The sequence below is a fragment of the Dermochelys coriacea genome, chromosome 4, assembly GCF_009764565.3.
Source record: "Dermochelys coriacea isolate rDerCor1 chromosome 4, rDerCor1.pri.v4, whole genome shotgun sequence".
Classification (NCBI taxonomy): domain Eukaryota; kingdom Metazoa; phylum Chordata; order Testudines; family Dermochelyidae; genus Dermochelys; species Dermochelys coriacea.
The window spans coordinates 120,835,637-120,956,943 of record NC_050071.1 but is presented as its reverse complement, the minus strand read 5'-3'; the positions used below and the strand labels follow the sequence as shown (position 1 = coordinate 120,956,943).

At 41.6% G+C, this 121,307-nt stretch overlaps 1 protein-coding gene and 1 long non-coding RNA gene across 4 annotated transcripts; both read right to left on the bottom strand.

The window, feature by feature from the left end:
- Positions 1–8,577: 8,577 nt before the first annotated feature.
- KIAA0232 (KIAA0232 ortholog) lies at positions 8,578–121,034 on the bottom strand. 3 transcript variants are annotated; one of them, XM_038399120.2, is made up of 9 exons: positions 120,652–121,034; positions 84,480–84,983; positions 61,963–62,100; positions 43,079–43,145; positions 40,259–40,340; positions 33,624–36,900; positions 18,015–18,120; positions 12,186–12,283; positions 8,578–11,222 (listed from the first exon to the last, which is right to left on the bottom strand). In XM_038399120.2, exons 2-9 carry the CDS (start codon positions 84,708–84,710, stop codon positions 11,043–11,045), a joined length of 4,179 nt encoding a protein of 1,392 aa, XP_038255048.1. In that variant the 5' UTR covers positions 84,711–84,983; positions 120,652–121,034; the 3' UTR covers positions 8,578–11,042. The 3 variants fall into 3 exon arrangements, with proteins under 3 accessions (XP_038255048.1, XP_038255050.1, XP_038255049.1); XM_038399122.2 differs by having other exon boundaries at positions 84,942–84,983; positions 120,652–120,909; XM_038399121.2 differs by lacking the exon at positions 120,652–121,034 and adding an exon at positions 120,156–120,261.
- On the bottom strand, positions 63,199–70,030 carry LOC122459706. The gene is made up of 3 exons (XR_006280555.1): positions 69,890–70,030; positions 66,814–66,816; positions 63,199–63,936 (listed from the first exon to the last, which is right to left on the bottom strand). It is a non-coding gene; the product is annotated as an uncharacterized LOC122459706 (long non-coding RNA).
- Positions 121,035–121,307: the final 273 nt, after the last annotated feature.

The window sequence follows — 121,307 nt, the reverse complement described above, 5'->3', positions numbered from 1 at the left end:
TTTTGCAGTGATAATCAAGATGGCCCATTTAGACAATTGACAAGAAGGTGTTAGTATATTTAACTTAAGGAAATAGATTCAATATGTATAATGACCCAGCCACTTCCAGTTTCTTTTCAAAACCAAGTTAATGTTACCTAGTTTGCATATTAATTCAAGCTCAGCAGCTTCATAGATTCATAGATACTAAGGTCAGAAGGGACCATTCTGATCATCTAGTCCGACCTCCTGCACAGTGCAGGCCACAGAATCTCACCCACCCACTCCTACGAAAAACCTCACCTATGTCTGAGCTATTGAAGTCCTCAAATTGTGGTTTAAAGACTTCAAGGAGCAGAGAAGCCTCCCTCAAGTGACCCGTGCCCCATGCTACAGAGGAAGGCCAAAAACCTCCAGGGCCTCTCCAATCCACGCTGGAGGAAAATTCCTTCCTGACCCCAAATATGGCAATCAGCTAAATCCTGAGCATATGGGCAAGATTCACCAGCCAGATACTACAGAAAATTCTTTCCTGGGTAACTCAGATCCCATCCATCTAATATCCCATCTCAGGGGATTAGTCCTATTTACCCTGAATATTTAAAGATCAATTACTTACCAAAATCCCATTATCCCATCATACCATCTCCTCCATAAACTTATTGAGTAGAATCTTAAAACCAGATAGATCTTTTGCCCCCACTGCTTCCCTTGGAAGGCTATTCCAAAACTTCACTCCTCTGATGGTTAGAAACCTTCGTCTAATTTCAAGTCTAAACTTCCTGGTAGCCAGTTTATACCCATTTGTTCTTGTGTCCACATTGGTGCTGAGCTGAAATAATTCCTCTCCCTCTCCTGTATTTATCCCTCTGATATATTTATAGAGAGCAATCATATCTCCCCTCAACCTTCTTTTAGTTAGGCTAAACAAGCCAGGCTCCTTAAGTCTCCTTTCATAAGACAAGTTTTCCATTCCTCTGATCATCCTAGTAGCCCTTCTCTTTACCTGCTCCAGTTTGAATTCATCCTTTTTAAACATGGGAGACCAGAACTGCACACAGTATTCTAGGTGAGGTCTCACCAGTGCCTTGTATAATGGTACTAAAACCTCCTTATCCCTACTGGAAATGCCTCTCCTGCTGCATCCCAAAACCGCATTAGCTTTTTTCACAGCCATATCACATTGGCAGCTCATAGTCATCCTATGATCAACCAATACTCCAAGGTCCTTCTCCTCTTCCATTACTTCTAATTGATGCGTCCCCAACTTATAACTAAAATTCTTGTTATTAATCCCTAAATGCATAACCTTACACTTCTCACTATTAAATTTCATCCTATTACTATTACTCCAGTTTACAAGGTCATCCAGATCCTCCTGTATAATATCCCGATCCTTCTCTGAATTGGCAATACCTCCCAGCTTTGTATCATCTGCAAACTTTATTAGCACACTCCCACTTTTTGTGCCAACGTCAGTAATAAAAAGATTAAATAAGATTGGTCCCAAAACCGATCCCTGAGGAACTCCAATGGTAACCTCCCTGCAACCTGACAGTTCGCCTTTCAGTAGGACCCGTTGCAGTCTCCCCTTTAACCAATTCCTTATCCACCTTTTGATGTTCATATTGATCCCTGTGTTCTCCAATTTAACTAAAATTCCCCATGTGGCACGGTATCAAATGCCTTACTGAAATCTAGGTAAATTAGATCCACTGCATTTCCTTTATCTAATAAAATCTGTTACTTTTTCAAAAAAAGGAGATTAGGTTGGTTTGGCACGATCTACCTTTTGTAAAACCGTGTTGTATTTTGTCCCATTTACCATTGACTTCAATGTCCTTAACTAATTTCTCCTTCAAAATTTTTTCCAGGACCTTGCATACTACAGATGTCAAACTAACTGGCCTGTAGTTACCCAGATCACTTTTTTTCTCTTTCTTAAAAATAGGAACTATATTAGCAATTCTCCAATCATTCGGTACTACTCCTGAGTTTACAGATCCATTAAAAATTTTTGCTAATGGGCTTGCAATTTCAGGTGCCAATTCCTTTAATATTCTTGGATGAAGATTATCTGGGCCCCCCGATTTAGTCCCATTAAGCTGTTTGAGTTTTGCTTCTACCTCAGATATGGTAATATCTACCTCCATATCCTCATTCCCATTTGTCATGCTACCATTCTCCCTAAGATCCTCTTTAGCCTTATTAAAGACTGAGGCAAAGTATTTGTTTAGATATTGGGCCATGCCTAGATTATCTTTAACCTCCACTCCATCCTCAGTGTTTAGCGGACCCACTTCTTCTTTCTTAGTTTTCTTCTTATTTATATGACTATAGAACCTTTTACTATTGGTTTTAATTCCCTTTGCAAGGTCCAACTCGACTCGACTTTTAGCCTGTCTCACTTGATCCCTACATGTTCTGACCTCAATTAGGTAGCTTTCCTTGCTGATCCCTCCCATCTTCCACTCCCTGTATGCTTTCTGCTTCTTCTTAATCACCTCTCTAAGATGCTTGCTCATCCAGCTTGGTCTACAACTCCTTCCTATGAATTTTTTCCCCTTTCTTGGGATACAGGCTTCCGATATCTTCTGCAGCTTTGATTTAAAGTAATCCCAGGCCTCCTCTACCTTTAGATCCATAAGTTCTTCAGTCCAATCCACTTCCCTAACTAATTTCCTTAATTTTTGAAAGTCAGCCCTTTTGAAATCAAAAACTCTAGTTGCAGATTTATTTTTGTTAATCCCTCCATTTAGTTTGAACTGAATTAGCTCATGATCACTTGAGCCAATTTTGTCCCCTACAACCATTTCTTCTATGAGGTCCTCGCTACTCACCAAAATTAAAACTAAAATGGCATCCCCTCTAGTCGGTTCAGCAACTACTTGATGAAGAAATCAGCTATTGCGTCTAGGAAAATCTGAGCCCTATTATTATTACTAGCACTGGTCCTCCAGTCTATATCTGGGAAGTTAAAGTCTCCCATGATCACGCAGTTTCCATTAGTATTTACTTTATTAAAAACATTAAAAAGGGCTCTATCCAGATCCAAATTAGATCCCGGCGGTCGATAGCACACCCCAAGCACTATTGTAGGAGAGGCTATACTAGTTATCTTCCCCAATGTAATTTTTGCCCAGATGGACTCTGTCTTATCCATTGCATTGCTTCTTATTTCTTTACATTCTACCTCATCATTGATATACAATGCTACTCCACCACCTCTGCCTTTATTTCTGTCTTTCCTAAACAGCACATACCCTTCAAAACCTGTAGTCCAGTCATGACTACTATTCCACCATGTTTCTGTTATCCCTATAATATCTGGTTTCTCTTCCTGCACCAGTAGCTCTAGTTCCTCCATTTTGTTACCTAGGCTCCTCACATTGGTGTACAAACATCTTAATTTTTGCTGTTTGGCCTCGCTCACATTTTGTACCGTATTAGGCACAGTCATTCTACAGCCAGTATAACCTATTAGACAAGTATCCACACTGCCCTCGATCCTTATATACATTCTCCTATCCACGGCTGTATCCTTTCTTACTTCGTCTTCTTCCCTCTCAATGCTAAAATCTGGCGTGGAGATTACCTGGACATCTTCCAACCATCTCCCCCAAATTCCTAGTTTAAAGCTCTCTTTATCAGTTGTGCCAGCCTCGATCCTAGAAGTCTATTTCCTTCCCTACTCAGATGAAGTCCATCCCGAGAGAACTGTCCTCTGTCCAAGAATGCTTCCCAGTGGCCATACATCCCAAAGCCCTTCTTATAGCACCACTGCCTAAGCCATCTGTTGACAGTCATAATCTTGTCACACCTTTGTTGCCCTTCTCTAGGAACAGGAAGGATCCCACTAAAGATCACCTGAGCCTCAATTTCCTTAAGCGTCTTCCCCAGCCTAGCATAGTCTCCCTTAATACTTTCCAGCGAGAATCTAGCTGTATCATTTGTTCCCACATGAAGGATAATTAGGGGATTCTTTCCTGCTCCCTTTAGGATCCTTTTCAACCTCAGGTCTACATCCCATATCTTAGCACCCGGAAGACAGCACACCCTTCTATTCTCTGGATCAGCTATAGTTACAGGCCTGTCTATTCTTCTCAATAAAGAGTCCCCTATCACATAGACCTGCCTTTTCCTGGTGACAGTGCTATTCTCCAGTCTCTCCCCTGTTCCCTCTGGCTGCAAGTTCTTTCCATTCCTATTTTCCCTTATAATCCTCTTCAACCCATCCTGTATCCTCCTGGGGCTCATATTTGGTGTAGTCTCCCTTGACTCTTCCGCTTTTCCTATAGGACTAGTCTCTCTTTTCTTCTTCCTTACCCTTCCACCTTCAACAAGTTTCTCATTGGAGTCTGTTTTTGAAGCTTTTCTGTTGCAAAATTGCCACCTTTAAGTCTGTTACTGAGTGGCCAGAGAGGTTGAACTGTTCTCCTACTGGTTTTTGAACGTTATGAATCATGATGTCAGATTTGTGTACATTTATTCTTTTGCGTAGAGACTGTCCAGTTTGGCCAATGTACATGGCAGAGGGGCATTGCTGGCACAGGATGGCATATATCACATTGGTAGATGTGCAGGTGCACAAGCCCCTGATGGCGTGGCTAATGTGATTAGGTCCTATGATGGGGTCACTTGAATAAATATGTGGACAGAATTGGCATCAGGCTTTGTTGCAAGGATAGGTTCCTGGGTTAGTGTTTTTGTTGTGTGGTGTGTGATTGCTGGAGAGCATTTGCTTCAGGTTGGGGGGCTGTCTGTAAGCAAGGACTGGTCTGTCTCCCAAGATCTGTGAGAGTGAGGGATCATTTTTCAGGATAGGTTGTAGATCTTTGATGAGGTAATAGGTTAAGTGTTTGCTCTGTAACTATAAACGTGTTTGCTAAAACTGTAAAACCCGGTCAGGAGAGAAGCATTACCAAGTGTGAAATACTAATTTATCACAAGCGGTGTCATCTCCTGCCCAGCAAAACAAAGCCAATAGACACCAGACAAGCCTTTGTGGAACATCAGTGGACAAAAGACTTTGTTGATTGCTCCCCCATGCCTTTGGAGACCTGCTCAAAACTTCTCCCATCAGCTTGAGCTCTGGGGGAGGGGCATAAAAATCCATGTCAAGAAAAATTATCACTATTAAATTGCTTGGAATTTGGAGAGGACAATATTTCTAAGCAGAAGAAAGGAATCCACAAGCTGCTTAGCTTAGGTTAGCCCTAAAGGACATAGTGTTTGCACATTACAGCATCTTCTATTATCTTTTGAAACCCAAGTAACTCATTCGTGTATGGTTACCTCCTTTAACCATGTAAACAACATATTTTTTCTTAGTTAATTATAGGATTGGCTAGAAGCATTGTCTTTGGTGAGATATCTAAGGTACAATTGACCTAAGTGACTGGGGAGATTGGGAGTAACCTGAATATTGTTAGGTTTCAGAGTAGCAGCCATGTTAGTCTGTATTTGCAAAAAGAAAAGGAGTACTTGTGGCACCTTAGAGACTAACAAATTTATCTGAGCATAAGTTTTCGTGAGCTACAGCTCACTTCATCGGATGCATGTAAGCTCACAAAAGCTTATGCTCAAATAAATTTGTTAGTCTCTCTAGTGCCACAAGTACTCTTTTTCTTTTTGAATGTTGTTGTGATTTTTGGTGTAAGGGACCATCTATCCCAAAGGCAAGCTTGCTTAAGTGGCAAAATAGACCAGAGTACCCAAGGAGATAGTCTGTGACTCCATGTTAAGGCTGTTGTAGTGCGTGAGTTCACTTGATACTTGATTGGTGAAATCCAAGTATAGAAAGCGCAACCAGTTTGGGGGTTTGTGCCCTGTTTCTTAACAGTCTGCCCTGAGGACAGCACTTACGGTTGTGAGCCACTCTAGGCAGCTATTTATTTCATAGGTGGAATAGGCTCTCTATCACTAATGTGGGTCTCTCTGCCCACCCTTCCCCCTGGGTCTCTGAGGTTCCTTTTGCAGTCTTTTTCCTCCATCACAGAAGAGTTGAAGGGAGAATGAACTGTATTCAGTCTCCAATGCACACAGCACCCTCTGCAGAGAAGAGCAGGAAGCAATGCAACATCAGTTACTTCTACTTCTGCCTCTACAATTTATGCTAAATTGGGATGAGCTTTGCCAGTGACCTCAGCGATGAGAGGAAACAAAGTAGGCTGTGGGGAGGACAGCCATGAGGATGAGCTGCTCCCTAGCTGGCTTTCCAGCAAATTAAAGAGCTGAGCACTCCTAGCTCTTTGTTTACCCAGCAAGTGGGTTGCCCAATTGGCAAGTGCCTTAGACCTACCCTCCTGTGGGGCAGCTCAATAGGCAGAGATAATATCCTTACTCTTTGTACAGCAGTTTGAGATTTTCAGTGAAAGATGTCATATACATACAAATAATTATTTATACTAAAGACACAAATGTCTTCCAGGGGTTACATCAACTCATCTAGATATTTGCCTAGTTTAATCACAAGCTACATTAAAAAACACTAGCAAAGTGTGTACAAACTAAAATTTCATACCATGATTTGTTTATGTTGCTCTATATACTGTACACTGAAATGGAAGTACAATATTTCTATTCCAATTGATTTATTTTATTACATGGTAAAAATGAGAAAGCAAGCAATTTTTTCAATAATAGCATGTTGTGACCCTTCTGTATTTTGTCTGATTTTTGTAAGCAAGTAGTTTTTAAGTGAGGTGAAACTTGGGGTAAGCAAGACAAATCAGATTCCTGAAGGGTACAGTAGTCTGGAAAGGTTGAAACAAAAGTAAACAAGCTAAAAGACATCTAAAAGCTGGAGAGAAGGGAGCCCTTAATGGTCAAATTCATTCACTGGAGTTTGATTTTAAGGATCAAACTTGTACAGTGGGTCTGACTTGGTCTCATGGATCAAAAGGTACTTTCCAAAACCCCTTTCCTATTGGCAAAGGCATTTGGTATAAAAATTATACTGAGAATAATTTTTCTGACATTTCCAAAGGGAGGAAAGAATTTCACACACTTTTTAAGAGCAACTAACAGTTAAGCATCAGCACTGTTGTTTACTGAAAAAAGTCTTATTTGCAGCTAAAGACTATTACAGCTGATGGGAGTGCACATTAAAGTCAATTATAACCAGATGGACCTGACTTGGCACTAAAGTGACTAATAGAACTTGCTGTCCTTGCAAAATAGAGGTGTTGCTTGTATCACATACTGGAAGGGGAAGTTGACTGTTCCAGAAATCTGTAGTAATCATTCAAATATAATGATCAAAAGGCCTGGTTGACCAATTTAATCCATTTAACAAAAGTCCTCTATAATCACAAAGAAACTATTTCTAGAACAATTAATGTTTCAATTAAAGTTTCAATTTGGAAATTATTGTAACCTTTGAAATTAGAGGTAAATGTTGCTAGATGTGTGCAATGATTTAGCTATGGGCTGGGCACTGACTTTAGTGGACCTTCATACAGATAAATCTGTGGGAATTGTTTGGAACTCTTTGTCTGAAGTATATGTACTTCCAGTACACAGCCTATTGATTTTGTGGCCACAGAAGATTATGCCATGACCATCCTTCCAAGAAGTGGAACTTAAGAGCTCAGTTACAATTGTTTTCATCTCTATGTATTTAGGTAATTGAGAAAAATGACCAAGACACTGATACTCCACAAAACAGGTACCATCCATTAAATATTTTTCTCTAAGAAATTTTGTACGGATGTGTCTCACATACCCAAGTGTGTATTTTTGTACTATTTCCACATTGTCTAGTCCAGAAAAGTCAGACTCATTCTGTGTGGAGGGCCAAGTTACACTTTTCATTATGCTCTGTGTGTTTAGAGCTACAAACTTAGGGTATATAATACCCATGATCTATAGAAGACTTCCTATTGAAGTCAGTGAAAATGAAGCCATTTAGTTTAGGTGTTAACTAAATTTCCTATATCCACAGTTATCAATTTAAAAAAAATCCTAGCTCTGCAGTTCAAGCTGACACACAAGAGAAGTTTCTACTTCACTTTCAGGCACTTGGTTAAGATGAATGGTTTTCAAAAAGCAAGAATCGTATTCACCATAGTTCTACAAATCAAATATATTCTGAGTCTAAATTGCTGAGTTTAGGTTGGGGGAAGAAACAAAAACTTGTCTTTCATCTACCAGTGCTATGTAAAAAATTCTCTCAATCTCACTTAGATTAGTGTTTCCTAGTTGATTATTCTTATTAATTCTTTGTAGTGATCCAGTATCTTCTCTCAACAACAGATTTCTGACTGTTTTAAACCTAAGGGTATGAAGTTTTCTACAATAGTGATTAGGCAGAAATTCTGAAGTGTGCTCATCTCTTCTGAAATTTCTTTTTTTTTCCCTGAGACAAGGTCAAGGGTCCAAAGATTTTAATGACACATGCAGTGCATATTTGTCTCAATTAGATTAAAACACAGGGACAGAGCAGAAAGACATTATAGTGATGGAAAGAGGACTTATGTTAGATATCTGCACTCTGTCCTCTACCTCAAAATATTTAATTACTAAGTGTTCTATGTTCAAATCTGAATGAGAATTATATATCTTAACTAAAACAAAAAATACACACAGGCCATCCAATTGTCCTTTTATATTTTTATTTGGTGTTAAGTAACCCCACAAGAAAACAAAATCAGTTACTCCGGTGTACATGAAATCAGAACAAATACAACCACTTGAAGCAAAACAGTAGAAACAAATTTCAGCCCAGGAATGGAAAACTGATATTTCAGTGCTATGGATATGCAATGCGCTTCATACCACAGTGCAGTTCAGCGTTTGCCAACCTTTAATGCTTTTTTGTGTCTATCCATACAGAAAAACTAAAAACCACACCTCAACTCTCTCACTGAAAGCTTTAGAGCTTTAGCCATTAAACTATGAAAACAAGTACAGACAATTTGTTATTGCCCAAGCTCAATTATATAACATTTTATTTTTCCCCAAAGGTGCTGGAATATTACATCACAATGTAATGAAAATCAACACCTTTGTTGTTTTTGAGCCCTTTCTTACTAAAAAAGCAGCTCTATCTAATATAAACTGAGCTAAAGATTGTGTTTGAAATATGTTCATTTGGTCATTTTTTATTCTAGAATGAAGCTCTATTCCATTCTTCCTTGTAGTGATTTGAGGAATTTACATGTTAAGTTCATTTTACTTTCATGTTTACAGATAAATAGTTTTCAGTGCAGGTGCTACACAACCTCTTAAGGAAGCTCCAGAAGAAAGTAAAATACATAAAAACCTATCCAAAATCTGCAAATAAATAAAAATTTAAAAAAATTTAAAGTGTCAAAAGATTTGTTGTATGAATATAAACCCTAAGATAATGTAGTTTAATAGCAGGATCAGAAAAATTTTCCTGGTAAGAACAAACAAAGTCAATTAAGTAAGGGTTTCAGCAAAAAGGATACATGCAGCCTTGCATGGTTTTATAACCACAGATCTTAATTCTTGTACTATCAATTAAGAAAAGGCAACAAAACCCAGTTATTCAATTCACTTCCCTGCCACAGAACATATTTCAAAGCTAGTTCAGATCATATTTCAAACAGCTATAATTCTTAGGAGTTTTTATTGCCTGTCAAAATTAACGGTTAAGCTTTTTCAAGTCAGCACTAGACTCTGCACTTCCTGATGTTATAGACATGCTGCTATTGTATATATTAGTTTTTTAAAAACTTAGTTGGTAAAAACTTAGGATGTTTAGTTTTGCAAATATTGCTCCTCCTGGCTTATAAATTTTGCATAATGTATTAAAAAGCACAAGGAGCTGATAGTCTTGTACAGATGCAACTTGATGATGTATTGACTTTCTAGGTTAACAAAATAAAATTTAAAAGCAAGTCACATAAAGCAACAATCACTACTGCAATCACACATGTATGTTGTAAGTCATCACTTCCCTCCCTCCCCACCCTCCCACCCACCACACACATAACTTGCCCCTAACATTCTCTCAGGAACACAAAATGAACTACGAGATTTACTAAATTACAGCCACAACAGCAGCTAACTGCAGCAGCCACAGGATTTCTTTCAAGTGAAGCACTGACCTTTTGCATATAAAACACTGAACATTCTGAGCATTTTAGATAGTTGTAGTCATCAGGCTCAAATTCAATATAGGATGCATTTGCAGGTTACATGAATGCAATGATTTGCAACAAGACAAAATCCTTATTACTTGTTACAAAGTTTACAACAATCCCCACATAACCCCAGTGGTTTGGGGGTTTTTTTGGTGGGATTTTTTTTTTTTAAATACTTCTACCTTATAATGGCAGGTCACTAAAAAAGGACAAAAAAAAAAACAAAAAAAAAAAAAAAACCCACATTGCCTCCATACCTACAAAAATCCTTGGCTTTTCCAGTTAGCAAGAAGACTACAAACCATAGCATCTTCAGTGTTGGTTTGCAAGATGGGGGGAGGGAGGGGAAAATCATAGGATAGAAAACACAGTTTCTGTAAGTCTCTAAAGCACAACCCTGTTGTTCCTACTTCAAAGTTATGAGATTTACTGAATGAAGACTGGACAAGTCATTCATGCTTTTCTCCTGCATTCAGAAAGGCACTGATAGATTACAGTGTTTAGTATTTATCTCCCTGTTCTCAAAGAACAAATCCTAAATGTGCCAAAAGCTAAAGTCTCTGAATAGCAGAAGTAGTTGTAGACACTGCAATGCTAATAAGATAGTAATAGTGGTAGGGCTACAGTTACGAATGACAATAACTGCAGTTAAGATGCAAAAAAGCAGTGGTACCACTAAGACAAGCACATGCACATCCATTCTTGATTTGACAACACAATCTAGTCTAGTTCAAATAGCCAAGAATTTAACAGTTTGGAGAAAGTAAAATATTCAACAGGATAGTTATGTCCCTAACTATAAAATAAGCAAGAAGAGAAAGATAAATACATATCTGAATCCGTTAACTGAAGAGGAAACTCAAGTTGTTAGGGTTTTAGAGCTACAGACCCTCAGGAAGGACAGTTTTCCATCTCATGTTACTTTTAAATCATTTATTGTATTCTGCAGTTTTATAGGTGAGTTCGAGAAAAAAGCTCCTCCTCACAAGGATCAGCCCATTCACTTCCACCTTCTGAAGCTGTCTCTTCAGAGCTGGAGCTATCACTGGAGTATATTTTCTTCCTGAAGCCATTTGGTTTTGCTCCAGAATTTCTATCATCTGCACACCTTGCTTCATGAACAGAAGAAACCTAAGGATTTAAATTGACAGTTTATTTGGTACAGTGGAAAACAGAACATACGTCTATTTAGAAGCTGGCAGGTTTTGTAATTTAATTTTTTATGTTAGGGGAAAGATGCCACAGTTATTCAGTTACAGTTCCCACTTTCCCTTTCTAACTTAGATGTGAATAGCGAGGGTTGGGCTACGATCACAAGTCAACATTCAGGACAGCATATTTTTCACCCACCCTTTCATTTTAAGTCTTTCATTTCTGACTCTCTTGCCAATGTCTGAACCACATTTTTAATTCTGAGTACATTATTATCACTGCTAACTGGAGAGTGACTCTCCAAGTCATTCCCAAATCTTAAGGTCTCACATCATGCTAGTTTGTCTGCATCAAGCCGCACTTCTGGAAACACATCGTATTTGCAGTTGCATCAATGATCTTACAGGAGTATGTCGAGTGCAAAATCTAGATGCTAGCAGCACTAGATAATATATCCTATTGGGCAATTCACTAAGTAGAGGAGTATCATCTTTGGCAAAAGTGAAGTGTAGCAATAACTGGGACAAAAGGCATTTTCTCCTACTGCAAAAGTACCATTCACCAAATAAGTAGTTTGTCACTTACGAGAAGGACACAAAGTTCAACATGCATATTGTTAACTCCCCATAATAGCTGGCTCTATGTGGTTCACAGGAGCACACTGTCCCACCCTAGTTACTGGAAGTAAGCTCTGTGAAGAAAAAATGCAGCACTCTTCCAGCAAATCTGACCAATCAATTCACAATTATCCCAGAGGGCTTACATTCCACTCTCTTGGCCAAAAGACAGGTAAGTACAGCGAGGAGTTTGCAAAGAATGCCAGGACAAGAAAGTGGCTTCAAATGAAAATGTGGAGAAAATCAGAATTTGTAGTCTGGAATATAACTGGGGCCAGCCACAAAGATTGTGATGACAGAGGATAAAAATAAATCAATCACTCACCATATTAAAATCTAAAAGATGTTCTTCATTGTTGGGAACTTCCTTTACATTTGGGTATTCTCCTACACCATTCTCTCCCTTGGCATTTGTGTAACATTCTTGAGGTGTTTTTGTTTCATAATGGAGGAGACAAAAAAAAGAGGAGGAAAATCTCATTAAGAAACAAGGTTATCTACATTTCACTAAAATGTATAACATCTAATTTTTCTTCAGATTTATCTATCTAAGTTGTGTGTTAACTGAAATGTTCTGGTTTGACAGCTTTAAACAATGGAGTACAATGCAGGTTTCTCCTCACCAGAGTGCCCTCAAAACCTTATCACTACATTAAAAAGAGAAAAATACAATTTAATTACTAAAAAACTGTAAAAAGTAACATTGTATAATGACTAAATCACTTTTTCCCATTTTGGTTAGAAATTTCTTCATACATTTTTAATTTCTGATATTGTAAACTGTTCAGGACCAATTCTACCTCTGTAGAAAATCTAGCACAACAAAGCACTGATCCTGATTGGAACTACTGGGCATTACTGTAAACTAATTAATTAATATCTCAATTTGGTCCACTGGGGTTACTTCAAAATTTATCAGAGTAGATCTTGCATGTATATAACCATAGATAGTTGGGTACAGCTATCTACTCTGTGAAAGACTGATCTATTTAAAAGCTAATGCTTTCTATACCCAGCAATATTGTTAATCTATCCAACTATACTCTTAGCCCAGCAGAAGAATCTGTCCTATCTCGGGGCCTCTCCTTTTGCCCCTCCACCCCCATGAACATGATACAGTTCTGTGGTGACCTAGAATCCTATTTTCGACGTCTCAGACTCAAGGAATATTTCCAACACACCTCTGACCAACATATTAACCCACATAGACCTTCCTGCCAACACTACAAAAAGAAGGATTCTGGGTGGACTCCTCCTGAAGGTCGAAACAGCAGCCTGGATTTCTACATAGACTGCTTCCGCCGACGTGCACGAGCTGAAATTGTGGAAAAGCAGCATCGCTTACCCCATAACCTCAGCCATGCAGAACACAGTGCCATCCACAGCCTCAGAAACAACTCTGACATCATGATCAAAAAGGATGACAAAGGAGGTGCTGTCGTCATCATGAATAGGTCGGAGTATGAACAAGAGGCTACTAGGCAGCTCTGCAACACCACTTTCTACAAGCCATTACCCTCTGATCCCACTGAGAGTTACCAAAAGAAACTACAGCATTTGCTCAAGAAACTCCCTGAAAAAGCACAAGAACAAATCCGCACAGACACACCCCTGGAGCCCCGACCTGGGGTATTCTATCTGCTACCCAAGATCCATAAACCTGGAAATCCTGGAGGCCCCATCATCTCAGGCATTGGCACCCTGACAGCAGGATTGTCTGGCTATGTAGACTCCCTCCTCAGGCCCTTCGTTACCAGCACTCCCAGCTATCTTCGAGACACCACCGATTTCCTGAGGAAACTACAGTCCATTGGTGATCTTCCTAAAAACACCATCCTAGCCACTATGGATGTAGAAGCCCTCTACACCAACATTCCACACAAAGATGGGCTACAAGCCGTCAGGAACAGTATCCCCGATACTGTCACGGCTAACCTGGTGGCTGAACTTTGTGACTTTGTCCTGACCCATAACTATTTCACATTTGGTGACAATGTACACCTTCAAATCAGCGGCACTGCGATGGGTACCCGCATGGCCCCACAGTATGCCAACATTTTTATGGCTGACTTAGAACAACGCTTCCTCAGCTCTCGTCCCCTAATGCCCCTACTCTATTTGCGCTACATTGATGACATCTTCATCATCTGGACCCATGGAAAAGAAGCTCTTGAGGAATTCCACCATGATTTCAACAATTTCCATCCCACCATCAACCTCAGCCTGGACCAGTCCACACAAGAGATCCACTTCCTGGACATTACGGTGCTAATAAGCGATGGTCACATAAACACCACCCTATATCGGAAACCTACTGACCGCTATTCCTACCTACATGCCTCTAGCTTTCATCCAGATCATACCACTCGATCCATTCTCTACAGCCAAGCGCTACGATATAACCGCATTTGCTCCAACCCCTCAGACAGAGACAAACACCTACAAGATCTCTATCATGCATTCCTACAACTACAATACCCACCTGCTGAAGTGAAGAAACAGATTGACAGAGCCAGAAGAGTACCCAGAAGTCACCTACTACAGGACAGGCCCAACAAAGAAAACAACAGAACGCCACTAGCCATCACCTTCAGCCCCCAACTAAAACCTCTCCAACGCATCATCAAGGATCTACAACCTATCCTGAAGGACGACCCATCACTCTCACAGATCTTGGGAGACAGACCAGTCCTTGCTTACAGACAGCCCCCCAATCTGAAGCAAATACTCACCAGCAAGCACACACCACACAACAGAACCACTAACCCAGGAACCTATCCTTGCAACAAAGCCCGTTGCCAACTCTGTCCACATATCTATTCAGGGGATACCATCATAGGGCCTAATCACATCAGCCACACTATCAGAGGCTCGTTCACCTGCGCATCTACCAATGTGATATATGCCATCATGTGCCAGCAATGCCCCTCTGCCATGTACATTGGCCAAACTGGACAGTCTCTATGTAAAAGAATGAATGGACACAAATCAGACGTCAAGAATTATAACATTCAAAAACCAGTTGGAGAACACTTCAATCTCTCTGGTCACTCGATCACAGACCTAAGAGTGGCTATACTTCAACAAAAAAGCTTCAAAAACAGACTCCAACGAGAGACTGCTGAATTGGAATTAATTTGCAAACTGGATACAATTAACTTAGGCTTGAATAGAGACTGGGAATGGATGAGTCATTACACAAAGTAAAACTATTTCCCCATGGTATTTCTCCCTCCCACCCCCCACCCCCACTGTTCCTCTGATATTCTTCTTAACTGCTGGAATTAGCCTACCTTGCTTGTCACCATGAAAGGTTTTCCTCCTTTCCCCCCCTGCTGTGGGTGATGGATTATCTTAAGTGATCACTCTCCTTACAGTGTGTATGATAAACCCATTGTTTCATGTTCTGTGTGTGTGTGTGTGTGTGTGTGTGTGTGTGTGTGTGTGTGTAAATCTCTCCTCTGCTTTTTCCACCAAATGCATCCAATGAAGTGAGCTGTAGCTCACGAAAGCTTATGCTCTAATAAATTTGTTAGTCTCTAAGGTGCCACGGGTACTCCTTTTCTTTTTATAAGAGCTAATGTCAGATTTTATAATAGATAGGATGAAATCCTAGCCCCATTAAAGTTAATAGAACAGAAGTTTTGCCATTGACTTAAATGAAGCAGGATTTCACCCATATTTTCTACGCCTTCCCTCTTCCTCAGATTAAATAAATTCTACCACTAAAGTTGGTATGACACCTCACCAGAAGGTGGCAGTGAAAAATAGGTAAATTTCACTCAGAGAAATGCTGGGAGTTACCACGTATTCAGCTAGAGGTTTTTCCAAAAATGTTTAACACAATTACATTAATTTAAAAAAATTTTGAACTCTAGATGGATTGACACCATCTTCATCAAATAAACTGAAAAGTAGGTCTGTGACCATAACTTGCACTAGCAAAGGTTGCTTAATAGAGTTCTCGGCTAGCGATGGTCCAAGTGTAGCTGCCTTGGTTAGTATGTATACAATGCTGTAGCACAGTGCAGTTCAAGATTAAGCTCTGTGGTGTTATCTGTTTCCCTGACTCCATTTATTAGCTGTTATGCAATAATTCTGTAGTTATACTGAAATGTGACTTTTTACTACTGGGCATTGAACACTTGAAATGAGTAATTTAATGTTTTAGAATAAATAAAAATTAGTATGCAGTGTTGTTGTAGCCGTGTCGGTCCCAGGATATCAGAGAGACAAGATGCCTCTCCCACCAACAGAAGTTGGTCCATTAAAAGATATTAACTCACCAACCTTGTCTCTCTAAAATAACTTGTGCATTCTGCAAGTCATTTACAGTAATATTTGGTAATTAATAACAATTAACCAACTTACTTAGTGTTGTTTTTCTAAGTTTTTATAAGTCCAATAAAATGTTAGATAATTTGATTTAAGAAATTCAGCTACAGTGTTTAAATATGAAACATTACTAAGAATTATAAAATATAATTACAAAATATAATTAAAAATTACAGAATGAATAAATTCTCTTACCACTCCTAAGAAATTAAATAATAAATGTACAGTATTCATAGAGGGATTTTTTTTTAGTACTAACAATGGGAGAGTAGTTCAGTCTCCAGGCCTATTTCAATCCCTTAACTTCTCTCCTGAGCATGCCAAGAAACTGCCAATAAATGCCAATTGTGGTGGTGCTTTATGTGATGTCATCACTCCTACAGGAGGAACAGAAACCCAAGTTCTCTCACATGTCATTCAACATCCACTCTTGTCTCCTCGATGTACAAGTCATTTGCAGCTCCAGCCCCATCCACTTTCTCCTAATCAGCTTCCAATTCCAGTTCATCATGGAATGGATCCTCTATAGAACAAGTATTTGCACTAGGCACCTGCCAACAGGAGGCCCCGGAATCTGTTTGCCCTACCAACACCCTGTCAAATTCCCAGATTGTTAACCATTCCTTCCCCAATTCAGTGATTCCAAGGCCAGAAGGGACTATTGTCATCATCTAGTCTGAATTTCTTTATAACATAGGCCATAGAACAAAATAGTTCCTAAAGCATGACTTTTAGAAAAACATCCAATCTTGATTTTAAAATCGTCAGTGATGGAAAATCCACCACAATCCTTTGTAAATTGTTCCAATGGTTAATTACTCTCACCATTAAAAAATTACACCTTATTTACATATTAATGGAGGCCAAAATCAAATCCAGTCCCCCAAAGGAGAGATGTACCATCTTTTCCTTGAATAACGTATTCAATATGCAATTTCATGAAGGGCAATCTATCAGCAACCTTTCCTCTCCAACCACAAGTCAACAAAGGCCTTGTGGCTCTCCTGCCAGACCCTCTGTTGCAGCATCTCAGGCCAAGTTACAATTACTTCCTTGACAACTAACTTTCTCTCCTTGCTACTATTGTGGCCTCTACTACTGTTTCTCCAAATGCTGAATCAATTTAATCTACAATAAGTACAATTGACTATTAGGCAATCTCAAATTGTATCCGAAGTTTTTTAAAATTTTAGAGCAAAGAAAAAAAAAAGTCTGAATTTATTAAAAATCCAGTCTGACAATTTATTACAAACATACCCAGTCTGACAAACATTCCAAAATTTAGTGAAGTGCTTTCAAAATCAGATATGTTAAAGGGATGGTATCAGGTCAATTTTGGCCCCAAATGTAAGTTTTTCAAAAGACAAGTTCTTACAGCTCAAAGATCTTTAAGAAATCCCTATTTTTTTTTAAATAAAGCATTCCCCTTTGTGTGAGCAATCCAAACACTGCAGCACTGTGGTAATATAACTGGAAAATAAATAGAAACAGAAGTGAAACTGACATCTATTTTATAGTCCAAAGTGAGGGGGGAGGAAGAAAAAAAAAGCAAAAAGTGAAAAACTGGCATAAACTGTAGAAGGTTTTTTTTTAAATATTTTCATTTTAAATAAATCTAAAGTCATCAGTGATATGGATAAACAGATGTTTATTAAAAATGTGATTTAATCTGACCGTGCTGCTGTGTGTGTAAGGGGCCCCCAATTAGCATTTATAAAATAAAAATAATTTTATACATAGTTCATAGTTCTATTTCTGGTCACCTGTAAAGTAAGCAATTTTAACACAGTTAGTTCAAGAACGGGTATCTTCTTCTTACCTTCACACTGTGATGCAGGAAAGAGGGGAGAATAGAGTGCCTTTTCCCACCAGGACTGCTTTTCCTGGCTGCCACTCGTTTGCAGATCAGTGTTCAATATAGGAAACTGTTTAGACAATAATCATACGTTAATATCCCATAAACAACAATGCACTCTGACACCCAAGGGCAAAGGGTCTCTCTTGAAAACAATCTGTCAAGCTATGGAAATAACATGGTACAATTTCTGATTATACTGGAAAAGGGTTATCTTAGTCTACATCTACACTACAGCACTTATAGTACTTGTGGTACTGTAAGTGCTCTAAAATACTCTAAGCCAGAGGTTGTTAAACTATGGCCTGTCCTGTCCGGCCCCGAGCTCCTGGCTGGGGAGGCTAGCCCCAGCCCCTCCCCTGCTGTTTTCCCTCCCCCGCAGCTATGCCGCAGTGTGGGCAGCACTCGGCTACGGGGCTGCGAGCTCATGCAGGGCAGTGCATCTGGCTCCGGCCGGTCGGCATGGCTGCCAGATATGCTGCTCTGAGCAGCATGGTAAGGGGGCCGGGAGTCCCAGGGGACAGGGAGCGATTGGATGGGGCGGAGGTTCAGGGAGCGGTCAGAGGACATGGAGCAGGTTGGCACTGGATAGGGAAGACGTGCGGGGGGGGGGATGGACAGTGGTGGTTAGATAGGGGGTGGTGTCCTGGGGGCGGTTAGGGGCAGGGGTCCCAAGAGGGGGCGGTCAGGGAACAAGGAGCGGGGGGGGCTGGATGGGTGGGAGGTTCTGAGGGGGGCAGGATGTGGGAGGGGTCAGGCAGGGGCCAGGCTGTTTGGGGAGGCACAGCCTTCCCTACCTGGCCCTCCATACAGTTTCGCACCCCGATGTGGCCCTCGGGCCAAAAAGTTTGCCCACCTCTACTCTTAAGCCAACAGGAGAGAGCTCTTCTGGTGGCTTACCATCTCTCAGAGGCAGGAGTTAACTATGTCAGTGGGAGAAGATTTGTTACCAACATAGCACTGTCTACACATTTAATTTATGTCACTCAGGTGTGTGGATTATTCACACCGCTGAGCGATGCAAGTTATACCCAAGTAACCTGTATTGTAGACAAGATCTTAGTCTTCTAACGTGTGCTCTCTAATGCCCTCCGAAAGTGGATGTAGCAATAGTGCCATCAATTGAATACACTGAAGGAAATCTAGATTGTTAAGGAGTTCATTAGTGACAGTTTGTTTATACAACAATGACTCCATCTTTCTTTAAAAAAAATAATCAGTTATGTTTAAAAAAATCTTGATCCATTAATAAAAATGTCACAAATTTTATTTTTGAATTCTAATGCTTCATTTATGTTTGCCACAGACTAGTTCCTGCAGCACTAATGCACATGGCTGAGATACTGAAAGCTTGCCACAATAGGCATGAGTCCGCAATTCTGTAATCAGATTTGTGGTAACAGCATTTGTATTTTGTGACAGCTTGTGAATCTTACGTAATGCCTTTTAAAGAAGTTAGCTTGTGTAGTTTTTATATGAGCCATATTTCTAATGTCAACACGGCTCGACATCCAGATTCCACTTTTATGTAAAGCTGAAGATCATGAAATAGGAAAAAATTCACTAACATGAACAAGTTGCTCTGTCCATCCTTCAGCTGAATAAAAGGTAATAACAATAAGTTGTAATTACAAATTTGGAGCCTAATCCTGAAAAAAGCAGTTACCTACCTCTCGTAACTGTTGTCCTTCGAGAGATGTTGCTCATGTCCATTCCATCTCAGGGGTCTGTGCTTGCCACATGCACTGGTGCTGGACGTTTTTCTCCCCGTGGTATCTGTAGGGCTGGCTCTTGTGCCCTCTGGAGTTGCACGCATATGCACCGGCATAAGGGGCCCTTCAGTTCTCCCCTTCAATTCTTTCTTGTCAGAACTTCGACAGAGGGGAAGGAGGGTGGGTCAAGGAAGGGATATGAGCAACACATCATGAAGAACAGTTACAAGAGGTAGGTAACCATTTTTTCTTCTTTGAGTACTTGCACATGTTCATTCCACATCAGGTGACTCGCAAGCAGTGCCTCTGGAGGTGGGCCAGGAGTTCATGGACAGGTCGACTGTAACACCGCTCTGCCGAAGCCAGCTTCATCTCAGGCCTGATGAGTGATGGTATAGTGGGTCATGAAAGTATGGAGAGATGACCATGTCGTGGCCCTGCAGATGTCCTGGATTGGAACATGAGCCAGGAATGCTGCTGACGAAGCCTGTGCTCTTGTTGAATGAGCTGTCATTATTGGCGAAGGTATAACCTTTGCCTACTCATGGGTGGTGATCCAGGACAAAATACTCGGTGAAGACACCAGGAGTCCCTTCATCCTGTCAGCCTCTGCAATGAAAAGCTGAGACGACCTACGGAAGGGCTTGATTCGCTCAAGGTAGAAACCCAGGGCATGTCTGACATCCAAAGCGTGCAAAAGCCTCTCCTCGTTGAAGTTCTGTGGCTTTGGGAAGAACACTGGCAGGAGAATATCCTGATTGACATGAAACTGCGATACCACCTTTGGCATGAAGGCTGGGTAGAGGCACAGCTGAACCATGTCCTTATAGAACAATGTTTAAGGGGGTTTTAAGGTTAAAGACTATCTCAGAGACCCATCTCACATAAGTGATTGCTATGAGGAAAGCAACCTTTCATGATAGATCCAGAAGTGATCAGGATGCCAATGGCTCAAAAGGAGGCCCAGTGAGCCTAGATAGGACTAAATTGAGGTCTCACTGAGAGGACCAGATCACACACCAGTGGAGTCTTTCCAGGCCCTTGAGAAATCTGATCATCATTGCCTGCAAGAAGACTGATCTGCTCTGGATGTGAGAGTGGAAGGCTGCCAGGTGTACCCTGATCGATGAGTGCGCCAAATCTTGGTGCTTTAGATGGAACAGATATTCTAGGATGGATTGTAAAGATGACAAACGAAGAGAGGTTCCATTCAGACACCCAGCAAGGGAAGCGCTTCCACTTAGCCAGGTAAGTAGTCCTGGTAGAGGGCTTTCTGCTTTCTAAAGGAACAAGTTGGACCTGTCTGGAGCAAGCCTGCTCCTCGAGGCTTAGCCATGCAGCATCCATGCTGTCAGGTGCAGGGAGGCAAGGTTTGGGTGCAGCAGTGGTCCGTGGTCCTGTGAGAGCAGGTTCGAGCTGTTTGGAAGCGTCAATGAGCATGCCAAACCAGTATTGGTGAGACCATGCTAGGGCTATCATGATGACTCATGCCCTGTCCCTCTTGATCTTCAGAAGAGCCTTGTTGATGAGAGGCATTGGTGGAAAGGCGTACATCAGGTTGCCTATGCATGACAGGAGAAAGGCATGTGAAAGCGAGCCCCTGTTGAGGCCGGGAAGAGAACAAAACCCATGACATTTTCTGTTTTGTTTGCTAGAGAAGAGTTCCCCACTTCTGGAAGATGTCCCAGTGACATCCAGGTGGAGAGAACACTCGTGGAGTGAGAAGAATGACCTGCTGAGGCAACCTGCTAAAGCGTTCTGGACCCCCAGGCGATGGGAGGCTTCAAGATGGATAGCATGTTGGATACAAAAGTCCCACAGGCGAAGGGCTTCTTGGCAGAGAGCTGATGACCGTGCTCCCCCTTGCCTGTTCACATAGAATGTCGATGCTGTGTTGTCCACCAATACCTGCACTACTTTGCCTGACAGTTAGGGAAGGAACACTTCGCAAGCCAGATGGGTGGCTCTGAGTTCCCTGACGTTTATATTTAACAGCTCCTCTTGGGATCACAGGCCCTGGGTCCTGAGTGTACTGAGGTGGGCTGCCTACCACAAGTCCAAAGCATCAGACACCAGGGATGTGGAGTCGCAAATGGAACCCTTTCTGTCACATGGTGCGGGTTTGACCACCCTGCTAGGGAGGTAAGAATTTATGGTGGTATTGTAGGACCATGTCCAAGTGATGTTTGGCTGAAGAGTAGACTGACGCCAGCCACATCTGTAGGGGTCTGAGATGTAGCCTTGCATGCTGTATTACATAGGTGCACGCTGCCATGTGCCCTAGAAGTCTGAGGCATACTTGGGCTGTGGTGAGTGGGTGAGTCGTGACTCGTGCAATCAGATCTGACATCACTGGGAATCTGGTTTCTGGTAGGAAAGCTCTGGCTCAGGTAGAGTCAAGGACTGCTTCGATAAACTCTATTCTTTGTACCGGGACTAGTGTTCATTTTTGTTCATTTATTAACAGGCCCAGCACTTGGCAGGTAGCTCATAGTACTACGCTGCTGCGTTGGACTTGTGCCCGAGTGACCCTTGATGAGCGAATTGTCAAGGTACAGGTAGATCTGAATACCCCCAAAGTTTGAGGTAGGCTGCGACTTCTGCCATACATTTTGTAAACACACTTGGTGCTGTAGATCAAACAGGAGCACTGTAAACTGGTAGTGAGTCATTCCAACCACAAACCGTAGAAACCTTATGTGGCCATGGAACATAGAAAAGTGGAAGTATGCATCCTTTAAGTCAAGGGTGGCGTACCAGTTTCCAGGATCCAGAGAAGGGATAATGGAAGCCAGAGAGACCATGCAGAACTTCAACTTCTTGAGATATTTGTTGAGGCCTTGTAGGCCTAAGTTGGGTCCAACAACTCCTTTGGCCTTCAGGAAGTAGCAGGAGTAAAAGCCTTTCTTTTTTAGTTCTTTGGGAACTTCCTCTATGGCCCCGACCCATAGGAGGACTTGCACCTCCTAGACAAGGAGTTGCTCGTGAGAAGAGTCCCTGAAAAGGGATGGGGATATGGGGTGGGAAGGAGGAATGGAAATAAATTGGAGGGTATACCCCACTGGTCTGATGTTATAATAGTCCAAGCAGGGAGGCAGGGCAATAGGCACTCTGAAACTAAGGGGGGGGGGGTTGGATCCTGGGTGTAGACTGGGAGGTTGTCCTTGGGTGCACACTCAAAATTCCTGCTTTTTCCCCAGGAGGGTAGCCGCTAGAGAATGATTGGGTCGATGTGGCTGGTGGGTAGCCCTGGCAGTGCTTGTAGCCCCCGTCTTCCTTTCTATAGGGCTCAAGCCTGGCCTGGCCCCCGAATCTCTGAGGCTGTTGAAACCTGAAATGTTTCCTTGAGGCTGTGGGAGTGTAAAGGTCCAGGGAGCGTAATGTGACCCTAGAATCTTTTAGTCTGTGCAGCCTGCTGTCAGTTTGTTCTGAAAACACAGCTGATCCATCTAAGGGGAGGTCCTGATGGATGGTTGGACCTCCACAGACAGGCCAGATGACTGCAGCCACAATGCCAGACTCATAGATACGGACAGTGGCCTTGTTCCAATTGCTTAGTCGGCAGCATCCGAGACTGCCTGGAGGGAAGCCCTGGCTACAGTCTTGCTCTTGTCAACTATGGCCAAGAACTCCTGTTTAGACTCCTGCGGCAGAAAGTTAGCAAACTTGGCCATAGAGTGCCACGCATTGTAATCATATCGCCCCAGCAAAGCTTGATGATTCAATATGCGCAGTTGGCAGGCTGGCAGTCGAATAAACTTTTCTGCCAAAAAGATCTAGCCTCTTTTGCCTCCTTTTTTTGGGGGTCGAACTGGTCTGACCTTGTCTATCTCTCTCATTGGCAGCTGTAACTACTAAAGACCCGGGGGAGGGATGAGAGTACAGATATTCAAAGCCCTTGGCAGGGACATAGTACTTTCTCTCTGTGCGCTCAGAAATAGGGGGCAGAGAGGATGGGGTTTGCCATAAGGCCTTGAAAAAAGTTTCAGGACTCCCTTTTGGATGGGAAGGGCGACCTTCAATGGGGACGCTGCTGCAAAAATATTAAACGGTGTCAGTGGGCTCCTTTAGCTTCTCCACTTCTAAGCCCAAGTTTGAGGCCACAAGCTTAAGTAATTCTTGGTGTGCCTTAAAGTCATCCTGTGGAACCGAGTGAGATGGTCCCACCACTGCCTCATCAGGTGAGGAAGAGGAAGAGGCCAGAATGGGGGGGGAGGTACCAATTCCACTTCTCCAATCAGGGCAGCCTTGTCCGAGGCTAGTGGAGGCGCTTGGGCACCTTGGACCTTCGTCTGAGTCAGGAAGCAGGCAGTATACCGTTGCTGACCACCTTTCTGAGGCCCCAATGACTGAGCGTTGTACCTGGGATCCCAGGGTAGGGAGGAACCCCCAGGGGATCCAGAACCTTGTGGCCATGCACTTGCTGACGGGCCTGGGGAAAATCCACTGGCAATGCAGGGTACACCTTGCTCTTGGGCATAACAATCTCCTCGCCCTCAGAGGAAGGGTCCTCCCTCGGTGACCAGGGCGGTGCTGCTGCTGTCTCCGCTTCGCCACAGTATTGGGAGGCCTGGTGTTTAGTGCTTGGGGAAAGAGTACAGCAGTTTCGTGGAGCGATGCCGTATGTCTGGAGACCAATGATGGTGCTCAGGGAATCGGTGGCAGCACTCCTGGGACCAGCAGTTTGCCTCTGGGAACCGCTGTGGAGGGACTGATGCCAAGAACTCAGCGAGCAGTATTGGGTCTCTGAAGACCGATTGCGTGGCTCCAGGGATCCCTGATGAGACTCTGGTGACCAGCGTGGTGCTGTGGGGATGGGGATCACCGCAGGGGCCCCACCACCAGCTTGTCTCTAGACAAGACCACCACCCACAGTACCAATGGGAGGTTCCAGGACTCTCTTCATAAGGTGTCAGCATCAACAGCAAGGGAACAATGTCCTTGGCTGCTTGAAATGCCTCAGACATAGATGGCACTGTCAGGTGTTGGACACCCCTACCACTCCCAGTGGTCAGAGACAGATCCTAGGACATGCTTGGCAGTCTGCTGGATGAGGCTGTTGCCTCAACAAGTTCCAGGGAAGATAAACAGCCCAACACAGGTCTCAGCTCATCCCCCACCTTCCCCTTGCAGGATACTGGAACATGCCCTCTTCCTGTATGCTTCTTATGTCTCTTGGCAGGCACCGGAGACTGGGATGAGTACCGTGAGGAGGTCGGTGGTGAAAGGGCACGCCTTGCAGACAGTGCCGAGTCTGAGCGGGTTTGCTCGGAGACTGGTGTGAAGGCTGACTCCATGAGAAGCACTCTAAGTCTGCTGTCCCATTCTTTCTTAATACACTGTTTGAATCCTTTACAGATCCTGCATTTGTCACGTATGGGATCTTCCCAGAGAACTTCAGCAGCTCTGATGGGGATCACTGACAGGCAGGGGCTTCTTGCACAGCTTGAAGTCTGGGGACCGGGGCATGCCCCATCCCTGGGCTAAGTCCCTCAGGGGACTATCTATAACTTACACTGAGGTAACTATATACACTAAAATCACTATTGAAAAAAGATAGGAAAGACCACTGGTATGGACATTCCAGCACCATCACTGGCGGTAAGAAGGAACTGAAGAGGGGGGGGTGGGCCAGCGGCGCCCTTTATTCTGGTGCATAGACGTGCAACTTCGGAAGGCGCTAGAGCTGGCTCTACGGATACCACTGGGGGAAAACTTCCGGCATCAGTACATGTGGCAAGCACACACACCTGACATGGAATGGACATGAGCGAACACTCGAAGAAGAATACTTACTACTGAGTATATATTCCTACTGAAATCAACAGAACTACTCACACAACAAAGTACTGTACGCAGAAGTGTCTGCAGGACCACTTTCTCATGAAAAAGATTTGTTGTAATTTAGATTCAGTAGTAACAGAAAATTAGAGAGACAAGGTGCATGAGGTAATTTCTTTTATTGGACCAACTTCTGTCAAGCTTACACAGAGCTCTTCTTCAGGTCTAGGAAACATACTGAGGCCTTGTCTACACTAGAGAGTTTTGTCGACACAAGTTAAGCTGACAATTAGAAACCGGTATAATTACAACGCTTATGCATGTTCATACTAAGTGCCATCTGTTGGCAGAACACATCCACAGCTGGTGTTCTAGCATTGACAGTGACAGCAATGAACTATAGGTAGCTATCCCATTGTGGTACTCGCCACATTTTGCAGCTAGGATTTGTGGGAAGGCGGAGTGGATCGCAGTGCATCATGGGCATGTCCCAACATTCCATGGGCTTCTGACTGCATTTCACAGCATTTTTCAATCTCCGTCTGAAAGGATGGATCCCACACTGCTCTCTACTGTTGTGGTTACTGTTATGAACACATCATGGATGGTCATGCACTATATCATGAGTAAGGCTACATTTTAATCATGGGTATTTTTAGTAAAAGTCATGGACAGGTCATGGGCAGTAAACAAAAATTCATGGCCCATGATCTGTCCATGACTTTTACTAAAAATACCCATGATTAAAATGTAGCCTTACTCATGATATAGTGCATGACCATCCATGATGTGTTCATAACAGTAACCACAACAGTAGAGAGCAGTGTGGGATCCATCCTTTCATACCCCTGACTAAATCTTGGGGAGGAGGTGGCCTGGGACCCCCCCTGGTGCTGCGGGGAGGGGGCTTGGATTAGTGGGACTGGCAGGCTTCTGGCCTGGCTCATCTCGTGTTTCCCCAGAAGCTGTGACACGTCCCTCCCTCAGCTCCTAGAAACGTGTGCTGCTCCCGTAGCTCCCATTGACCGGGAACCATGGCCAATGGGAGCTGTGTGGGCGGTGCCCGGAGGCAGAGGCAGTGCACGGAGCTAGGAGCTGAGGGAGGGACATGTCACCGCTTTCGGGGAGCCCCCCATGGGAAACGCTACCTCACCCCTCCCATACCTCCTGCGGCTGCTGGGGGGGGGGCGGCACAGTGGCATGAGACTGCCCCAGCAGTGGCTAGTGTGGCTGGCCCATGGGTCCCAGAAAGTCAAAGAATATGTGACTTCCATGACCTCTGTGACAAACTCTCAGCCTTAATCATGAGCTCCCAATCTGAACAGGAATTAGGATTGCCTGACTTGCTGCGTGCTGTGGAAAGAAACAACGCCAGATAACTTTTGGCATTCACGGAGCAACTGAACACGGTAGACTGTCACTTTTGGGCTCAGGAAACAAGCAGTGACTGGTGAGATCACATCATTATTCAGGTCTGGGATGATGAACAGTGGCTGCAGAACTTTCGGATGCAGAAAGCCACCTTCCAGGAACTGTGTACGGAGCTTGCCCCAGCACTGCAGCACCAGGACACCAAAATGAGAACTGCCCTCTCAGTGGTGATCACTGTGTAGAAGCTGGCGACTCCAGACTGCTAACGCTTGGTCGCAAATCAGTTTGGAGTCAGGAAGTCAACTGTTGGGGCTGCATTAACCCAAGTGTGAAGGGCCATTAATTGCATCCTGCTACGAAGGACTGTGATTCTGGGCAATGTGCATGAAAAATTGGATGACTTTCCAGCAATGAGATTCCCTACGGCAGGGCAATAGATGACACGCATTTTCCAATTTTGGCCCCGGACCATCTTGTAACAGAGTACATCACTAGAAGGGGTTACTTCTCTATGCTATTGCAGGTACTTATGGATCATTGTGGGTGTTTCACTGACATCAATAGGGTGGTCTGGGAAGGTGCATGACGCATGCATCTTGAGAAACATAGGCTTGGGGTTGATTCCACTGTCCACCGCCTCCAGCCCGGCTGATGTATCCACAGGGCTCTTTGTGGTGGAGGTGGGGTTGCCCCCAAAGATGGCATCCAGCTCCTTATAGAAGTAGCAGGTCTTCGGCACTGCACCAGAGTGACAGTTTGCCTCCCTTGCCTCCTGGAATGCCTACTTCAGCTCCTTTATCTTCGCACAGCACTGCTCCACATCCCATTCGTAGCCCTTCTCCAACAAGCAACAAGAGAAACCTGACCATAGATATCAAAGTTCCTACAGCTGGAGCAGAGCTGGGACTGCACAGCCTCCTCTCCCCACAGTGCCAGCAGAACCAACAACTCAGATGTGCTCCAAGTGGGCGAGCGTTTGCTGCATGGAACTGCCATAGTCACCTGGGAAGATGCAATGTGAGTTCTACAAGCCGAGCAAACAGGAAGTGGCATTTCAAAAATTCCTGTGCCTTTAAAGGGGGAAGGGCAGATGCCTGTTTACCTGGGTGCAGGGCAACAGAGTTCAAACTGCTGCCCAGAATGGTCAGGATGAGCACTGGGGGACGCCACCTGGAGGCCATTTACAAAGACATAACCAAACAGTGTCTACAGTAACACTTTGTTGACATAACTTTGCCACAAAAAGCGCTATGCCTCTCGTCAAGCTGGTTTTATTTTGTTGGCAAAGCAGGAGAGTTTTGTCGACAGAAGGAGCATTGCAGTGTATACTCTTCCACTGTTTTGTCGACAAACCTGAATTTTGTCGACAATACTGTAGTACAGACCTGGTCTAAGGCCTAGTCCATACTTGCAAGTTCTTTCGTCAAAACGCAGCTTTTGGCGACAAAACAGCAGAGGCATACACACTGCAAAGCCACTTTTTGTGCCAAAACTCCTCAGCTGCAGCGTTGTAATAATACCACCCCGATGAGTCATAAGGCTTTTTGCGCTGAGGCTTTAGCGTCATAGTGCCAGTGTAGACACCATGCATGATTTTGGCGCACTAATTGGTCTCCGGCAGCATCCCTCAATGCCCATCCTGACCACTCTGCTCAGCAGTTTCAACTCTGCTGCCCTGACGCCAGGTAAACAACTACATAAATATCAATTATTTTAAGAGGTATAGAACACCAAGACCGGTACAATAACTGTTGTTTCTACCTTTCCCTCATTTCTGTGAGTTGGCTTTCCTCTTCCTTCAGAGACTGAGTTTTCAATCCATCTTTTTCTCTCTCTCTCTCTCTCTCTCTCTCTCTCTCTCTCACACACACACACACACACGTTCCTGCTTTCGCTTGCATAGAATGTTCCACACTCGCTACAGCAAGGATTGTATCCAACTCCACATTTTTCTACTATGACTAATTGACAGCCCAATGAATAGCACATGTAAATTGCACCATCAGTTAACAGACCTGGAGAGGATTTAGTTGTAATCTTGTATGAGATTAAGCTGTTATTTGATAGACATGCTAAGAACCAGAGCTTGGATTCTTCCACGCTTAGCTTTTGCAAGGATATTAGGGAGTAAAAGAGACTGCCCAATATAAAGCTGAGGATGACTAGGCCCTTATATAGATTATGAAAGCACACTTGCATATTATTTCTGCTGGATGTTCCAACAATAAACCTGGAATTATCGAAGTTAAAACCCTGAGGCTGAATAAATGAAAGCGCAGTTGCCAGAAGTAGCAGAGAGAAGTTTAAAAAGAAAGCCTCTTATTTCCTAAATTTGGCCAGTATATGCAAGATACTTCAAGCAAAACTTGAGACGGAAGCAGACGTGAAAAAAAAATGAATGCAGATATTTGATTACTGTGTTAGATTCTAAGCTGACACTTATCCTTTCTGTAAATTTACTCACATGTAAGTGTTCACTACACATTCAAAATCCAGTCCAGTCTATTATAGATGAACATAATCAACCTAATCTGGACAGGGGTCAGTTCAAGCTACTTGAACAACCAAGGCTGGAGTTGTAGCAGGAGACCAAACTCAGGTAACCCCATCTTGTATATAAAAGATAACTGTTTGGCTACATTGTATATCTCTTGAATTGGAACAGATCTCAGGCTGTTTTCGAAGTACGCGTGCCTTGGACAGAATGTATCTTAACATGACCTAGAAGCTGAAAGCCTGCCAAGAAGCAATAAAAAAAAAATGCAATCAAGTCAGCCATGGTTGTTTCAAAGCCTTCTGATCCAAGGTCAAAAGCAATAGACCATCATGGACATTTTAGGAGCTTTAGTCCACTCCAGATACAATGCAAGGGACCTTTTATTTATTACTTTATTGTTATTGCACATTTCTGCCCAGGAGCGTCTGCAGATGTATGAAATACATGGATTAAAACCACAGCTTTCCTAGTAAAAAAAAAAAAAAAAAAAAAAAAAAAAAAAAAAATTCAAGAATAGTGGTATCCTCCCAGGGTGAAAGTTAGGGAGGAGACATTCTCCTGCCTTCCTGTTTAGTCTCAGTCAAAAGGAGGAGTGCACCTGAAGAGTCTTCTAGCTTTTCAGAGTAATCTAGGTAACAGGAAAGGTTGTCTCTATCACCTCCTGTTTCCCAGGGTTGACAAAGTCATCTCTCTCTCCTGTACAGGCTGCAGTCACGTGTAAGTTCTCCTGCTGGATGGCAGTCTCCCTCTGACTCTCAGAAATTGTTTATCTGGAAATGGAGGTTGTTCAATTTTTGTTTCTTCTATTGTTTTTGACTTTTAATTTGGCCAAAGGGCTAAGCTAAACTAAATCCAAGAAAACCAAAACTATTCCTCACTCCATGAGTCCAGGGATCCACTAATTTTCCTTTCCCCTCCACTCCCTCAGAATGTTTGGAAATGCTGAATGGAGAGGTAGGAGCGGGTGCACATGTGCTATAATGGGCACTGCTTGGCGAAGGTTCTACTGTTAGGCAGCACCAGGCAATGCATTACCTGTAAGTGGCAATATGCAGAGCCACTTGAAGAAGAACTGTATTACCAATAATATTTACATGTATTGGGAGCCCAGCCCGCCAAATGCTTGAGTCATCCCAGCTCTAGAATTTTCAGTTTCATGAGTACTAAATAAAATCAAACCAAATAAAATAATTCCAACCCCTAAATAAAACAAATTCATTTCACAGGAGACTTAGCAAATATGGAGTTAATACAATTCATAGTAGTCCTCTACACTCATTAGAGTTTACTAAATAGGCTAGGTCATCAAAAAGTTTGCTTCAGTTCTTAGAACTCTATTCTCTTACTCATGCACTTAGAGTGATAGTTTTAAGCTTTCTGTAACAATCCCAAGGTATTCTGCCTATGGCACTTTGTTCTTCTGCTATACTCAACTTAAAAAAATAATTTATTTAGAGACTTCTTATTAAAAAGAAACAGGGTCAAGACATGGCCTCTAATGCAGCCATTTTTGTAAGTCCATTGTTGTAAATTCATCTTAACTACCCAATGATTCTCTCAATGTGCAAGAATCCTCAGATGGTACAGGACTGGCACAGTGATTCCAACACAACCCAGCCGGTGTAACTTAGAGAAGACCAGAGACTGTTTTAAACTGCACCCAGGAGACAGAATCAGGGAGTTGTAAAGCCTCTTATTCCCTATCCTCTTGACCTGTTCTGAGCTGGAAGAGCTACTCCTGGGGACCTGGCCCACAGCCTCTCCAAAGTTGAAGCTGCAACGAAGTTCCTCTGTACACTTTAGTTAGGAGCTAACTTTAGGCTGCACTCTATATTCTAAAGCACTGAATTAAATGACTGATTTAGAGCTTCATATGGCTCAGCAGCTTAGAACTTTGTAGCTATATTTGCACCTGGCTGTGTGATAGAAGCAGATCCAAGAGTGGGAAGCCCCTTGGTGTTCCCCCACAACACAAAGATTAGGGAGGAAAGACGTCACTGGATAATTTCAGCTAGTAGCTCAAGCCAAAGGTTCTTACTAAGCACTGTGATTATCTGGCACCAGGTACCATGCACTGAGCAGGGGAATTGATGCAGGAAAGTTCCTTATCAAGGACGTGCATGCTTTGGATGGATGGATGGATTGATGGGCAGGGAAGAAAAATGATGGGAATAAAGAGCCTAGTGGTTCTCTCCACCAGGGATGGGGTGGGGAGTATGTATGACATTCCAGCATTTCTATTCCAAAACTGATGTAGGAAGTGTAGCTACAATCTTGGTGGCTCCTGTCGCAAGATTGGGGCAAAGAGAGTGATATTCCAGCAGTTTGAACTGTGCTCATGAGAATTCAACTTTTGCTGTCATTCCACATGCAGAGGAAAAAAAGAAACTTGAGAGTGTATTTGTGGTGTATTTGTGGTGACAACAGATGTGTACTAGAGAAGTCTACTTCACCACATCAAGCTAAGTAAATCATGTCAAGCCATGGCTACATAAAAATTTTGTATAAATGATGAACCTTAAAATTATTATGGTTTTTATTAAGTCTGATAGTGCTTGTGTAAGAGCAGGATTTTATAATTGTACTATGAGAATTAATGTATGGTTTGATTTCATCCTTCCAGCCACACTTTTTGAATAGCAGAAAGGAATGACCCTCTGGGACTATGGGATTCTGTTTCCCATATGCATTACAAATTGGGCCCTTTTAGTTTTTTGTTTTAAGGTTTAGTTAGTAAGAGACAGAATCCTGTATCATGTCTATGTTAAGTAAATTAGAGGGACGTTAAAGGCCTGGGCCTCAATGTGAATTGTTTTGGTTATAAAATTTAGCAAGGTTTAATTTACAATGTCTTTTCACTTGATATAAAATACTGCTGTTTGTATTCTCAAAGGTCTCTGTAAAAGACTGTTTGTGTGAATAAGGAATGCATGCATCAGGAAAAAAAAAAGGGTGTAAAGGCCATTGTTAACCAGATGATCAAAAAAGGAAGAGCAGAGACACTTATCGAGACTTATTGATGCCAAAGAACCATCAACGCGCATCCATGATTGACAAAGGGCAGACTGATGACCCTGAGGTGGAGGCTGGCACCCCTAAAGAAAACTGATTAAATCAAATCCGGGACAGAATGACCCTCTCGGAGGTGTTTTGGAATGTTATCATCAACAAATAATACCAATTAAGAAGTATCCGGTCATAAACTGACACAGCAAAATCCATAGACTTCAACAACAAAAAAACTATAAGAACACGGTGCTTTGCCTGTTCATCTTGCCACTACTCCAGAAAATTGAATTGTGACTGACAGAGCCTGGCTCCCCTCTGCGATCAATGTGGCTGGCCAGTAGATTGATCCAAACTCTGGACAGGTAACTATAAACATCGACTGGCGGAGTGTGTGTGTGTGATTACAAAGCATATGCTAACTGCAACAATCTCAATAAATGTGGTGTGTTGCATTCTCCCCTAAAAAAGATCTCATGTGCTTTGTTTAAGCATAACACTTAATCATCACGTGTAATTACTATCCTTCTATAAAGGATTTAAATTTTTTAATCCTTAATACAAGAACACATTCACATAAATTTAACCTGAGAGGCTAACAATATTTTTGTATTTTCATTTTGAAAGATTCTGCTCAACAAAAAACCTAATTTTTCTAGAATTTAATTAATATTCCAAGCCTATAATTCATTTCCCCCTTTGAAGTATTGACCAGGACATGGCAATTCAATAAACTAAAACAGACCTGATCAAAACACTGATTATTGTCCTGTTTGGCAAATGAATGCGTTTTACTCGAGTGTAAAAATGTAAAACTTCTGACTACGTAAAATATATAATGCTCTGTTAGTAAACATATTGAAAGAACTGATTTAGGATTTCAATATTCTATTTTAACATGCTTGCTTCATGTTTCAGTATTGCCAAGATAGGAATTTAAACACATTTTTTCATCAGATTACATATAAATCAGACAAACCAAAAAAAGGAAAAGTTTACTTAATACATGAATTTTTAAAACATTGAGATATTTGCTTATGTAAGATGACCCAATAATTACTACCATTAGATCATTAACTTTGCTATCGAAGAATCAGATCTCATCCATTAAACTGAAATACCAAATTACTAGAATTGGTGTTGCATAAACAGTCTATTATTGACTGTTGCTATCTGCAAATCCGATAATCTTACATCTACACATACCTCTTCCAGCTCTCCTGAAGAAACAGGATTATCCTCATATGTAGGAAAATGGCAACCTGCTTTGCAATTGCAAAACCTGTTAATTTCTTCATGTTGCTCCACTATTCTGCAGTTTATTTGGGAATTTTCCATATCCCTCATATCGAGTGATTCTTTCACGCTGCACTTTAAACAGGGATTTTGGTTTCCGACTGGCAACATTCCAGCTGATTCTTCCTGGGAATCCAGTGATGTTTGTGCACTTTTCTCCATTCCAGACTTCTTTAATCTGGGAAGGAATTTTCCAGATTCAAGCTCTAACTTTCCATAGTAATGCCCTTCTTTTTCTGCATCTTCTTCTAATGGTTTGAGATCTGCTTGTGGATCTTCAAACACATCTACTTGAGAAGGGGCTGGAATACTTCCCTCATCTTTTTCTGATTCAAATTCTGACTCACTTCCACCCCCTGGAGAAAGCTCAGATGCAGAAATTGGGCGAAAGTGAGTCCTTGGAGAAATCCGTATAGCCCTGTACTGCGTCCTGTCAACACCACATATCCTGGGATGAAAAACTTCACTGTCTGAATCAGAGCACAGAATTGATTTGGGTTTAAAACTAGGGCTGAAAGATGCAATTCCTTCTGGTTCGAATGAACACTCTACATGAAGAACTTGTGAAAATGGATTGTTCAGATCGAAGGAAGAGAATGAATATTCAAGTCCAGGTTCTTCAACTTGAAAGTTACCACAAGCTCCCAGTAAGTCTTCATGGAAGATAAAAGAAAACCCTTTATTCAATCCATTATCTCCATTCTTCGATTGCTCATTCTGTTCAAATGATACAAATGGCCTCCATAATTGCCTGTGACCAGGAGCAAAGCTGTTTCCTGGTGTCATGAAGACATCTGTACCAGCTATTGTCACTACATCAGAAGCTGCACACTGTAATAAGCTTCCTTTTGTGTGACTGGGGGGCACCAGTGCCCATTCTCCATCACTATTAAATGTTTTGAGCTCCCCATACACACCACCAAGTATAAATGAGTTTTCTTTATCCTGGTTTATGTCCCAAGGTTTTGATGGTGTAGTATAATCACCACCATCTATTTCTGATAAATCATTTGCAACAAATGCTCTCTTCTCCAAGTTCTCTTTTTGACCTTCCCAAAGATGATACTCTGATCTCTGCACTGCCTTATTAGGTTCCTGGAGGGTTTCAACTTTTGCTTCAGTATCTAAACAGCAGCAGTAGTTATTTACATCAGTTGAAAACAATTCATCTTCTATTCCTTCTATCTCTACCATTGCTGCAGAATTTCTGTCTGTCATATTTGTCCAAATGTCTTTAATAACCCCTGAGCTATAGCCATCTCCATGTGGGCTGCTTTCACTAGACACTTGTGTTGTTTCATAATCTTTACCTTCTCCTTTTTGTTCTAGCTGAATACCACAGACAGATTCTAGTTTAGATTTTGTTTTGAAAACCAAAGTAGGTATTTCTCCTAAAGTTCTAGCTTGTTGCTGGCAGGTTTCTTCTTGAAAAAAATCTAGAATTTCTTCATCTACGTAACTTGAAGACACCCTAGGAACTACATAATTAATATCTTCTGCATTAAATTGTGTGGATTCTTCAAATGGAATATTTAAAGTTTCATTGTCTGAACGTGTTTCTTCTGAGTGTGACCATGGACTACAAGTTCTTGTTGAAAGATTGGAACAGTGTTCATTTTCATCAAAGGCACTATTTTTGGTCCATATTAGCAATCTAGACTGTGTCTTTCCAAGCATATTAGCACTGCTACTAGAATCTGCATTTTCATTTCCCAAATTGAGTGTTTCAAAAGAAAATGGTAAAACAGAATCTCTGCATTGCACTTCAAACACTGAAAAACAAGAGTTTATACCAGACCCTTCATTAATATCCGAAAAGAGCTCTTGATTGCCAGCAAGCATGTGTGAATTAAGCATTGTGCTGTCTAAGATAGGAGAATCTGCTCCAAAACTTTCCCCATCTGCATCACCAGAGCTAGAAGATGAACAGCACTCCCAAAATTGAGCTAAATTACTAAGGTCTTGCAAGAACCACCCTTCAGCACCAACAGAGCTGGTTGAATCTGTCCATATTGCACTTTCCCCTTGCAACTCCATTCCATCTAACACTATGCAACATTCTGCCTCAAAATCGGGTTTCTCTTTACTTTTTTGTCGAATCATATTCAAAATCCGACTTTCTCCTTGCATTTTATCTGAGGCACCAGGATCCAACATGGATTGATCAATATCCACTTCATAGAAGTGTGTTAGTTCTGACAGATGAACATCATCCAAATATTTGTCGTCCTCTGGTTGAGAACATATTGAGGTCCCAGTGAGGTCAATATCCTCATTTAGAACTGCAGGCATTTCTACAAAGTGACCATCAATAAAAGTACCTGCTGCGAGGTATGTTTTATGAATATTATTGTTGCTAATACAAAGACCATGCACTGATTCGGACAATTCTTCTACAGCCTCTGATGTTATATCACACGTATCTTGTCTGTTGCGGTATGTAGTCTCAAGCTTACTTTTTCTACTCAGAGGAACAAAGTATTCTGTAATCGGCTCAGTATACCACAAGGGTTCTTCTTTATATTCCTTTTCGTTTCTGCTGTTTAAATACAGATCTTTTCCATCATTACTGCCAGTTTCTTTCCTTCCAATTTCTTTTAATGGTCTTTTACCCCTTTTACACAGCTGTTTGATCGATCCACTGCTGCTGCTACTTCCACTATGGATTTTTCTTTCAGTCTTTTCACCAGTCTTCACTGAAAGCCTGCTTTGCCCATTCCGCCCCTTTTTATTTCGAACCTCCCTTGTTTTATGTCTTACTTTAATACATTTCACTGATGCTTTTAATTCACCTTGATTACCACTTGAACTTGAGCCTGCTTCACTGGAACCAGATGACCAGGAGCGAGGACGCATCTTTCCCTCAGACTTATGTCGGACTTGCTTTTTATATAAAGCAGGCTTATCTTCAACAGTGCCATTACTGAACTTGTTCTCTCTCTCAGTTTTACTTTTTTTCTGCTGGGTTCTTTCATGTACAGTGGCAGACACTTTGTTACTTCTCTCTTTAGTTACTTCACTTTCACTATTGCAGTCCTTTGGAGAGGATGTATCGGTGCTAGTTGGTGGAGCATTAGATGAAGATGAGGAGCTAGAGTAAGAGCAAACTTTGGATTTATTCCATACAGTCATAATTTCTTGCAGGCAAATTGGCTTCTCAGAAAGAGGAGGAAATGCTTCATAATACCTGAAAGAAAAAGAAAAGTGATATTTAAATTCAGTTTTTAGAACTTCTATGGGCTCTTTTGAAATACTTAATTTCCAATTTTGCTTTTTTCACGTTATTTTACTTCATAATCACTAGAATATTTTACAACCCAAGAGAGCCCAAATACCAAGCATAATTTAGTGTATTTGAATGGTGATACAACAGAAAACCACCTAAAAGTGTGCACAGAACTATGTTTAGAAAATTACATTTTAAAATACCATAATATATACAATCCTGAAAGGTGCTGAGCACCCTCAATTCCTACTGAAGCCAATGGGAGCTGAGGATGCTCAAAACCATGAAGGCTCAGGTATGAAGTTATCAGATGACATACCTTTTCACTAGGAATTTTTAACTTTTAACTGTTTGAAATTTATGATTTCCCTATTAAAACTGCACTACTCAATGCTCTACAAAAGCTCTAAGCCAATCTATCAATTGTCAAATGACTTACATATATGCAATACGAGAAACTTCCTACATCAGCAACAATCAATCAAATTGTAAGCACCTGGAGGATAATAGGGTTATACAGAATAGGCAGCATGGATTTGTCAAGAACAAATCATGTCAAGCCAACTTAATTTCCTCCTTTGATAGGATTACTGACCTAGTGGATAGGAAGGAAGCAGTAGATGTGATATACCTTGCTTTTTAGTAAGGCTTTTCACATAGGTCCACATGACATTCTCATAAGTTAACTGGGGAAATGAGGTCTAGATGAAATTGCTACAAAATGGGTGCAAAACTGGTTGAGAGACCATACGCAAGGAGTTGCTGTCAAGCTGGGAGGGTATATCCAGTAGGATTCTGTAGGGGTCAGTCCTGGGTCCAGTACTATTCAATATTTTCATTAATGACTTGGACAATGGAGTAGAGAGTTTGTTTATAAAATATGCAAATGATACCAAACTGGGAAGGGCTGCAAGTACTTTGGAGGACAGATTTAAAATTCAAAATGATGTTGACAAATTAGGAGAATTAGTCTGAATTCAAGAGGAAATTAAATAAAGAGAAGTGCAAAGTACTTCATTTAGGAAGGAAAATTCAAATGCACAACTACAAAATGGGGGAATAACTGACTAGGAGATAGTGCTGATGAAAAGGATCTGGGTGTTATAGTGGACCACAAACTGAATATAAGTTGTCAATGTGATGCAGCTGCAAAAAAGACTAAAATGATTCTGGGGTGTATTAACAGGAATATTGTATGCAAGACACAGCAGGTAAAAGTCTCACTCTATTTGACATTCATGAGGCTCCAGCTGGAGTACTATGTCCAAATCTGGGGGCCACAATTTAGGAAGAATGTGGACAAACTGGGAAGAATCCAGAGGAGAGCAACAAAAATGATGAAAAGTTTAGAAAACCTGTCCTATGAACAAAGGTGGAAAAACCTGTGCATGTTTAAAGGTGGAAAAACCTGTGCTTGACAAAAGAAGACTATGGGGGGACCGGATAACAGTCTTCCAATATGTTAAAGAGGATGATGATCAATTGTTCTCTATGTCCACTGAAGGCAGGACAAGATATAACGAGTTTAATCTGCAGCAAGGGAGATTAGGTTAGCTATTAGGAAAATCTTTAACTATAAGGGTAGTTAAGCATTGGAATAGGCTTCCAACGGAGGTTGTGGATTCCCCATCACTGGAAGCTTTTAAAAGCAAGTTAGACCATCACCTTTCAGGGATGGTCTGGGTTTACTTGGTCCTACCACAGTGCAGGGGGCTGGACTTGATGACTTCTCCAGACCTACAATTCTATGATTCTATAGTTTGATATATCTAAATTTTTTAAAAGAAAAGCAAATTATGACTAATACATGATACTATTTTGCATTAACAAGTGAAGTTTTGAATATACATTCTAGTTACCCCAAACTCTGGGAACATCTGTATAAACTGCTCGTTATAGCCACTGTGATAAGCTTTTCAAATATATTTTTCATTTGAGCCAAGCCATGGAAACAGCCTACTCAAATACTACTTTAAAATCAGGGTCCTAAGCATATGTTACCTGAGACTCTCTGGCATGCACATCACAAGTAGGAACACGATAATCCCTATATGTTCTTAAAATTATTATGTTATATATCGTTTAGATCAACTGTAAAGTTATGGGATCCAAAGAGAGTCTTAAAAGCCACTTTAATAAAGTCACATTTCTCAATCCACCACCATGCCCCATCCCCCCATTTCAAAAATAGCTTCCCACTAACAAACCACGTAACATGCATATGATCTGCTTAGATAATAGTTTGTACTTGTTTGTACAGAATGTCAAACAAACTGTCTCCTTTAAGTTAGTGAAGTTTAAATTAACACGTAGGGGACTGGACTAGATGACCTCTTGAGATCCCTTCCAGTTCTATGATTCTATGGTAAAAAGAGGCACTGCTACCTCAACTTTAACTACACTAGGGCTTGCGCTAGTTGCAATTTTTTTTTGTTAAGTTTCACCAATGCAGACAAGTCTGAAATACATTATTTTCCTTAACTTTAAATGATTTCTGAGATTGATATTCAAGATATCTATACAGGGAAATTTTTTTCCAGTGACTACCCATTCAAATACACGTTTACAATTCTCCGAGATCTGTAAATTGGCACAATTATCAGTAGATGCTGTAATAAGCAGCATTGGGCCAGTTATCTGAACATTAAACTCACTATGCAAGTTCCTTTGAATATTATTTTGAACATTAATGTATCATAATTTTTCTCTTTAAAAAAAAAAAAGAGAGAGAGAGATTGTCAACTTAATGACACTTCTGTCTGACGTAATTTACCTGTTGCTACATCAGTATATAAAAGGTTGCTTATAACTCTTTAATTGAAAGAAGACGACAAAATCTTACTTCTTTCCCCAAAGAAGTCAAAAGCAAAACTCCTATTGTTTTCAGTGGTACCAGCACTTTGTTTACTGTCAACTTCATACTTTCCCCTTTTTGTATGGAAGACAACACTGTCTTAAAGATATAATACCATAATTATACCACCACAAAACTGGCATAGGGAAAAAAGGTTAGAACAGTACATGAAACCACTTTTAGCACTTTAAGTTGTCTAGCTGACACAGTCCCTTTAATAAAAATTGGAAAAAATTAAATAAATAGAACACTACAGTTTAAAAATTCAATTCCACAAGTGTCAACAAAAATAAAGTTGGCCTTGTTGCAAATATATAAGGCATCAAACACCTAAAACACTACACGTGCAAAAGGAGACTCTAGGAATAACTGTAAATTTCCTGATTTTCATTAAACATTTTACTTTTTAACTACTGTATTTAGAAGATTTTAAGTTTCAAGTTAAAAAAACAAAACAAAACATACATTTCCACTTGATCCTTTGCTGTGGGAGATAAATCAGCCTCAGGAGACAAAGAACCCTCTAACTTTTTGTGAATCTTCTCCTCTGTTATGAAACAAAACGTCAGAAAGTTACACCTTAGTTTTAGAGAGAAATTCAGAAAGTTATTAAATATAAACTAAAAGTATCTAACAAAAACACAGGATATATACCAGTAGTTAGATATTTACAATAATATATGGTAACCTCTTACTACTTAGCAATAAAAACAATTTCATGTACAGAAATTTGTTATAAAGTGTAACCTAAGTTTGAGAGTTTCTAAAATAATCTCATTAAGCCCCATTAATTTCACCAAAGATGACCAGGATGCAACTGTGGGCTACACTATGCCCTAGCTACACTCTTTGCCAATTCAGCTTTATACTCTACTTAGTTTGTTAATGTCCTTAACCTCTTTTGGAAATTTTACATGTAAAATAAAAGACTAACTGTCCATTTATTTAATACGTAATTGCTATCGGTTTTGGCATCTAACTGCCCAGGTATATCAGTGGGGAAAAAAAATTAAACTCCAGAGCAATTAGTGTAATTATTTTTGTGGCGGGAGGGAGAAGTGCAGAGGGGGATTTCAGTTGCAAGGGCTGTGTATAATATAGGATTCTGAATTTTCTTATGAAAATATACAAGATATAAAAATGCAGTTGATGTACATACTGTGACAGGGCAAGGCCAGATGGCTATAGAAAAGTAGTGGGAGATAGATATATTGGCTCCAGGCTAAACAAATCCCTGGTACCAGGATAACTGAAATGGCAGCTGCTCCAGGTCCATTAAGATACCTGGGGCCAATTAAGAACTTTCCAGAAGGCAGGGAGAAGGCTAGGTTGATTGGGACACCTGAAGCCAATCAGGCGCTGGCTGAAACTAGTTAAAAGTCTCCCAGTTAATCAGGTGGGTGTGCATGTCAGGAGCTCGTGGGAAGAAGTTGCGCAGTTGGAGAAGCTGAGTAGTACACACCGTATCAGGCACAAGGAAGGAGGCCCTGAGGTAAGGGTGAAGCGGAGCTTGAGGAAGTGAGGGCTGCTGTGGGGAAAGTAGCCCAGGGAATTGTACATGTCATGTCTCTAAAAGGTCAGCTACCATAGCTGATACTACTAAGGTCCCTGGGCTGGAACCCGGAGTAGAGGGTGGGCCCAGGCTCCCCCACCCCACCTTTGCCCCCTGATTAATCACTGAGACTGGGAGACAACAGAGACTGTGCAAGGAAGGATAACTTCTCCTCACCTCCCTCGCTGACTTATGATGAAAATGGCTCAGTAGACTGTGACCCTTGTCTCTAGAGAGAGAGAAGGATTACATGCAGAGTCACGGTGAGCCTCTGAGGCTAGCGAAATCCGCCAGGAAACGCGGGACCCACGGAGGCAAAGACAGAGCTTTGTCACAATACTTACTTTTACTCAAATCAAAATAAATGGTTTTATATAATCAACAACACAGAGGCAGCTCGAGTGGGGTCTCTGAAAAGCAATCCGAAGAACTCACTGTGAACATTGAGTGTGTGCTCCTTTTTATGCTTAAAAAGAGTTATACTTATCCTGGTGCTCACAGTGATATACAGATGTTCTTATAAACAGTGAAATCCAAAGAGCATGACTTATAACATCTGAAATCATGTTTAAAACAGTTAGATTTATTGCTTCTGAAAAATTGAAGCAAAAGAAAGTAACAGTTTAAGATGTGAATCAGGGTTGCATATATAAGTATGAAAAGAGAACCATCAAAAAGGGAAAAATAGATTTACTTGATTTTAACTTTGTTTTTGTTTTCGGAGTTTTTTGAAGGGTTTCTGTTTAGAAGTATTGCCACAACAGCCTTTTGGCTGCACAATGAAACAAGACTACTAAAATACAGCTTTCTTGGTTTGTTTTATTTTCAGAGAGAAAAGTTTTATTTAAGAAAGAGTGAAATTTTATTAATTTTTATTTATTATTTCTATTTTTCATGAGTGAGCAAGACAATTTTAAATTGACTGAATGTGTACTGCTGTTGAATTTGTCAAAATATGCTACTCTATGGTTAGATGAATGTTCAGCTACTGTGAACTCTGGTTGTAGACTCTACAACTATTTTATGTAAAGTAGGACGAAGTCATTCCAAATGATATGTGAATATTATAGGACTGCATAACTTTAGTATAAATGAAGATCAAGCGTTTAACAAGAGGTTTATGGAGAGAAAATAGTGCAGTACTAGCATTTTGAGAAGCAAAAAAGTGCAAGAGTGTTAGGTTCCACTTTTAGTGTCTCAATTTTGATATCAAATGTCAACAAAGATTCTTCCCCTTAGATCTGTCCAGTCGTATTTACAGCCTCAGTTACATTCAATGTAGTCTTTAAATTATGACCTGACACCTAAGCAAGCCCACTGCATGTTAGTGGGTTTTCACAGATATATTTGATTGTTTCGTAACTATAATTTAGTAATCCATTCTTAGTAAATGAGTGGTAATGTACAAAAAGGAACAGAATCTAGCTCACAATCTCTTATCTTTGTTGAGGCTGCAATGTGACCAGGAATAAAAATTCACCAAAGCAAGCAAAAGGTACAACTGAACACACACACAAAAGCATATTTGTTCATAAAGGAAGTGCCATTTGAAAATAGCCATTTTTCAGGTAAAAGAACATATTGATAGAAGATTATTCATTTTATTTTCCAACTGTTCGCCTTATTTAAAGGGAGCAGAGTAATGGGACCAGAACATCTCAACCTGAAAACCCCCAAACGGTATACTTTACAAATGTGCTCTTTGGCCTCAAAACACGCAGTGTAAGTCTCACCTTGCTTACTCTGAAGGTCTTTTAGTCTAGAGCAAAGCTCCTCCACTAAAGTTTCGATCCCAGAGCTCTGTACAACAACAACAACAACAAAAAAATAGAAGTGCAAATTACTAAAAAGAATATAAAAAAGAATATGTATACCAAATTACAAAAGCAATATAAATATCTAAGAGACAAAGTAGATGAGGTAATCTCTCTTATTGAAACAACTTCTGTTGGTGGAAAAGACAAGCTTGCAAGCTTCACAGAGCTCTTCCTCAAGTCTGAGGAAGGTAATTAGAATGTCCAAGTTGAATACAATGTGGGACAAATCATTAAGCATAAGGGGTTCACACATGTTGTAGGAGATCACTTAAAGTGGGCAATCAAGAATAGCAGGCAGTACAGTGTTTTACAGAAGTGTTGTGATGAGCCACAAAACCAGTTTCTCTGTTATGTCTATGGTTTTTAATGTCCAGCAGAACTATGAATTTAAGTTCCCAGGCTCAGCTTCTAAAGATGTTGTGCAGGTTTCTTTTGAGGAAGAGGAGTGAGGTCAGATACAGAATGACTGCTTTGTGAAAAGTGTTCACCCATGGGTGATTTGGCATTTTTAGTATATCATTTTTCTATGAGAATTCATTTGACAGTGTAGTAATTGTCTGGTTTCACCCACAGTTGTGGTTGGTGCATTTAGTGCACTGAATGAGGTATACCACATGCTGTGACAGGCATGTATAGAACCCATGGATCTTCAAACACGTTATATGGGCGGTCTTGATCATCATTACAGTGGAGATAGGCCTTCAGGTTATTCATCTGTTCTGGAAGGGACTGATGCCATTTGAGTTGATGTTCCTAGTCTATGGGGAGCCTGCTTTTAACCATGAGCTTCGTAAGGCTGAGGGGTTGTTTGTTGTCCAGAAGAGTGGGTTTGGTAACTATTTCTTTCAGGATGAGGTCCCCATCAAGAATGGCTTGATGATACCCTGTATGGTAGAGTTCCTTTGTTGAAGCTGATTGTGGCAGCCACAGAATTGAATCTGGTGTGGGAGTGTTCAAGAGAGAGTTTGATGAATGGGGGTATGGTTGTTCAGGTTGTTGTAGAAATCAATGAGGGAGTTTAGGTCCTTTGTCCAGAACATGAAAATATCATTGATGTATCTCATGTATATTGTTGGTTTTGTGGTGTGTTTTTCCAGAAATTCTTCCTCAAGGTGGCCCATTAAGAGGCTTGCATATTGAGGAGGCATCCTAGTACCCATGCCTGTTCCCATGGTTTGGACAAATCCACCAACAGAAGTGGGAGCAATAAAAGATATTACCTCACCTACCTTGTCTCTCTCATATCCTGGTACCTGGGATAGCTACAACAATTCTGCAATCAATGTATAAATATCTAGTCAGTCATGATTTCTTTTATGTTTCACAGGCTAAGTATGCATCATACTGCACCAGAAAACAGTTAAAATTATGCATTTGTTCCCAGGAAGAAATGTGTCATAGTAAGGGTCAATGTGATTAAGTGAAACAAGTTAATAAATATGAACATAAAGAGAATAGTAGTACTTGTGGCACATAGTCCACATAAAGAGGTTTTCCAAATGCAAGGATCATACTATGCAATTTACTGTAAAGTATTTGTGAGTTTTTCACTTGTATACTTCTATGTATACACACACTATTGTCAATTAGGGTTGAGTTGAATATCACAGTAAAAATCATATCAGTAGATCATGGAATTTACTTTAATAAGTTGAATTACTCTTCTATTGCAGGGTTCACCTAAAATATTTTTCAGAAAGGGACCATGTCCCAGCATAGTGAGGAGTAAAAATAAGAAAAAAAACTTTTTTAAAATGGAGTAAAAAGGTGAAGACGACTTTCAAAGTTCTTACTTCATTTCAGGCCTTACCCTATTGCTCTTTATACTTACCATGCCTGAACTAGCTTTTCTGTAAGTGATTTTTTTCATCCTCTCTTTTCTCATGCTTTTATTATCCATCTCCTTTTTGATGTTGGCCTCCCATTATCTCCAGCCTCTTTTCTATTAGCTACCTTTCCTTCATTACTCTCACCCCAAACTTTTTTCATTCCTTTATCCACCCCCTCCCGCCAACCGGAACACAGTTCTAGAATTAGAGAAAGCTGTACTACTAATATTAGATGTTAAACATTAGAAGTGCAGCATATTAGTAATACTACCAGCAATCTGATGGAGTAGTATTCTGTAGTGTTCCAATGGAATAAAAGGTGTGTGACAGTCAATACAATACAGGATGCAAACCCACAGCCTGAAATGACCATTTGGGGGAGAGCAGAGTACGATGGTGTATCTTGAAAAATATCTGAAGAGAAACCCAACTGAAAGGGTCAAGTTTAGAGACAATATGGTATAGCAACTTACACTCAGAAGCAGAAGGTTGGAGTTGTAATAGGAAAAGCAACATACTGGGGGATGTAAGAAGCTGTATGAGTAGCCCCCTTTACACTGTCACACTTCTTAAAAACACCTGTAGATTGCTTTTCCTATTACAACTCCAACCTTCAGTCCTCACAGCACTTGAAGTTACTGTGACTTAGACAAACCTACTGGCCACAGCTACCACCACCATTTACCTTCTAAATTTGACCCAAACATCTTTCTAACCTTTTGTGTATATATGAATGTGATGTACACTTCTTTCCAAAGGTACTACATGCAGCACACAGAGGTTAACAAGTGATGAAACAGATGCAATAGAGGCAGACTTGCCTGCATCACCATGTTGGCGCAATGCATTTCTTTTTAAAAAGATTTACATACATACTCACTCCCCCTGACCTCTCCCATTACTTCTCAGTAGAGAAAATGGGAGGAATGAGAACATAAGATGATACTGATACACAATGAAGTTTTAGGGGAAAAAGGACCAAACTGTACAATTAAAATAGCTTTTCCATTCTGAAATAATGATGCTCATTTGAAAAGTCATACTGAAGTAATGGCTTCTGCTCTTTAAGTTCTAAGTTTAATTATTTGAAGTTAGTGTCAAAGCAATTTTCTAACCCAATGAACTGCAACTGCAGTGTTGAAAGTGCTAAATATAAAACTTCACAACATATACTTGACTCAAGATGATGAAGCAATATTGAACATTAGGATATAGTTTATAAACACAGACGATATCTCCTATTAAAAAAAGTAGAACAGAATAGCATACTACCGATAACTTGTGTGGTTGCAGTGGCTGTCAGTATATACATGCACCATTTACAGTAGTTTGTTTGTTTTAAAAAGTAGCACAGAAAGAGCTGGTCTTGATTTCACTCTGCTCTCAAGAATGACTAAATGAAAAACAACCTGTGGCAACTTTATAAAAGCTAAGCAATTTAAAATCACTAAACTAACCGAACACAAATACATGTAAGAAAAAGAATCTTCTTACCATTATGCTGAAGAAATGAAAACGTTTTGGAATCACACACTCAGTTTCCTCCTGCATCACAAAACTAATACTTAAATCAGCTGACATACTGCATGCTGTTATGCACAGCAATCCTATACAGCGAGCACTAGGTTAAAAAAAAGCCTACAGTGCAGAATGTCAAGCCTCTAGAGATCATTTATTCAACTTCTGTGTAAAACACACTGCAGATTACGAAAGTAACACCTCCCAAGCCATGCTAAAATGCTTTAACATTCTCTTGCAGACAGAGATGTATTTAACAAATCAGTACAATGTAAAAGTAATTTTCTGGTGTTTTGTTAAGGGATATGTCTTAGCCGTTACACCCCAAGCTTAGAAAAATCTAAAATAACCCAACTAGTGCCTGTTTGTCTCAGTAGGATATGTAATTATTTGAATTTAAAATTATCTACCCCTGAAGGCCTTGCTTTTCTTAGTTTTAAGCTCTGCAATATTTATAATGGTTTGTGATTATTTTAAGATGTATTTATCCCAACATGAAATACACAGAACTTAATCACAATAGCATTTACAACAATATCAAGTGGTTAACTCACAATTTCTGTCTTTGGGTGGAGTATGAAATATTGTTTGAGTTTATTTCAACTACTAAACTAGCTTCCAATAATAGTCCCTCTCTTTTTCCTCCTTCAAGATCTGGAGGAACCCACCATTTTTAAATTTTGTATTTTTAGTTTTTCCCTTCCCCTCAAATCAATCCTTCATTTTCCCTCTCTGTCTGTGACTAAAACGTAGCCTTACTAATAGATAATTAAGCCTCTGAATTTGCCCAGTGCTAAATTAAGAGTTCTGTGACTTTTCTCCAATCAACCTACCTCTTGCTTACAAAATAGCAGAGCTTTATCCAGAGCAAATCAACATAGCTCTTTCAGTTAACTAAAGGAGAGAGAGAAATCAAAGGCAGCAATCCTCAAGCGTGCAAGATAAAAGGAGATGATTGAATTCACACCCAAACTCTCATTTGTTGCTACTAGACCGGGGTGGGCAAACTAAGGCCCAGGAGCCACATCTGGCCCTTCAGACATTTTAATCCAGCCCTCGAGCTCCAGTCGGGGAGCCGGGTTGGGGGCTTTCCCTACTCCTCACGTGCCATGGCTCTACATGGCTCCCAGAAGGAGCGGCATGTCCCCCTCTGGCTCCTATATTCAGGGACAGCCAAGGGGCTCTGCATGCTATCCCCGCCCGAAGCGCCACCCCCGCAGCTCCTATTGGCTGGGAACTGAAGCCTATGGGAGTTGCAGGAGCAGTGCCTGCAGACGGGGCAGTGTGCAGAGCCGCCTGGCCGCGACTCCACGTAGGAGCCAGAGGGAGGACATGCCGCTGTTTCCAGAGGTACCTTGAGGTAAGCACCACCCAGAGCTTGCACTCCTGAGCCATATCCCTGAACCCCTTGGTCCCAGGCCAGAGCACCCTCCTGCACCTCCAACCCCTCAACCTGAGCCCCACCCCAGAGCCCTGATCCTCCCCCCACACACGCACCCCAACCCCCAATTTCGTGAGCATTCATAGCCTGCCATAAAATTTCCATACCCAGATGTGGCCCTCAAGCCAAAAAGTTTGTGTGCCCCAGTACTAGATCACTGAGTAAGTCTCCTTTATTCTCTCTCCTTTTCTCTACTCCATTGCAGAGGACCTTTTTCAACAGCACCCACAGACTAACAAAACTGGTGTGATGGTTCAACATTTTCACTAGACTCCTGCCAGTGCTGTGAAAAAGTCTATATTCATGAGCACGGATACTACACTCCTCTGTCAAGAGTCTCCTGCAGTGGGTGAAGAGAAATAACTTTAAATATGAGATTTGTAGGATTTCATTTATAGTTTAAACAAATAACTAATACCTCTACTATAAAATCCCTCAAAGTGACCTGTACAGCTAGATGCAATATCAATAAAATGCATCTGGTTGAAACATAACACTTTAGATAACTTTATGAAAGGTGGTAGGTTTCATATACACATTTCCAAACTTAAGTATCTCTTGCTATTTTTAAGAGAGAAAAAAAGGCAAAGAGATGAGAGCCTGCACTCTTTTTAAAAATTGTGGTCTTCAATTAGTACAGAAGATTTGCCTTTAAAAAAAATAAGTCCACCAATTTGCTGCTTTTGGAATACTTTATATAATTTTAAAATGCTGATTTAACCAATTTTAACTCACAAAGACAAAACCTGTCTCTGTAACAATTATCTATGCCAACCTCCAGTCCATTAAAATGCAATTGTCAGAGTTGCATCTATAGGCAGGAGAGATTATATTTTGTGTCTTTAAGGCTTCAGCCAGGAGCTTTAAGAGATTGGGTCCCATTGAGAGCCTGAAGGTTAGCTGTAACTGCAAGGTAAGTATATCAGGGCCAGGAGACTCATTCTAAAGTTTATCTGAATACAGTTACTATCCAGTAGGCTTAGCATGTTTTCCCATAGTTTCTGATACCATGGTGGTCACATCTCATGATTATTTCACCAAGTTTCTAGTCTACAGAACTGAAGGTAGCATGAGTAAGTAAGGATATATGGCTCTTTATCCTCTTTTCAGTAGCTCTGTTAAGTAGTCATTGCCTATTTCCTCCCATGGTATTATTTGGCTATGTGCCAACTGACTGGGCTTCCCTTCTATGACATACCAGTGAAACAGCTGCCTGTACCGAGAAATCTGAACAATTCAGAGCTAGATATTATAAAGGACTTTTTTCTAAAATTACTTAAATATATATACAATATAATATGCTAGCTATGACTTTGCATCTTGTTCCACATGAAACAAGGTAAAGTCTTCCTTGTCCTGCCCTGAACTGTGTCCTAGCCTTTTCTTTGTCTTGCATGTCTTATTTAGTTATAAGGTCTGAGGGACAAGGAACAAGTCTTTTCTATATTGGTGAAGCATCATAGTAAATTAAAGGCACTATATATTTTAAGTGTTAATGATAATTATAATAGTGATACGAGAATGTCACTACAGTTTCCCTTTGGGTACATAATACACTTGAAAATCTTAAAAAGCAATTCTTCACTTTTATAAAATACAGCTTTCAACAATGAAATACAAGTTCTTAGTTTCACTTTTTGATAGTGCATAACTACAGAGCACCAGATTACTTTTCTTGGCATGTATCCTGTCACCAAGTGAAAGATTAAGCAGCTGTTCTGGGTGAATCAACTGTTAAGACATATGAACTGACTACAAAATGTGATTCACCCCAACTGTACATTTGTTGCTAAACTTACTCCGTCAAATGTAGACAGTTTGTTAAAAGAGTCAATGTTGTCATTTTCTTTAAAAACTGCTTGCATGTTACAAAATACAAATTATACTTTAATTGCACTTTAAAACATTTAAAAAAGTTTGAATATAAATGTAATGTAAAGAATAGAAAAATGTATCCATATTTACCTGAAAATTTCCTCTCTTTCAAGTAGTAAAGTCCACAGATCTGTTAAAATGGGTATTTCAGCCTGCTTCCAACTTGGAGGCAGAACCAGACCAGTCAGCCAGCCTGGGCAGCAAGGGAAAGCCCCGACTCCTAAAGTTCCCTCCGGCTGAGATAACTTTCACAGCCAGGGAATTCAAATCTACTTTCCTATATCACAGATTGTGTTAAATATAATTTGTGGGGAAAAACAACGATTTTCCAACTGCAGAGCATAGTAATTTCTACTAACTGACAACAAACCTAAATCCTTGTACGTCAATTTTCATTGCTCTGTAAGATGATCCATTTGGCTTCGGCTGGATCTGTGGACCTTATTATTGGACTAAAGTATTTTTTCAGGTAAGCACAGATATATTTTCCTATTCTTTTTCGAAGGTCCACAAATCCGTTACCATGGAATTTTCAAAGCAGTGTGCCCACAGGGTGGGAGGTAGGATCATCCTTAAGACTATCGGTATCCAAAACAAGACAGATTATATATAAATATCTTCATCTTCCCCTAGTACTAAACCACAGAAAAGACGTCTCCCAAAATAAAGAAAATGGTATTTGCTAAGACTAGATAACCAAAATGCAGAATTTGATGAACACATGCCTGACTGGCAGATTTCAATATAGGAGACATGACTGTCTGCCCTGAGGTTGACAGTGCTTTGATAATTGCCAGAAAGAGAAATATTTCTTGAATTTACTTAGGGAATGAATGTTAGGATAGTTGTGAGGTTCACCTGCCTGAATTAAAAGTACAATACTAGATCTTAATAGAGAGAGAAAGCTCCCAACTTCAAATAAAAAACCCTTATCTAATTAGAGATGGTAACATCAGCCGCCCTACTCTAAAAGATTTGTGGTATAACGACATCTCCTGCAGGGCTTCAATCTGTGTAGTGCTGCAAGGAGCAGAATGAGATTTCAAGATTATGCTCTATAACCTTGCAGGGTTGGAATACAGTGGATGCCCTAAGGAAGCATTTAGTGCTGGGATTGGTATAATCTTCCTTTTCTTGAAAATGCTGAGAACATTATACTACAGAGAGCTGATCTTTTTACTTGGATGCTTATACACATAAAATAAAGCCCTGCTGGAGTAACTAAGGCTATGTTTCACTGGTTTAACACAATAGTTAAAACTATGGATGTTGCACCAGCCAGCAGAATAAGTTCTATTTGTTGTTTTCTATTTTGGGATCCATAAGCCCAATATCTCTTCATCCAAGTATTCGCTATAAAGCTGTCTAGTTTCAAATGGCAGGACTGGTCTTACAGAAGTCTGCTGTTGCAAGACTGTCAAATATCTAATGCAAGGCAGCCTGAGAGACATAGCCTTGTCAGACACTGACCGGGATCCCTTGGACAAGGTACCCTGGGCCTGGTGATATGCCCAGGGGGTCCAAAAGGGCCACTGTGCCAGCCCCTGCCATTGCGCCAGCCATGGCATTGTGCACACATCAAGACAGCTATGTGCCAACCTGTGCTGGTTCCAGCACGATATCTGGACCCCACTTCTGACTCCGAAGATGAGGACCGGGATCTAGATGGCCACGATGCTGAGCGAAGCTAGGCCGGTGATTGGTGCCGAGATGGTGAGCGGCACTGCGAGTCAGAGCGTCATCATGAGATAGATCGGTGCCAGGACTCAGAGCGGTGCCTCCTTGTTGGAGCCGGTGAGCGGTACCTTGGAGATGCAAGCGGACGCAACATTGCCGGCTTGCCCCGTTACGGTACTGCCTTCGGTGGCACCGGAGGCTTGTTGCAGAGGGCCGGGGACCGTGATGCTGTCATGGCAGCAAAGTCCCTCGTGGCCTTAAAGGTGTCTGGTGTGCACGATAGCCCCATCTCTTCACAATAGGTCTTGGGGAGACAAATGGCACCAGACTCAACAGTCCCCTTTGCTCTGCCAAAGTCGACGGTGCTGACTCCAAAGCTCTCTGTGCCAGGTGCTCCTCCCTGGGACACACCCCATTGTCCAATTCCGAAGGAGTGGGTTCGAAAGCGGAGATCCACTCCTAACCTGTTTTTGGTGCCACTCCTGTGACACCCAGCAATGGGACCAGTGCTGGACAGTTCCCAACGGCTTGGCCACCGGGGAGCAGCAGTGCCGCAGGTCTCTGTGTCCTGAGTCCTTCCGCGATGTCGCTTCTGCCACGGATGCCGCAGCGCTCCACACTGATGAACTCAGTGCCGGGTCTTGCCACATGAAGGCAGCTGCTTTAAATGGAAGTCCACTCCTTTTTTGTTCTAGGGCAAAACCCTTTACAAATCCTGCACCTATCAGCTTGGTGTGCCTCCTCCAGACACTTTATACAAGCGTCGTGGGGGTCACCCGTTGGCATGGGCTTACTGCAGGACTTGCAGGGTTTGAACCCTTGGGACTGAGGCATGCCCCAAGAGGAGACAGGCAGTCGGGGTGGAGAGCAGTGTTCCCTCTAATTTTTTCACATCTATGTGTGGAATGAATTTTGTTATGTGCACCAATATAGAGGTGATGTGTGACACATCACCTCTATATTGGTGCACATAACAAAATTCATGTGGTGGGGGTGGGGCTGAGGGGTTTGGCATGTGGGAAGGGGCTCAGGACTGGGTCAGAGGGTTGGCGTGCAGCGGTGTGAGGGCGGCCGGGGGTGCGGGCTTTGGGGTGGGTCCAGGGATGAGGGGTTTGGGGTGCAGGCGTGTGCTCTGGGTGGCTACAGCAGGGACAGAGGATTCCCCCCATATCTCTCTCCCCACAGCAGCACCTGCGCTTGGGAAGACTGGGAAAGAGAGGTGCCTCTCCCCACCTCGACAGCTCCAGGGCTGGGACTGCAGAATAAGCATCCCTGCCCCAATAGGTCCAGGCCGGGGCTGAGTTCAGACTGGTGGAAGGGCGCCTGGGCCGCACCTGGAGCAGGTCCGGGCCGCAGCAGAGTTGGGGACGGTAGAGGGCTGCCCCAGCCCTTGCAGGCTGCCCCGGCCGCAGCAGGTTGGTGGCCGGGCTAGGTTGAGGCTGGGGTGCCCCTCCCCTGGCCAGTCCCCGGCAGGTCCCAGGATGGGTTCCATTAGTGCCTGCACAGCGCTAAATAGGCTGCTGCGCAGCCGCACAGCTTACAGGGAACTTGGGTGGAAGGGAAACTCCCACTCCCAACAGCTTAACATTAAAAACTAAATACAAGTACAACTAACACTACAACAACAAACTGAAAGGCTAGGAGAACGAAAGGAGAACTTGGTAGCAAGCCTCCACAGTTCCAATGTCCATCACTGGCAGTAAGAAGGAACTAAGTCAGCAGGGTCATTTATTGAGTGCCATCGAGGCACCACTCCAGGGGGCTTCATAGCCAACTCAACAGGTTGATAGATGTAGGTTTCATTTTTAGAAGGTACACACTACACATTTTTAAAGTGATTTATTTTGAAAACTTTTCAGATTAGTTTTACAGCTATATCAGAAAATGCATGATTGTTTGATTATTTCATTTACCAAAGGTAACTGAAGCAGATATTTATGAAGTCATTGGAAGGTGAACGATCTTCAGTTCAACAGGTTAATCATTAATATTTGGAGGATTTTCTTGCCCTGCCGTATTAGGAGGAGAACATCACCAGACAGACATTTAAATTGTTTTATTTAACTAAAACAATAACGTTATGTATTCTGGATTTTTTTTCTTCAACAGCAAAAATATAATATTTTAACAAAACAAGTATATGAATTTTTGAATTTAGTTAAACATTCACATTTTTTAAAATCAGGTTTGTGGTTAAAATTGTTTTTAACTAAAATAGTTAAATGAAATGTTTAATAAAAATTAAATCAACTATGTCAGCCAGGTTAACATGAGAAACTTAAAATATTGGCTTTTGCAGCTAACTCAGTTGTCTTCACCTTCATTTTCCTGTTTGCTCATAATCTGGAAAAGAAGAACAAGCTTTCCTGCTTTTTCAGGTCCCAAACTATTTCTCAGTTTGGAATGAATTAATCCAAAGGAAGAAAGTATTCTTTCTATACCGGCAGAAGAAGCTACTGTTAAAAGTGAGATTATCACTTCAACAGTCTCTGAATCCAAGTGCTTAAGTGACTTCCACCAGTTCACTGGTGTGACTCTCTTTAAAACATGAGCAGCAAACATATTTCTTGAATGGTTCTTATTCCCAAACTGGTTCTCTTTTGCGGCCTGCTGCCATTATAGGTTTTCCCTTCTATTGAGAGAATGGTATGGTAGATCTCAATGAAGGCTACCCTCAGAAAGACCTCAAGACTTCTGGAATATGCTGCTCAAATAGTTTCACTTTTGTTTCTACTGCCTGTCCCTTCCTTCTCACATTTATCTCCAGACTTCTTCTCCTTGTCCAGATGTATTCCACCCCCAAAACTTTGCACTTTTAGAGAAAGATAAGGGATTGACTCTGTGTACACAAATTTGCAGACAGACAATAGAGTTGAGGTCTGTTATTTCTCACCTCTATATATTATTTATTTAAAACCATTTTTGCTGTTAACAAGCATGTTATCTCTGGAGACACAAATCCACAGTTTGAGAACTGCAAAACTAAGCATCACTGATGGTATCTTCTAGACTGAGCACCGAGTCCCATGGGGTAGATAGAAAGATTAACCCAAATAATCTATACAGAAGCCCCCGGAACCCCATAAGATTGGGTCCCTAATCCATGAACTATTGAAACTCATTTACAAAACTCTTCTTAAATATTACATGAATATATTGTCTCATACTATAGAATTCAGAGTAGCAGCCGTGTTAGTCTGTATTCGCAAAAAGAAAATGAGTACTCGTGGCACCTTAGAGACTAACAAATTTATTTGCGCATAAGCTTTCGTGAGCTACAGCTCACTTCATCGGATGCATTTGGTGGAAAATACAGTGGGGAGATTTATATACACACACACAGAGAACTTGACCTTACAGTGTGTATGATAAAACCCATTGTTTCATGTTCTCTGTGTGTGTATATAAATCTCCCCACTGTATTTTCCACCAAATGCATCCGATGAAGTGAGCTGTAGCTCACGAAAGCTTATGCTCAAATAAATTTGTTAGTCTCTAAGGTGCCACAAGTACTCCTTTTCTTTTTACTATAGAATTAGAATTTCTAATCCCTCTTCCATAATGAGATATCTTTGAGCTATAATTTATCTTAATTAAAACTATCTTTAGTTTGCTTTTTGAGGGGAAAAACCTTTTATCAACAATTCCGATTTAAATAAAAAAATTGATTTTTTTTTATTTTTTTTAAATCATTTATTTTTATCAACCCTGCCCAGCAGTTATTTTATCACATGTAGACACACAAGATTTTTTTTTTTAACTTTACATCACCTATCCACATTCTCACATGCACTCACTAACAGGTGCTATAAAAAGTTTGGTCTTCTCCTGTTAATATATTTAATACAGAAGATGTCCAGTCTCTATCAACCCTGATGAAGAGGCAGCCTGTTTGAAACCTTTCAGTTTCATTGACTTGTGGATGTACTCGCCCCCCCCACACACACACACACACAAAAAATGGGTCCTGGGACTTGCCTTTCTGTTACAGATGAATATTTAAATGTTAAGTTTAACAGAAAAAATATATATGTATAAAATCTGATTTTCTATTAACTATTAGGAAACTAATTAACAAGTATAATGCATCCATTTTAGTGATTTATGATTATAATATGAGAAAATAAAGAACTGGCAAACATGTAAATAAAAACAAAATAAATGTATCCATCTCTTGTTTCAATTACACCCTCCACTCTCAGAGATAGAATCACCAAGCAATTCCTTTCTTGTTCACGGAAATGACATGAGAGATCAGGGATGCTGCTCCCCACTGAATGCTCTTCAAGCTATAAGAGCCAGCTAATCCATTCCCAAGTGCTGGTGTATATCCTTAACTACAAAGTGAAATTTAAGATTTTAATAAGTGTAATTATGCAAGTCTACTGCTATATAGGCAGTGCAGAGACTTCAATGGTGTCTGGGGCCTGGGCAAGAACCCTGGCAAGAACAGGTGAGGCTTGTAGAAAGAACAACATGTCACACAGAATATACTATAGAACACGCAGAGAGATGACTGATTCTGTACCCAGATGTCATACGTCATACATCATACAAAGACAAAGAGCTCTCACAGACTCCTAAGGCAACTAATTAAACAATTTAATGTTAGGATATAGATATTCAGGCCTGTCTGTAAAGGCCTATACTCTAAGAATTTAGATGTATTCTTATCACTTAGCTAGTTATAGAGGTATAAAAGAAAGAAAGAAAGACAGAAAGACAGAAAGACAGAATCAAAATCACTGTCTGCCGGTGTAAGGTCTTTCTCTTACTGTGACAGCCTGAGGCCCTGTTCTTAGGCTAAGGCCTTCGGCTAAGCAGCAGAGGCAGCCATAAGCTGGGAAGCGAGTGGTCACATCCTTACATTCCAAACTAGTCACATTGAAAGAAGGTGCTAGTGGGCTGTTAGGATACAATCCTGTCCTGATAATGCCTATCGCCTCCAGAGAAAGGGAAGTGCCTAGAAGATGTAAAAGGAAACTTAATTTGATAGCATCCTGTCTGGCAAGAACTCACTTATCAATAGCTGGGATGTGAAATCCTCATTTCTGTGTTTGTTCTATCACTGTAGTCCCCATTTCCCTATTGTTTGTCTGTATAATCTCTGTCTGGTTCTGTGATTGTGTCTGTCTGCTGTATAATTAATTTTGCTGGGTGTAAACTAATTAAGGTGGTGGGATATAATTGGTTAAATAATCATGTTACTGTATGTGAGGATTGGTTAGTTAAATTTCAGGAAAATGATTGGTTAAGGTATAGCTAAGCAGAACTCAAGTTTTACTATATAGTCTGCAGTCAATCAGGAATTGGGGTGGGGAGAATGGGAACAGGGAATGGGGGTGGGGAAATTGGAATTATGTTTTGCTAAGGACAGGAATAGGAACAGGGACACAGGTAAGGCTCTGTAGTGTCAGAGCTGGGAAGGGGGACATTAAGGAAGGAAACTGGTATCATGCTTGCTGGAACTTCACCCCAATGAACATTGAATTGTTTGCACCTTTGGACTTTGGGTATTGTTGTTCTCTGTTCATGCGAGAAGGATCAGGGAAGTAAGTGGGTGAAGGAATAAGCCCCCTAACATCTTGGTGCCAGTGACTCAGATGCATCGCATCAGATAGGTGAGTGGCAGCCTGCAAGTCCCACTCCCCAACAGTCCGTGCAGCTGCTTTGAGGGGGTATAGCGAACTCTCGTGATGGTAGTTGCGGGTTCTGGCAAGCCAGGGTAAAGGATTTTTTGGATAAATGGATAAGGAAGAACCAGGGCACATACCAGGTGCAGAGGTCAACCTGGGATGAGATTAAAAAGGAAATGGAGAAATTGTTAGGGGACCTAGAGAGATGGCGCATGGCTGAGGAGCCCACCCTCCTTTGGTCTATGGGTAGTGGAAGAAGGTCCCTGCCCATTGGGACTGAATGCCTTCCAGGGAAAGGAGGCACTTCAGTCTGCTTGTGAGAGGTTTGAAGTAAGGGCAGCATTATGGGAAGCTGCCAGTAATCTTTCAAATTTGGTGCTGCTTCAGCAAGGGCTGCTGAAGGGTTGTAAATTAGTTAGGGGTGGTTAAAGATGATTTGGCACAACAGGGTTTAAAGTCAAAAGCAGAGTTAACAGACTACCTTTAGAGACTGGAGCTGGGACTTGGTCCTGGGGGAGTGGAGAGAAAGGGAAAAAAAAAAAGTTTCTAAGTGCACAATAGCAGGGTTTGCAGGAGCAGGTAACAACCCCCACTCTTCTCCCAGAGCCAGAATGAGAACCTGGGGATAAGGGTTCCCAACTGTTTCAATCCAGGGAGCCTACTCTTGGCTCAGAGCTAACTGTGTCCTTTTCTTCTTTTCCTTGGTTTACTTAATTTGCTGCTGGTAGCCTATACTTTAAACTGACCTGACCAGCTTAATTGGTTTCTTTCCACCTCTTCCCCTCTTCTCCCCGTGCCTTTCCACACTGTTTTTCTGAACTTTTAATGGAGGGTACTTTGGATACTTATGCAAAATGTTTTTGGTTATTTTGGACAAAGTATGACAGAGGTCTGCTGTATTCCACTGGAATTTTTGGAGTAAAAGATCCATGGGCATCCATGGAGACAAATGTTTTACTACCTTTTTGAACAGTCCCAATGTAAAGACAGCACAGGTTAAGGCAGCTGTGTGGCAATAATTGTATTTGGTGGCTAAGTTGTTACAGACAAATTGCACTACCTTAAAGAACTGAATGTAGGAGCAAGTGATTTAAAGAAGTGAGTGAAAAGTTACAAATAGCTTTTGCAAAAATTGAAAATACAGGATTTGGAGGAAAGTAAACATTTGGGATCAAACCCAAAAAGTCATATAAAGGTAACTGTATGTGCAACTCTGTGCAGTCACATTGGATGGAAGCTTGGTAATTAAAATTATCCAAGGGGGTCAGGTAGAGTGGCTACTATCACCACTATGCTTCTGTCCCCAGAAGCCTTTACCACTATTCTGAAGGAAAATGGGCCCTTTCCCCACAGAAATGGTCTATAAGGGACTGCTGCAGGCAGCAGGCAGAGAAATAATCTGATCAAAATTATTTAACTATTGGGTAATGTAATCAAAATCACTAAAGAATGTAAGGGGTTTCTACTGGAACTTAACTTGGCTACCCCTGGTTGTGTCTAGTTGTACAAGATGGGAGTGTAATCGGGGTATAGTTGTGTAAAAGAGTAATCACAGTGCAAAAAATGTTAGGCAAAAGAGAATTTTGAGTGTGTGCATAGGAAAAAGAAAAGGAACAGGGGAGCAATGATGGGAACACTAAGCCTTGGGGTGGCTCTGGGGAATTGGACTGTTGCTTTGGAGGGTGTGCATGCGAACTCTGTGGGCATGGGGGAGGCACTTACACCTTATGTAAAATTAATATGGCTAATATAATGTTATGGAGGTTAAACTATATGGAAGGAATGTGCATTTTCCCAGGACGTGTGCAGTGTATATTGGAGAAGGGGTAAAAGAAATGCAAATAAAACATGGTACTTAAATAAAATCCTAATAGGGCTCCAAAAGGAGCCAAAATAGGTTGCGCTTTCTTTTTCAGATCTCTGTGTGTTTTGGAGCAGGAGATGAAAGTGGAAAGTAATCAGAACTCTAGTGGAAGTGGAATGTGTCCCTTTTAAGACAGTCTCTGAGCTGCTAATAGCTTTGGTTCCAAAAGCAAGCTAGAAAGCCTCTGTGTAAATGCAAATTACCTAGCTGATGGGCACAAAGGAGCTGCAAATAATGAATACGTCTGGTCAGCCAACAAGCTACTATAAGACTCAGATTATGGCCCTCCAGTAAAGGGAGGTGAAAAAAGAAAAAACAAGCTTAAAAATAAGGGGAACAGGTTAAGCTAAGGTGTGTGTATGTACAGTGCTAAAATATAAAACTGTCTATTACCTGAGAATAAACTTAAAGCTTGGTATAGCAGAGAAACTATTGTAGACCTGGTCAGTTGTACAAGAGAGGAAACTGAGGTACACCACCTCATGAATTTCATAAATGACCAGTGAGTGGGGTAATTCACTAGCCTGACTATAGAACAAAATAAGCACAGCCTGGAGGTAATTCGTCTGTTTTTCCTGCAATTAGCAAGGAAATTTGTAAAAGGAAGTGGTATTATTATTAAGCAATAATTTGTCCCCACTAGGGGGTGGTGGAAATTGTTTCTTTTGTTTTTCAGACACTCTACAAGCAAGTTTTTCAGACACTCTACAAGTGGCACCAGCGGAAGAATAACTCAGAATACCATGGATCTATGTTTTGTGTTGTTATTTATGGTGTTTGTCTTGTTGCTAGCATTGTTGTGTTTTAATGAACAAAAAACCTCATGACGTGGGTGGAGGATGGCTTCAAAAGGCTGACCTTGGGAAGGAGATGTATAAGGGAATGCAAAATGCTCAACTAGGAGGCCAGCACCTGTGTAATAGCTACCATGGTACCTGGAAATGGAACAGCAACTAAGGTCGTCCCCACAAGCCCTATGGAAATAATGAGAAGGGGAGGAGTTCACTGGGTATCAATGGAGGGGTGTGTAAAATAGTGTAAATCAAGAGAAGATGTTTGGATGTGCCCCTCTCCTATGACTATGGAGGAGCAGGATCAATGGCCTATGCAAGGGGTGGACAATTGGGTATACTGTGTACAAGGTGTTTTGCTGGGAATGTACATATTACTGGGGGCACAATTACACCAGCCCATAACCAACCTACACACATCTACATGCTGCTATCTGAACTTTGGTGCACAAATGAATCTATGAATCTTATTGCTGTAAATAATCAAACCAGGGCATACAGCCTGATTCCATACCAAGTGGTCAAGCTGGTTTGGACAATATCCTATTTCTCTGTGTACATTCAATGGACTTATGATATAGTCAAAAGCAAGCAAAACCTGCAGGGGCAGCTTGTTGCAACTGCCAGCAACTGGACACAAGATCGTGACCCTATCGAAGGAAGAGAGGCAGTGTTTTGGTGGTGGCTTGGATGTTGGACCATACTGCAGTGGTCAGGACTCAGTGTTGCTGTGGATTTTGTATTGTTAACTGTACTTGTATTACATTGCATGTGGAGATAACCTATAAGTATTGTAGTAAGCCCTCCAAACCCTACAGTATACTAGACATCCCAGACCCAACCTTCTCGGGCCCACTATAATGGGAAGTCTTGAACACTAAATGGAATAGGTGTGATATGCCCGTACGAGAGAAGGTACAGGGCACTATACTACACAAGGGGCAGTGGGACAAATGGAATATCGATTCCACCTTGATGCCTGGCCTTATCAGGAAATGTGTCACCATATGTCCTATGCTTTTCCAGGGATACCGGGGCAGAAAGATCCCAAAAGAAAAAGGGGGGGGAGGAAAAGGGGTGGAGTGTTAGGATATAGATATTCAGGCCTGTCTGTAAAGGCCTATACTCTAAGAATTTAGGTGTATTCTTATCACTTAGCTAGTTATAGAGGTATAAAAGAAAGACAGAAAGACAGAAAGAAAGAAAGACAGAATCAAAATCACTGTCTGCCGGTGTAAGGTCTTTCTCTTACTGTGACAGCCTGAGGCCCTGTTCTTAGGCTAAGGCCTTCGGCTTAGCAGCAGAGGCAGCCATAAGCTGGGAAGCGAGTGGTCACATCCTTACATTCCAAACTAGTCACATTGAAAGAAGGTGCTAGTGGGCTGTTAGGATACAATCCTGTCCTGATAATGCCTATCGCCTCCAGAGAAAGGGAAGTGCCTAGAAGATGTAAAAGGAAACTTAATTTGATAGCATCCTGTCTGGCAAGAACTCACTTATCAATAGCTGGGATGTGAAATCCTCATTTCTGTGTTTGTTCTATCACTGTAGTCCCCATTTCCCTATTGTTTGTCTGTATAATCTCTGTCTGGTTCTGTGATTGTGTCTGTCTGCTGTATAATTAATTTTGCTGGGTGTAAACTAATTAAGGTGGTGGGATATAATTGGTTAAATAATCATGTTACAATATGTTAGGATTGATTAGTTAAATTTCAGGAAAATGATTGGTTAAGGTATAGCTAAGCAGAACTCAAGTTTTACTATATAGTCTGCAGTCAATCAGGAATTGGGGTGGGGGGAATGGGAACAGGGAATGGGGGTGGGGAAATTGGAATCATGTTTTGCTAAGGACAGGAATAGGAACAGGGACATAGGTAAGGCTCTGTGGTGTCAGAGCTGGAAAGGGGGACACTAAGGAAGGAAACTGAAATCATGCTTGCTGGAAGTTCACCCCAATAATCATCAAATTTTTTGAACTTCAGGTATTGTTGTTCTCTGTTCATGCGAGAAGGATCAGGGAAATAAGTGGGTGAAGGAATAAGCCCCCTAACATCTAACTCAAGTAAAAAGTCCATTTATTAAAAAGCTAAACACCACAAGTTAATATAGTCAGTTTGGAAAAACATTACAGTATTCTATTAAAGAATCAACTAAATAATCCAAACTTACTTCATCAGAAGCAGAGCGAAGACACTGGACAGCTGCCTGTTTTTTCATTTCCTCTAGTGTTAGATCAGAACACTTTTTCTTACTCTTTCCCCATTTCTTGTAAGCTCCTTTTTCCCAGCCCAGGAAGATGTCATTCTCCTAAAATAAGTTAAGGAAAAAGGATCAAAATTATCTGAAAGAAGATTTCATTAAACATAATTTATAACACTTATATAATCCTCTCAACACCCACATGAAGTGAGCAGACAGCTGTCATTTCAGATCTGAGAAAACTGAGGTAGAGAGAAGTTTGTCTCCCAATACCTTGCTTAGTTCAGTAGACCATACCGTTTCTTGAGACTCAGGATATACCTACGCTACAATCTCAACGGTGACTGCATCACAGGTAGAGATACCTTTGCTAACTTTATCAGCACTAGCATGCCACATCTCCACTATAGCTATCTTTAGCTATATTAGCACATGTATGTCTACCCTTGCAGCCATCACACTTTGGATTGCAGTGTAGTCGTATCCTTAGTTGCGTGAACTTGACTGTGATACCTCATTGAAAAATATCTTCCCTTACAATACCTGAAAGGAAAATTTACAAATTTGAAATAAGCTTTTAGCACCCATTTGCTGAGAAGCTGTTCCATTAACAGTTAAAGCAATGAGAATAAACATCTGGAACTGACATCATCAGATAAGATGGGGAAGACAAGGGGGCAGAAACAATGCTGATGTACAATATTATGGCATACATTTTATAGCCTACCTCTCTTTCCTTAACATTAATCTGTGTCTTTTTAAAAATTCTCAACTATTTACGCTTCATTAAACAGCTACTTAGAATGATCTTTAATAGCCTATGTCAACCCATTTTTATGTTTATTCCAGGTTATACTTCACTACTTGTATTATCTTATAGTTAAGGCTATGTTTTAGTCACGGATATTTTTAGTAAAAGTCATGGACAGGTCAAGGGCAGTAAACAAAAATTCACGGCTCATGACCTGTCCCAGCCAATGGGAGCTGCAGGGGTGGTTGCCTGCAGGCAGAGGCAGCGCACACAGCTGCCTGGCTGGCCATGCCTCCTCTTAGCAGGTAAGTGAGGGGGATGTTGCCACTTCCAGAGAGCCCCCCCAGGTAAGCACCGCACAAGAGCCTGCCTCACCCCGTCCCATGCCCCAATCCCCTGCCCCCTCTCACATCCCAATACTGCTACTGCTGGGGGTTGCGGCGTCCTGAGACTGCCCCAGCAGTGGCCAGTGCACCGGGTGCAGGAGCTGCCAGAGCTGCCCTGAGCCAGGCGCACCTGCTGCTGCAGAAATCATGGAGCGCATGGAAAGTCACAGAATCTGTGACAAACTCACAGCCTTACTTATAGTTCTGTCCCTGTTTAACACATGCTACTAAGTAAATATTCCTTTTATCACTAAGGAAAGCTAAGGAAAAAACAATACTTTTGCTAAAGACTAACTTCATTTTCCAGTGCTCTCACAACTTGTTCACATTTGACTATGACAATCAGGGTCCAGACACTTCTAGGGGAGAACAGGGGATCTCTGAATCCCAAAGAATAAGCAACTGACTCAACTGGTTGTGTGTAATGTTATGGTGTACAAAAACATGTCAAGTAAGGTCTTTTATGAAAGCTTGTAATGTTCTGAAATTGATGGCCATTAGCAGATATGTATACAGGTTATGGTCATGAAAATATGAACGTGTGTATAATATATATCTAAAGAACGTGTGCATGTAGTTGCATCACCAGAGAGAGAAATTGTAACCATGATGCAACTACAGCACCACCTCACATGGGTAATATAGCAATGATGCAGCAAGAGGCACCTCCTGAGGTGGGTCAACAAGCATGCCGACAAGGGGGATCCAATGGATATAGTGTACTTAGATTTTCAGAAAGCCTTTGACAAGGTTCCTCACCAAAGGCTCTTAAGCAAAGTAAGATGTCATGAGAGAAGACGGAAGGTCCTCTCATGGACTGGTAACTGGTTAAAAAGATAGGAAACAAAGGGTAGGAATAAATGGTCAGTTTTCAGAATGGAGAGAGATAAATAGTGGTTTCCCCCAGAAGTCAGTACAGGGACCTTGTCAAAGGCTTTCTGAAAATCTATTCAATGTATTAATAAATGATCTGGAAAAAGGGGTACACAGGAGGTAGCAAAATTTGCAGATGATACAAAACTACTTAAGATAGTTAAGTCTCAGGCAGACTGCAAAGAGCTACAAAAGGATCTCTCAAAACTAGGTGACTGGGCAACAAAATGGCAGAGGAAATTCAATGTTGATAAATGCAAAGTAATGCATATTGGAAAACATAATCCCAACTATACATATAAAATGATGGGGTCTAAATTAACTGCTACCACTCAAGAAAGAGATCTTGGAATCATTGTGGATAGTTCTTTGAAAACAGCCACTCAATGTGCAGCGGCAGTCAAAAAATGAACAGAATATTGGGAATCATTAAGAAAGGGATAGATAAGACAGAAAATATAATATTGTCTCTATATAAATCCATGGTTCACCTATATCTTGAACACTGAGTGCAGATGTGGTTGCCCTACTCAAAAAAGATATATTGGAATTGGAAAAGGTTCAGAAAAAGGGCAACAAAGATGATTAGGGGTATGGAACGGCTGCCATATGAGGAGAGATAAATAAGATTGGGACTTTTCAGTATGGAAAAGAGACAACTAAAGGGGGATCTGATAGAGGTCTATGAAATCATGGTGTGGAGAAAGTAAATAAGGAAGTGTTATTTACTCATCACACAAGAACTAGGGGTCACCAAATGAAATTAATAGGCAGAAGATTTAAAACAAAAGGAAGTATTTTTCACACAATGCACAGTCAACCTGTGGAACTCTTTGCCAGAGGATGTTGTGAAGGCCAAGACTATAACAGGGTTCAAAAAAGAACTAGATAAGTTCATGGAAGATAGGTCCATCAATGGGTATTAGCCAGGATAGACGGGGTGGTGTCCCTAAGCCTCTGTTTGCCAGAAGCTGGGAATGAGCTACAGGGAATGGATCACTTGATGATTGCCTGTTCTGTTCATTCCCTCTGGGGAACCTGGCATTGGCCACTGTCGGAAGACAAGATACTGGGGTAGATGGAACTTTGGTCTGACCCAGTATGGTCATTCTTATGATTCCCAAGCCAATACTTTAGAGAAACCAACTTCAAATACCAATCCACTGTCCAGCCAGGAAGAGACAACAGTGGACCATTCAAGTTAATGGGGAAACATTGAAACAATCTGAAAATGTAAAGAAAATCATAGTCTTGGAAAACTAAGAAAGGAAGGAATTCTTTCCACCCAGAATAACTATGAGTCACAAAGACAAGAGAAAAGACATTTTAAAAACAGGCCTTGGTCTCGGTTTTTAATCCAAATACTGAGGGCCAACATCTAAGCAGGGTATAGTCCGTGAAATAGCGGCTCTCCTATAGGACAGAGGGGCCATTGGGAAACTGTACAGAGGCAAAGGGTAACTTGAATTAGAAAGGGGAATTTAGGTAACGTACAGTGTAAAGCCCAAAGATGCATCTTTATGTTTATTTTCTGTGTAACTTGTATGTGTTTGGTTTTCCTTACTATTTCATCTTTGGATCTACGCTTTTTCTATTAAATAAGTCTGTGTTTATTTATACCCCAAACAGGTCTCTGTTGTGCAAACTGTGAGAAGCGTATCCCCAAAAATAAACTCGTACTGGGGAGGGAGGGGCTTTTTCACACCTTCTGGGGTGATGAGCCTGCCAGGAGAATTAGGTTAGTGGAAGCCAGGGTGAGATCTTAATGCTCTTAAGCTTGCTACTGGTATTAGGATCTGAGCCATAGCAGCATAGCACTAAGGTACTTAGGGTTACAAGGCAGGGGCTGACAGAACCCTTACTGGTCTGGGTGAGCCCCAAAATGTCACAACGGAAGGACAGTCTATTTTGCAAATGAAAAAAAGTCACTCCACCCTTACTCAAATCTGCTGTTTGCTCAAATATAACCACTTACATTAAAAAGTAAAATGGTTACAAAAATGTTAAAGTTGAGCACTCAAAAGTCAAGAAATGTCAAAAATAAGGTTTCATGGGGACCCTTAATTATACCCTCTTGTATAGCAACGTGGCCTAAGCACCTTATCACAAAGTATTTATCAAATATAATATATATTCCCAAACTGTTAAATTACATCAGTAACTTAAGTTAAAATTCATTATACAGATGTTAATCATCTCAAAAACAAACATGGAAAATTCAGAATTCAAAATTATGGTTAAACTTAAAAGAAAGCCAAACATGTTGAGGTACAGAAATTCACAGTTATGTTCCACAAACAACCTTAACTCTTCCCTGTAGTGACAGCATAAGCAATCAGGACGATGAAAGTATGTGTTGTTTCTGATTAAATTCAAATAATTTCTGAAGATAGAGTTTTTTCACCGCAGCTCCATTGGGAAAATTTCCTTGTTTTTCTTCAATTAAAAATTTCATGCATGAACCCTCTATATTCCCCTGAACACATGCACACACCCCAGATTCCCCATCCCTCTTCTACTCATTACATTCCTCAACAAGGATGTGTACTTGCACAATTTTCCTCCCTCCCTGTTGGGCAGATCGGGTGCAAAAATGATTATTTCTGACAAGAAACATTTCAGATTAATGGTCATTTTTTGCTGTTATTTTTTAATAACAAAGGTTTTTTTCCTGCAAAGGCTGGCACACATCTTCCTCAGAAAAACCCAAAGAACTGCTGGCTTTCTGAATGCCTACCACTTTCCATTCTTCTTAATGGAACTGAGTCTAGGGACCGCCCTAACACAAGAGGCCTTCTTTCAAATTGCCACCCCCTCCCATATTTCCAAACTGGAATAAAGACAACGAGCTCTCAGGGAAGATAATTGTCTCCTATGCTGTCAGGAGGCAGAGAGAAACATAAAAGGTGAAGGCAGCAGCCATCTTTGGAAAGGGCAGTTTATGGTCTCAGTTCCATTAAGAACAAAAGGAAATGATTCCCATTATGACAGAGGGCTTTTTTTTTTTTTTTTTTTTTTTTTTTTGGAGTTTCTCAAAAGGAGAACCCTATTCATCTGTCTCTGCTGAAGCAGAGACTTTTGGTTCTAAAGAACAACAGGGAAAAATTACCAATAATTCTGGAAAAAAAACCCCACAACATTTTTCTAATGTAGTCTATGCACAACATTTCAGCAAAAATTAACTATATTAGAAGTTTGAACAGTCTGAGTTATTCCATTAACAACATCGTTAATGGAAAAAAAACATCTTAGGTAACTGAAAAGTTTCTGAGAGAGCCCATTTTTAATTAATTTTAACAAAACATTTATTGAAGTACCTTGTAAATTCTTAGAAAATTCATGTTCTACCCAGTAAGTACTGAAATTTTGAAAAGAATGTTATTTTTTTTACATAATAAAGAAGCTGAATTCCTGCTTTCAGTACAAGACTCAACTCAGTCTTAAATATGGAGCTGCAATTAGTACCTCCCTAATATCAACAGATTTTTCCTGTAACCTTGGGTACTCAAATAGCAACTTGTAAAAAAAAAAAAAAAAAAAAAAAAAAACACACCACAACTTCATTCCATTTAGCCTGTGCATTCCAGCAAATTTTCATCATTACTCCATGTTATACTTAATTTATAAAATATTGTGCAAGAATAATTAGTGGCATATTTTTCATATGTGCTTTTAATCTCTAGCATATGCAGCACTAAAAAAAATACTACTGTTTACCTAAGGTTGTAGAAAAAAAAATTCTATTTACAAGATAGAATATAGTCTTTTATTACATCATAAATACTAATTCATATGCACAAGAGTGCAGAGTTCAGAGTGTTCAACCTTAACTTTGTCACTTTCTGACTTTTGAACACAATGATTTTTTACGGAAATTCCTACTTTTTGAAAGAACAAGTAATTCCCTTACATGGAAATGTTTTGACAGACAATACCTTTCCATCTTATCAGAGACAATACCTTTCACGGAACTGCAGATTTATATTGCTCTATCCTCAGTCACAGTACCTATCTTGCTCCAACACAGGAATTGTTTCTATCCCAACACTCTAGACAAGATGCAGAGTTTGTTATGGAAACTCTGTCCCCATCACAAACTATTTTCAATGAAATCAGGCTCCCTCATGCTTCATCTGGAAATTTTAATGTACTCAACACAGAGTTTTTGGTGTTGAAAACACACACAGTCTCAATTTCTCAATGCATAACTAAGTTTGCCACCTCCTAAGGCAGATGCTTCACAAAACTTTAAAAAGGTGTACAAAATGCATTACATATGCAAGATGTAAACTTCTGAAAGGCTTAATACTCTCAAATCAAAATTTACATTTACCAGACCTGAAGAGGACCTCTGTTGAGCTCAAAAGCTTGTCTGTTTCACAAACGGAAGTTGGTCCAATCAAAGATATTACCTCACTCACAAGAACACTCAGGCAATGCTTAGCAAGGAAATTGTCTTTCCACACAAAAGCATTTTGGACACCAGTCACATTTTTTAAAAATAATGTACGATATATTTTTAAATAATGAAAAAAATACTTTCTATCCCTCTCCAGTTTTTGTTTGCCAACCCACTTGAACCATTCCGAATGAAATTTTTAAAAAAAAAAAAAAAAAAAGACACCCCTTGGGGTGCCAGGCACTTCATCTAATACAAAATACACAGCTTAGAATGGAATACACTCCTCTAGAAAGTCCTCTCTGCCCTCCAAGTCTTTTAAGTAGATTAAAATGGAATACTGATCAGTGAGACCTGTTAAAAGAAAAGGAGTACTTGTGGCACCTTAGAGACTAACAAATTTATTAGAGCATAAGCTTTCGTGAGTTACAGCTCACTTCATCGGATGCATTTGGTGGAAAAAACAGAGACCTGTTAGTATCGGAACAGCACCAGGATGGATTGATTTAAATCACATCACTGATTTAAATCGAGGTTTCCTACTTGCTGATTTAAATCATGATTAAATTCATTTATTTAAAAAATTTTTTGCATTCGTATTTGAAGTTATTTTCCTAAAGAAAGTTTGATTCCAGTTGCATGGTATAATTTGCTATTTCTGTTTTGCTAACCAGGAGGATACACCATGTCTATACACACTCATTTAAGCAATTACATTACTTAATATACATTTATTTAGTGTCTTATTTGTTATTTTTTATTAGAAAATGGTGAATGATGAATTTCTTGTCTACAAAATAATTATAATTTTTTTGCTCATGATTTATGTAAATCTGCATTTGGCTAGAAATTGGAATTAAAATGCACAGAATTAGCATTTTAAAATTGTTTTTATTAAATAAAACTACTTTAAATGTGCTGGATAAATTAATTTTATATATTTTGATAAACAATTTTATGTATTCAACAAAAGTAGTATTTACTGTAGTCAGTAAATTGAACTGATTTTTCCTGGTCACCAATGTTCTTCAAAATTTCAGAACTAGAAGATACTAACTTCACACATAGTTCTTATTCAGATTGGAAGAGAAAAACAAGATTTCCTGCATTTTTTAAGTCCCAATCACTTTCTCAACTTTACATAAACTAGTTATTGAACTGAATTATTAGAATAAACTGAAATTAAGAAAATATTCTCTCTGCACCTGCAGAAGAGGCTGCTGCAGTCAAAAGCTGGTTTGGTACTTCAACACACACCGATTCCAAATGCTTAGCCACTGACTTCCACCAATTGAGTGAACTGAATTTCTTTAAAACTTTAGCAGTAAACATGTACTGCCTGGACATTATTTAAGTTAAATTATTTTAATAAATTATAGTAAATTTAGGCCTTAATCTTGGTGATCATAACCTGATTTTTTATCTTTTTTTGTTTTGTTTTGTTTTTTTTAAAAAAACGCATTCATTTTTATCCAGCCTGAATAGCACTCATGGATCAGTAACTGATTAAAAGATAGGAAACAAAAGGTAGAAATAAATAGACAGTTTTCACAATGTACAAAGGTAAATAGCAGGGTGCCACAAAGATCTGGACTGGAACTAATACTGTTCAATATATTCATATATGATCAGAAAAAAGGGGTAAACAATCAGCTGGCAAAATCTGCAGACAATACTGAATTATTCAAGGCAGCTAAATGCAAAGCTGACTGCAAAGGGATCTCACTAAACTGGGTGACTGAGCAACAAAATGGCCAATAAAATGCAATGCTGATAAATGCAAAATAATGCATTCTGGAAAACATAATCCCAACTATACATATAAAATGTCTAAATTAGCTGTTACCACTCAAGGAAAAGATCTTGAAGTCATTGTGGACAGTTCTCTGAAAATATCTGCTCAATGTGCAGCAGCAGTCAAAAAAAATCTAAATAGAATGTTAGGAACCATTAGAAAAAGGATAGAAAATAAAACAGAAAACATCATAATGCCCACTATATAAATCCAAGATACAGCCCACACCTTGAATACTGCATACATTTCAGGTTACCCTATCTCAAAATAGATATATTGGAATTGGAAAAGATACAGTCAAGGATCAAAAAAAATGATTAGGGGTATGGAACAACTTCCATATGTAGAGGGATTAAACAGACTGGGACTGAAAAATGACTAAGGAGGGATATGACAGAGGGCTATAAAATCATGAATGGTGTGGAGAAAGCAAATAAGGAAGTGTCGTTTATCCATTCACATAACAAGAACCAGGGGTCACACAATGAAATTAATAGAGACAGTCAGTTTAAAACAAATAAAAAGTACTTCTTCTCACAAATGCACAGTTAACCTGTAGAACTCATTGCCAGGAGACAATGTGATGGCCAAAAGTATAACTGGGTTTGAAAAAGCATTAGTTAAGTTCATGGAGGATAGGTTCACCCATGACTATCAACCAAGACTGTCAAAGATACAACTCCATGCTCTGGGTATCTCTGAACCTCTGACTGCTAGAAGCTGGGACTGGATGACAGGGGATGAATTACTCGATAAATTGCCCTGTTCGGTTCCTTCCCTCAGAAGCAGATGGCACTGGCTACTGTCAGAAGACAAGATATTGGACTGATGAACCATTGATCTGATCCAGTATGGTTATTCTTATGTTCACTAACCAGTGGGTACAGATGGCTATGCTTAACTGATCAAGAAAGCGCAATTTGGTGTTTATTCTTCAGCTGTCTCTCTATGGCCAAGTCTCTCTCCTGCTCACTTTCACCCAGGGGCAGCAACACTGCCTCCCACTTCTGTCTTAGTAAGCACTTGCATTCCCCTCTGCTCTTAGCTGCCCTTCCTGATTTGGTCCTCAGTAAGTACACCATGAAACTACCTTTTCTCTAGTTTTTAAACTAAGTATTCATAGGAGCATCACTCATTTGTACAGAGCTGAAGAAATAGCACTTCATAACAACGGTTACTTTGAAATTAGAGTTTATATAACTTTGCACTTTCATAGTACCATTCATTAGAAGATCTCAGAGCACTTTACAAAGGCACGTATCATTCCAATATCAGAGATCAACGGGGGGAAAAACCCAGAGAAATACAGCAATGATAAGGCCCAAATTTTCAATGTTAGCCTCGATTTTTGGGTACTCAATTTTAGAAACCTAACCTTCCAATTTCAAGAGGTTCCAAACACCCAAGACTGAAGCCAATGAGAGCTGTAGCTGTCAGCACCTGTGAAAATCAGGACTTGTGTATCTAAATTAGGCAGCCCAATTTCCACTTTCCAATGTCCCATTTTAACCACCAGAAACTTCCTAGTAACTGGACAACTTTACAGTGGGAAATTTAACTTTGTATAAAATGTTGAAAGTGCCAAGTTTTGTGGAAGGTCCAGAAGCAAGGTCTTAAAAAAGGGACAATTTAGTGTTACCATAGCCAATATTTATGACCTTATAATTTGTATACTTTATCACTCTTAACAGGCCTGCCAAAACCGTATAATTCTTTGGAGTACTTAAAAAAATTCAACCTTCAATAACCAACATACAGATGCAGTGTTAAACCCCTTGCAATCCATATAAATAGAAGTTTCTAATTAATGGGTGTGACACTTTTGTAAGATGCAAGACTCTGCCAAATCAAGAGTACAAGAGTAGCAAAACCTTCCAGCAGCACTAAAGATTTGCTGGAACAAGAGACAAAAAAACTAGTATGGCAGTGGTTAACAAAGAGGGGAGGAGGAGGGAGGGAAGATGACTCAATAACTACAGATATCCATTTTGAGGAACAGAACAGAAAGTGGCACCTTGTGTTGGGCCTATGTAAAGGAATGAGTTTTATGTTTGTTTTAAGGTTCTTCGTGTATAGCAGAGATTGGCAACTTTTGGCACACAGCCCACCAGGGCAAGTCCCCTGGCGGGGCGGGCTGGTTTGTTTATTTGCCGCGTCCACAGGTTCAACCGATCGTGGCTTCCACTGGCCGCGGTTCACTGTCCCAGGCCAATGGGGGCTGCAGGAAGCAGCATGCACTGAGGGATGTGCTGGCCGCCGCTTCCTGCAGCCCCCATTGGCCTGGGACAGCGAACCACGGCCAGTGGAAGCCATGACTGGCCGAACCTGTGGACGCGGCAAATAAACAAACCGGCCCGGCCCACCAGGGGGCTTACCCCAGCAGGCTGCGGGCCAAAGGTTGCTGATCCCTGGTCTATATGGTTCAATCAAACATTTTGAATTATCGGCAGAGTGTCCTGTGGCACCTTATAGACTAACAGACGTTTTGGAGCATGAGCTTTCATGGGTGAATATCCACTTTGTCGGATACATGTCTCCATGCATCTAATGAAGTGGGTATTCACCCACGAAAGCTCATGCTCCAATACGTCTGTTAGTCTATAAGGAGCCACAGGACTCTCTGCCACTTTTACAGATCCAGACTAACATGGCTACCCCTCTGTATTTCGAATTATGTAGATTATAGTTACATCTCAGGTATCATCTGGAAGTTGCACAAGCCACAATGACTCTGTTCTCACTGACTTGCAGCAGAATTCCTGCAAGGTATTATAAATCCATAATTCACACTATTTATCCTGTATCAATGAAACAAAACAAATTCTGCTTGTCTTGATCTTTTCAGGATGAAGTTATACAACTAGTAAAACTAACCAAGTGTTAAGAAAACTAATATTGAGAGAGTAAATCAACTCTCCTGCTAAACGAAGGAAAAAATTTCACAAACCTGTTGTGTGAATAGTCATTTACTCAGGTATAGCAAACAGGTTGGATTCTGCCTCCATAGCAGGACGAAAAAGGACAGAACCGTACTTAACAGCTTGGTAAACATATTAATGTAATGGAGAAACTACATCAATGTAGTGCTATGGTTGAGAATTTAAATGACTAAAAATAAATAAATATGTAAAAAGGAAATTCAGAAGCAACAGATCCCATGGAAACGATAACTCAGCCCTCTGCATATAAGTACAGACAGAGATTGTACTAATTAGTTATCTCACTGTACATACATATTGAACTATCAAAGGATGGTCACAGATAGTGAATGCTATCCACAGCTGGGATAGGTCATTCAGTTTCTTGTTCAGAGCTTCAGTTTGTAGCAAAGTCCCTCCAGAGGTCAGAAGAAGGATTGAGGACCACATGGAGGAGCTGCAGCAGCCTTTTATAGTCACTTGCCATGAGGCCTTTCTTTCTTTGTTCCAAAGACAAGCTATCCAGCACATGGCATGAAAAAACCTCAGAGTTCTGTCCATAGGCATGTCCCTGCATGCCTTGCTGAGTCACAAGGTGCATCTGCCTTCTCTCAATGGTCCCTTAGTGGGCCATCAAGTAGGCCAGGCATTGCTGACACCAAATTGTTTGGGGTGTCACCCAGAAGCATAGCATAAGTTTGAAATACAGACAGTAGAGAACCAATACTTATAACTTTAAACAGAAAAATGATACATGCATACATATAGAATAATCATAATCAGCAAACCATAACCTTAGACACCTTATTTGACCCCCTTTATACAAGATTTGGTGCCACTTACAGGACCTTGGTTGCAATAATGATCTATATGGTCACATTTCATGTCAATAATGTCACAGCCCCAAAATGGGAACCCACCCCAAAACACACCCACGTGCACTCCTTTAGAGGGATCTTGAAAGATCCCATGTTATCTTACTCTAGTAAAGGTAAAATAAGTGTGACAGCTAAAGCAAGCTTATTCATGAGTAGTACTATATCCAGATATCTGAATTGATCCTCTGTGAAAGAAACCCTTAAACTGACCTGCAGAAAGTGAGGTTCAGAAAGAGCTTTTATAGGTTTATTCAGATCCCATGGCGATCCCATCATATTATGGGCTTTCACATCCATTAGAATAAAAAAAAATACTGCAAATCAGATCTTTAGAGACACTGTCCTACCTTTGGGTAGTCTCTAATAAGAGCTCTCAGCCTAAGAGGAAGGCAACCAGGTAATGCATTTCAGACAATTCAAATACATACACAGGCCTAATTGTACAGACACCTTCTATCTATCTACCCTTTAGGACACACTGGAAAAGGATGAGCAAACAAGAAGGCAAGAACACTTGCAGAAAAGCTATGCCTGTGAAACTCTACGTTGTCAGAAGTCACATTAAATAGTGGAGTGTTCATTTGGATGAGACAGATCAAGGTACTTCACTGACAAGTGATCATCCAAGACCAGATTGACAGACTGACAGAGAAAAGGATCATAGGCTCTCTCAAAGCGAGAGCCATACATGACAACAATAATGATCTATCAAAATGCGTGGCCCTTTCATCTCCAATTCTGCAAGAATCTTTGCTACCAGGAGTGGAAATACATATCAGAGAGAGATTCCCTACAGTTGCTGAGTGTCCTACTAAATGTATTCCTCCATGTCTCCTGAGAAAAAAGTTGGCAGCTGCTCATTCAGGTATATAATGAGATCAATTTTTAAATTCACTTACCAGACAAAGAAACAATCCTCAGATCCCAATCCTCAGATCCTTCACAAGTGTCTATAGCAATTTGTCTGTGATTGTGCTCAGTTTTTTAGAGCAGTTGACCCCATAGCCTGTATGCATCAAGATCACCATTTACAGTGCCAAGACTTCTAAGGTCCTCAATATATTTAGGACTGCCCACTTCCCAACTCACAGATATGCAAGACCTGTATCTACTTCATAAAGACCATCATTTTCCTCCAAAAGAGGCGACAGTACATCACTCCAAAAGCAACTTTGCTGATTTGGAGCATGAGCAAAAGATGGCAATATGCCAACCAAATTTGATGTCAATGCCCACAATGCCAATGTAAGAAGGCAAGTATCAAGAGCCAAGACACAACTGGTATTCTGACATGGGAACCAAAGTATACACTGTTTTCAGAGTAGCAGCCGTGTTAGTCTGTATTCGCAAAAAAGAAAAGGAGTACTTGTGGCATCTTAGAGACTAACAAATTTATTTGAGCATAAGCTTTCGTGAGCTACAGCTCACTTCATCAGATGCATTCGGTGGAAAATACAGTGGGGAGATTTATATACACACACAGAGAACATGAAACAATGGGTTTTATCATATGAATAAAATATGGTATAAAACCCATTGTTTCATGTTCTCTGTGTGTGTATATAAATCTCCCCACTGTATTTTCCACCAAATGCATCCGATGAAGTGAGCTGTAGCTCACGAAAGCTTATGCTCAAATAAATTTGTTAGTCTCTAAGGTGCCACAAGTACTCCTTTTCTTTTTTTTTCTTTTTTTTTTTTTCAAGTATATGCTGAGACTGGCGTCAAGGAGGTGACAAAAACAAATGATATGGCTCGAGGGTCTGAGGGGGGCAGTCCGAGGGTGGGAAGTGGGTGGATAGGGGGCAAGGATCAGGCTGTTTGGGGAGGCACAGCCTTCCCTACCTGGGTGTAGTGTATTAAATTGCTCCCCATAGGAATGTCCTACTTACAATGTACTACTTATGGCAGCCAGTCCTGGTGCTCGGTAATACACTACACCTGGCAGCTCTCACAGCACGGCAAGCTGAAGCTGCGGGGGAGGGGGAACAGTAGGGGAGGGGCCAGGGGCTAGCCTCCCTGGCCAGGAGCTCAAGGGCCTGGCAGGATGGTCCCAGGGGCCGGATGTGGTCAGCGAGCTGCAGTTTGCCCACCTCTGCCTTAGAGGCATACACTGACTTTTATCAGAAAGAAGATCTGGAATAAATTTGCGGCCTAAACAGTTTCCTCTTTGTAACTGGAGCACAAACACCTAACAAAAATTAAGTATTGAAGGAAAGTCCAAGTGTTACCTGTTTTAGCAGAATATAGTTTGGAACCCACAAAATTTAAGTTTTCTATTGTGTTCTGCATGAAGATTGCAGTGGCTATGAAACACAAGGCTGTATATCAGGGGTGTCTGTTGCTACCTGAAGGGATGTATGAGCTGCAAAATATCCCTCAGAAACCAAAGCTAAAAACTGTTCCTTATATGCCTCTGGCAACTTGTCAGCAAATTTAAAAACCGCAGAGAAATTAAATAAAACTATATTATGACAAAAGAGCCTGATAATTAGCTAATCATTTGAAGAGTAACAGTGGAATAAACCTTTCAGCTGTAGAAATCCAGCCTTTTAAATTCCTTATCCATAAAAGTGGCCTTATGGTGGAATTGATGAGACTGCTCATTAGAAGCTGTGACCACCAAAGAAGCAGGAACTGGATGGGTAAAGGAACAGTCCACTTGCTTGGCTGTAGGAGGTACAGAAGTTAGCGTCTGCAAGAGAGTTTTCAGAGGCTCCACTAAGGCTTCATGGATGGGAAGAGGAACCCTTCCTAAGGCAGGAGCTTGATCAATTGGTCTTTCAGCCCTCACATAGATTGCACCGATCATAACATGTCTTCCGTTCTTCTCTTATCTTGGCCTTCCTTCTCCACGTGCGACCATGCCTTTTCACAATAAAAACTTCCCATCTCTTTGGGGGTTGGCCGAGTGGTTGTTTCAGTTCTGATGGGTAACACACAATAACAGCTGCAGTCCATTGATTTCCACTCTGCTGTCTCATCACTTCATTGGGGACTCTGTTGCAGACTGAAAATCCCAGAATTCTTCTTTCCATTGCCCTCTCTATGACAACTATCTTCATCATCGCCCATTTTGCTGCTGTACCACACTGCCGGCAGTACTATTGAGTTGAAGAGGTTGGCATGTGTTGCCTTGTTGATTTTTCCTTGGATAACATCCTTGATAGAACTGAATGCGCGCCACCCAGCTTTCTTTCTTCACAAGAGTTCTCCTTCCTGATTGTGGTGCACGTATGGAAAATATCTAGGAGAATGTGCAGATTCTCGTGCACAAGTCCCACCTGCACCTCTAAAGAAGTGGCCATACTCCTCATGAGATTCTGAAAAATTATGAAGTCCTCCTGGGAGAGAAGAGCGGGGAGACAAGGATTCTGGAGTTACAGCTACACATGGTGAAGATGAAGAAATATGGTGAGGAAGATATAAGGGTTCCTTCATTAATTCTCTCTCCTCCATCGGATCCAGCTCAGAGGGTTGAGGGATGGTAATAGGATGCCGAGTAGAGGTTTCCAGAAGCAGGGGAGCAGGAGACTTCCTCCTAGAGCATGACCATGATGGAGGTCTACAGTCTCTTGGAGCAGCCCAATACCAACAAGGCACAGAGGCTACTGCAGAGGTTGAATGACAGGACACCCCATGCCAGGACTTCCCTATAAGATAACCAGTCCTGACCTTTAGGTCTCAGTGTTCAAAGACCTGTAAGATGATCTAAACAATCAAAATGGTGAGTTCCTCGCTTTCAGAGTCAGAAGAAGGCTTCTAAGAAGCCTCCTTAGAATAGGGAGCAACAGTTCCTATTGGGGTTCTAGGTGGCCTGGCTATGGGAAACACATTAAGCTTCAAAGAAAGTGAGAGTTAGGGTGCACAGAAAGCTGGAAAACTAACAGAGTTGAAATGGATTGGGGTGTCTGCATCAATGGAGCTGAGGACCCTGTCATTGGTTGCATAAAAGGAGAGTCCAATAGGGAAAAGCAAAAGAGATCCCTTGAGGACAAGGAGGCTCACTGAATGGAAGGCACTTCAGGTAAGTGTACCAACAGTACCGGTGGAGCCGCAAGAGGCGCCGGCCTGCATGAAGAGCTGGAATTGACAGTGCTGCCTCAGACAGGAGTGACGAGTGTTTGAATTTGTGAAGCCTTAAATTGGTACTAGAGGACTTACCAGATTTTCTGGGTAAAGTCCAAGACTTCTTGCTTTTGTCATCATCAGAATGCACAGAGTGATTCAGTGAGCCTGACAGTGAAGAGAAAGTGTGACATTTGTCACCAGGGTTGTGCTTCAAATGAGAAGTAGTTGTAGGGGGACTCCTGTCTGATCCTGAGTCCCCTGCATCATGGTGGGGGCTTGACTCAGATGCATCACCTCTTTCACGAGGTGAAGTTCAAGACTAAAGTCCCTCTTTTTAAGTACTGGTGAGGAAGCTTTGTCCCTCACATGGCCCTCACCCAGGCAAATCATGCATCTGTTGTATCTATCTGTGACAGGGAAAACTGCGCTGCACATGGCACACTGCTTAATTCCCAGGGATTTCTTCATAATAAATTCTCCAGGTAACTACTAAAACAATAATTATGTTCATCAAAGTTCTGAAAACTGATAATCGAAGCAAATGTAACCTGTATCTCGGTGGGTGAGAAGGAACTTAGGCTATGTCTACACTTCAGACCTTAAGGTCTCCTGCATAGCCACTCTATGCTGGTGGGAGAGAGCTCTCTTGCCAGCATAATTAAACCACCCCTAATGATTGGCAGTAGCTATGTCAGCCAGAAAGATACTCCAGCTGACATAGCACTGTCCATACCAGCGCTTTTATTGGTGAAACTTATGTCAGGGGCGTGGTTTTTCCCCCCCCACACTCCTCACCAACAAAAGCTTTGCCAACAAAAGGACTAGGGTAGACAAAGCCTTAAAGGGAGGTGATGTCCACACCCCTTTTCTGCCTTCTCCTGAGAGCATGAAGAGATGCTCCTGGGGGAATTCTGCACCACTGCACAAGTGCACAATTAATGTCCCCCACAGATTTCCCCCACCCCAGAATATCTGATTATTCTGGGAAGCCGTGAGAGGGGTCATGCTACAATTACACTTTTCACCCACCAGGGGCTGATGTGGTGCCAGAAAAGAGGGCAGCTGGTTCACAGGCCACAGCAGCCAGCTGGAGGCAGCATGGAATATATGAAGACGGAGAGAGTGAGGCACACAGGGCTGTTGTAGCTCAGGCTAGTTAGGAGGACAGATTGGGGCCGGGGTACAGGAGCTAGTGGGGTGACACTGAACCAGGGACTGAATGGAGAATGGGGGTGCAGGGACACATGGGGACAGGAGCAGAGGTGCCTGACTGAATGGGAGAGGGGTCAGCCAGGGTCTGCATGGAGGAGGCACCCTATTCCCTAACAATTCTTACCCCCCTGCCCTCCCAAAAATCAAAACTGTTCCTTGCTTCTTCCGCCCACAACAAACTGCCCTCCAAGTTCATTCCTAGGCTCCTTCCCAGCAATTACTTCCCTCTTCCTCAGTTCCTTGATTGCCTCCGACTCCCCCAAGCCTTTGCACTGCCTCTGAGGGATGCGGGAAATAGGTTTCTGTACTGTAGTTAAATAAGTTATTATTCAAAGTTCTGTATTAATATGCCCAATAAGAAATCTATTTGTCAAAAAATATGTCCTGTGTATTGTATAAAATCCTCTGTATTGTTACAGACAGGTATTTCAAAATAAATTAACAAAATCATTGAAATTGGTATGATTATATTGTGTTATTTTGACAAATAAAATACGCAACATTTTTCAGAATTTTAATTTGTGCACAGAACTTTTAATTTTTTGGCACAAAATTCCTCCAAGAATAGGAAGAGCAAGGATGCATGAGCAGCCTACTGGAATTGCTAACAAAAGTCAACTCAAACATACTCCTGGTGGAATTCTGTGTTACTGCGTGTGTGAATAATTAATGAGCCCTGCATATTTTTAATTTTTTGCATAGAAAAAACTTCTGCTGAAATGTTGTTGCAGATCTACCTTTTGCCCACCAGCAGGTACTGTGGTGATAGAACAAAGCAGCAGTTCCCCACCAGCAAGGGAAGAGACAGAGTCTGCCTTCTTCGCAGCAGGCCAGGTCAGGAGACAGGGGCTATGTGGAGACAGACAGCGTGGGGTGCTGGGGAGGTCAGACAGTAGCTCATAAGGGCTAGTGGGAGAAGACAGACTGGGGCAGGCACTTAATGGGAGTGGAGGCACAGGGCCACAATGGGGAGGGAGGTGCAGGGCCACATGGTGATGGGGGAAGGGTGCAGAGCTACACAGGGGGAGGGGAGTATCTGAGTGGGGGTAAAGGGACACATGAATACATGGGGATGGGGCAAATGTGCTTGACTGAATGGGAAAGGCTATGGATCAGCCAGGGTCTGCACGGGGGAAGCTCCTTAACAATTCCTCCCCCCCCAGTAATTCATTAATATGCATAATTCAAATAGATTCATATATGTCAAAAAACATTTCCTGAATCTTTTGTGTTGTCTGTACTGTTACAGACATACTTGCTGATCGGTATTTTGAAATAAATGATCAAAAATAATTGAAACTGGTCTGATTATATTGTGCTATTAGGACAAATAAAATACGCAGAATTTTAAAATATTGTGTGCACAATTTTTAATTTTTTGGCACAGAATTCCCCCAGGAGTAAAAAGCGCACAAAACCTGCAGTGGAATGTATATGTGCACAATCATTTGAAGGAAAACAGAAGCTTATCCAATTTAAGAAAAGGTTGGGTGCAATAGAGGGCAGAAGCATCACAAAGGTTTCTTACAAACTGGAAGGGGGAAGTTGTACTCTTTCAAGCTCTGTCCACTTGAAACACACCCAAAAGTAGATTATACAGATGTTAAATAGTAGGCGTGCTGGGCAAGGTAGATTTTGGCTACCCTGTCTTTGGTGGGGTTTGTGATGTTGGCAGACTAGATGCGAGCTCATGCCAATGACCTAGGCCTCACTGAATACTGACAAATGCATAGCTGAAAACTAGCTGGCTCACCTGTATGTTAGCATTGTTAAAATAGATGTTAAGTTTATAAGAACAGGTTTAGACGTCACAAAATGCTTGTAGAATGCTGCATTCATTAATCTCGCATACAATATCTGTATCCGACGTTATAAAGTAATATTTAAGTGTTTGCTTTGTAACTGGTAACTCCCATCCACTCAGGAGAGAAGCATTACCAAGTGTGAATACTAGTTTACCATAAAAGGTGCCATCTCCTGCCCAATAAAAGGCCTGTATACACCAGACAAACCATTGTGGAAAAATCAGTGGACAAAAACTTCATTGACTGGGACTTGCACAAATCCTCATCCAATCACACTTTGAACTCTGGAGGAAGTGAATAAAATCCTTAACTAGAAAGAACTGGATCACTACACTGCTTGGAATGGGCACTATTTCTAAGCATAAGCAAGAGATCCCCATACTGCTTATCTTGGATTATACCTAAAGACATATAGAGCTTGCACATTACAGCAGCTTCTATTAACTTTTTGAAACTGAAGATGAACTCATTTGTGTATGCATGTTTACCTCATAAATAACTCATTTTTTCCTAGTTAATAAATCTTTAGTTAGGTTAATATAGGATTAGGGTGATGGATTGTACTCCCCACACTGATCCTGAGAGGGTAAATTAGGCCCAATTAACTGCCAGGCTGTACCTGCGGCAGAAGCCAGGGAGCAGGGATTGACTGGAAGTAGGCTCAGCTGGGCAGGAACAGTGGGGCCTGTATAAAGCCCAGGAGCTGAGAGCAGAAGTCTCACGTTGTGGGAGAAGGGAGATGTGTTTGGGGCTAGAGGCAAGTAACCTGGGAGGTGGAGTTTGGGCTAGGAAACCCAGAGAAGAGGGAGAGCCAGGAAGGTAGGAAAAGGCTAAGGGGAAAAGAAGTGAGGTGTGGGGTAGGTCAAACCTTGCCTGCTCATGAGAGGGCCCCTGAGTCAGGACCTGGAGTAGAGGGTGGGCTCTAGTCCCCCGACCAGCTGCTAACAAAGTGGTACTGTGGAGCCAGTGAGCAGGAACACTGCCCGAGTCCATTTGACAAGTGGGGCTTTGATAGCTGAAAGGGGGAAACACAGATAGTGACTAGGCTAGAAGACCAATTCACAAAGAGGAGACTGCGTTCCTGGAGTGAGAGGGATCCGCAAGGTGAGAGAACGACAGAAGAGGCACCACCAGAGGGGGGCATAGCACCTGGCAAAGCTAATCCCCAGGATGGTCAGGAGGAGGTGCCACTACCAGTGAGTGGACCCCATGACAACTGGTTACAAGCATTAGCTCTTTCACCAAAAACAAGGTACAATTCACCTGGTGTAAGTGACTGGCCCTTTGAGACGGGGAGTAACCTGAATATTGTGATTTTTGGTGTAAGGGACCATTTATCACAAAGGCAGGTTTACCTGGGTTGCAAGATAAACCAGAGTTCCCAAGGGCACTGTCTGCAACTCCTTGTTAAGGCTGTTATAGTGCTAAAGGAGTTAAGACTTGATTGGTGAAATCCAAGTATAGCACACAACCAGTTTGGGGTTTGTGCCCTGATTTGTAACTGTCAGCCCTGACATTGGCATCCATTTGTGAGACACTCCAGGTAACTTAAGAGCATTCAGATGGCTCCTGTGCTCTACTCCTCCCCTGTGGTTCACTAGATCCTAGTGTTAGATTGGGCGGCAGAGGTGGAAGATTTTAAAAGTGCAGCATTCTTCCAAGCTCTGCTCACAACCCAAGCTGTACTTAGTTTAGGCACCAAAAGGAAAGGTCATTCACAGTAAGTTGTACAGATCTTCAGATTATGATTATCCTGCTTTTTGCATGCTCTGATAAATAATGAATAATTTTGACCCCAATCATCATTATGGAAGCACCTGGTAGCAACTCTATAGTTAGGTTTGTGTTTCAAAGTGGGCTTAAAATAGGGCAAAAATCTGTATTTTCCTCTAACAGTAGGTGGTTGTCTCTTGTGAGATTTTAGAGTGTTAAATTTTAGGCTGTTTGAATTTTCTGTGCAGCTTTTGTTTGTTAAGAAATTGGATTCTGGTTGAGATATTTCCTTGACATTCAGACAATGTGTCTTGAGCAGAACTGGTTCAATACACAGGGTTTTTGAGGGGAAGGGTATTAACTGAATTTCAGGTCATTTTTGGCTGCTATAATTCATAAGCAAGAGTTTATGCACCAACAGATATGCAAGTGTACTGTACATTAAAACCTTTTCTGTTATGCAAAGACAAGACCTTATGTGCAGAAGCAGCAGCTCCTTGTGCATAAAATCTTTGGCATAGGTTGTCTTTAGACCACCTCCACAAGTTTAAATCCCTGCACCTGCTTAAGCTTAGAAAATACAAACAAAAAACCACACCAGTGGGAAATACATAAAAATCTTTCATTGTGATTGTTAGACTTTCTACCACCCACTCTGTATCTACTAAACTCAAAACCATCCCCATGGATATGACAAGTCAAGTCATCTGATAATACTTCATACTTTTCTACCCAGAAGCACATCCCTTATCACCACAACTACCTTATAGCATGAACCACACACCACAACCTTATCCCTGCCTTGTGGATGCCAGCCTTCTATCACTCCCTTTACCAAGCCACTTCTCTTCTCCCTCCCCCCTAACCCCCACAACCAACACATTATTACACCTAGTATTGTTAGGAAGGAGTAGTTGGATAATGGGGGGTGGGAAAGGAAAGGCTGAGGGCCAAATTAAGGTTGCAGTGCATGGTCTGATGTCCTACAGCTGATAGTAAGTTTTGCACCTGTGGGTGGAGGAACAGAAGTTATACATAGTGTTAGGCAGCTTAACTTTTCATTTCCTTGCTTTTTTGGATTTGAGTCATAAATGTAGCAACTGTTTCACAGCAAGTTTTTCGTATATTCTTTATTAGGCTACACAGCCAACATCCCATTAAAGTAAATGCAGTTCATACCTCAGCTTTTTGTTTCAAGTTAACTGCAGATCTATAAACACAAAAGCTAGACCCTACTTATCCCCGCTCCCAACATACATTCTCGAGTACAAGACTACATCCATCAGGAAAAGGTGTTACAAATTACTATGATTCAGCCCAATTTGATCTGTGTTGGCAAAGCTCTCTCAATTTATAGAAATCGATACACCAAATTAGTGCATCCAATGGATGTATGTCAAAGCTCTATTTTTATATTTCATGAAACACCAGTGTTGATTACAAAGGTCTATTTCATAATGTAATTGAAGTCAGAGTGATAAAATGCTTTAATGCAGTATATCTGCTGTTATATTAAGCTAGCTACATCAAACCTGATTTTTCATCTTATCAAATCGGATCTTGTCATGGTTTTTCAATGATGAGACATTTAAAACATCTGAACTGTATCCAATGTATAATACACAATGCATAAGAGATACAAGTATCCATTTTCACTGGACAACAACATCTAAAATATGTAAATACCTGTTCCTGCAGGTCGTAGTCATAGCTATCATGCAGCAGAAGACTGAGGACATACCGAGTATATATCATGGCATCAATGCCACACTTCTCTAGCTCTTGTCCCAGCCAGGTCTGCACTGGGCCCAAAGCATGAAGCAGAGACATTTCAGAAACAGATACAGGGCCTGGATAAGAGCTTGAGGAGCTTTCAGATGGCAAACCATCCACAACAATTGTACAGATAGGGCGCATGAATCTAGGTGGTTGGCATCCTTATAACGTGAAGCATTTTCTGTAGTTGATATTCCGTCGATATCTGGAGGTGATTTTCACTCCAGTAAATAGGAGAGAGGCTTGACTTCTAGGACAATCATTTATATTTCCTGGCAGTTAGCCATCTAGAGACGAACATCACTCTTCAGGCATGACCAGTGAATAAACTAAATCCTACTAGCAAACACATATGAAGATGTGTTTTTCTACCTTAATTTCACATTGAGGCCAGATGCAAGTCCCCAGCAGGACCTATAGAAAGAAAGGAAAAGAAAAGAAAAAAGAGTCATGTGTATCCATAAAACAAACATGAACAATGAGCGAACATTCAAGAACGCAGCCATTTACATGTTGCTTACTTCCAAATGACACACAGTAGGTATACTATTCTTACGAAAATTATGGAGTAATTCCAAGTTTCCAGGAAACTTTTCAAGCAACATTATTTAAACACCAACGCACCAGGAGAGGGGGGATAATAAGCACTTTACCAAGCAATTAACAACAATCTCATAGTTTGAAATTTATTTGCTTGACCTGGCTTTGTAAGAAAGCTTCAATTGTATTACCATTGTTGTTATCACTTTAGAAATGGCACTTAGAGCAACAGCACCTCAGTTTTGGTTTCTGGGAAGCAACAGTTTTATTAGTCAACTGAGACTGCTGAGCAGTTGAAATTCAGGGTTCTTTCATTTATTTTATAAAGAAAGAGAAAGCATTACCATTCTGTAAACAAGAAAAGGAGTACTTGTGGCACCTTAGACTAACATTTATTTGAGCATAAGCTTTCGTGAGCTACAGCTCACTTCATGTCTGTTTATATTCTGTAAACAGACATCATCCCTGTTGAGTTATATGGCCACGTGGTCTAACAATCAGTCACATCTCCTCAAAAAGATAACTCCCACTAACATACCAAAGTTGCTTTTCTGATCTATTCATAGATTTTGAAGAGATAAGGACCATGGTAATCATTTAGACAGACCTCCAACATGACACAGGCCACAAGTCTTTCATTAATTAATTTCTGTTTCAAGTCCAATAGTTGTGGTTGAACTAGCAAGCATTACTTTTAGCCTGGTGTACGCTACAGAAAGTTAGGCTGATGTCAAGCAGCTTATGTCGACTTAACTCTATAAGCATCTACACTACAATGTTGCTCCTACCAATGTAAGTCGCCAACTATACAGATTTAACTCCACCTCCACAAGAGGCATAGCATTTAGGTCGGTGTATTTAGGTCAACGCAGTGCCAGCCCCGGGCAGCAGGGGTCCAAGCTATCAGCTAAAATTGGTGGAAATGCTCCTGATGAGGCGACACACCAAGAGAATGAACCTAGCGTGGACATGAAAAATTGATTTAATTACTGCAGTGGCTGTACGTCAATAAAATTTAAGTTTACTTAATCTTGTAGTATAGAGTTGCCCATTGTAAAAATGGGCAATCTTGGTTTAAAGATTTCCAGGGATGAAGAATCCACTGAATCCATCACAAGCCTGGGTAACTTGTTCCAAAGGATATGAGGGACCCCCCTCCTTAATTGTACCTTATTTTTAGTCTGAATTTGTCTAGTTTCCACTTCCAACCATTGGATCTTCTATCTTAAAGAGCCCTCCATCACCAAATTTCTGTTCTACATGTAGGTATTTACAGACTGATCAAGTCATCCATTAAGCTTCTTTTTGTTAAGCTAAATAGACTGAGTCTCTAACTATATGGTATGTTTTCTAGTCTTTTTAAGACCAACAACAAATTGCACTTAGTATTTCCCAACATTTGCATAGTATCTCAAATTCTAAGGCCAAAAGGGACCATTGATCATCTCATCTTACCTACTATATAGCACAGGACATAGAACTTCCCGAAAATACTTCCTAGAGCTTGTATCTTTCACAAAAACACCCAATCTGGATTTAAAAATTGTCAGTGATGGAGAATCCACCATGACCGTTGGTAAATTGTTCCAATGGTTAATTACTCTCAATATTTTTAAGCCTTACTTCCAGTCTGAATTTGTCTAGCTTCAACTTCCAGCAACTGGTTTTACACCTTTCTTTGCTAGACTGAAATATCTGTTCCCCATGTAGGTTCTTGCAGACTAATCAAGTCACCCCTTATCTCCTCTTTGTTAAACTAAATAGATTGACTCAAAGAGTCAAATCACAAAAAGGTAGTGGTTCTCAACCAGGTGTATTGCTGAGGGTATGTCAACTCACCTAGATCAGTGTTTTTCAACCTGGAGGTTGCAGAACTAGTTTGGGGAAGTGGGGGTCACAAGTGCAGGGCTGACATTCGGGGGTGGCAAGAAGGGCAACTGCCTGGGCTGCACATCATAGCAGGCCCATTGAAACTGAGGCTCTGGCTATACTACACAGCTTTTAGAGACACGGCTGTGCTGCTATAGCCATGCTGCTAAAAGCTGCACAGTGCAGCTGCTGTTTGTCAGTAGGAGAGAACTATCCTGCTGACAAGGAAAAAAAAAAAAAACACACACCTCACTCACTCTCTCACACTCGCCACCCCTCCCCGAGTGACAGAGGCTTTGTCGGCAAGAGCACTTTCCTGACAAAGCGCTGTTCACACTAGCGCTTTTTGTTGGTAAAACTTGGGGTTTTTTAGAGGTTTTTTTTTGGGGGGGGGGGGGCGTTGCTGACAAAAGTTTTGCCAACGAAGTGCCAGTGTAAATATATCCTACGTTACACGCTTCAGACCTGGGCAATAGGGATAGGTCTCATGCGTCACACTCCTGAAAGGGGTACAGTAGTCTGAAAAGTTTATAAATCACAGCTATAAGGCATGCTTTCTAATCCTTTAATATTTGAAGGCTTCTGCCTTTTCTGCATCAGACAACAATTTTACTGTCTCCATCTACTAATGGACCTAGACTATTGTTAGGATTTCCTTTGTTCCTGATATACTTAAAGTTTCTTGTTCTCCTTAGCCCTGTCAGCCATGGATTTTTACCAGATTTCTGTAACTTTACTTAACTAACTCAAGAAGCCCAGCAAATCATCTGAGCCCTACTCCTTCCCTCAACCCCCAAATATGGGAGAGCCAAGCTCAAGATGACTAGCCAGGAATATGGTCTCACTGAGGGGAAGCCCAGCAGAGCCTATGGGTATAGTTGGGATCAATTATCTATAGTGGCGTCCAAGGGGCTCGCAGGACACGCCTGATCAGATTTTGCAGTTCTGCACAATCTGTGTGCGACATCTCATGTGGACATCATTTATTTTGTGGGCAGTGCTTGGGAGAGTACTGCAAACTGCCACTGCTCCCACAAATTCCACCTCTGTCATTCATGTTCCAATGGATGGCCTCTCAGTACATGCTTACACTATGTTTAGCCAACAAAAGAACTGAAGTCTTAACACATGCTGTCTGTCTTTATTCCACTGCCCCTTGTGCAATTATAGCTTCTAGTACCTGGAGGATACATCAAGATGTTCACTGGTTCAATATAGACATCACCACAAGCAGGGCACCCATTTTAACCCTACAGGCATTAGTAGCCAGGCACCTAATACAAAGACAACTTTTCACGTAAAGTTGCCAGTATTAGCTCCTGTCACCTTGTCTGTCGGAATAGATAAGCCTAATTTTGAGAGAGAATGAATAAAGAAAAATAGTAACTTTTATTCTTAAAATATTCAAGATGAATTGAATCAGAGTTACATCAGGCAGATTCTTATGAGTTAGCCTAATTGACAGGAAAAATGCCATGAAGGATTGAAAGAAAAATATTGTTTCACCAAGCATTTTTTTTTAAAAGTAAAGTATTGCCCATTTAAGTTCAGCAAAGCTTTCAAAAATTATGTTTATATGGAGGTCAAATTTTTCAAAATTAGAAGCTTAAAGTTAGGTACCTAAAACCGTATTTAGGCATCTAAATAGTAGATGGAGGTCCAGAAATGCTGGGAACCAACAAATCCCACTGAAATCAATGTGACTTGTTGGATAAAAAGTAACCTCTCTCAAACCACATCCTCCTATTTAGCCCTACAGCAATGTCAACTGCTGCATAATTAACTTTTCCTTCAAGTCTCTCTCTCATTATCTGCATGCTACAGCATGTGATAAAATCCCCTCTCCTGACTCAATATGTGCTACCTCAACCCACTCCTCCAAATCCTCTCAAAAGCTCTTCTTTCTAACGGAGCGAAGCCTAAATGCTCCAGTCTTCCCTCAAAGTAGCTAGCAAAACTGACAGACTATATAAATAAGTTATAGAAATTGTGAAAAGAACAAGAAATATGCCAAACTTCACCACACTATCAGTTCTCTCTCTTTGCTTTTTTTGATGCATTCCTTCACCCATCATTACCTGTCAGTGTCTTTTCAGATTCTAAAGTTCTTTGGAGCAAAGAATATGGTCTTCATATTAACTATTCCTAGGACTCTGTAAAAATTCAGCACTAACTTCTATAGCAGTAGCCTGAAAAGTACATGGATTACTTCTGCAAAGCAGGATCAAACAGAAAGAAGCTGAATTATGAAATAAAAAGAATCAACACAGAACAAAAAAGCCCATTCTAATTCTGTGGATTCCTGTTCCCCTCTTAACGAGGTCTGCAGTGGGATGGAGGATAGAGCACACTTCAAGTACTCTTTGGTTCCTGAGAATCCTTGCCTACGAGGATCAGGCTAAGCAAGGCTAAAAAGGGGAAAAACCAACACCGTGATTTGGAAATTTTCCAACAGAATATTTTTCCCATCAGACAATGACAATTCATAGAAAGCAAAACATTTTGCAGAAGTGTTGTCACTTTTGATGACAATTCATATAACAAGAAAAATTGGAAAAACATTTCAACAAGGTTGAAACGTTCAATTTTTTCCTTTTCAGAATGAAATGTTTTGATTTTCCATTCCAAAATGACTTCATTCCAATTTTTTCATTTTATATTACATAATGAAAGAAAGTCAAAATGAAACAATGTCTCAATCTCATCAAAATGAAACATTTCAAATCAACCTGCAACATTATTTTGGGACTTCTTTTTGCAGGAAATTTCAAAGCAACTTTGAAATTCCAAAATTCTCTGCAAAACAAAAAATCCAGTTCCCTCCCAGCAGTTAGTTTGATACGTAAGGCAATAAGAAGTCACTGACGTGACTTAGAGAATGGCAACACTGGCAAATGTGGAAAAAATTATTTTAGAAGTGACATCTTAGCCAGTCTAGAGAGAAGAGTTGGTATCAAAAGCTTCATCTTCACTAGGAAAAAGACATTTTATCACAGTTAACATGTTAGCTACCGTGTATTCTAATGTAGACAAGTTGAATTTAATACGTTAAAACTACAAGTGTGTCTTGATTACACTAGATTTGACATGCATTAGCTACTGCATTAAAAATATACATACCTCGTCCTCCTCCCCCCCCCCCGTGTGGACATGGCTTAAGACACCCAAAAAAAGGGAGAGACTACAGTATGGTCTGAAGGGATCAAATTAACCATCTCTGATAACAGTTGGCATATTATTCATGATTAAGGCTATGTTTTAGTCACAGGTATTTTTAGTAAAAAGTCATGAGCAGTAAACAAAAGTTCACAGCCTGTGACCTGTCCATGACTTGTACTATATACCCCTGACTAAATCTTGGGGAGGGGGTGGCCTAGGGGGCACTGCCGATAGAGGGGGGATGAAGGTGCTGACGGGATGGGAGCTGGCTGGCAGGCTCCCTACCTGGCTCTACACAGTTCCCCAGAAGCTGGGACATGTTCCTCCCTCAGCTCTTCTCTGCACACTGCCCCCGCCCCAAGTGCCAGCTCCACAGCTTCCACTGGTCGGAGCTAGGAGCTGAGGGAGGGACATGTCACCACGTCTGGGGAGTCCTCCAAGTAAGTTCTGCCCATAGCCCTCACTCCCTGCCATGCCTCAACCCCCCACTCTGAACCCCTTCCCACATGCACCCAAACTCCTGCTGCTGCTGGGGTTGGGGGAGGGGGTGGAGAGAAGGTGGCCCGAGACTGTCCCAGCAGCCGGTGTGGCTGGTCCAGGGGCTGCTCAAGCTACTTGGGTGGCCCCTGCGCCAGCCACACCAAACACTGCAGAAGTCACTGCGATCATGGAATGGCACAGAATCAGTGACGGATTCACAGCCTTACTCATGACTTGTGGAAAGAAGATTAAGTTATGTCACCCTTCTCAAACAAAGAATTTCTGTGAAGTTTTTATAATGTGGCAATACTTGTTTGTTCAATTTTCTGGTTCCTTTTTTCCTTCGTGGTACTTTGCCTTTTCTCCTTTTAAAAAGTACCATTGTTAAGGACAATTCTAAATAACATCCACAAGTATAATATAGAATAAATTTACAAAATTCCATGTAAAAGATGTTGAGAACTTTAAGATTGCATAGTTAAGCAATATTAGAAAACGTCAAATTAAGGCTACACACAATCTTCACTCAGTCCCTCGTGTGTATGCATTACAGGAGACTTTAATTACGTGATGTCTGGGTTCCTTCCCTCACTCTGAACTCTGGGTACAGATGTGGGGACCCGCATGAAAGACCCCCTAAGCTTATTCTTACCAGGTTACGTTAAACTTCCCCAAGGTACAAACTTTGCCTTGTCCTTGAACAGTATGCTGCCACCACCAAGTGTTTTAAATAAAGAACAGGGAAAGAGACCACTTGAACACGTCTTCCCCCAAAATATTCCCCCCCCAGCCCTACACCTCCCCTTTCCTGGGGAGGCTTGAGAATAACATTCTAACCAATTTGTTACAAAATCATCAAAGACCCAAGCCCCTGGATCTTGGAACAATGGAAAAATCAGTCAGGTTCTTAAAAGAAGGATTTTATTTAAAAAAAAAAAAAAAAGGGTAAAAATCATCTCTGGAAAGTCACGATGGAAAATACTTTACAGGGTATTCAGATTCAAATACACAGAGGATCCCCCTCTGGGAAAAACCTTAAAGTTACAGAAAACAGGAATAAACCTCCCTCTTAACAGAGGGAAAATTCACATAAAACAAAAGAAACTAATCTGCCTTGACTGGCTTACCAATACTGGTTGCAATATTGGAGACTTGGATTAGGATGGGTTGGAGAAGATGGATTTCTGTCTGGCCTCTCTCAGTCCCAAGAGAGAACAAACATGTAAACAAAGAGCACAAAACAAAAGCCTGCCTTCCCCCAAGATTTGAAAGTATCTTGTTTCCTTATTGGTCCTTTGGATCAGGTGCCAGCCAGGTTAGCCGAGCTTCTTAACCCGTCACAGGTAACAGGCTGTTGCCTCTGGCCAGGAGGGATTTCATAGCACTGTATACAGAAAAGTGGTTACCCTTCCCTTTATATTTATGACACGCCCTCCCAAATCACAGATAGGGTGAAACACTGGCTGTGATTTCTTCCTGGAGCTCGAGGAGAAAAACAGAGTTAATAAGACACATGCACCTCTAAATATACTATCAAGTGTATAAAGACTAGCTATTTTCCACATCTCAAGGACTACTTTAACCAGTTGATTCTGGAAAACTTTCACAGGAGTGTGCATCAGCACTTTCTTAGAAGCTCCTGAGATAAGCTCTAATGTTGAAATCAAAATCTTGGCGAGCTAAACTCCACCGAATACGTTTTTTATTTCCCTTGGCAGTATGAAGCCACTGTAGCGTAGCATGGTCGGTTTGCAGGTGGAAACGCCGTCCCCAAACGTATAGGCATAGCTTTTCCAGAGCTTAGACAATGGAGTAACATTCCTTTTCACTGATTGACCAGTGGCTTTCCCTCTCAGACAGCTTCTTACTGAGAAACACTACAGGGTGGAACTCTTGATTCGGTCCTCCCTGCTTTAAGACTGCTCCCAAACCACGCTCGGACGCATCTATGGTTACTAGGAACGGTTTTGTCAAAGTCTGGGGCTCTTAGCACAGGGTCAGACATGAATGTCACTTTAAGCTGGTTAAAGGCCTTCTGACACTCTTCAGTCCACTGAACGGCATTTGGCTGTTTCTTTTTGGTTAGGTCTGTCAGTGGGGTGGCAATTTGGCTGTATTGCGATACAAATTGCCTGTAATGTCCAGCCACGCCTAAGGAGGATTGGGCCTGTTTCTTTGACTTTGGGACAGGCCACTTTTGGATAGCATCCACTTTGGCCTGTAGGGGGTTGATAGTTCCTTGACTTACCTGGTGTCCAAGGTAAGTCACTCTGTTTAGGCCTATTTGACATTTCTTAGCCTTAACAGTCCTGCCTCCCTTATGCGCTCGAAGACTTTTTGTAGATGTTCCAAGTGTTCTGCCCAGGAATCTGAAAATATGGCCACGTCATCAAGGTAGGTGATTGCATATCCTCCCAATCCTGCTAGGAGACCACCTAGAAGTTTTTGGAAGGTGGTGGGTGCATTCCACAGCCCGAAAGGGAGCATATTAAATTCATACAGTCCGACATGTGTGATGAAGGCTGACCTTTCCTTGGCGGATTCATCTAGCGGTACCTGCCAGTACCGCTTAAGTCTAAGGTAGAGATGAACTGGGCCTGTCCCAGTTTCTCCAATAGTTCATCTGTGCAAGGCATTGGATAGTTGTCCAGGCGAGTTACAGCATTTAGCTTACGGTAGTCCATGCAAAAACGTATCTCCCCATCTGGTTTGGGAATTAGAACCACTGGAGATGTCCGTGCACTGCGGGAGGGGTGGATTACAGTCATCGGTAGCATATCCTGGATCTCCCATTCTATAGCAGTTTTAGCTTGAGGAGACACCCAGTAAGGTTGGGCTCTAATTGGGTGAGCATTACCTGTGTCAGCAGAGTGGTATGCCCACTCAGTCAGTCCTGGGGTGGCTGAGAATGTCAGTGCATAGCTAGTGCTCAGCTCCTTGATCTGCTGTCACTGCATATGCCCAAGGGTCATGGAGAGGTTCACCTCTTCCACGCCGCCAGCACTTTTCCCTTCGTAGTAGACACCTTCAGGCCGCTCAGCTTCATCTCCTCCCTGGGCTGTAAACTGACAAACCTTTAATTCTCTGGAATAAAAAGGGCTTTAGAGAATTAATAGGGTTCCTTCCCCACTCTGAACTCTAGGGTACAGATGTGGAGACCCGCATGAAAGACCCCCAAGCTTATTTTCACCAGTTTAGGTTAAAAACTTCCCCAAGGTACAAACTTGGCCTTGTCCTTGAACAGTATGCTGCCACCACCAAGTGTTTTAAACCAAGAACAGGGAAAGAGACCACTTGAACACGTCTTCCCCCCCAAGCCCTATACATACCCTTTTCTGGGAAGGCTTGAGAATCATATCCTAACCAATTTGTTACAAAATCATCAAAGACCCAAACCCCTGCATCTTGGAACAATGGAAAAGTCAGATTCTTTAAAGGAGGATTAAAAAAAAATTTTTTAAAAGGTTTATTTTAAAAAAAAGGTAAGAATCATCTCTGTAAAACCAGGATGGAAAATACTTTACAGGGTATTCAGATTCAAAAACACAAAGGATGGGTCCCCCTCTGGGGGAAACCTTAAAGTTACAGAAAACAGGAATAAACCTCCCTCTTAACACAGGGAAAATTCACATAAAACAAAAAAGAAACTAATCCGCCTTGCCTGTCTTACCTATACTGGTTACAATATTGGAAACTTGGATTAGGATGGGTTTGAGAAGATAGATTTCTCTCTGGCCTCTCCCAGTCCCAAGCGAGATCAACCACATAAACAAAGAGCACAAAAACAACCCTCCCCCAAGATTTGAAAGCATCTTGTTTCCTTATTGGTCCTTTGGGTCAGGTGCCAGCCAGGTTAGCTGAGCTTCTTAACCCTTTACAGGTAACAAGCTTTTGCCTCTGGCCAGGATTTTATAGCACTGCATACAGAAAGGTGGTTACACTTCCCTTTATATTTATAACACAAAATCATATACTATTTCTCAAATAGTACATTAATATATCACATTTTCTTTGTCCCAAGATACCTAGGTACCATCTTCTATTGTTTGTTACTCTGTACATGCCAGACAAACTGAGCCCACTGCATTTTCATTAGCAATTGGAGGGAAGACATCTTTAGGGCACATTAAAGTTTCCCTAGAAGAAGAGAGGAAGGATGATCCAGTAGCATTAGTCTGGGAGTTGGCTATTCCCTGCTCCATCAATGACATTCCTCTGTGGCCTGTGGCAAAGTCTCTCTGCATTTCAGTTCAGTTTAGCAGCTATAAAAATGGGAAAAACAGTAATTCCCTACTTTAGTAGTGTTGTGGGGATCAATACATTGAAGACTGAGGTATTCAAATACTATGGTAACTGGGACCATGGAAGTACCTAAAATAGACAAAGGCCATCCTGCTTTGTGGTAGAGTGGCAGTTGTAGCTATGGGTGTTTCAAACAAACAGTTATCTAGATACTAGCATGAATAGATTATAGTAGAAAAGCTATGATCAATGCACATCACTTAACTGAAGCACTGTCCTCAATATGTGCTCACTGCAGAAGTGCTAGGAGTATGTATTTATATTCAAACTATCAACAAGCAAAGTAGACTAGCTAAAAGTGCAAGCTGGGCCAGGGCTTTCCATGTCTTTAACTGTTCCTTTCTCCACATCTTTTTCTCAATACAGAAAAGTGTCTTGTCATGGGGAAAGCAAACAAAGATACAGATAAACTGTATCTAAAACAGCCTTATTACTTGCCTTTCACAAGCATCAAGAGACCTGCAAAAATGTCAGGCACCCAGAGGGTTAGGTACTGTAAAGAATTTGTTATTTAACTAAAACTTCCTGCTCCAATGAACTTAGTCCTACTTTAAGATATGACACAAGATGGGTGTAAAACAGACAGCGATGGGCAAAGAGAAAGGTAGGACAGGGTAATGGTAATACGAACATGTTTTTTGTACAGACTGGGTAGTCACATAATTTTGTATTTACAGTAGTTATATAATACACAATTTATGGCAGGGCAAAGTGAAAAAAAAAAATGAACTCCCCCACTACCTCCCACCCCCTAAAAGCCAGTAAGATTTTTAACCAAAAGAAGGCTCAGAAAATTCATTGTCCACCGTATGGTAACCTGGTTACAAAATACTGTTCTGTGTATTCTAAAGTCTGCAAGACTTTCACAAGACACACATACTTGTATGAGCATATACACAGATTTCACTTTTGTTGGGGAGAAGAAAATATCTTTCCAAAAATGTAATGAGAAACTCTGCTGTTACCCACCCTAACCACATGGACTGAAATCTTTCCTTACTATTTCAATTTCCAGGTTAGAATGCCTTGTAATAAAGGCACAAGTATTCAGATATATACAAATTGTTACTTTTGTTGCATTCCTTGGTTATCGCCTAATCTCCCACATGACTTTGTAGTCTTTGGTTTAAGGGCAGTTTTTTGTTGTGTGTTTGTACAGTGCTTAGCACAACAGGGTCCTGATCCAGGATTGCAGTACCTAAGCACTACTGTAATACAAATAATTATAAATAATGCTTACACCATTAACAAGCCTCTCCCTATTACTCATTTCAAAAGACCACTTCTGCAACAAGGCTTCAACCAGAAGTATTGCCATACCACTACAGTCACATAGAAGGCGCAAAGCGCCTGACCAATCTCAAACAAGAAGATGAATTATTTTACTTTCACAGAGGCATGAAAGAGACCGAAAATTTGTGAAGGTCTAAGGACAATCAGCCTTGTTGGCGGGGGATTTGGGGGGGGGGGGGGGGAGGAAAAACATTTAGGCAATAGGACACAGAATCAATAGGACTATCCATTATAAAACAGAAATGCAGCTGCAATAGAAAGTTCCAACATAACTATGAGGGAGAACATGCAGAGTCAAAGGCAATCTGCACTGTTAGCCCATCCATAGGGCTGTACATTTTTGACACGTACCAAGTCCTCTACAAAATGCTCTTATTGGTCTGTACTATCATTGTCTGCTTAGTCTAGTGAATTCTCATTCCACTCCACCGAGGCCAGTGAGCAGAGTAAGGAATTGGAATCCAATATCAGTTGTTTCCTATAGTCCAGAACCATACTCTTTATGTGGAGGGTTTTGCACTAGTTATTTATTGCAAAGGAACGATTGGTTTGTGACAAAGTTTTATAATTATTTGCACTGCAATAGCACCTACAGGCTTCAAGGCCCCATTTGTGCACATAAACAAAACAGTGCTCAATGTCTCAAAGTACGTCTATACCAAAGTGTAAAAAAAAAAAAAAAAAAAAAAAAAAAAGGTATTTTAACACTGTTAATTTGGGCTAAAATAGCAGTGAAAATACAGAGATTCTGCTTAACAGCTTGAGTTCAACCTCTGGCTGTAACTTGAGCAGCTAACCTAAGTTAAAAAACAAGTTGCTATGTCTTCACTGCTATTTTAACCTGAGAGAGTTGATTTCCAATCCTGTCAAAAAGGATGTTGATAAATCGAAAAGTGTTCAGAAAAAAGCCCCAACAAGGATTAAAGCATTAGAAAATATGCCTTATAGTGACAGATTCAAGGAGCTCAATTTGTTTAGTTTAACAAAGATACACTCTTCAACCTAGCAGACAAAAGATATCACAAAATCCAACGGCTGGAAGTTGAAGGTAGACAAATTCAGGCTAGAACTGGGGTCTACATTTTGAAGCGAGTGTAATTAGCCATTGGAATTGACTAAAGATTGTGGTAGATTTTCCAGCAATCACAACTTTAAAATCAAGATTGAAGTTTTTCTAAAATATATGCTCTAGATCAAACTGGATGGTCTAGTAGATAGGCCTTTCTGGCCTTTGAATCTATAAACTTGGGGTAGCTAACCAGAGGTAAGAACTTCCTCTGTAGCATGGGGCACGGGTCGCTTGCTGGAGGATTCTCTGCTCCTTTAAGTGTTTAAACCATGATTTGAGGACTTCAATAGCTCAGACATAGGGGTGAGGTTTATCGCAGGAGTGGGTGGGTGAGATTCTGTGGGCTATGTTGTGCAGGAGGTCAGACTAGATGATCATAATGGTCTCTTCTGACCTTAATATCTATGAACACCCACACACACCACTCTCCTTCAGTGAAGGCCTACCCAGACAGCTTACAATCTTTGTACAAGACAAGAAACGACTGACAGGAATAGATGCAGAGAGCACAAAGCACCAGCAAAACTAAGTTGATTGGTGTAAGTAGCAGCAGTCACAGAACATTCACTGCTTAGCCATTGTCATTTGCTTTGTAGGCACTGTGACAGAGATGAGTTTGAGAGCAAGATCTGAAGGGGGATAATGTAGTGGCTTCATGGATTTTTGTAGGAAGCTCCTCCCATGCATAAAAGGAGACATGGGAGAAAGCACAGAGATGATAGATGAAATGGGAGCACAGAGATGAAATGTGGAAAATTTAGTTAATAAAGCAATTATTAGGTTGATACAATTCTGAGGCCTTAGAACCCTGCACATGCACAAAATAAGATCAAAGCATACCTGATGTAGACTGCATTCACAACAGTCAGCTTCTAGTAGCACTGTTTTACTATCCAGCTACTTACTGGATTGAAGGGATCAAACACTTTGCAGAACGTGTGTCTCTTAATACCTTGCTCTTATAGAGTGATATTCATCAGTAGATCTGATAAAAGTAGACTTTACAAAGCAGGTAAGCATTCTCCCCATTTTACAGATGGGGAAAACAGACACAGACGGGTAACATGACTCCCAGCAGAACAGTAGCTGAGACAGAACAAAAACCATGTGTCCTGAGTCACAGTCCAATGATCCATCTACTACACAACACTGCCTCTCTCAGATATCTAACCCTTGCTTTCACCAATGTTGTGTAGAATACAAGAGGCAAATACGATACCCATATTGCTCACTGCAATACCACCACATCAGCAGGCAACTTCAGCTTGCTTTAAGTTGTCTAAATACACACTCCACATTGACACTGCATCTGCTCAGTCTGTTGCTGAACTATCATCTCTCAAGGTCTGCACGGTCAGGATCCAGTTTCATGAGCCAGGAAAGCAGTGGGCTTCACAAAAAATTACTGAGAGGATAAACATACCATTAATATCAACACACTGCAGGGGGAAGAGTTTTTTATTCTGTCCATGTCTGAAAAGTTCAGAGTTTTTAATATATATTATCATGTGAAAATCTAGGAACCAGACCACCCATTAAGGGCTTCATTATTAGAAAGTAATGGCCTTCTCTGTTAAGCTTGATAGGGCAGGCACAGATTGGTCACACTGGCTCAAAACAATAGTTCCTGCACAGTTTGAGAGGCCTAATTATTCATATCCTTCAATTATTGCAGGCATATTTGTCACCTTCTTCAAACACCCCTGCACATACTGCTAGACACATTTTCAACATATTTTCACCAGTCATGGACTTCCCAACTGCTCAATAACTATCCAGCACTGCCAGCTTCCCTAAGGCAATTTCCCCACTTTTCCATAGTTTGCACCCTGAGAACATCAGGATAAGAGCTGAGTGTAGGAGTCAGATGTTCACACAGGCTAAAACAATCTCCACTTTTCCCATACAGAAATCCTGTCACAAATAAATACTGCATGTCCACATTCTCATGAAGACGTAGGGCTTGTCTATCTGACCCCACAGTGCAGATTATGAGGATGTCAACTGCTGCATGCACTAAAATATTGTGCTGTAACTGCCCATATAGCCCCTGCTAGCACAAACTAAAAAAGGTATCTAGTTTGCATTAATGTAGTCCCATTTCAAACAGGACTATAATGTGAATTAGATACCTTTTTAGTTCATGCTAGCAGAGTCTACAAAGGGCAGTTACAGTGCAACACTTCAGTGCTTATTGCAAACAACTCACACCCCTGTAGTCCAGACTGCAGGACTGTGTAGATAAGCCCTCAGTCCCATCTGTGTACTTTTGTAATCCTGATCCAGAAGTAAGTCATCCAGGGACCTTCAAGCAGTCTCTTACTTCCAGAAAAGGAGGAAGGGAATTTGTGTCTCAGATTTCCAGCATGTATTCCACTAATAATGTCTCGCTCGCTGACTCCCCTTACATACACACACAAACCGCCTCTTTATGATCTCTGGAGGCCATAGAGTCATAGAAGATTAGGGTTAGAAGAGACCTCAGGAGATCCAGTCCAACCCCATGCTCAAAAGCAGGACCAACCCCAACTAAACCATCCCAGCCAGGGCTTTGTCAAGCTGGGCCTTGAAAACTTCTACAGATGGAGATTCCACCACCTCCTTAGATAACCCATTCCAGTGCTTCACCCCCTCCTAGTGAAATAGTTATTCCTAATATCCAACCTAGACCTCTCCCACTGCAACTTGAGACCATTGCTTCTTGTTCTGTCATCTGTAATCCCCTTGTCCTTTTCTATAGGGCTGTTGGTTAGCCAGTCAGTTCCCAGCCTGTAGCAGTGCATGGAATTCTTCCATCCGAAGTGCAGGACTCTGTACTTGTCCTTGTTGAAGCTCATCAGATTTCTTTCGGCCCAATCCTCCAATTTGTCTAGTCATTCTGGATCCAGCATATCTACCTCTCTCCCCATTTTAGTGTTAACTGTAAACTTGCTGAGGGTGCAATCCACCCCATCATCCAGATCATTAATGAAGATGTTGAACAAAAATTCGACTCCACTTGATACTGGCTGCCATCTAGACATTGAGCCGTTGGTCACTACCCGTTGAGCCAGACTATCTTGCCAGCTTTCTATCCACTTTATAATCCATTCATCTAATCCACATGTCTTTAACTTGCTGCCAAGAATACTGTCGAAGACTGTATCAAAAGCTTTGCTAAAGTTAAAGTATATCATCTCCACTGCTTTCCCCATATCCACAGATCCAGTTATCACATCACAGAAAGCAATCAGGTTGGTCAGGCATGACTTGCCCTTGGTAAATCCATTTTGACTGTTCCTGATCACCTTCCTCTTCCCCAAGTGCTTCAAAATGGATTCCTGAGGACCCGCTCCATGATTTTTTTGGAGACTGAGGTGAAGCTGACCAGTCTGTAGTTCCCTGGATTCTCCTTCTTCCCTTTTTTGAAGATGGGCACTATATTTGCCTTTTTCCAATTGTCCGGGACCTCTTTCAATCACCATGAGTTTTCAAAGATAATGGCGAACAGTTCTCCAATCATATCAGCCAACTCCCTCAGCGCCCTTGGATGCATTGCACCTGGACCCATTGACTTGTGCATGTCCTGCTTTTCTAAATAGTCCTTAACCTGTTCTTTCACCACTGAGGGCTGCTCACCTCCTCCCTATATTGTGCTGCCCAGTGCAGCAGTCTGGGAACTGACTTTGTCTGTGAAGACAAAGGGAAAAAAGCAAAGTACTTCAGCTTTTTTTCAAGATCTGTCACTAGTTTGCCTCCCCCATTCAGTAAGGTTGTGTGCCTCCCACACTTTCCCTGGCCACCTTCTTGCTGCTAACATTCCTTTAGAAACCTTTGTTACCCTTCACATCCCTTGCAAGCTGCAACTCCAACTGCGCTTTGGCCTTCCTGATTACACCGCTGCGTGCTCGAGCAAAGTTATTACATTCCTCCCTAGTCATGTGTCAAGTTTCCACTTCTTGTAAGCTTCCTTTTTGTGTTTAAGCTCACTGAAGATTTCTCTGTTAAGCCAAGCTGGTCGCCTGCCATATTTGCTATTCTTTCTGCACATCGGGATGGTTTGTTCCTGAGCCCCCAATAAGACTCCTTTAAAATACAGCCAGCTCTCCTGGACTCCTTTCCCCTTCATATTAACCCAGCAGATTCTGCCCGTCATTTCCCTGAGGGAGTCAGTCTGCTTTTCTGAAGTACAGGATACATATTCTACTGCTCTCCTTTCTTCTTTTGTCAGGATCCTGAACTCGACCAGATGTCTGGCAATTAGTTTTCAGGACTTCAGATAAAGAAATATTTGAGTAAAGAGTAAGCTCAGACAGTTCTTCATGGAAAAGCTTGGATTGAATTGGTACACTGTTACCAGGGCTTTGGAGTGGAGCCCAGAGCTGGAGGTTTTTGCCCGGAGCTGGAGCACAGAAAATCTTGATTGCTCCACTGCTCTAGTTCTCCCCCCCCCCCCCATTTTCAATCCAAAATGAATGATATTTAGCAAGAAAGTCCTACGGGTGCCAAAAAGTTTGATTGTATAACAACTGACATCAACATCTACTTTACGTAATATGTCACAGTTATTCTCACTTTGGCCAAAATCAAGATTTAATGTACAGATACAAAATTACAAAGTGTTTTGGAGATATGTTTTATTAAAGAATCAGATAATCATCAGACATCCGGCAACACTGCAGACTGCTCCCACCCTTGTGCCAAGGTTAGACGAGTACGTACTTGCGTAGATTAGTTAGATAAGTACGTGTTGATACTTCTTTTGTAAGGGTTGATCAATAAGACGTGCTGAGTGCTGCAATTATGGAAAAGTGTGACGCAAGACGCAACATTTAAGATATCACAAACAGGTATATATTGCAAAAAAAAAAAAATGGTTTGATATATTAAGATATCGCAAGAGATATTAACAACTTAAGCTCATTTCTCACATAGGCTCCCGTTACCAGTGCATTTGTTCATTTGTACATGCTTCCGTATCACTCTGGCGGATTTATTCTATATGTCATCTGTTCAACAGTCTTTTGGTAGCGTTGTTTATAATTTTAAATTTACCGAAAAGTGAAGTGCAGCAAGCATATAAATACACAGTAAACATTTTTGCATAAATTAGAAGTGATTTTTGTGATATATCCAGAATGACTAGAAAATGTCCAACACAACTTTGGGGGTGAATAGTTAGGTCATTTTAAGAAAACAAGTTTCTGAGAACACGTCCTAAAATTCTTCCTAAGTTAATTTCTGATTAATATCTCAAACGCTTTAATATAAAGTAATGAAATTATGTCTGTGTCTTAGCGTTAGTACGTGCTACCATATTACATTACTAACGCTATGGTACATACCAAATTTCATTGATATCTATATTAAAGCATTTTTGAGATATTAACTTTGAAAATATTTCAAATATTTTTACGGCAAAATTTCATAAGAAAAACTAACTTGCAATCTATAAATAAAAATTCTTATGTATATTAAAAATCCTTACTTCATTAAAACTGCAAGAAACATATTAAATATACTTCAATAATAATTTTACGTAAAAAAATGCGACCATTTTTGTCCAGAAAATCCAAAATAAATTAGAAGTACCTTAAGTGGTTAAGAAATCACAAGCAGGTACATTTATTTATTTAATGAAATACTTTTGTTCATTGCTTTTCGAAGATCATAACAAGAAACATTTGGATGCGGCAGCAGCACAAGAAGATTTGGCCATGGCTTCAACAACAAGAACAAAAAATCAAATCCCCCCCCATGATTGATAAACGATTTACGGAAAAGGATCTCAATGACGTCTTTACTTTTGAATTTGAAAAGCCCAAATTTGGGCTTTTGGGAAAAGCAAAGAAGAAATCGGCAATGTGCAAGGTGGAAAAGGAAGCGAATGGCAAGCTCAAACGATATAGCTTCAAGACAAGTGAAGCAAGTGCCATGAAAAGTTTCAAACTCTGGCAGCATGTAAAAACGTAACCATCCTGAAAACTATGCAACTCTGGTTACAAAAAAAGGACCAGGAAGATAAGGCAAAAGAAGAAACCTGACGCGGCTAAACAACATTCATCTGGCTCTTTGAAAACTCCTGGAGAAAAGATTTTTTTGCGGAGCTTGATCTGAAAATGAAAACCCAAAATTGAGCAAACAAAACTTGACTCATATTTGAAGTCCTCAAAGATTACAGTCCCCATGGATGCCAATACCTTCTGTGAAGGGCTGATGGAAATGGTTTGCTTGACTTCAACACCATTCACTACCTTCAGGCTAAAGAACAAAGGATTCTAAAAAACTGTAGGTGAAATGGGTCGGAAGCTTGGCGTTTCGACAGGGCATGATGCAGTTCATCATTTAGATACAGCACAGCTGAGTCTGGTCGCGAAGAGCTCAAGAAAGCTTTTGAGCAAAAATTGTGCTACCTGAAAATGGATGTGGCAACCTGCGGAAACAGAAATTTCCTTGCAATCAATGCTTAGTACTACAAAAAAAGAAAAGGAGTACTTGTGGCACCTTAGAGACTAACAAATTTATTAGAGCATAAGCTTTCGTGAGCTACAGCTCACTTCATCGGATGCATTTGGTGGAAAAAACAGAGGAGAGATTTATATACACACACAGAGAGAACATGAAGCAATGGGTTTATCATACACACTGTAAGGAGAGTGATCACTTAAGATAAGCCATCACCAACAGCGGGGGGGGAAAGGAGGAAAACCTTCCATGGTGACAAGCAGGTAGGCTAATTCCAGCAGTTAACAAGAATATCAGAGGAACAGTGGGGGGTGGGGGGGGGGGGGAGAAATACCATGGGGAAATAGTTTTACTTTGTGTAATGACTCATCCATTCCCAGTCTCTATTCAAGCCTAAGTTAATTGTATCCAGTTTGCAAATTAATTCCAATTCAGCAGTCTCTCGTTGGAGTCTGTTTTTGAAGCTTTTTTGTTGAAGGATAGCCACTCTTAGGTCTGTGATCGAGTGACCAGAGAGATTGAAGTGTTCTCCAACTGGTTTTTGAATGTTATAATTCTTGACGTCTGATTTCTGTCCATTCATTCTTTTACGTAGAGACTGTCCAGTTTGGCCAATGTACATGGCAGAGGGGCATTGCTGGCACATGATGGCATATATCACATTGGTAGATGCGCAGGTGAACGAGCCTCTGATAGTGTGGCTGATGTGATTAGGCCCTATGATGGTATCCCCTGAATAGATATGTGGACAGAGTTGGCAACGGGCTTTGTTGCAAGGATAGGTTCCTGGGTTAGTGGTTCTGTTGTGTGGTGTGTGGTTGCTGGTGAGTATTTGCTTCAGATTGGGGGGCCGTCTGTAAGCAAGGACTGGTCTATCCAAGCGCTACGATATAACCGCATTTGCTCCAACCCCTCAGACAGAGGCAAACACCTACAAGATCTCTATCATGCATTCCTACAACTACAATACCCACCTGCTGAAGTGAAGAAACAGATTGACAGAGCCAGAAGAGTACCCAGAAGTCACCTACTACAGGACAGGCCCAACAAAGAAAACAACAGAACGCCACTAGCCATCACCTTCAGCCCCCAACTAAAACCTCTCCAACGCATCATCAAGGATCTACAACCTATCCTGAAGGACGACCCATCACTCTCACAGATCTTGGGAGACAGGCCAGTCCTTGCTTACAGACAGCCCCCCAATCTGAAGCAAATACTCACCAGCAACCACACACCACACAACAGAACCACTAACCCAGGAACCTATCCTTGCAACAAAGCCCGTTGCCAACTCTGTCCACATATCTATTCAGGGGATACCATCATAGGGCCTAATCACATCAGCCACACTATCAGAGGCTCCTTCACCTGCGCATCTACCAATGTGATATATGCCATCATGTGCCAGCAATGCCCCTCTGCCATGTACATTGGCCAAACTGGACAGTCTCTACGTAAAAGAATGAATGGACACAAATCAGACGTCAAGAATTATAACATTCAAAAACCAGTTGGAGAACACTTCAATCTCTCTGGTCACTCGATCACAGACCTAAGAGTGGCTATCCTTCAACAAAAAAGCTTCAAAAACAGACTCCAACGAGAGACTGCTGAATTGGAATTAATTTGCAAACTGGATACAATTAACTTAGGCTTGAATAGAGACTGGGAATGGATGAGTCATTACACAAAGTAAAACTATTTCCCCATGGTATTTCTCCCCCCCCACCCCACCCCCCACTGTTCCTCTGATATTCTTGTTAACTGCTGGAATTAGCCTACCTGCTTGTCACCATGGAAGGTTTTCCTCCTTTCCCCCCCCTGCTGTTGGTGATGGCTTATCTTAAGTGATCACTCTCCTTACAGTGTGTATGATAAACCCATTGCTTCATGTTCTCTCTGTGTGTGTATATAAATCTCTCCTCTGTTTTTTCCACCAAATGCATCCCATGAAGTGAGCTGTAGCTCACGAAAGCTTATGCTGAAATAAATTTGTTAGTCTCTAAGGTGCCACAAGTACTCCTTTTCTTTTTGCGAATACAGACTAACACGGCTGCTACTCTGAAACTAGTACTACGAAGAAGGAAAAAATAAAGCTGTGGTAAAATCTTGGACATAAAAACACTGAAGGGCGTCACAATTCTTTGTACGTGAAAAGTCAAGTAAAAGCTATTTTAGAAAAATTTGGGATCAGTGAAACGCAAGTGCTGAGCATCTGTGTTGACAATGCAGCAAACATGACATGTGCCGTCAAAAATTTCAACAAGGACAATGAAACTATTTCTACCTCTAAGAACAGGGATGTGGACAGAACTGAAGCTATTTTGCCTGATGAAGGAACTAAAGGAATGGATGAATTTGAACTCAACATGGATGCTGCTGTGCAACAGGTCAATGACCCAATAGTGCCAACATGGCTTCATGACAACTCAAAAGTCCAACTGAGCAGGTGTGGTATTCACACTCTTCAGCTGGCAATTTGCGATGGACTGAACAAAGAACATACAAAGAAATTTCTGGCAAAAATTCGACAAGTCATTGAACCCCAAGCATTCGAAGTGTTCTGCTTGATCTACATGGGGTAACTCAGTCACTGGATACTGTGACTCGCTGGGGTTCAATATTTGCGATGATTGATTGGCTTCTCATTTTTCAATCTTACTGTGAACAAGTGGCTGCTGCTGGAACAAGAGAACTCAAGTTAACAAAAGCTGAATGAAAGTGAAGTGAAACAAAGTGAAGAACCTGCAAGACTTCTTGGCAAAGCCAAACCAAACAACCGTGAATCTTCAAGCTGTAGATGTAGCCCCAGGAGTTTTAATGAAGGAATGGCGAAAACTGTCAAAATTCTTGCAAGAAAATGGTGGACAAATTGCAGAAGGAATTCTATCCTCCATGCAGGAACGCAAAGAGAAGCTTTTTGACAATATTAATTTCCTTGCTGGTGTTTATGTTGATCCACAGTATTGGATTCTTCTTACCTCAAGGGAAATACCAAAGGCAAAGGAAGAGCTCCTTGATATTGCTCAACAACGCGAAAAACAAAATCTGTTGCTACATTTTAACTTGGCGAAAGAGATTGAAGAAAATAAAACAAAAAAAGGAATCAACAATCGAATTTGAGGTTTCTGAAAGTTCACATCCTTCAGAAATAGCAGGCTGTTCTCAAACTTCCGTCTCCACTCTGAACTTGTTCGAGCGTTCATCCCTGAGACGTCTTCAACCATCAAAGAGAAATGGAGGTAATTCAAGCACCAATTCTTCAGAAGATTCCTTGAAAAGGAATTGGATGAACAAGAAAGACGCCGGCGAACTTCTGCGATTTGTAATTGTAACGAAGCATTAATTTGAGAGAAACTTTTGGGAAGACTGTGAGGCGATGGAGTCTATTGGTAGGCTAAAAGTTAAGTCTGTTTTTGAGGCCATTCACAGCTACCCACACCACATTCAGGCTGCCTGTAGAATTGCTTCGAGCATGCCAACAACTCAAGCTAGTGTAGAGCGACTTTTTTTGGCTTTAAAGTTAATTTTAAATGATTTGCGGCAGGCTATGAAAGACGACTTGATTGCTGCAATAATTTTTTACAGAATGAATTATGAATGACTCTAGTTTGTATCATTGTTGATGACATTTAAATTGTTTTAAAAGTCTGAATAAAAATCATGTTTTTTTTCAAAATTACAGTATGCACTTTTTTATTTAGTTAAAAATTAATTTGAGTCGGAGCATGGAGTCAGAGTGGAGCTGGAGCGGAGCAATTCAAAAATTTGATTGCTCCAAATCCCTGACTGTTACAACATACTGCCATCTCTCTCAAACTGCTGCTAACTTGTTTTCCAGAATCTCAGTTTAACAAAAAAAAAAAAAAAGCTCTAGTTGTTACAATTGGTGGGGATGGGAGGAAGAGAGGTGGAATTTAAGGACCTGTCTACCCTGGCAATTTACAGCGCCACAACTTTCTCGCTCAGGAATGTGAAAAAAAACATGCCCCTGAGCGCAAGTTTCAGCGCTGAAAAGCGCCACTGTAGATAGTCCACCAGCACTGGTAGCTACGCCCTTTGTGGTGGTGGTTTTTTAGAGCACTGGGAGAACTCTCTCTCAGCGCTCTGCCGTGACCACACAAGCCACGTTAAAGCACTGCCACGGCAGCGCTTTAGCGTTGCCAGTGTCAACTAGCCCCAAGTGTCAACCACCTGTAACTGACATCTTTTTATGCGAGTCTGAGGCTATGGCAGGCTTCAGAGTAGCAGCCGTGTTAGTTTGTATCTGCAAAAAGAAACGGACTACTTGTGGCACCTTAGAGACTAACAAATTTGAGCATAAGCTTTCGCGAGCTACAGCTCACTTCATCGGATGCATTCAGTGGAAAATACAGTGGGGAGATTTTTATACACAGAGAACATGAAACAATGGGTGTTACCATACACACTGTAACAAGAGTGATCAGGTAAAGTGAGCTATTACTAGCAGGAGAGTGGGGGCGGGGGGGGGGGGAAAGAGAGAAAATCTTTTGTAGTTATAATCAAGGTGGGCCATTTCCAGCAGTTGACAAGAACGTTTGAGGAACAGTGGGGGGGGGGGGGAATAAACACGGGGAAATCGTTTTATTTTGTGTAATGACCCATCCACTCCCAGTCTTTATTCAAGCCTAAGTTAATGGAGTCCAGTTTGCAAATTAATTCCAATTCAGCAGTCTGTTTTTGAAGTGTTTTTGTTGAAGAATTGCCACTTTTAGGTCTGTAATCGAGTGACCATAGAGACTGAAGTGTTCTCCGACTGGTTTTTGATTATAATTCTTGACGTCTGATTTGTGTCCATTTATTCTTTTATGTAGAGACTGTCCAGTTTGGCCAATGTACATGGCAGAGGGGCATTGCTGGCACATTATGACATATCACATTGGTAGATGTGCAGGTAAACAAGCCTCTGATAGCGTGGCTGACGTGATTAGGCCCTATAATGGTGTCCCCTGAATAGATTCATAGATACTAAGGTCAGAAGGGACCATTCTGATCATCTAGCCCGACCTCCTGCACAGCGCAAGCCACAGAATCTCACCCACCCACTCCTACAAAAAACCTCATCTATGTCTGAGCTATTGAAGTCCTCAAATCGTGATTTAAAGACTTCAAGGAGCAGAGAATCCTCCCTCAAGTGACCCGTGCCCCATGCTACAGAGCAAGGCGAAAAACCTCCAGGGCCTCTCCAATCTGCCCTGGAGGAAAATTCCTTCCCGACCCCAAATATGGCAATCAGCTAAACCCTGAGCATATGGGCAAGATTCTCCAGCCAGATACTACAGGAAGTTCTTTCCCAGGTAACTCAGATCCCATCCTTCTAATATCCAATCTCAGGGGATTAGGCCTATTTACCCTGAATATTTGAAGATCAATTAATTACAAAAAATCACATTATCCCATCATACCATCTCCTCCATAAACTTATCGAGTAGAATCTTAAAGCCAGATAGATCTTTTGCCCCCATTGCTTCCCTCGGAAGTCTATTCCAAAACTTCACTCCTCTGAGGGTTAGAAACCTTCGTCTAATTTCAAGTCTAAACTTCCTGGTGGCCAGTTTATATCCATTTGTTCTTGTGTCCACATTGGTGCTGAGCTGAAATAATTCCTCTCCCTCTCAGGTATTTATCCCTCCGATATATTTATAGAGAGCAATCATATCTCCCCTCAACCTTCTTTTAGTTAGGCTAAACAAGCCAAGCTCCTTAAGTCTCCTTTCATAAGACAAGTTTTCCATTCCTCGGATCATCCTAGTAGCCCTTCTCTGTACCTGCTCCAGTTCCAATTCATCCTTTTTAAACATGGGAGACCAGAACTGCACGGTGTCCCCTGAATAGATACGTAGCTATGGCTACACTGGCACTTTACGGCACTGCAACTTTCTCGCTCAGGGGTGTGAAAAAACACACCCCTTGAGCACAGCAAGTTATAGCGCTGTAAAACGCCAGTGTAAACAGTGCCTCAGCGCTGGGAGCCGCGCTCCCAGAGTTCTAAGCTAATCCTCTTGTGGAGGTGGAGTACCAGGAGCACTAGGAGAGCTCTCTTCCAGCACTGGCGCACGACCACACTCGCACTTCAAAGCACTGCCGCGGGAGTGCTCTCGCGGCAGCGCTTTGAAGTTGAGTGTAGCCATGCCCTGAGCGTCTGGAGATCAGCTGTGAAAGGTGGAAACTGCCTGATTCATCCTAGTTAGATCACTTAAGTGTTAACTCAGATGACCAGTGATGATAGATAACAATGTTGACATTTATATTATTTCATTCCTTATTTAAGAGGAATCACAGGGCTTCCCTACACAGGGAAATTAGCAGCAGAACTATGCCAGTACAAGGGTATGTCTTCACCAACAATGTTAAAGTGCTGCCTGTGTAGTCGTGGCAACAGCACTGTAAAAAATAAAAAAAATAAAAATTAAAAAAGCCCACCCTCACAAGGGTAGTAGCTCTCAGCACTGGTGCACCGTCTACACTGTCACTTTACAATGCTGAAATTTGCAGTGCTCAGGGGGATGTTTTTTCACACCCCTGACCGAGAAAGTTGCAGTGCTGTAACGTGGCAGTGTAGAGAAGGCCTAAGTTATACTACTTAGTGTTACACAGATATAACTTCCACTGCAGACACACTTATTCCAGAAGAGTACGCTTTTCTGGTTTATATTATGTCACTGAAAGGCCCTGTCACGTTTGACCTCTGCTTAAGCACTGTTCCATCTCAACATAATTTAGATGCCCTGTGTACACAAAGCAACACAGTTTCCAACAGCCACATCTGAAAGAATGTTACACTGGAAGAGTATTTAGACTGTTCACACACTCTTTAGAACCCAATGTAGTCAGTGCACGAACGTGAGCTTTACACTTTTCTGTGTACCTTAACTTTTAACTAAAGAGAGTCAGAGGTTAAGGCCAGAAGGAACCACCAGTTCATATAGTGTGACCTCCTTATGTCACAAGCCATCAACACCACTCAGCCCCCATACACTAAACTCAACCACCACAGTTGGACCCAAGTATTACAGCCCATGGGAGACTAAACTATCATGTGCCACAGGGACAGAATAGGAGGCACTGAGATGCACCAAACACCAGAGCCTCTCCTCTCCCCCACACAAAGGCAGGGAATTAAGTGAGATATATCCAGATAATCCCAGTAAGTGTCCCCACTCCGTGTTGCAAAGGAAGGTGAAATCTGCCCAATGTCACTGCCAATATGACCTGGGGGGGGGGGGGGGGGGGAGTCCTTCCTGACCCCACATATGGCAATCAGTTACACCCTGAGCATATGAGCAATGCCAGCCCAACATCAAACTCTGTCTAGAGTACTCCCACATCCTGGCATCAGGGAAGTTGATGCTGATCAGCTTCAGCAATGTAACCCTACAGACAACTATATACAAGGAACCCACGGACCACCACACTTACCTTCACAGTTCCAGTAACCACCCCAGACATGAAAAAAAAAAAAATCTGTTGTCTACAAGCAGCTATTCAGATATCACAAAATATGCTCTGAGGAGAAAGTTAAAACTGCTTTCATCGAACAATGACACTCCAACAGAGAAGTAGATAGCATCATGGAATGGGCTGCTCATATACTCCAGGAGAACATGCTTCAATGCAGGGAAGAAAAAAAAGAAAAAAAAAAAAAAAAAAAAAAACAAAACAACGCAGCGACCATCCACCCTTGTCATCTACCACCCCACAATGGAACCCAGATGAGGTATGATCAAACAATTACAACTCATATTTGATGGGGACTACATTCTGAACATTTTTCCCCCAAGCCTTCTCTCCCCGATCCTTGCCCCCCAAAAAACCATCACCACCAAGATGATCCTCAGAAGCAAGCTCCCCACAGACCAGGACACATCAACTCTAAGAGGCACCAGATTCTGCCAGAACAACAGATGCAAAACCTGCAGACATCTCCAGTAATATGATCAACACCCTCCACAACATACCTTTCAAGATCCATGGGTCTTACACATTCCTATTAACAGGTGGCGTACCTCATCCAGTGCATCAAATGCCCCAACAACTACATGGGTGAAATCAGACAATCACTACACTCTTGAATGAACCATCAGAAAAAAAAAAAGATAAAGACAAAAACATCCTATCACCTATGGGAAAACACTTTTCACAATGTGGCCACTCCATGTCTGACCTTTCACTCTTCTTCTTCAAAAGGAAACCATCACACCACCTTCAGAAGACAAACCTAGGAACTTAAATTCATAACTCTGAAAGACAAAATCATGGCCTCAAAAATACGGGATACTGGTTATATGCCTCATTACAACAATTTATGACCAACTAACCGTTCTTTGTCCTATGACTATGAAAGTATTAATTGCTCAATTCATTTTAAGTGGTTTCTTGTAACATCTGTCAAGCCCTTATCCTTAATCTAACCCATCTTGTTTTTAGCTGACAAACACTGGTTACTTTTTCCAGAGCTGAAGAAGAGCTCTGTGAAGCTCAAAAGTTTGTCTCATCCATCAACCGAAGTAACTCTAATAAAATATTACCTCACCCACCTTGTCTCTCCCATTGCCAATTGTATTTTAACTGTGCATTCTTAGCATTTTATTAAACATGCTGAGCATTTACATACCACTTCATCAAATGACGACAACAGTGGCAAAAATGGCCGGTCTACATCCCTCAAGAAAAATACTTCTGTTCTTAAAATAAGGTATGCAAATCACAGCTACTGAACCAAGTTACTAAAAATTAGAACTCTGAAGTTTCTCTGGGCATATCTACACTGCAAAAAAAACCCAGGGTTAGCATAACACAAGTTAGCAGACCCTGGGTTTGTTAACCTAGGGCTTAAGTGTCTACACTCATTTGTAACCCCAGGTCCCAGCTCTGGGGCTCTAGCATCTACACTGCATTAAGTAGGCCGGAGTCCAACCACCCATAACCCAGACTTCCCTGTGCCCTCCCCAAAATGTGGCCGCTCTAGCCCTTTCTTCAAGGCGCAGCATGGGAAAATTTGACTGTCCATAAAACAAGACTGTCCAGAAGACAAAGAAAGTCAGCCTGTGGGATTGTGGAATAATTTTGGCAGACTCCCAGACCATGAATCCAGTGGGACTGCATCTATACTTCCAAGCAAGAGGGCTTGAACCCTGGGTTCCATCTCGACTCTGGCTTGGACCATCCACCCCCATGGAGTCCTGGGTCAGCACACTTTGCGTGTTGATGGAAAGGGATATAAGCCTTGAGCCAGAGTTCAAACTCTGGTCTTATGTTGCAGTCACTGCCCACACACATCCCCTTACCTTATAGTAAGATTATCCTGCTTGCCATACACAATTGACAAAAGCAGAGCTTCCACTCAAGTACTGAACTGGAAATTAACATTTTCAAGTGACAATGAATTAAAATAACTATGCTGCCCCTTTAAATGATCATTGAACTGAACTCATAGGATACTCTAGGCCAGTGGTCTACAAACTGGGGTGCGCAAGATGATCCCAAGGGGTGCACAGCAACAGGAGCGCTGCCGGACGGCACTCAGCCGTTTTGTTTCTTCAGCAGCAGCTCTGCATGTCCACAGCTGGTGTTCCCCCTCCAGCGGCACACCTGCGGCTGGTCTTCCGGTCTTCACCCTGGGGGTGTGCGAGCCAAAAAGTTTGGAGACCACTGCTCTAGGCAACTTCACCAGCAGTAGAGCATAGGTATGGCCATGCTACAGCACCACAGCTATAGCACTCAGCTGTGTTACTCTGGTGCCATAGTTGTAGATGCTTCCTACTTTTACGGAAGGGGTTTTTCTGTCAGTGTTATTAATCCACCTCTCTGAGAGGTGGTAGGTAGGTTGACTGAAGAATTATTCTGTCCACATAGCTGCATCTGCCTAGGGAGTTAGGTCAACCTAACTACAGGGCTCAGGGTGCAAAATTTTTCAGAGCCTTGAACACCACAGCTAGGTTTATCTAATTTTTAAAGTGTAGACCAACAGGCCCATGTTAGCCACACAACTCAGTATAATTTTCAGCAAAGCAGTTAGACATAGTGCAATAAGATCAAGCACTTTATAATCTTATTTATACTGTCTAATATTACATCCAAATAAGGAGCAAAATGAACTTGCTCTACTCCAGAAGACCGGACGGAGAAAAAAAAAAAAGGGGGAATGGGAAGTCATTCAAGAGCAACTTTCAGCTAATTAGAGACAAACTCCAAATCCTCAAGCAGCATCATGAGGTCATCTAGAAAAGTTTACAATAAAAGATTTTTACATTACACTACTATATAAATCACAGGGAACTGGCTGCAATTTTTTCAGAACTCTAAAACAAATTTATTTGGGCTAATAACGATATACTTCTACCCAACCATGCAGCCTTTCAGATCTAATACCCAATTATGGCTGTACATAATTGGGTAGGATGCTTCTAGTGCAGTGATTTCCAAAACTTTTTTTTTCTGGCGACCTAGCTGAAGAAAATTGTTGATGCCCACGACCCAACCAAGCTGGGGATGAGGGGTTTGAGAGTGAGGGCTGTGGGGTGGGGCCAGGAATGAGGGGTTCAGGGTATGGAAGGGTGCTCTGGGCTGGGGGTGCAGGCTCTGGGGTGGGGCCAGGAATAAGGGGTTTGAGGTGCAGGGTGTGGGAGGGGACTCTGGACTGGGGGTATGGGAGGGGGTCAGGGCTCTGGGGTGGGGCTGGGGATGAGGGGCTTGGGGTGCAGGAAGGGGTTCCAGGTTTGGGGGGGCTCAGGGCTGTGGCAAGGGTGTGGCACAGACTTACCTCCGACAGTTCCCAGCCAGCAGTGCAGCTGGGGTGCAGAGGCAGGCTTCCTGCCTGTCCTGGCACTGTGTCCTGGAAGTGGCCAGCAGCAGGTCCAGCTCCTAGATGGAGGCACGCAAGCAGCTTCACACGACTCTCACCCGCAGGCACTGCTCCTCCCTCCCATCAGCCAATGGGAGTGCGGAGCTGGTGCTTGGGGCAGGGGCAGCGTGTGGAGCCCTGCAGCCCCCCGCCTAGAAGCCGGACCCACTGCTGGCCACTTCCAGCACAGCACAGTGTCAGAAAAAGTAGGCACTAGCCTACCTTAGCTGGGCAGCACCACCAAAGGGACTTTTAACATCCCAGTCAGCAGTACTGACCAGAGCACCCAGTGCCTTATATGCCCCAACCGAGTACTGGGTCGCAACCCACGCTTTGAAAAATACTGTTCTACTGTAAATAGTGTACAAGTTAGGAGGTTAATGGTATCAATGTGGTTCTAATGCAACAGGCTTACTTTGTGATCTTCAGTTGTATCGGGTACGAAGTTAATAAATTCTCTCTTCAAGGTCTGGATCCTAAACACATCCCAAAATACTAAACTAATAAAGCCACATAACACTTCAAAGCATTAGAATTCTTATTTACATACCATACATTTTAACTCCTCCATTCCTATAGATTTCAAACTTCTCTATTTCAAGCAACTGATGACAATTTATAACGTCACAAGAGATCACTGGAATTAGTTCCTCATTAAGTGACAATAACTACTTTTGATCCATTTGCTGATTTCTAGCCAAAAGGCTAGTAGAAATACCAATAAAGGTAGTTTAGATGTTCTTAAACCAAAAAAAGTACACACGATAGCTTAAAACCTTAACCGGTAAGTCACTTTACTATTAAAGTGATTAGCTAACATATTAAAAAAATTCACATGCAGAGGTATGCTCATAAGTTTTGACTGGTTCCCTGTATGCTTCACATTATATATCTATAGTGCTTTGACATTAAAATTGTAAAGTATTATATAAACAGCCTCCTCTTTTCCAGTCTCCTGCTACCCACTGATCCATCTCTCACACATCTTCACACCACCTTCCATTGTTTATACGCATGGAACACCTTCCTTAACCAGTATGTAAGGCTATTACCCTCTCCTTCAAAACCCCTTGACAAGAGCAACTTCTTCCATGAAACCTACAAGAAACTGGCATGTAATATAATACCTGACTCTTATACAATACTTTTCATCAGTAGATCTCAAAGTGCTTTACAAAGTAAGGCAGTATCAATATCCCCATTTTACAGATGGGGAAATGGAAGTACAGAGGTGATATCACTTTCCAAAGGCAACCCAGCAGACCATTGACAGCAGGGAGTAGAACCGAGGTCTCCCATGTTTCAGTCCAGTACTCTACTTAATAGGCAACACTGTTTCATGTATAATGTTATAAATTGGAGATAATAAAAATTAAGTATATAAAAAGTGTATGGTTAGATTTTATCTCTGTTCCAATGTTATTTGTTTTCTTAGATAGTAAACTCCTTGGGACAGGAGTTGAGTCTTCCTGAGTATATGCATACTGCCTATAAAGTTGTAGGCATTATTGGAACAAATATTTATTTAAAAAATACTCATTACACAATTCAGAAAGAATTCTGCTTCTCCCTTAATGTTGTAGGCCAATATGTAAAACACAAAAATTCAAATGATGCTATATCATTTAGGTTGAAATTCACTGTAGCAGTTGTGAACAGGGCCTATGCACCAATTTAAGTCTTTAGCAGGCTATAGTTTAACTATAGTTGTTAGAACTTAAGCCGTGTATGGGGTGAATTACCTACTTTCAAATAAACCATTCTTCCTTCAAAGACTTTAGCAAAGCAGATACTAGAGTGGAGGCAGAGAAGCTGGAATATTAACTGTAGATTAAAATGTAAGAATTCTGGAAGTCAGTTCAAGAAGTTTATAAATTCATAAATTCCGATATTTTTGCCTGAAATTATTTAAGAAATAACTGATAGATTGAAGTTGAGTATTTATAGTAAATACTGTAACTCCTCCTACAACTTTTTAAAAAAAGTTATATTTCTAGTGTTAGCTATCGTGAAATAAGAGCTGTCTGACTAAAATACTTAAGCTAGCTTAACAAAACCGCAACATATACGATGGACCACTACACCACACGTTTGACCCCTAAACATCTAGTGCTGATATGCTGAATCCACTTTTGTGAAATCATCTCCTGCAACATAACTTCAAAATAAAATATTGATCATAAATCCTCTTTCAAGTCAGTAACTGTAGGAATAACCTTGCTAGCCGAGGCATTCACCAAACCACCCTACAGTTACTAAGCAATTCTTCCAAAGAACAATTTGTACATCACTTAAATGTGATGAATACAGGAAAATAAGATTTTTCCTCAAATTTTTGTCAATTTAAATATAAATTAACATTAAAAAAAGAAACTGGACACAGAAATTGAAGTATCCATTTAAATTTTTACAATTTTATGTGTAAAGTCTACTTTCCACTTGATTTGCTGGGGAATTTCAAGAAGTCTAACTTTTGTCTATGATAATAGCTCTACTTGCAAATGATTTATTAGGCCAGACACACTGTTTTATTGACCTAAATGGTGGCTCCAAACACCACTGAACAGTTCAAAAGGAAATATGGTAGAGAGACTATAGTAAGCATTTTCTGAAAGCAATTTGCTTTCTGAGTTCCATAAGTGATATGGATAACTAGAATATTTCCTATTCTTACTCTTAATGTGCATTTCGCTTTACTCTGCATTGTCATTTATTTATTCATATTACAGTGATATTCATCCATGAGTATAGTTACCATTTCCCTCAGAGGCAGTTTTAAGGACATTATATTGTTCTGTTAGACCACTATAAAATTTATCTTTTCTGTAAACTTGCATGTATTTAAAAAAATAAAAAAATAAAAAAATCAGGTACTAAGTAAAAGTAAACTAGGATAATTTCACTCCCTGTTCTGAGCAAACAGCTACTTTACAAATAAGTATCTTTCAAACACTTAAGAAATTTTTGAATAAAGAGTTTTGTTTACGGCCAGATCTTATACTTTTAAAAGCTGCTAATCAACCCCTACATCAATTCCTTTTTAACACCCACTATTCTGGACTATAGCCCAATGCTCTCCTTTACTTTTGTTAAATGAAAGGGAGACAAAACTAGTAAGGCTTTGTCTACACTACGCACCTTTTAGCGACCCAGCTGTGCCGCTACAGCCGTGCCACTAAAAGGCACATTGCGTAGCTGCTGTTTGTTGGCAGAAGAGAGCTCTCCCACCAACAAAAATCTTCCACTCCCAACGAGCAGCAGTAGCTTTGTTGGCAGGAGAGCGCTCTGACCGATGAAGCGTTGTTTACGCTGGCGCTTTCACTTTTTGTCGGAAAAATTCTGTTGTTCGGGGTGGGGGAGCGGTCCACACGCCTGAATGACAAAAGTCTTGTCCAGTTTCCAGTGTAGACTAAGCCTAAATCCTAGTTAAAGCTCTTAAAAAAAAAAAAAAAAAAAAAAAAGGGAAGAGAGCTGACTCCTGTAGTATACGCCTTAAAACTCAATGAAATTCCAAACAGATCCAAATCTGCACATTAGATGGTAGGCTGGCTGCTCTTGGTGCCATCATTTTCCTTCCTTTTTCCTACTTCCCACTAAAGCTACAGAGCAAACCACTGCAGGACAATGCTGACCAAATCAGAATTATCTTGTGTGCATTGCCCTTCATGATGCATCCTTGGAATTTCCTTCTTATTAAGAGGGAAAGGATATTTGTATTTCCTGCTGCTTCTCTTGAGGTGATCAGACTACCAAGCCAGCAGATCTCAAAGCAGGGATAGTTCTTTAACATTCCTACTGCATCATCCAAAAACCCCTTCCTCCTCCACTGATCCTAGGCATCAACCTGCTGATGAGCAACAGGCAGTCAGAAATCCTACCCTGCAATTCAAGTCTGCAGATTCTCACTTTAATGTTTGATCTCAGACAATGTGACGTGTACTATAAATGCATGGTGGTGTTCCACAGTTATTTTATTAAAATTGTTCACCACCTCCATTCTACCTGAAGGATCTTTCACTTCATATATTACACATTATTTATTTATTAGCCTTTTCTGTACAACACTATGTTAGCAGTCTGTTCTATTAACAGCACAAACATGTGGCAGGTGCATAAATTGGTACCATTTAAAATTTCAAGGGCTGCTATTACATTACATGTAATTTTAAAAGATAAGAAAGACTTCCTTATTTTATTACAAAGAATTTTTCTCAATTTTGACTAGAAACTAAGTCTATTGTCTATTTTCAGATTCTCCTACATTAGCACAAAACTTCTATTCTTCAGTGAACAGTGCAGTGAAATATGTATTTTACAAAACTGTCCATGGAATCATGTTAGGTTAAGCTTTGACATATCTATAATCTGAAGCCAAGTTTAACCTAGAAATGTCCATCTCAATGTCCCCAACCAGCAATACTACCCCTTTATAAAAGTAATGTATAGAATATGATGCAAGACCGAAAGCAGAAAAAGTTGCCTCTACAACACTTTTCTAGTATGAAAAAAAACACACTCATGACAGTAACCGTTAATCTTTAGTTCTGCCAACTGTAGGCCAAATCCTTTAACATACAATATTAAAACACAGGATAAGATAGTTTGCTTGCCCTTATTAAAAGAGCAGAATCAGCCCCCTTCAAATGAGTGCAGATACAGACAACGAGCATTTGAAACTAACTAAAACGAGATAGTAAAAGCAGATTAAATACGTGATTTTGTAACAGTAAAGACTGGGGAGGAGACAGAAGTGAGGCCGACTTTCCTGAAATTAAGTGTCAGTTCGTGCCACTTCTGCATTCAGCCGTAACCTTCGCCAAACCTTGTACCCCTGCCTCTCCGCCCATGGCCTGCGAGAGGCTGCAGCACTTTAGAGCCCGCCCAGGTGGAGGACAGTTCAGTTACCATAGGACATAACTCCCCATCAATCTCCCGCCATCGTAGCTCCTCCTCTTTAAACAGCAGCAGCCCCCAGCCCCAACCTCCTCTATCCGCCTTTTCCTTCAATAGGCCCCTAAAGGACAATGCTGTTGGAAGACAGACACGCTTGAGTGTCCGACCAAGTCTGCCCTTAGCGCAGGCCTTACACGTTGTATATTAGATAGTGAGTATTTCATCGTGCCCTCATTACAAGCGTTCAGACCGATCACACAGCTTCTCCCGAGAGGGCAGCACCAGCCGCCGCCTACGTCTTGTACAGTAACTGGCAGGAGAAAAGGTCACGGAGTGAACCCCATCTATTCACAATCCGGGCCTGGTGGCCGCCGGGGCCAAGCCAGCCCCGTCACATACAAGTCGGGCAGGGCCTGCTCATCTTAATCAGAAGCTTGCGGCGTTGAATCCTCCCGAGGCAAAATCCCAGGTTTCTACCCGCTGCGCCTAGATGACAACGGGACAGCGCCGCGGGCCAGGGAAGCGCACGGATGGCCGCTGCCCCCTGCCAGTGTCTGGGCCCGAGGAAATCAGAGCGGGGGGAGGCAACGCTTGAGGCCCCTACACAAAGCTCCCGACCCCGGGACAGGCCGTCCTCCCCTCCCCTGAGCCCATGCCCAGCCCCGCTTACCTGCCACGGTGACCCCGGAGAGGCCGAGAGCCGGGGAGGAACCACCTCCCAGGCAGAGTCCGCGCTCGGGCCAGGGAACCCCGGGCGGGCCCCCAGCCCCGCCCCCGAGCCCTCCCTCCTAACCGGCTTCTCGCCAGCCCCTCTCGCCGGCCCCTCCCGCCCCTCCCCTTGCGCGCTGGGCCTCCCGGTCCCGCTCCTGCAGACAGGCTCCTGGCAGCGTGGAGCCGGGAGAGGGGAGCCCTGTGCCGGAATCCCCGCCCGAGCCGCTGAAGGACATGAACCTGCCCGGCACCCCCCGCAGCTCCCCCCAGGGCGCGCCAAGAGCAGCGAGCCGGCTCAGGCCTCGTCGGCCCCGGGTCTTTCCCGCCGTCCACCCGGGCCATCTCGGGACACCGCACCCGCCAGGCTCGCCCTCAGCGGGGGGCCCTACGTTCCCCTTCTCGCCCGGCCCGCCCTGTAACTGCCCCTCCACCCGAGCCCGCTGGCGGCTAGTTACCTGCTGTGGCGGTGGAGGCGCACAGCGGGGCCCGAGGGCCTCTAGCAGCCGGAGGAGGCGGCGGCGGCGGACTCCGTCCCGCTGCTGCCGTCCCCGAGTGAGGCGGGCGGGACGGAGCTGGGACCTGCCCTGGGAGGCGTTACGTAAACCGGCGGCGGCTCCCAACACCACGGGGAGGGAGGAGGGCCGGCAGCTCCGTCACCCGGCAACAGGACTCAGCGCCCCGGCGGACCGAGCCGGCGGCTCCGCCCCGTATCCTTCCGCCCAGAGGGCGACCCAGCAGACCGCCGCGCCGTGTTGCGCAATATAGCCCAGGGCAAAATGGCGCGGGCGGCCTGAAGAGCCGGCGAGCCGACCGGTGTTTTCCAATCCCTCCCCCTCCGGGTGTGTGCCTGTCTCAGCGCAGCTGCGGAGCCGCTGCTGGCTTTGTCTGGCTGAGGTGTTTTGGGGCCCCACCATCTCCTCATTTCCTAGTACAAGGGTGTCCTTATATTGACCCTTGTGTTGAGTGTTAATTCTGAAGCCTAACGACAGCGGTCACTCTCTCTATTTCTTTGCTGGTCAAAGCACCAGAGAAGAGAGTTGCTCCTACTATGAAGTTATACACAGCCAACACTGACTGATTTCTGGCCTTAAACCTCTGGGATTGGGAGAAT

Coding starts and splice junctions, on each gene's coding strand:
- KIAA0232 (XM_038399120.2), bottom strand. CDS start 84,710: ATGCGCCCTATCTGTACAATTGTTGTGGATGGTTTGCCATCTGAAAGC. Junction 62,101..84,479: donor ACTACGACCTGCAGGAACAG/GTATTTACATAT, acceptor AACTTATTTTAG/GAGAATGACATCTTCCTGGG. Junction 18,121..33,623: donor CTTCAGGAGAGCTGGAAGAG/GTATGTGTAGAT, acceptor TTGTCTAAACAG/TTTCCTATATTGAACACTGA.